General features: G+C 37.9%; 3 protein-coding genes across 3 annotated transcripts in view; 1 reads left to right on the top strand and 2 right to left on the bottom strand.

Annotated features, from left to right (window-relative positions):
- LOC145989077 (protein CFDP2-like) overlaps window positions 1-455 on the bottom strand; it is a 510-nt gene extending 55 nt beyond the window's left edge. Inside the window, exon 1 of the mRNA XM_083124371.1 lies at window positions 1-455. This exon is cut by the window's left edge and continues 55 nt beyond it. Coding sequence (XP_082980497.1) covers window positions 1-455 — 455 coding nt within the window.
- A 45,394-nt stretch (window positions 456-45,849) lies between these two features.
- Window positions 45,850-88,413, top strand: Cdc5 (cell division cycle protein 21). Its single transcript, XM_083123966.1, has 16 exons — window positions 45,850-46,033; window positions 51,470-51,735; window positions 58,823-58,953; window positions 66,421-66,536; window positions 66,966-67,178; window positions 67,831-67,965; window positions 73,005-73,175; window positions 74,079-74,244; window positions 75,629-75,789; window positions 77,477-77,645; window positions 80,836-80,957; window positions 82,265-82,459; window positions 82,821-82,928; window positions 83,577-83,750; window positions 86,889-87,017; window positions 88,196-88,413. The coding sequence occupies exons 1-16, from the start codon at window positions 45,989-45,991 to the stop codon at window positions 88,301-88,303; spliced, it is 2,409 nt and encodes an 802-aa protein (XP_082980092.1). The 5' UTR covers window positions 45,850-45,988; the 3' UTR covers window positions 88,304-88,413.
- An 8,230-nt stretch (window positions 88,414-96,643) lies between these two features.
- On the bottom strand, window positions 96,644-101,735 carry LOC145989078 (glutamate receptor 3-like). Its single transcript, XM_083124372.1, has 6 exons — window positions 101,224-101,735; window positions 100,079-100,246; window positions 99,241-99,461; window positions 98,536-98,744; window positions 97,932-98,200; window positions 96,644-96,848 (listed from the first exon to the last, which is right to left on the bottom strand). The coding sequence occupies exons 1-6, from the start codon at window positions 101,733-101,735 to the stop codon at window positions 96,644-96,646; spliced, it is 1,584 nt and encodes a 527-aa protein (XP_082980498.1).
- Between the last annotated feature and the right edge of the window lie 42,444 nt (window positions 101,736-144,179).

A 144,179-nucleotide genomic window follows, 5' to 3' on the forward strand; every position in this document is an offset into this window, starting at 1 on the left:
CTACCATTAAAGTCACCTAATACAAAGACAGCTCCCATGGTGTCATCCACTGTCCTCTGCAGCTCTTCGTAAAATCTATCTTTCTCTTCTGCTATACCATCTTCATTTGGTGCATATATAGCAATAAAAGTAGTGTCTTCATTTATGCCACTGTTAAAGGTTAAAGTTACCAAGATTATTCTTTCATTGATGAATTTCCAGCATTTAACATAATGTCTGTAGGCCTCGGAGATTACTATAGCCACTCCTCCTTTTGCTCTCTGTTCTTTGCCTACTCCTGAATGAAACATTAGAAACGTTTCACCACTATTTGGTTCTATTATTTGTTCATATCCATTTCCTTTTTTCTTGGTCTCTGTCACCGCCAATATATTCAACTTTGCTCTCACCATTTCCGTCATTAATTCAAACTCCTTTCCAGCAAGTCCACGTACATTCCAGGTTGCCACTCTCATTATCCTTTTCCCTCTCTTGGTCGTCAACAGTTTAATCAGTCCGGTTTCTCCTCTGTAGTTTCTTTTAATAATTTCATCTCGGACACTCGGGTTATCAGCCCTAGTTCCAAAGCCTTGTGGGAGGGGCTGCCTCCCTTATAGCCCTCGGCCTGCTAGATTTTCTTTAGGGTTTCTTCCCTTAGCCTTTGAGGTTTCTCCCTCTCACTGCAAGGCAGCAGTTTGCCTCGGTCCGGGACTGCTTATTCGGGTTTCCCCTTATTCGCAGCTAACCCCCACATCTGGGGGCCATTCGCTATCCGCCACCTGCGACCCGCCCAGTAGCTGAGGCTCGCCCTGGGAGGAAAAAGCACACAAGTCACAAACTGCGAATATCTGTTGATATCATCTAACAAGGAGAAGCTACGGTTTGGGAAGGGATTTTCTATAGCGGTACGGTACCCTGCAGTTTTTTTAATTATTGAATTAAAGGAATACACCTACTTGTCAGTATCCCCAGTTCTTCATATTTTTCTCAGTTGTCATACATGTCAATTTTCTCTATGTTCTCTTTATTCTCATTGGGACAAACACAAACATCCATGCCCGAAAAGAGTATTGATAATATCGCACGTTAGCCAGCAATTTCCGAGGAAAAGTTTGATACCCGGTTTATACGCGAGTGGTTGGGATCCCACTTTAAACTGTAGGTCCAGTCCGGTATAAGCTTTCTTACTGTGCATAAAGTGGACTTAAAAGAAGAAAAAATCCGAGGAAAAGCGCATGAAGGTTTCGATATTTTCCAACTACTTTAAACTGGCCAGGTAGCCCCATAGTAGCGAATAAGTATCACGTCCCGAAGGTTAAGTGTTCGATTCCCGTTCTACTGCCCAATTTTATTTTAATAACTCGAGTAACAAATGTTTGCATTTTATTTAATAATTTATTGAAATAAAGGTGAATATATTTTTACTTTATTTTTGGGTGGAAATCTCTATTTTAGCGTTTTCAATTTTATTTATGGAAATATTTTTTTAAGATAGTTTTCCACTTTTCTCATCATTTTACAAACATTTACATATTAAATTGTCCACGTGTTTTATTCAAAAAATGTTATACCTGGTGAAAAGTATACATTTCTTTCGAGAAAATGAATCAGGAATAAATATAATTCTATTCGCAAGTAATTATCGTAAAAGTTTGGAAAACAAAATTCAATTCGAAATTCAACAATTCGCAGAGCAAATAAAATAAGAATGTGTGCAATAAATAAAATGAAATAATTAGTTGCATGAGTTAAGAAAAAAATTGGAGGCAATCAAATGGAATCGAACCAAGTACCTCCTACGTGTCAAACTAACACGCTACCACCAGACCACCGGGCCTTCTGACAGACGGACAATATATTCGTCTCGTGAGTAACGCTTGCTAAGTTCCTAAACATTGAAGCGCTTTTTTCTCGGGAGTGACTGACTAATGCAATTGTTGTTGTGTGTCACGGAGATATGTTTACTGCAACATTTGAGCACACAATCGAAACATACAGTAAAAAATGTTTTTTCTGCACTCTCCGATATCCAGAATCCAAACTCACTGCTAGCCAGTTATGCAAAATGTGCCTGGACTACACGCATGCGCTTTATCAGGGATGCGAAGGAACCTCGCAAAGTTACAGAAGGTTCTCTGGGGTACTGTCGATTGGCCGCGGAGTCACGTGGTATCTTCTTATCAGTCGAACATGACCTTGTGCAGCACACTGAAGCGAGCGAAGGTATTTCATGTGATTTGTAAGCTGGAACAGACTACACGCGTCACAATCGACAGAGGTTTGTCCTCAGCTTATTCTTTAGGGACAGGCAAACCACACTAGGCATACAGAGTATAATGTAATATGGGAGGCAATTATTTCTCAGTCTCCTCACACTGACAAATTTATTACCCTTTTTGGAGTTAGTTGGCCATAGAAACGGATCTTATTATTGAAGTCGTATCTCATGTGATGGCTTGGTTCAGTATGCTGATCAGGTTTTCTGACAAAAGCAGGGCAGGTTACCCAAGAACAATCTGCTTCCTTCCTCATCCTGTATAAAGCATACGAGCACATAGCACAAATATGTAAGAGAAATATTTGTTAATTTGGTAACTTGTTTGCAATTGAATTTCTATCATTAACAGCTGCAAAGAAACAAAGGCTTCCTTTTTATAGATCACAATAAATATTTTTTTATTTGATTAGGAAACTAAGAATGACTTAAGTATTCTCATGCAGTACACAAGAAATTATAAACACTCTCTAAAACATACTACTTCTCGTTGCAACACATTATTTCCACAATCAAGACACAAAATTAAAGGGCATGCTCAAGTAAAATTAAGTATATTTCTGTAATTATCAAGTGCTTTACGGGCTCAACGTCAAGTTTGGATTTGTCGGTTATCCAAATATTATTAATTTTGAAAATACTCCTTCAGTTGGTGGAATGTGCCTGAAATTGAATGATATATTAAATCGTGAACGTATTTTGTTTCTTTAATTAAAACTTTTAGTTTACAAATTAGTTCATCAAACCAACCTGTGTTCTTCTCCCTTGTTTATTTATAGTAACATCTAAAATCCCATTGAAGCATAGAAAAACTTTTCGCTGTTCATAAGTCAGTCATTGTTCTCTGCAGTTTTCAATGCAACATTCAGGCTTTCTGATCGTGCATCTTACGCTTCACATCAGTGGTATTTATAAGTTGGTTTAAGAGAAATTCTCCATTTTTAAACTTTCAATATATGATATCAATATCACATTGTAAAAACAGTATTAATGGTTTCAATGTCATTTGCTGGGAAAGAAAATAGTATTACTTTGGATTCGAACATGCAAACGCAAGTATCAAAGTATTTATTTTAGACAGCACTCACGATTTTGAAACGTGGAAAGGTTTAACGGAGAACTTAAAATTTGGTGTGTTGACATAATGTAGCTACTGCCATATTAGCACTGACAACTAGGAAGCGATCTCAATTATAACGTGGCTGCATGCTTTTCGCTAATAAATAACTGTGTCTTTTCAACGTATACACAAATACATCGTCGCTTCGGAACAAGAAATGTTCATCTTTGCTGCTTTCAGATTACTAACATACGAAGTGGCATGTAATTCAAAAGGTTTTGAAGAAACCTCAATTTTTATAAATAAGGTTGGATGAAATTCTGGTGGGCTCGAAGTCAGGTTGCCCGCACGCTAGTCCGACACGCTAGCCAACACTCCAAACGAGACAACACGAAACAATTTTGCAAGTAGTCCACCAAAACGAAAGTTTATTTTCAGATTGCTAATTCCCAAGGTATAACATGCGTTTTCTGTACTTTTGTTATTTGAGTAGCTTTGGTCTCTCCCTAAGTTAATCACGGGAATAGTGAGGAAAGTTTTTAGACGAAGATGATAAATAGACACACAGGAATAATCCACCCTCGCAATAAATCCAGAACTCAAAACCTGGAACCTTCGATGCGAGGGGTGTTTCTTGTTCTAACTATATATGTGTGTTTTCGTTAGATTCATGGTATTTCGTGAGTAGATATGAAGAAAGTAAATAAATAAGTGGGTGGATGGGACTGGAGAATCGTAGCTACGGAACTATTGAGAAAATATCCTTCGCCAAGATAGAGCATCTCTATATCCCTTGTGATAGAAAACCTATTAGAAGAATGAAAGGACAGATTAAAATATTAAATTTGATGTGTATCCTTTCGTTAAAATGCCTAGAAACAATATAATAAACTTGTTCACTGCAAGAGAATAATAAAAAAGTTTGCCCATGGTGGGAATCGAACCCAGGCCTCGCTGATGAAAGCTCTGCATGCTAACCAACACACTATCAAAAGCACTATAATTTCTTTTTTCCAATCAGTCTGTTTCCTTCCTCAGCACATGAAAAAGCAAATGCATCTTAATTTCTGATGATTGTCTCATTCTCTATTAATAGAAACCACGTATGTCAAAAATAGACGCATTCTTTCTGTGAAATATCACATGTTCCGCACATCATGCTTCTCCGTTTACTATCATTTGGACATTCACTTGAAAGTTAAAACTTAGCTTTGTGTGTGCATTTTCACGTGCATGTGTGTGACAAGAGTGGTTTGAACGTGTGTTGGATGTTGTTCTATGTATTATTTTCGTTCAAAGCATTAATATAACTGTAAAATATAGAACTTAGTGTAACGCAAGGAGTGAAAATATAACCCCAGTCCGTCAGGTTCGTTACCAAACAACATCAAATAAAGGAACGTAACTTGGACCGAGTATTATTCCATGTCGAGAACACGAGACATTGCTTCCGACAATCTTCATCTCGTATTTCTCTTTGGCATCACTGCTCAATTTACAGAAATGTATACCCGTGACTGGTATACAAGCCGCAGAATTACAATGTTGTTTGGGTTGTCTAGTCACAAGGCGCTTGGTGGTCAGACATGGATGGCTTGCTTGAGTGCTTCTTCAATAGGGTCGTTACAACCCAGAAGTGTCCGTGACTGTACACATGTCGTAATACATAGCGTTAACACAACACTTTACAGTTTCACGTACTAGATTGAATATATTTAATGTTTTTACATAATACAGAATATATAGCGTCAACACAACGCTTTACGGTCACAACCAAAATTGTACATATATAATGTGTTTTACATAGAGAGTACACAGCTTTAACACTACGCTGTTATATTTAGACGCTAGGAAACCATATTCAAATGACAGTGTTGGTTTTATTCAAAGTTCTTTCTCTGGACTGTAAAGCTTGACGCGCCAGAAGTTTTTCATTTTTCTCACACCAAGTTTATGTTCTGAACATGTAGGATCAGGATACTTTTCCAGTATTGCCTGCTCCACACATTCACTGGCACTATTTTCACTGTAAATTATGGAAATCCACTTGAAAATTTTGTCCATACAATTCTGTCATTTCCTTCTTAAGTTTGATGAGTCCGGATTTTGAACCACTGTTTCACTGAACCACCATGAAATATAATTCTTTTTTTATATATTTCAGTACATTAACACTATGAGGCTGACCAAAACTATCAAAGTACCTGGCCTCCCTATTATTGATGATAAACAAACTTCTCCAGTGTATGGCTGGACCAGATTCACTGCCCGTTTTAATAATCAATGCAGCAGGCAATTGCACATTGTTCGATAATGCATCATTTGTGAAAACACCTCGGAAAATCAAAGGAAGGCATCTGTCCGATTGAACAGCTTTTTCGATTACAATATTATTCATTGTCACTGTGCGAAAATCCAATATCCTCGGAACAGGAGCCTTGCTCCGATAAGTAATACACATTTGCTGCGTCGTTGTAAAACAATGCCAATGATGTATATCCACTGTCCAATGTTGGTGTACCTTGGTTAGGTGAAATCCTTGTGGCTTCTCCGATAATATGCTGTTGGAGCATGAAGCTACGGAGATAAAATGCATCTCTAAGTGAACATTTGATGGTCCTTAATCTGTGATAATTGCGACAGCAATTTTGTGCAGGGAAGGCTTACTGCGAGGCTTTAGGGCATCCTAGCTCCTCGAGGTTAACAACAGTGCGGTGAAGTACTGTAATCAGAAACTTGCATTTGTCAGCTCCAAAGAAATAAATAACTGAGGCTCTTTCGATGTACTGGAAAAGGATGGCAGGAAATTTGGAATAATAAATTTCCCCACTAGATCTTCCAAAGATTATATCCCGTATGGAACAGTCTCAAAATTTTCAATTTTTCTACGTTTTGTGTGGACTGCTTGGTGTGTTTTCTGCTGTGATGCAGAAACAATTTCAAAATTGGCTTTCCGTTTAATTTTACGCGGGTTCTCAACAATTCGCTTTTCAATTTCCCCTTTGACCAGTTGCTTAAAATAATCAAAATTAATCTGGAGTCAAGTTCTGTAATTCATGGTAATGCCTCTTACTTTAATAACATGTTTCTCATCCTGAGGATCATGTTTGTTCACGATCTTATATGCATAGTTTTTTTGGACCGACACCCAAAAAGCATGTAATTTGGTAGGGCTCTTTAATCTCATCCGTCATTTCACCAAGAAATGAGCCTGTAGGAATAAAATTTTCATGTTCATTTTTTACATAGAACACAGAGTCCGTATCCACGTAGTGAATACTTTCCTTGACTCTGCCCATAAAAGAATATAAATGCATTCTTCCATAAGCAGTATTAATCGCAGAGACAAGTACATTTGAGAGTATTAGCGGTTCATTTTTGCTTTCCAGATCAATATAATTCACTAATAAACAAGATTCAGAAATAGGGACAACATTACTGATTTCATACTGTGAACACTATATCATGGAATTTCTGTTCTGTATTTACAAAAATAGACTTAGTTTTAAAAAAAATTCTGAAAATTTTCCGTACAAAGAATTCAGCAGAATTTTGGAAATAAAACGAAGCCCAGGGTTAGGTGCAATTTCATCTTTTACAAGCTGAATTCCTTGATGATCAAAATAATCTTGAATATATTTGTCTTTGTCATGTTCTGAACTGCAGCCGGAAGGATATCCTGAAGACTGTTGTCTTAGTCTAAGAAATGTGTCTACATAGTCTTGAACACATTATCGTTCTGGTCAGCCGAAGGAAAATCCCAAATTTCATATATTTTGAGAATTTTGTACCCTTTTTTTACAGCCAGTTTAAGTTCTTCCGATACCCAGGTGCCATGTAAGTATCGTTCTTTATCTGTATGTGTACATTGTTCTTGATTCTCGCTTTGTGCACAAGTTCTGCATAAAGCAAACATTAATTTGTTGTTGCATGACATGCCCAGTACTGGTAAATATAAATTTTTAGGGGGGAGAATATAACATTTTACAACCCCAAACACATTATCCAAGGTAGGAAACTGTGACGTGTAAATCACTGGTTCCCTGTAGGCATTTTTCTTTGCTTCATCATTGCAGGGTAAAGGGAAACTACATCTAGCAGTTTCATGCTCGTATTTTCATTCTCTTGTTTTTCATAAACAGCCCTGAAAAGTTCTCTGCGCCCCCCATTAAAAGCTTGTTTTGGGACAAGAGGGTTATTCAGGGAATAACAATTCTCAGCAATGAATTTGCGTAATTCTGGATCTTTTTTAATTTCCTCATTAAATTCACATTCCCATTTTTCTACAAACTTGTACCCCATTTGCTGTAATATTTCTTTACTGGTAACAGTCCGTTCGTACCTATGGTCTAGGGTCTTGCCAGTCTCGTTAAGAGGCTTATCCCTGTTTTCAGGAAGGCATTTCCTACAAGCGTGAAAATAACATCCATGGAAACTATAAACAGTTTTGCTTTCTTCATGGAGCCCATCCAACTTATAACGGCCTATTTTAGCCTCCCCAAGATTACCTGCGTGTCTTAGAGTGATTTTTTCAGTATTTTTCACCCACTTTAACCACTTTAATGCAATTAGAGACTGTTGGTCTTGTTCACGAAATCCAAATGGCGGAACTTTAATAAGCGTGTTTTCTTTCAGATATTTACTTCTAAAAATCAAAGAAGCTAACGACGCAAGAGTCGAGCAACGAACAAAGCACTGTATTCCCGTCAGATCTCGATCAGATTAGAGAATTTAATACATGCAGCTGCAAGAATTTCCACATTTTTAGTACAGTATTCGCGCAACTCTTTTTGCAAATCAAAAAATTTTCCTGCTTGCACTGTTTCCTCATGCCATTTTAGCATCTCTTCTCTTTCTTTAGGGGATTTGGAATCTATATCATAATACTGAATATCTGGGAATGGACCTACATAATTCTGATTTGCTGGGGTGGAGAACAAATATGGAAAATCGCCTATCTTCAAATATTCCGCTAGTCCCAGACTTGCAGGCAAGTCCTTCAATTTCATGAGCATGAAATTCAGCGAGTCCCTGAAGACTATTTTCTTTTTAATTGACATGTCTATTATTTTCCAACCCTGCATAATTACGGATGGGGTAATATTCTCTTTAGTAATCAGGTAATTTAAAACAAAATGAGAATCATATCGTCCTGCATTATGTGCAATACACACAATTTTATCAAACCCTTCCCTCGGTGTTTGCATATAGTGCATAAATTCTTGAATATTGGGGAAAATATGGACACGGGACCGCACGTCTCGCAGAAATCTGCATCAGTGTCTTTACAGACATGACAGGCTTACTTAGCAACAGCCAGATTGACTTCGTGTTTCTGGTCATTCTCTCCCTCTACAAGCATACACTCGAAATCATATAAAATTTAGAGAAACTTTGCACTTGGTTCGGTCTTAATAGGCTGAATATAGCATTTGTGGGCTGGCTCAACAAAAGCATTACAGCTTTTACAAAAGAATTCATCGCATTTGTGTGGTGTTTTGCGCTTTCTCTTGTTCACTACTTTGTAACATACATTACATTGGTGAATAGCTTGGCAAACACTTGATTTCCGCCCTTCTGTGCGCAAATGATTTTCATAGCATTTTGGGGACAGAAATTTCCTGTTACATGCAGTGCATTTTCTGGGGATAGTATTAGTGGATTCATTGCCGTGACTGTATTCACACAATGAACAATATCTAGTGCATTCAGTATGTTGATACTTGTGAGCGAACCCGACTTGACATTTGGGACAGTAATAATGTTCCACAAGAAGTGTGGGGACAGAATTAACTATATCAAAATGTTGATCGTGATACAATAAATTAATCTGTTTGGGGGCGAACGGTGTTGACCGGATAACTTCATACTCCCTTCCCCCTCTTTCATTGAAAACACAACAATTTGGTACTCTGGACTCAAATGGTTTTGAAATTTAACAATATCCTCTACAGTGCACCCATTGGTTGGATCAACGCGTGCTTCATGGCATAACCGCAAAGCGGCTTCTTTCAATTTATTATCGATTGATTGATTGATTGAGTGTTTTAAGTCCACTTTATGCACAGTAAGGCTAATCAGGACTGGACCTACAGTTTAAAGTGGGATCCGAACCACTATGTGCCTCCACCGGGTATCGAACCCGGGACCCCTTGATTACAAGGCGACGACGCTACCACTGCGCCATCGGGGAGGCCCTCAATTTATTATCATATCTTCGGAACGATTTGATATTTTTGGTGTTCTTGTCAACTTTGGCTTGGGAAAATACAATAGCACGTAGCAAGCACAAATTGTCATCGTTAGTCATAATAGTAAAAGCAGTCTGTCTCTGATTGGGATTGTTTATTGTTAGTAAGGGAGCATACTTCCTGTAAAGTGGATATTTTTTCTTCCCTCTTCCTTAGGTTCAACAATATGCGCCATGCATTTCATAGTGTTATCCACAAAGAAGGATTCATTGCTATTCAGCACTTTGGTGACATAGTGTTGAACAATTTTAGGATTTAATGCCGAAAGGGTGCGCCAAGGGATATAAATATCCTTATTGGTTTCATTGCCGAAAATAATCAGACCAACCTGACTGTCCGGTGACACATCAAAGAAAATCTTTCTCATTAGAAATTGGATCATGGAGCCAACCAAATATTCAGGGTCCCCCACAACCTGATTAGGTATTTCAATGGATACCTCCCGCCCTACCATTCCAAACCGTTTAAAATACATTTCTCTTTCATCCACAATTGAAAATTGACTTGCCCCCACCCCTAATTGACACATTGCTGTGTGCACTGTCAAACAGAAAATAAGTCGAATCATATGAAGGGATATCGTCGTGGAACACTACCCTGTCACACATATCGTAATATGCATTAACCAGTTCTAGTGGGGAAATATACATTTCAGAGGTAAATTTGCGTATAATCTCGTCTGAAGTACTCACCGCAGTGTTGTTAGCCTCGTTGGTAGAGCTTGTAGACGCCATCTTTCACTAAAAGTATCTTCCACTCGCACGTACACAGAAAATAGAATCACCTGTAAAAATAGAAAAATAGTTGTAGTACTTATTCACATTACGCATATTTGTTTTTCTTGCTTTGGTTCATTATTTGTATTTACATATTATTTAAAAGCACCCTACATATATGTAACAATTAATTTACCTTAATTATAGCTTCTTTTGAGTTCTTTGTCTGCAACTCTCGGCCAATAATCACAAGTTGATATCTTTTCTGACACAATACTTCAGAAATTCTTCTCAAACTAACATCTTCTCGCTTTTACGCGCTTTTTTATACCTCGGAAGCAAAACCGACGCTTTCTCTGATTGGTTGAAATAAAACCGACGCTTTCTTTGTTCTTGCGGTCTAGTTCACCTTGAACTCCTTCCCATCATCCTTTGTTCTAGTGTTCTAGAAAACCTTGGCCTACTTTGACAGAAACATGTTCTAGCATGCAAGAGACGCACAGTTTCAAAAAATTTGACCCTTGCTGCGCATTCCCAGACATCCTTTGGTATCTGGTTCAATCCCTCCCCTGCCCTACAGCGTTGCATACCTTTCCCCTGTTCTTGCGTTCTGATTAACCTTGGGAAAACCGGTTCTGATTGGTCAATCGGGTTCTTTCTTTGTTCTGGCGTTTTGACGTCATTTGACGTCTACCTGACGTTTTCCTTTCTCGTCTACCTGCGCGGAGTTCACAGTCTTCTGTCTAGCGTCTCGGATCAAAGTCTTTCATAACATATAACATTCATTATTATTCCTTAATACAAGATGACCATTTATTACCGTTGCATATCGCAGGTTCGAGTATCGGGACCAACTTAAATCGTAATTGGACCTTTACCATTACCCATTAACACCCTTCATAGCGTTTTATAAACCATAAAAACTTATTTTCAATATTATAAACATTAATATTATCGGTTCATACATTACATACTTTGCAGTAATGAATATAAAACCATATGCATAGTGTTTAGTACCACTAATTACCTTCTATATACATATTTTTCATAAAATAAATAATTATATATTCATAAAAGTTATAAACATGCAAATACATAAATGTAACTTATTCTAATGATATGCAAATTTATTCTAAATTATACAATTTAGTTCTTAATTATATGCAAATGAATTCTAAGTACATGCATATTAATTCTAAACACTAAACGCCCGAGGGCAGGCCTTGGCTGGTTCACCATCTACTGGACACTAACTCACATAGAACATCTATGCCCATGGATTCGAACCCGAGGCCCCTGGCGTCGAAGCGACTCCGCCACGGAGGTCAGCCCCGAAAGACAGAAAAGAGCGGTGATGGGACTCGACGCCCTGACCACGCGGTGCACAACGAAAAGTTGCTCGTAGATTCAAAGGGCTGTTGCGGAACGGAGTTATTTTAGTTTCTAATTTATTAAGATTCCATATGAAAATTAATCTGATTCCGTACCAATTTGTAAAGGCTCTGTAATTTGATGTGTTTCTGTACCAATAAGATTCTGTAATTCATTGAAAATATTGAAGTTATTGAGATCTTGTATCAATTTGTAAACATGCTTTAAGCAGTGATAGAATTGGGCCTGTATGAGCCGGCATGGCATACCGATAGTAAATTAAGATGCCAAAAATCATACCGGCAGTACATTTTAAAAAATTGGCAATCATTTATTGGAGCTGATCGTACAATGGCCAATAATGTACTATAACTTGACAAGTTTAAAAACAAGACGCTGCAATCCATTGTTTGCGCACCTCACATCACATTTCCCACTCCATTGTCTGCGGCGACGTTCGTTCGCAGTGTTCCAACCTGGAGGGAGCGGAATTGTCCGAGAATTTTCAATGAAATTTGAATGTGAAAGGCATGAATTAGTATCCCGTCACCTACGCTACCTATTGATTACGCTAAATTCTAAATACATTTTGATATTTTCCCTTTAAACCTTAAATGAATTAAGTTATATTAGGGATATTTCTTACCAGCATAAGAAATGTATGAAATAAAACGATAGAAAAATGAAAAATATATAAACGATAGAACTGAGCTCACCTTCTAAATGTTTTCCAGTTCTCCTTCTTCAGTTTCACTCTCCCACTCATCCGAGTCTGTGTCTAACGATGAATCTGTGTCCGTGTCTGAATCGGCTTCACCAAGTCTAATTCAGTTCATCTACACGCTCGTTCATAAGTCCATCTCTTTCAAAGTAAGAATCTTGCAGCCAAGAGTAAAGAGCATGAACATTTCAATGCTTTAGAAAAGAACACAGGCAAGCGTGTTATCAGATTGCGTTCTCGTAGTGATTGTTGTAGGATAAACAAACGAACCACCACCCCACTAGTTAAAAAAAAAAAAAAAAAAAAAAAAACTGGCCACTGCTCGATGTCGCATTCAGAAAATGAAGTCATTCGCCCTGTAGTTTCTCTTCTTTATAAACCTTAACGCACGTGCATAATACTACAGTTTACGATCGGCGCACCGCACGAATTTTCAAAGGCCGGATTAAATGAATATATATACTGATATAATAGGAGCCTGCATGCACCGTCACGCTAAACAGTGAAAATTGTTTGTCATATTTGTTTTAGCTTAATTTTTCTGACTTGGCACCACTGGTACTCTCAACGCCAGACCAGTTATAGCTCTTTTCAGTTGTTACGGCGTGCGCTCTAGAAGCTGGCAGGGGTAGTGGAGAGCGGGGAAACGACCTATCCAGCGCAACGAGACAGGCCGGTTAGAGAGAGAGATTGCAGCGTTGCCAGAGTAGCGGGAAAGGCGAGTTGAAATCGAAAGAACCATGAAATACAGACGTCCCATTGTTCGCGAATGGCATGAGAATGCGTATTATCCCCATCTTGTGGTCAGTAGAATACCGATAAGTGTATGATATCAAGTGTATACGTTGTAGGAATTCTTTCCAACTGTACCGAATGGTAGCTAGCATTGTCCATTACAATCACTGCGTCTTTGATGTTCCTTTCGTCAAGCGTATCTAAAAACTGCAAAAACCACTGAAAACTAATTTACATTCCTGTAGAAAACCAGTGTGACTGGAACCTACGTGACAAAAAATAATGCCCCCACCTTTACCCACGGGCACTTTTAAACCCCCTGTACCCTCTTTATTTTGCCAGATTTTCGTTGGAGCGTAATTCTGATGCATGTACGTTTCATCTAAATAAAATACCTGTATAGGGCAAAGGTTCCTTATTTTTTAGAAGATGCATTTTTCGCAAAAACGTTACTTTGGCTGTAACTATATCGGCTCTCTCCATCATAAATCGTCTACCGTCATTGCTCTTTTTGTACTTGAACCCCATAGACTTCAGTATCCTCCACAACGACGATACTCCCCACTGAAAGCTTATTTGTGTATGCAAATCAACGAAAACTTGTTCAGTGTTGGATATTCACCCTTTACATAATACCCGAGGATAATTCTTCTTATTATATCTTTATCGCGACCGTCGATTGCCTTTGTGATACTGTTCCTTTTGTTTCGTTTGCGCGGTGATTTAAATGACGTGGAACCCGACGCCTCAAGACTGTCTTTGCATTCCCTAACAATCTGCTGCACAGTTCGCGTGACAATGGAACAGCGAGAGTACAAATAAACGTCACATCCCATTCCACATACACGTTTATCGAAGAAACAATGCAGTTAGGCAATACACGACGCGACAACAATTACTCCCACGTATGTTATTCCTACATTCCGCTCATAACAAACAGGAATCAACACTGGGGCAAAAGACCATCAGCAACGCGGTGAATTGGCAACACAGCAACGTGCAGAACGAAGTTAGCGCTGCAGCTTCCTCCCGCAACTGCGTAACTCTCGGATTCACCGCTAGGTGGTCTGTTCTCTGGTTGGTCAGCGGCATATTCCCCGCTCCCCACTTCCCCTGCCAGCTTGTAGAGCGCACGACGTAAGAACTGAAAAGAGCTATAGTAAAATAGAAGAGTGGTGGGGAGGATGACGTAATAGGAAGTGCTCCGCAGCGATCTGCGCATATCGGGACTTAACTTGTCAGGCTATAACTGATTTCTCTCTCTATCTCTCTCTCTCTTTGTGTTGATAAAGAAAAAAGAGAATGAGAATCGATATATTGTTTAAGAAATTACACAACAATGATTGTATTAAAAGACAGGTCTGTGCATACGAGCATACCGGCAGTAATTAATTCATTTCCAATTCGGCACCTGAACCTAAGATCCTGCATAAACATTTAGAGATTCTGTTTGAATTTGTAAAGTGAGTGAAAGGTTCTGTATCAAAATTATTGAGTTCCTGTATGAATTGGAAAGGTTCTGTAATTTAGATAAGGCATAACTTACACCACATATCATCATTTCACTAAGTAATGGAGTCCAGTTTTGGCATGTACTTACTGTTTCCTCTAACTTTCACCACATCATGTGGATTCATCAGGAGATAAGACAAGAATAGTCGAACTTAGTTCTGTAATTTGTTGAGACGTTTCAATTATTACTATATTAACGTGCTAAGGAACACAAAATAATATTCAATTTTTTAAAAGACTTTGCATTCCTACTCACAATTAATTATATAGTTAATGAGATCGTTGCCGACATTCGGTTTCCACATGTGATATATATCTATATACAGGGTGTACCAGAAGTCCAATTACCCCCCTTTGAATTGTATACAAACCTGCAAAATGTTATTTTAACAGCATGCGTATGATGAGAGGATGGTATACCATTAAATCAGACCAATGACCACCATTTACTCTAGAGGATCTGTGTACACACCGCCATTTTCATGGCACAGTATTATTCTCCTCCAGGTGCGATGTGAAATCCTCCGTAACATGTCAGATCTGGATTTCAGGTGGCCATTTTAAGAGAATACCTCAATGATGTGTTCAGAGACAAATAGATTGGACGAGAATCGCCGAATTTACCAGCACCTCTAAAATGGCCACCCCAAAGTCCAAATCTGACATCTTGTGATAATGCGCTATGGGGACAGATCAAACAGAAAGTCGCCCATAATCGTTATCAGACAACTGGGGAACTTCAAGAAGCTGTTCGCAGTGTGTTTGCTTCCCTCACGCCAGCCCTGTTACGGAGGATTTCACATCGCACCTGGAGGCGAATAATACTGTGCCATGAAAATGGCGGTGTGCACACAGATCCTCTGGAGTAAATGGTGGTCATTGGTCTGATTTAATGGTATACCATCCTCTCATCATACGCATGCTGTTAAAATAACATTTTGCAGGTTTGTCTACAATTAAAAGGGGGGGGGGTTAATGCTACTTTTGGTACACCCTGTATATAGTTCATTTTAGCGCGCCCTACTTCGTCACCAAACCGATTAAGAATTAGTCAGCGGGTGAGAGAGAAAGGGGGTTGTGCGGGGGAGCTGATGCCAAGAATCGCCGAGAGAGGGATGGTGGAGGGAGAGTGGGGGGATGCTGGTCATCTCGGGAGTGTTCCGGTTCCCAGGACGTCGGTCGGGATCACCGCCGGGCCATCACGGCTTCCGCCTGGCTGACCGTCTGACACTCTATCACAACCAGCTGGCCATAAAATCCGCCATATCTGTCACATCCATCTCCGGTCGCTTTCGCTTGGCTGGCCCCGCCCAACTGTCGGCGGTCAATACTTTCACAAAGTTAGCTGCCCACCAAAGAAATCCAGGAGGGAGGAAAATATAGCACTCGCGGGGAAAAAAATTATGGAAAAAAAATAATAAAAGAAGAAAAGCTGCCCTCTCGCCGGAGATGTGGTCAGCTAAGCCTATAATATGGGTATAATTCCTGAACACCTCTATATACGAGCTGGTATGTCAGAGACGAATTTTATATAGCTTTTTTTCCCCATTTATTGTGCTGCGGTGAAGATCTTTGCATATATTTACCTCACGTTCTGGACATTTTGAGGACACGTATGGACTTTATAGAGCCTCATACAATAAAAAAGTTTCTTTTACATCTGTACCAGCAAAATTTTTGTAGATGAGGGAGTCGAATATACATGGAATATCAAGTCATTATGTTATGTGTTTGAAATAATAAACGTTATCTTAATCATTTCATTAAGATTACTAACTCCAACCATAATTCTACGATAATCATTATGCAGAATTTAGCTAAGAAAACTCAAATTTTTAACAACAATAAGTTTTTAATTTTCTTGCAATATTGTTAGGATTTTCCCATAGTTCATAGTGGGAGGAGCCCAAAACCCCCATCCTTTCTTCAGTTTCTTGTTACTAAACATCCGTTAAACGTCAAACTGCCATTCATCTGAGTACTGAACATAAAAAAATAACGGAGCACGTAACGTTTCTTTTTCTGAAACTTTGTTGCCAAGAAAATTTATTCATTGCAGCAAAAACTAGATTTTTTGTGGAGTCTGCTTGTTTGTTTATTGTGCTACAAAGAAAACTCTTGTAAGCAAAATTTCCAAAGAAATATGTTATAATGCACTCCGCAAGTTTTAGGGGTGAATATAACGGTACTGTTCAGTGAACTAGATCCGAAAACCTGTAATCTGTAAAAGATGAGAAAGTTTCCCTCTCATCTGCAATCGATTATCCACCAAAACTTGCCAAATGTTCCTTGATTATATACCCCGGAGTCAGCAATTTGGAAGAGAAATATATTTTTCCTCTTTATCTCTTCCTCTGTGATGAAGGACTAAACGAAGGTGTATGGGATGGGTCGATCATTAGTTTTTTTCTTTGAAAAAAACTTTTATCCAACTCCGTTTCCTTCATCTTACTTCTTTCTTAAGTGCTGACATCTGCTTCTTCTCTTTCGGTAATGCACAAATGCAAGAACTTTTTATATAAGAACGCCAATATTAAGATATTAAGGTAATTAAATCGTAATCCACACGATCATGTATCTGCAAGAGTTTTTAAGTCCTCTTTACGCACAGAAAAAACTAATCAGGACTGGACCTACAGTTTAAAGTACCCATCCGAACCACCATGTGCCTCCACCGGGTATGGAACCAGTGATCCCTTGATTACAAGGCGACGATGTTACCACTACAGCATCGGTGAGGCCCTACACATCGTTTACAGAACTGTATGAAGCCTATTTGGAGCTACTCTGTTAATGCAATTTCAACCCTAACTTTACATCCAAGAGGCAAAATGAAGTTCAACATTTTCATTATTTTTCTCAATAAAAACTTAGTTACGTATATTCATAAAAATTTTAACTGCGTGTATGGCATTCCTCCGCGTTGCTCTCCACACCCAACAAAGTGTGTGTGTTTATCTATAGGCCGTATTGCTTGAGCCCTTTGTCTCTTAGAATTATTGTTTACAAGTTCACTTTATGCACAGATATGCTAACCGGGACTGAACCTATTGTATAAAGTGAGATCTGAACCACTGTGCAATGTTCCTCTACGGGGTATCAAACCCGGGACCACTTGGACCGATGACGTTATTACCATTACTGGACCCTTGGTAAAGCTCTGGCGTTTCATTAAGTATATTTATTACAATAACCATAGGTGTGGTCAGGGGAAGTCAGATCGTTGATATAACATTAATGAAGAAATACTTGTAGTAAATATACCATAATATACCATATGCTATTATACGTACCATAACAACAAGTACGTCTATGTGATAAGATATTCAAATTTAAATTCGAAAGCTTTTCTTATATGTATCAATGTCGTTCTATGGGCCTATGTAAATAAGATGTGTGTCTGTGTTCAATATTCCAAGCGGTTACCGGCGTCATGTTTAATTCTCATTCTAACCACATTAATTCTCATTCTAACCACATTAATTCTCATTCTAACCACATTAATTCTCATTCTAACCACAGAACAGAGAGATGACGTCATGAATTCACATTTGCTCTCGAAAAGAACGGCTGCGTGCAGTTCTTGTAAATTAACAAGTAGACTGTTAAATGTTAACTGTAGCATATTGTAAATGTTACGGTAACTTCTAACAGTGTATTTCTCTCCTGTACTGCAATGAAGTTGGGAACACAACGCACAACAGAGGAAAAGAGAAATGGAGAAGAAGCGAGTACCCGATCTCCCATCCCTTCTATTCTGCCTCATTTCGTTTAAACGAGTTTCCGGGGGATCGGAAATTGAATTGCTCACCGGAATGAAAACATAAACAATGAGATTCAACGCAAAGTCAATACCGCCCGGCGGTCTTGTTTTGAAGTCCGGTGCAAAGCGCAAATGGAACAAACAACGGAGTGCAAATAAGCTGCGAATCACACACAACTATAGCGTTAACATGCAAACAAACGTAGATCGCATTGGAATACAAAAAAGAGGGTTGCTGCGCGAGAGGGAAAAGTTAATGCCGAGCCACCCGCGGAAAAGCACAGAGAGAGAGAGAGAGAGAAAGAGAGAGAGGGACGCGAATGCAAACGAGGAGCAAATTTCAGAATTAAAGCAAAACATAAACAAGCCCAATGCGCAGAAAAGCGTAATGCCAGATTACGGGATGCATGAAATTGTACGTAATGACTTGGACAGGAACAACAAACATTCGTGGTCACGCATGCAAATCGTTGCGAAAGCACAAAGGCTCGCACCTCTGCACGCATCTCGCATGCAGTTGTAATTTTAGGCTTTTCAACACACAATTTCGATCTCTATTCTGGCGTCTCCAAAAGAGCACATTCGAATTTGGATGCAATTGATACAATTCATATTCAATGCAGAAAAGGATCAATCAATGTCAATATCACTTTTATTTGTTATACTGTTTATAAACGAAAAACCGCACGCTGTAACCAGCTTTTGAGACTGGAAAAAAATCGCAAAAAAAGTAATTACTTTCAAATCTTCAATTAACAAACGTCGCTACATTATAAATGAAACTTTGTTGCAGAAAATCACCATTTCGACCCTAATCTGTGATATGCCGCGCACAGCAGATCTTAACCTTCCATTTACCATGGACCCCTTTAGAACCATTTTTTTCCTGTTGACCTCCACGGTGAAGTGGTTGTAACACATCCGTACGCCAGAGGTACCGCGTTCGAATCCCAGACTGAACATGGGTGTTCTTTGTAAGTGTCCCTTCACCAATTTCATCATATCATCAGTCATATCATCGTCGCGATCAGCCAAAATCTTATGAAAAGTGACCCTAAATAACAAAAATCGAATCAATTCCTTTGTGTTGTTGCCTCCCTGAACTTAATTCAATATTTGAAGCCTTCATTTTTTTTACTTAAAGTTATTCGTCAAGAACCTTTTATTACAATTGAACACTTTATAATTTTCATTTTTATTGCAATATTATCATACTTTAAGTAGATGAGGTACCGTTTTTCATAAGGATGCATTATTTCAATTCTGCCAACATGCTCACGAGTATTAAAGAAATAGAACTGTGAGTTCTACGTTATGAATTTCTCCTCCTGATGCAATTGTAACTGTAAGCGAATTTGTAAACCGATTATTAAGGTTGATAGAGTTTATTAAAATATATTTAATAAATTAGGGCCGCGGTGGCTCAGTCGGTAACGCGTCTGACTACCATGCTAAAGATCCCGGGTTCGATCCCCGGCCGGTTCAAATCCAGGAACTTTTCTAACGATGGAAGCGGCCCCGGCGCCCACCCAGCGTCGAATAACATGGGTACCTGGGGGGAAACCCTGGGAGGGTAAAGGCGGTCAGGGGCGTGATGCTGATCACATCACCCCCACTCACGACCGGATCAAGAAAGTGTTGGGCGTTACCTCCACACCCCCTATTCGCCTTCATGGCGTGGTGATATGCACAGGGGAGCAATTTACCTTTTTTTTATTTAATAAATTAGTTTCGATTTGAGACGTAACTGATATTAAAGTCTCATCAAGTGATTTCTAATTGATGTCAATGGAACAAAATAGGCTATGTTTCCATTAAGCATCCCAGAAGTACAAACTCTCAGAAAATATATTCTCTATCCAACTGAACAGAGGATTCAGCCCTATAATCAGTACCTAGATCAGCAACATATTCTTCTAATTAAATAACATGACTCTTCTAAAATTGTAAAACATCTTCAAGCACAATGAATACACATTACTACCTTTTTCTACATAAGTATAATTTCCTTTGTTTTATCCAAAGAGCCAACCCCGGTCGGTAGCTAAGGAGTACTTCATTTGTTTTTTTCCTTGCTCATGACGTAACGTGGGAACAAATCTTGAAATCTTACACACGAGAAGTGTTTAATGGTCTATGTAAATGGAGGTTCATGAATAAGAAAGTTCATTCTGTGTTAATTGTTTGTAACGAATATTGAAATCAAAGTTGAAATCTGACAAATTTTGCTTCGCATGATTACCTACTTTGGTTTGAATTTGATAATGGAAATTGTTAATGATTGTAGTGATGCCTTTTTTTGGGAACGCGTCGTATTTCACATCATATACGGATTAATTGAACACAGAGAGAAGAGAAATGAACAATGCCTGATCCGTCGTGCACTCTACTTCATAAAAAATCTACACTTTTGTTGCTTCTAACATCAGAAAATTGGTACCAGTTCCATCTCCGCAAAACGTATTTCTTCAATTTTACAGAAGAAACTACTTACGGAAATGAGTTTCTGTGGCATTTTCAAAGTTCGTGAAGGTATTTTCTTTCATCGTTGAATCTATTCGACCGGGAATTCATGTATTTTTGAAGAGAAATATATCTCCGACACACAATTTCCGTTGCTCCGTACTTTTCATGACGTAACCCCCTGTCAGTGTTTCCAACCACGCCGTTGTTTTCCAAGAAGTGAAGGTGATTTTTTTTTTAAAAAAAAAAAAGCTGTATCGCATTGTTTTACGAACAAAATTTTTACTATGCTTGCCTAACCTAACCGAACCTAACCTAACCTTGCCGGAAATGGTTTTTGGGGCTATCCGTCAATGGTTTGTGGGGCTATTCAGGTATTTTTCGGTTACGAAGGTTGGAAACACTGCATACCCATATGATCCACGACGCGCCTCAAGCTGTGCCCGCCATATTGTGCGTTACGGATGCGAAAAAAGGAAGAACAATAATTACTGTTAATGTGAAAAATTGAAATTATTTTCGTGAAAAAACAAAATGCCACCTTAAACAATGTTTCGCAATGCAGAGTAGGTAAGTAGGAACGTTAAAAATGACGAAATAAACGAGTGAGAGGTGTTTTGCGGAGATGGAATCAGAAAACTATCTGATACGAAATGTAGGACCACGTTTTTACATTCAAAAGCATGCATTTCTATATATCTGTGAACTTACCTACAAAATGTGAAAGAACAGTGTTACAATATGCACATATAAAGATGCTGTATGGCTTTTACGCACACAGCTGCAAAATGGGAAATATGTTTGTAGAAAAAAAAAATTCTAAACGTGTATTTCGGTGTACATGCTCTGCCTAGGTTGCTTTTTGCTCGGTAGTCCGGGAAGCCAACGGTTGGGTTTTCTCAAACGGCTTCCCCGTTTTGAAAGGTAACAATAGGACCTTGCCCCGGTGGTTGGGGGGGCGGGTTGTTTATCGGAGGTATAAATACCGGTTCCGACTTGTTACGGTCTCTCATATCTCAGAATCCCAGGCTCGCAGATACTTCGATACAAGGCCCAATGTAGTGAGGCCGTTTTTATTGATGCATAGAAATATACACAGAGTGAGCGCCGTAGGTGTAGGGACCCTTGCGTGATAAACTGCGGGGGCGGGTTAGCGCTATGGTAAATAGTGCGCTCGTATAGAAAAGTCCTGAGAATTGAAATTCTCTGTGTTATCGGGCAAAAGGCAACCAGGAGGAGTTGATATTGGATCTGTAATGGAAAAATATATATACGGAGAAGGGCAGCGGTGTAAAGGTTGTACATAAAGAGAAATACGTGAGACGTCATTTCTTGCCAACAGAGTGACATTTCTTGACAACAAAGAACAACGAGCTCAAATTCTCGAAACAAACGTGAGAAACAAGCAAGTAGCAAAGAGTTCTTGCGCATACATAATGTTAATACATAGAAAGAAGTAATACTTTTACCAGACTTGCTAAATTTTTACAGATTCAGCATGGAATTAACGTTAGTGGATTATGAACATACTTAACAAATGGATTATACGAAGAATGTCAGACGTTCAAACAGGAGTGCCTATCTCCCCCAAGGCCCATTACGCACTCCCCCCCCCAAAAGGTAGAACATCCCCCCCGTTTATGCCGAATTAATTACTCAAATTATTTTTGCAAGACAAAATTTGCGGAAAAATATAATACCAGAGGTGCAACCACGAATTTTTTGTCTGGGGGGACAAGTACCAGGATAAACGTACCAATAATAATAATAATAATAATAACAACAACAACATTAATAATAGCTTTATTATTACTACTACTACTACTAGTACTGGTAGTAGTAGTAGTAGTATCAAAGACGTTATTATCCTCATAAATTACGCCAAAAGGAGTAGAAGTCGGTGCTAAAGCATTTGTTTGGAACAAATGATTTGAAATATTTTTTCAACACCGTCAATTTCACATTAGCTAATAATGGAAATCAAGCACACAAACTGTATTTTTGACAGAAAATGAATGATAAATGCATTGCGAAGATACATGTGTAACATGTAACATGTGTGAGCGACATAAAATAGAAAATACATATGCAACAAGCTAACACTAAATTGTGTACGTATTCAAAGCGTATTTAATACAAATATACAACACATATTATTTTAATACATTACATTACAGAAAAGAAGTAGAATGCGAGCGAAGCGAGCAAGAAAATTTATTAATTCCAATTTTTGCAATATTGATTTAATAGGGCGCAAATAATTTCACCGCACGCCATGGCATTCTCTCTTTTACAACTTTCTTTTAGTTCATTCGGCGCCCATGGCCGACTCCCGCCGCCCCTAGCTACAGCTCTGAACTTGACGAAAACGAGAAAAGCAGATAATGCGAGCCAAACAAGCAAGGAAAGTTTACAAAATGTATTTTTATTTGCATAAAATTTGAAATCGAAGGGTGTAATTGCTCCTCTGTGACCCCCTGCAGGTGCCCTAGGCCCTCAATGTTTGCCCCCTCCCTATTTGGGAAATTCCCTCCTCTTCCAAGGTATGCATATCGCTCTGGGCATTTCAGGACTATCCAACGGAAGATTAAACATGTGATAAACCTGTCGCCCTGAAATGCTGGCGTCTGGAACCTACTGACTGCTCACCGACAGGACACAAATTTAATACATGAACTGTTTCTGTTCCTCTTCATCTATTGTTTACAATAGGAATTCACGTCATAAAGGATTGACTTTTGTACAGTTATTAAAAAAATAAAATTAATGTCCAATGCCGCAGCAGGAACTGATTTACCGGAACAGAGTTTCGATGCATTCCGGTGCCCTGAGTATTAGTAATAATTGTTATTATTACCTATTACGGTTATGATTGTTGTTATACAAGTGCTATTATAAACTCATGGATATGAAACAATTTTATTCAATAATAATTATATAATAATAATAATTATTATTATTATATCCCTCGGAAGATTCTTCTACTCGATTCACAAGGTAAGTGAATAGCAGCTGTTTTAAATTTTTTCATATTTCATGTAGTTGTTGTACTGAAATGCATAGTTACTAAATTGTACCCACAAAAGTTAGGCTAAATTTTGTGTGACCTCTCATATAAAACTCTAATTCTTGGAAACTGTGAAACCATTTATTCCTTGAATTAAATTGTAGAATGAGAAAACATAACCTGGTTTCCGTATTTTTCCAACTAAATGCAGTTTTTACTTTGGTTATTCTGCTCTCTATTTAACTTATTAACAATAACCTTTCTGCTTTTCTTTCTTACTTGAAATGAATTATGTCAATTTCCACGGGTGTCCAAGAACCGATTCGACTCCCCTTCCCGACGCCCATAATTCATGCTAATACCATTTTTTTAGTCTAGCAATTTCGTTCGCTCTATTTATATTTATATATTTACCAGAGAATTCCAAATACAGCGTTGCCCATTTTACATTGGAATGTAAAAACAATGGAAATAACAGCAAAAATAACAATAGAAGTAACAATAAAGAATAATAACATAAACTAATATATACCAGGTGGTTATAATTAAAGTGACGGTGTTCAGAGTGGTACAGCACGGGCTGTAATGAGAGTAGCAGTCTGAAACTTCGTAGATATGCTAATGAAGCAATGCGCTCGCGAATTATGCAAAAAAAAAAAAAAAAAAAAAGTTCCAATTCTCGCCACCAGGGTAAAAAATGGCGCTGTAGATAATGTGAATTATATGTTGTGAATACTAAATCAAAGTTATCAGTACTGTTGATATTTTTGTTTAGAGGATTTCAATATTTTCTCTCCCTTTCTACAATCTCATGAAAAATCAATCGCAGAGTTACATAAACTCGCCCACTTGTTAGTTAATTCGGATCGACCTGAAGATGTTTTTAGTTTGGCAGACCATTATTAATTACAACAAATTGTTTTCATTCGAATGTTTTTTTGCATAAAGGAGCGTGATAAATTAGGATAAGAACTACAAAATAGTTACGAATAGAGGAAACGGCACATATTGTGTTCAACCCTTTTGTCCTCGTGATTACCTCGTAATAAAAGAAAGGAATACAGACCACATTGGTTAAATAATATTTGATTCGGCTTCCGTAAACATATCTTCGCTCACACACAGTTATTATTAAGAAAACTGCTGTAGACATTTCGAAAAAGTGCTAGTCGCAACATGTGCGCCATCATTTGATTAGCACTTTGCATAATATCATATTCGTTTTCTTTCATGCTTCGTTGCAGCCTTCCTTCGAAGACACCTTCTTATCTTCCGTATCTAAAGCTCTGCAAAGTGGTTTTCCGTATGTGCTAACTCTCCCTTCTTCATTGCTTTCGGCTCATCTTTCCAAACTGCAAGAATGCGGAATAGCGTTTCCCTATGTTGGCGGATTAGCAACCATCATAGCAACCGGTTGTATACAGCCAACATGGCCGCACCCATGCGCGGGACTAGCAAATGCGAGGAACACAAATGAAGGTAAGTGAAACAAATTACAATCTGGTCCGGTTGGTTGTAGTAGGACGACCTGACCTTGAATAACATTGAGCCTTATTCGAGGTCCTACTGTGCTGTACATGAGTCATGAATAGAGACCGGATGTTTAGGCACCAAAAACATATAAAATAGGCAGGCAAATAAGCACTTATAATTTTCAAAATAGGCAGTAAAATAGGCTTTAAGATACAAATAGGCAATAAAAAGGCAATGAGATTTAACTCAAAATAATGAAGATAGACATACAAAAAGAAATAGGTGTTTAAAAAATATAGAAACATACCTGTACATTCTTTATAGTTTCTTAAAATAAACCAGGAGCTCATCATTAGAGACAGCAGTCTAATATTGTACTTAATAAATCACTGCAAACAGGACTCACGTCAGCCCAAAATTTTCCATTGTATAATGGCTACACACAATAGTCTGACAAAAGAAATTGTTGGCTACTTCCAACCAGTACGCAAATTATTTAATATACACTTTATCACTGCACACAGGGTTATTTCAGTTAAAAAAATGTACACTATATATTGCACACAGCAGTTCGAACTAAGAAACTGTTTAAATGCATTTCAAGTTTGTACTGTACGGTTTGGCAGTCTCTGAATAAGAAGCACTAATTGTGGTTGCTCATCACACCAAGGTATTTCTTCAGGTGATCAACCTACACGTTATGTCTGCGATCGGACAACACATTTTTTAGAATTGAAAAAGATATTTCAACCTCCACAGATGTTACCGGACCATACTTAAAGCACGCGAGAACATGTGGATCTAACTCAGTTTGTATATTTTCACCTTTCAGAACTTGTTGAATTGCCCATAATTTGTCCAAGTCCTTATTAGCTGCAATAACTCCCTAACTGTTATTTTTAAATTTCTTGGAAGCATCGGAAACTAATCCTGGGAACAGGAAATTGTATGCACCGAGTTCAGTCATGTCTCAATTTTAAAGAAAATGCCTAAAATAGGCAATATCTGGCATTTATGATATAATATAGGCAATATCGTATGAAATAGGCAAAATAGGCAAAATTAAATTGCCTTTAAATGAAGCTAATCCCTTCCCCTTGGCCTTCGCAACATTCGTTTTCATCATATCTCTAACAGCAAAGAATAGGCATTTTGCCTAACATCCGGTCTCTAGTCATGAAGCACTAGGGTGACCCAGGCACGTATCCAGAGGGGGGGCTTAGGGGGCTTGAGCCCCCCCCGAAAGTTTTAGGGTTACACTAGATAAAATGAGGTTTTTTGTTTCTTGTGATGTGAAATAAAATAATGTGACAATAATTTAAGGAGAGAAATAATTATCGAGGCAAGACGGAGAATGTTCCGTAACCCTGTTATTGATAATAGCACGTATCCAAGATGGGGCACAGGGGGATCGACCCTCTCCCCAGAAAATTTTTCAGTTTACGTTAGATAAAATCAGGTTTTTGGCTTCTTGAATAATGTGAAAATAATGTAAGGAGAGAAATAATTATCGAGGCAAGATTAAGCATGTTTTATACCCCTGTTATTGTTAATAGCACGTATCCAAGGTGGGGATGAGGTGGCTCGAGCCCCACCACTCAGGAAATTTTTCAATTTACACTAGATAAAATTCGATTTTTGGCGTCTTGAATAATATGAAGATAATAAATTTATAAATCTGAGAGAAATAATTATCAAAACAAGACGAAGAGTGTTCTATAACCTTATTATTGTCAATAGCACGCATCCAATGTGGGAATCAGGAGGCTCGAGCCCCCCCTTCAGGAATTTTTTCTGTTTACACTAGATAAAATTAGGATTTTGGCTTCTTGAATAATGTGATGATAATTTGGGAGAAATAATTATCGAGACAACACGGAGAATGTTCTATAACCCTGTTATTGTTAATAGCACGTATCCAAGGTGGAGTTGAGGTGGCTCGAACCCCCCCCCCCCAAGGTTTTTTTTAAAATTTTATACTAGATAAAATTAGGTTTCTGGCTTTTTGAATAATGTGACGATGATTTAAGGAGATAGACAATTATCGAGGCAAGACGGAGAATGTTCTATAACTCTGTTGTTGATAATATTGCACGTAAACTTTTCTTGCGCTTTCGGTGTTGTCGCAGCGCACTTGAGCACTATGTAGAAACTTGTCAGTATTTGGAAGCTGCACAACAAAGGTAGCACCACACGTAGGGCGATTCGTTGTAATTTCTAATCTCTGGAAGGCGGGAGAGGGTACGTTCTTGAATGAGAAAATGAGTCAACTACTGGCAATATTAACGAATCGTTTTATCTGCGGAACGTTCTAGAATATAATGAGGATATAAATACGCAGATTGAATTTTTCGGTTGATCTGTATAAAGAATTGGTTAATGAGATTTCACAGGTAAGTGTGACAATTCATCAGTCGATTGGTGATCAGATCAGTCAGCATCCTCTGGTTGCTTTATAAGATATAGTGATTCGAAAATGAAGACATTGACGACAGCAGAACTTCCGGGGCCTCAGTGTAGTGCTAGTTTGGTTCGAGCGCCGAAGAGATCAAGGTCTCTCTCTCTCTACAGTGAATATTTCAGCAGTACCGGAATTGGAGTGGTTTATTAAAACAGAAATAAGCTGCATAGATCAACTGAAAAGCAAAGTTTTGAGTTATGATTTAGTTTCTCCGGAACTAAATTTCGTATACGCAGTCTGAGAATTTCTTGGTATAAAAAAATACTTTTGTTTAAGCCTACTGGGTTCGAAACACATTCAAACACTTAACTACCATAAAGAGACAGCCGAAAATTTTATGAATGTCGAGAAGAGAAAGCAAGATGTTGCATATGTAGACATTTTAGGTGGAAATTGCAGGCTCTACCAGGACCCAAATCAGGGCTTTACCAGGACCCAAATCAGGGCTCTACAAACTGAGCCATCCTTGACTTCAACCGATTATTCGTTAAAATGTCTACATAGTATATGTCCTGTGTATATCAAATCGTAAGGTGTTGCCTGTATAGTGAACAAGCTCAGAAAATATAGGCGAGAGAAGAAAACTGAGGAGCATTCCCACCGGTTGAGGAGATTTTCTTTCTGTGGTCAACAAGAGCTACTACTTCGAGGTGACAATGACAGTGGCCTAATAAGGGAGATTTCACAACATGTCGCCTGAAGATAAGGTTTGTGCGGCATTTTGTGTTGCTACAGTGTGAAACATTGCTGTTCATTGGCCCATTCCAATCGACATGTATCGCGTGTCCCTTCGGTCTGAAACCTTCCTAAGTCTTGAAAATCCAAGTCACAAGGATGGGAAATTAGGGCCTTGTTAAGGTTAGGTGTGAAAGCAGGCAGACGACAGCACCCTAAAGGATCATATCCAAACCTGCAGGAAGAACGCATCTTACTTCAATCTCCAATACGGAATGATAAAAACTTCTGCTGAGTGAAAAAATGTGTCAGAGATAAAGAGAGGCGTGCCCAGGATTTTCGGAAGGGAGAGGGGTTACGCATACTATTTTTGGTGGTCAGTCCTGATTTTGCCATTTTTTTTCCTGTCTTTGACGTTCCTCTTTTTTTGTTTAAAAAAAAAAGAAAAGTAATACTGGGTCAAATGGGGTTATGACCTCACCAACTCTCCCTTGGGCGCGTCACTGGAGATAAATGAGTAAGCATTTGATCATACTGGGAGACAAAACATTAGATGTGTTGGGAACGGAAGGGTTTTCACTGTGCATTAATTGTTACGTGATCCACCTGTATTCGAGAAGACTTCCTTTGTTTCGTGCCGATATATGACAAGACAGCAGAAGCTGTGACAGGCATTTTTGAACACTTGTGAGTGCTAAGGCCTGAATCTGAACAATTTGGTGGTTTCGGCTTTTATAAGAGCTGCAAACATGGGAGAACAAGACAAGTTAGTGGTGTTCAGGCTCGAATCAGAGAGAAATATTCGAGAGCTGTCTGCGCCCAGTTCGCAGCCCACAATTTGAAGCTCGCATTGTCGATTGGATTGTCCATCCCGTGCATGTGCAACAGCTTCGTAAAAACACTCAAACACACCATAGACGTTTTTATGCCTGATGAGAAGAAATGGACAAACACACACACTGAGATGGTTCCGGCACACAATGTTAATGCATGGAAACAGAGGAGTCGAGTGGTAAAAAATGTTCCGATTTCACGTTCTGATTAAAATGTCAGCGTTACAGTGGCGACGATTTAAGGGATAGTTGCTCCCCATTTTTTATTTTCTTGCCTCAACATTATGGCCTCTTAATGTTAAGCCTTGTCTACCAAGAGAAAGTAAACTTTGCTTGCAACACCCTCCGCACCCCCCTCCCCCCCGTTTTGGAACCCAATTGCCACCACTGGTCTTGAACATACAATTGTGAGGTTCTTACATCCCTTAAAAAATGGTGTTGAGCCCCCCCCCGAAAGGAATTCCTGGATACGTGCCTGGGGTGACCAGACACCTATATTCAAAAAAAGAGGACAGAGCATGGATAAAAAGGAAGACAAAGTCATAAAAAAGGGGACACCGCAAAAAATGGCAACACATTTTGCCATTCCTAATTATTTAATCAATATAAAGAAACTACCAACCTTTACTCACAGATAATTCTGATGATTTTTTCAATAAATTCCTCCTACTTTTAAGCAACGAAAGCAATCTCCTAATCTATTGTTTAACATGACAACTAAGAATATCTATAGTTTGAAACACAGAATTTTACTTTTTTTTTTTCAATTCTTGGATATTAGAATGCGAATGTTACAAGCACTTCACTTTAACTTATTTATAAAAACCGAATTTAAATTTTAGGTAGTTTCGATTGTGTCAGAAAATATGATCTTAATGCCACGAACATTTTTGCACTCTTTCAACAGCAGGGAAAAGTGACAGTCACCTTACACTTTACCTCATATTCGTTTCTTCCATCCTTTAAAAGCGGGATATTTTCTTGCAAGATCATTGTTGAATTTACACTTTCGCTTCGTTATTGCATGGAAGTAAATATGGCTTAATTATCAAAATTCTCACTTCGTGTTTCTGTATCGCGTATATTTGACTCTAAAGTGAAATGGCCGACCACTGTGTCGGAGTGGTTATCACACCGCGCCACAACGCCAGAGATCCCGGGTTCGAATCCCAGCCTGAGCACGAGTGTTCTTTGTGAGTGTCCCTTCATCAAAATCATCATATCATCGCTCATTCTCATCTTTGCGATTAGCCAAAAGAGGCAGAAAAGCGAATAAAAATAAACCATATCAATCAATCGAAAATGATATGCTCAGATTACATGGAGAGGGATAACATGATTGCAGCGTTTGCGTTTTGCCCATTTCTACCGTTATGAAATCCCTTGTTCCTTAGATTCTCGAGACAGCCAGCACCTGGATTAGTCTTTTATGCTCAAAAGTTGATATTTTTTTTCGTCAGGTCCGTAATGAGAAGCAGGGTTGTTGATGGTCCAAGAACCTATATATTCTATTGGATTCTTCAATAGGACCGGAACGTTTTTTCTCGCACAATTTAAAATTCGATCCAAGTTTAGTATTATTTCATTTCAATACGGAACTTGGATCTTATTTAAACTGATTCGGATAAAAAGGTTCCTGGACAGAATTAAATTAATTAGGAAAAATATTCCTGGATAGTATTTCAAATGTTCCGGAAAAAGTGTTCCTAGACCGTATTTAAATTCATCCAGAAAAAGGGTTCCTGGACCGTATTTAAATCCATCCGGAATAAAAGTTCCTGGACCGAATTGAAATACTTTACAGATAAAAAGGTTCTCTACGGTCCAGAACCCGCTTACACTTGTTGATTTTCTCTCCGGGACCTTAATTGAATTTATTTAAAATTCCTGGACCTTTAACAACCCTGCTAATGACTAGGAGTGCGCGGAACAGAACTTTTTTTGGTCGGGACTGAAGAGAATCGCGATTTCCGGACCAAGCCGGGAAATTTTCGGGACGGGAAATGTTTAAAAATTTCCCGACGCTGCGGGATCCTGAAAAGTCTGGAAATCATTCTCCGAAGTCTGGATCGGGACGAGAAATTCTTTTTACCGCTCTTGGTACCGGCTTTTCTGGATCTCGCACACCCCCACTAATGACTCAGTCGGGAAAATGATCGTGTTCAACTCCCAGATACTAAGAGAGCATTGCTCGAATACTTAACGAACCCCAAGTGATATGATGATCGTATGTATGGAAGCATTCTTGATGCAGCACATGTGCTATGGTAAATATTATACTCTTTCCAAAAAAACGAGGACATTTACCGATTTCTAAGAAATCCACCCGGACGCCGGACAGACACCTAAAAAGGAGGACATGTCCGGATAAAAGAGGACGTCTGGTCACCCTATGAAGCACTGGTATGTCAGTTCTGTATGTATTGTCAATCAAGTAAGTAGGCTACTGGGAGGGGTATATGGGATTCATAAATCCAAACGTCAAACGCACTTCAGAGCCGTGCACCCTGGAAATTGTTCTCATACACCTATGCACTTTGAACTCGTGTTAGGTAAGGGGTATATTCCCGTAATTTCAGAAGGGTGCTGATAACCGTTGTGCTAAGCACCCATATTATGTAAAAATCAATAAAGTTACTGGGAATATAATATTGTGTTCTTGTTATTTGACAGGAGAAGCTGCTGGTAGCTCAACACGAGGGCGTAAAAGAAGCAAAAATTAAGATGAGTGGAAGAGAAACATCAGAAAGCGGCGTCGTAATTCTGGCCTAACGTATGTCAGTCAAAAAGGACGTCAAGTAAGTGAAAACAATATCGTAACGTAGACTGTAAATGTCGATAGCAATGCTCTTCTCAAATTGCCTGTGAAGGAAAACATGAAATATTCAAGTCCTTCTGGTGTCTTGCTGATTTCTCTAAGGAGAACGTTTTCATAAGGGGACTGGTCCAAGTAAAAAATGTTGATCGTGTAAGACAAAGAAATGGTTCCAGGGGACCAAAACAAGGTGTATTTTTATATTTTCTGAGAGTAGCGGAGAGGACAGTGAGAGTGTGCAAAAAATATTTCTTGGACACATTTCAAATTAGTGATGGATGCGTCTACCGGTGTGTTTGAAAACATGAAATGCATGCTGTCCTTGACGGCAGAGGCCGTCAAGTCCCCGGAAATAAAATTGACGACTCTGATGTGGTTATTCATATTGCATGATTCCCCTGCTATCAGAGTCACTACTCCAGGGCTGACAATCCTAACAGACAGTATCTTCTCCCGGCACTAAACATAAAAAAAATGTACGATCTGTACGTTGATTGGTGTTACGATCGTGGAAGGTCTCCCGTCAAGGAGAAATACTACTACCATGTATTCAGGTCGAAGTTCAATCTTCACTTTAAACAACCATATACCGACACTTGTCAGAAATGTGACAAATTGCAGCAGCTTATTATCCACGAAACAGAGCCTGCGAAAAAAAGGGAATATGAGGTGCATAAGGAAATACACCAGGCCCGTAGCCAGGAATTCTTATTAAGGGGGGGGGGCAAATTCAATCCTAGAAGGGGCAAATTTTTAATATATTGTGTTGCATTGGCAGATATAGCAGGGTACAGAGGGGCGGGCACTTGTCCCCCTCCTCCAAAAGTGATATGTAACAGGAAAGAGATGATATCTTTAAACTCCAATGAACAAAAAAAAATTGGCAACATCAAATAACAATATTTCGATAATGACTCTTCGGAATACCAAAGAATACAAAGATAAAGTTTAACATACATAGCGACTGTATCGACTTTACATTTACAGGTCGAAAAGGTTAATAGACGATTAATATGTACCAACAGTTTTGGGCTTCTCTGCAGAACTGATTAAGGAAGTCCTTTATAAATCGTGCTTCATAATGATTCCCTCTAGTTTCCAGTACGCAAGATTTTCATTCACAAAGGAATCTAACAAGAATCCAACACCACCATTGTGTTGTGTTATGCAAGAAAAATCGAATTAATTAAATAATAATGATTACATTACATCTACACTTTGATGAATTGTGTAAAAATTTGTAATACATTTTTTGTATTACAAGAGGTTAAGGTACGTATCTCCGAGCAGCGTGTTGTAATATAAGTAAAAAAAAGTGTAAGATTCGAATAAGTGGAGGTTTATGGATTTCAGCTGCGTGGCGGCAGTAGCATGCATGTAATACTCGAAAATTTTGCATACCATACGACATACTGTGTGCACTGTTGTGACATGATCACCACCTTTGTTACCATGCACATTAGCGCCGCCATGTGGCTGAATTCAAAACTTGCATCCTTTCTGCTTATATTACAAGTTGCTCGGAGATACGTACTCTTCGCAACATCTTATTTGACCGCCCTGAAAAAAATCAGAGTCCTGAATTCGTAAATTTGGTAACATAGCTCTTCAGAGTCTACAAATAGTATCCAACTTAGCAACAGCTTTTCTTTCTAAACGGAAACGCTCTTGTGAATTTATTTCATTCTTTCACATTCCATGAAGTTCAAAACCCTAAACCAGTAATATAATACACAATTAAACACAAATAGTGAATTGGAGATACAAATGTTGATTTTTCTTTAAGAGTATTCGTTCTGAAATAGAAAGTAGGGGAATTTATGTGCAGTTGGAAACACTGAACTCGTTCTCCACCACCTGGAGAGAATTGAAATCACATTTCAATGCAATGAAGCAAATTTCTCTCGATTTTAGGCAAAATTACACTAAAGATAAATTGCACAATAACGGACGATTCTACAAAGTGCGTCTTTTCCCTGATCTGTGGCGAAAAATGGTTCGGAACTCCAGCCAAATGTTATTTCAACTGAGATCAACTTGTTTTACAGAGTTTCACGTTAGTAATCTCCTGGAGCAGTTGGTTAGACGGTCGTCTCGTTTGACTTTTTCGTCAAGAACGAAACATCATAGGTTCAAATCTCACCCACTCATGATTATTTTTTTTAAATTCTTATTTACCGAGTACTAAGTGTTGTAATAATGTATTATACGATTATATTATATTGTTTGTTCTTCATTGACACCTAAAATATTGATTATTTGATTTCAATATACTAAAAAAAAAGATATACAGTTATGTTAAGTAGTGATGTAGTGCAATACTGTAACGAAGGAGAGCGTTTAATGAGTTCAAATTGCTAAGATTGGTAATTTTATGTCCATTCCTTCGTAATGACTGTTGTCAATCCCCTCACCACCATCTTACCATGCGTCTAAAACTAATAGTAAATCGCTAATTAACATAAATAAATTGTTATTGCGACGAAGGCCGATTCGACAAGAAACTACTAATAAGTATTTATATAGTGAGTGACAAACAAAAAATTCAAAACCTCATAATGATCGTTAATTCGTCACTGCTTTGTATCTAAAATGTTTGTCTTCTTTGAACAGAAAGTACGAATATCAGATATAACAAACTTTCCGCACTAACTTTGCAATATTCGAAACCACCATTACAGGCTTAGCTCTATGTAACTTGATTCTGTGCATTCCACGTGGCATGTGACTTCCTCCTATCATCGAAATAACTTTCTCTTACTATTTCCTTTCCTCTCGTGAAATACAGAGACCAATGTTAACTTCTTAGCACGGTGGATAAACTTTACACCCAACGATACACTCCTGAAAAAAATCCTGCCTAGGTGGAGAATCAAACCTACGACCTCCCTCGTAAAAATCAAGCACGCTACCTCTTCTCCAGGTAGCTCATGTTAAAATTTGCTTCCAGTTTGAAGAAACCAATTCACACATAATGTCATATCTATAATTTCCTCATGGCAATTTTCACGAGGAAACGAATTCAGATAAAATCGAGAAACGCTGAAAGGGAAAAATGATGAACATGTCTATTGGCGTTTTGTCATATTTTGTAAATTGTGTAAAAATTCCGTGTTTTGAACAAACAATCGTTTAGTTACGAAGTATTTTGTTGTTTGTTTAAAGTAGGAACAGGAGAGCGATAAGATGTCATTTCAAGCAGACCCCGTTTGGCAAGAAACTGCAGCTTTTTTCCAAATACTGTATGAAAAGAGAGAGGAACGTATGAAATATAAAATATGTGTGAAATTAAAACAATGGAAACCTTGAAAGATAATACTAACGAACTTCAAACTATGAAAAACATATTTTCGTGGTGGAAAACTCCAAGTAATTTTCGAAATATGAACTTGATGTTTTTCTTTATTATGAAGTGGAGATATGGAACGATACGATCCCTCAGCAAGAAAATTTTAAGTAAGCTACCTCCAACTTTTTCAATGGTCATAATTACTAATTAGGGTCCGGAAGTTGATGAAAAATCAACTTTTTTTCTGACTCTTAGAAACAATGCTAAACCTGATATGTCCGTTTCCCTTCAGTTAGAGCCGGAAAACACTTTCTATTTTACATTTCTTTTTTTTTTTTGCATTTTTCGGCTTTTTTTGGATTTTAGTTTATTTGTCAGTATTTTTAACAGTTTTTGTTGCATTTTTACTTATTTTTGAGGTTTATTTTTCTCCTCCCCTGTTGTTTCGTGCATTTGAAATGCATTTATTAGTAAAACTTACATATTTAGATTTCTTGACATGGTCCTTTTAGCAAATTCACCATGAATCGAAAATACGGTCAATGGAAAAGCATAATATTATTCTTAACTGAAATGTCTGGCAATGGATTAAAATACTTTGTGTGAAGATCTACTTTGAGGTTCTGGACACTATTATCGCTTTAATCTGTGGTTTTAAAGTAGAATTAGTCACAATATTAAATGCAATTATACTCTGGTATACGCGAAGCAGAACTGTATTTTCGGATGCTGGCCGACTACAGTATCATAGAAGGCCCACTCTGAAAGGAGATGAATTGGTTGATTTTGTGTTTTAAGTCAACTTTATGCATAGTAAGGCTAATCGGGACTGGACCTACAGTTTAAAGTGGGATCCGAACCGAGTGCATAAAATAACGTGAACCGTGTGGTGTAGGGGGATCGTTTGCTTATGGAATGTAAGATCATGGGTTCAAACCTACTTCTTTGCAAAACCTTTTTCGGGAAGCAAACGGCTTTGGACGAGAATGCTTATCTACGTTTCTTGGATAATTCCGTTGATATTTATGCGATTTATTTCCAGCATTTCCGGATGCAGAAAATTAACATGTAAGTTCTTAATATGTGTTAACTTATAACAGCTGAATGAAAGGAAAAGTGTTTTCAAAAATCCTGCCAATCACTGAAAGATTAAAAACATTAATAGAAGCATTACTTGAGGCATGCACAGTGGCGACGATTATGGAGTGTGGAGGGTCAGATGACCCAGCACTATGCTAAACATTATCTATACCAAGGGAAAGAAACTGTCCTTGCCCTCCCCCTCCCCCCAACTTGCCCCATCAGTTTTGAAACCCAATCGCCGCCACTGAGCATGCATCGCATAAATATTTACAGTAATATCATATAATATTATATTACGTTATTAGAACACTTCGTACTCGGTAAATAAAAATGAAAAAATAATAAGGAAAGGGTGGGATTTGAACTTACGATATTTCGATCTTGACGAAAACCGTGAAAAAACGTAAGTGCTGTCATCTAACCAACTACTCCAGCAGATTGCTAACAGAAAGCTCAGTAAAGCACGTTGATCTCAGTTGAAGCAACATTGTGCCGGAGTTTCGAACCATTTTTCGCCAAGAACCAAGGAAAAGACACACTTTGCAGAATCGTTTGGTGTGGTGCAAGGTATCTTTACTAAACATTTCGCATAAAATCATCATAAATTTGCCTTCTTGCATTCAAATGTGACCGCAATTCTTTCCAGGTGGATGAGAACCTGTTCAATGTTTCACAATGCACATACATTTTCCTATATTCTAATTCAGAACGAAGAATCTTGAAATATTTTCCACATTCGTATTTCCCCTTAACATTTTTTTGTCTACTCATATATTTTATTACTGCTTTAGGGTATGTTTACTTTTGAATAAAAAAATCACGAACGTTTTCATTCAGGAAGAAGAAATGTTGCAAAGTTGGCTACTCTTAGTTGGCTCTGAAGCGCTATGCTGCCAAATTTACGAATTCCGGACTTTGAAATTTTTCAGGGCGGTCAAATAAGATGTTGGGAAGTGTACATTAACCTCTTGTGTATAAAGGTTTACTTTTCTAGCATCTCAAACGGATCACCCGGTATTTTCCCAACATGTTCAATTTCATATTAGCTAATAATGTAAAACAAGCACACAAACTGTATTTTTGAAAGACAGAATATGCATGACGAACTTTTTTTTACATATGACACGTATAACTTTCATGTACAACATATATTTTACACATATGCAACATGGAGCGACGTAAAATAAGAAAATCCATATGCAACATGTTAACGCTAAATTGTGTACGTATTCAGAGTTTCCTTAATATATATATATATATATATATATATATATATATATATATATATATATATATATATATATATATTATTAAAATACATTACGTGATCAATTCATATGCCAAATTGTCTCTCAAATGTGCGCGCTCCTTTTCCTCAAAAGAATTGTTCATGCATTTAAGCAGCAACAATCGATGGCCTTACTTCTTTCTCTGAAACGTTGGAAGCGGCCCCGGCGCCCACCCAGCGTCGAATGACATGGGTACCTGGGGGAAACCCTGGGGGGTAAAGGCGGTCAGGGGCGTGATGCTGATCACATCACCCCCACTCATGACCGGATCAAGAAAGTGTGGGTGTGCTACCCCCACACCCCCTATACGTCTTCATGGCGTGGTATTAAGCACACGGGAGCACTTTACTTTTTTCTTTTACTTACTTACTTCTAGTGTTGCCCACGAGACGAGACTTTGGCCTGTCTCGTCTCGTGGACTCTCGTGGAAATGCTGTCTCGTCTCGAAAATATTCGTTTGTCTTATGACACATGGTCAATCTCGTCTCGTCTCGAATTTTTAAAAGCCTGTCCCGTCTCGTCCCGCGGGCAACACTACTTACTTCCTTACTTCTCTCTCTGGCAATTTAGAATGCATTACAGAGAAAAATCATATTGGGATCGAAGCGAGCAGGAAAATCTTTAGATCCAAATATTTGCAAACTGAAAACAATATTGATTTAATAGGGCGCAAATAATTTCACGGGGTGCCATGGCATTCTCTTTAACATTTTTTTTTTCATTTAGATCGTCTTGGCTCCCATGGCTTTGGACTATAAGAATAGCAAAATTCGCACTTGCGAGCAAGAAAATTTTACGAAATGTACTTTTATTTGTATAAAATTTGAAAGCGAGGGGGCAATTGCCCTTCTTTGCCCCCTGCAACTGCCCTTGGTCGTCTGGAAGAAAAATGCAAGAAAAACTTGAAAACTAATTCCATCTTGAATATCCATTTGTACTGCTATTCTTAGACTCTGCTAGTCATGATTCTTTACTTCAATGTTTGCCCCCCCCCCCCTAGATTAGACTTCCGACTAAAATTGGTGGGAAGGGGGGTGATAATGCCCCTGTCCCCTGCTGTGGTTGCAGCACTGTTTGTAAGTGTCTCTTCATCAATTTCACGTCATCACTTATTGTCACGTTTAGCTCGAAGTGGCAGAAAGGCAACGCTAAGTAACAAAAATCGAATATCCACTCCTTCTCTCTCCCACATGAATCACTATTACGAATAGGTAGACTTCGGAAACAAAAGATAAAGCAGTTCAAACTTCATAACAACACATCCAAGAAAAGCATCCAAACACATTAGGTACCTTTCATACAAGACTTCTCAAAATGTTACAACTGTTCTAGGTACTGAAAATTACGAAATCATTTCCCAAAGTCTGAATCAAGAAGGGATTTTCTCCACCTAATCCTAGTACATTATTCGGAATCCCACGCACGTTAATAAATCACAAAATCAATAAGTGTCTTTGTTATGTTGCTAGAGTAGCCTAATAGAGGATATAATTGTAAAGATTAGTAAGAATTCCAGTAGGAATATGTTCTGTATTTTTCACAAGGGGGGGCAAAGCAGGCTCTCAGGGGGGCAGTTGCTCCCCTGCCCCCCTCTAGCTACGGGCCTGAGTACACGTCAGAGCTGCAGAGAAGGCACGAGAAAATTTGAAGGACTATAAACTATTGGCTGATGGTACATGTTGTGATGACTTTCGATCTTGAAAAAGCATTACCATTCCCCAAATTAACAGCATCTACTGCATACTATAAGAGAAACATGTATGTGTATAATTTCGGATGCCACTCATTCAACACACAGAATGGTCACATGTTTATGTGGAATGAAACTGAGGGAGGGTTGCGCAGGAAATGTGTTGTGAAACATCTTGAGGAACATGCTAAGGACCATCAACGAATTATTTCCTATTCCGATTGTTATGGCGGTCAAATCCGGAACTTTAAAATAGCTTTGTCACTTTTGAAGTATGTCAACGATAAAGACAACCAGACTCAACGTATTGATTACAAATTTATGAAATCAGGACATTCCTAGATCCCCAACGATACAGACTTTGCGTTAATTGAGAATAAAGCACATGCAGAGAGAGAAATTTATTCTTTTGATGACTGGGTGGATATTGTAAAACTACTAAGAGAAAACCTTTCCAAATTACTGTGATGCGACATGATGATTTATTGTCCACTGACTCCCTTGCACAATGTGTTACAAGACGGAAATGTACTGTTGATGGGAACAATGTGAACTGGCTCAAAATTAAATGGTTCCGGTTCCAGAGGGGTGAAGATTTCAAGATAAAATTTAAGGGAACACATAATCGAGACATGCAATTTTTACTATAGATATCAAGAAAGGGCGGGGTTGTCCAGTATGTACTCTTGCAGCAGTTAAACGACAGAAACTGTACACAACGAGGAGACCAGTATCAGAACAAAAAAAGAAAGATATGCTTGACTTGTTACATTACATTGCACCACGCCACCATCATTTCTTCACACATTTGCCTGTGAATGTCCCGACAAGATCAGGGAGCAAACAACATGACACATCAATCACTGAACCTGACGAAGATGATGAACCAATTTACTTGTAGGCAGTATCACACAACCCTCACTTGTACGTACATGTGACACTTGTGGTGACCGTACTACTTCTCAGTGTAGAAACATTGTACGTTCATTTCTGTGGTCAATTTTGTACTTTATGGACCGCAGGTCAGCCGGACTTCCACACTCACATTTGTAACTTGTACTCTGCAGTGTTATGTATATAAGTGCAGTAATACATTATTTGCCCATTGCATGTATATTTTTATTTTCAATTTTCCCAAATGTCTTGTTTTTTCCACTTAGTTATTTTGGACTTACACCACTTCTGCACTGCGCCCCTCATGTATTTTATGTCGAACACACACGTTCATATAGGCAGTGTGGTATTTAAGAAATCTCCAGGGGGGGGGAATTCTACTACTGTCTAGTGACACCATGAGATAATGTTTATTTAAACTTATACACATACATACATATATATTTTGTGGCCGCCAGTGGATAGGGGTTGCGGGGGGTATCTCGTCAATTTTAAATGGTAAACGGGGTCACTCCACACTTCATTTTATATCATTCAACTTTTTCTTTTTTTTAAAAAAAAAGCTTTGAACAAAATATATTTTTAATAAGTGCTGAAAATTTTCCGATTGAAATTTGTGTCTTCACAGAAAGAAAATATCCACTATACGATTAGAACAGCTAATTGGGACTGGGCCTACAGTTTTTAAAATAAGATTTTATTTATTTATTTATTTAAAGACATGAGACTACAGGCAAATGCCCACTTACAGTGTCTTGTATTATAACACTGTTTGGTACACAAAATATGCAATCAGAATAATTCATAAGGTACAATACTATGATAATATGTGTTACAGTAATATAAAAATTAATATAAGATTAGATATGAAAAAAAAAGTATAAAGTATTAACCTGACAGTTGGGGTTAGAACTTACACATGATAACCAAGAAAATAACCAAGGAAAAACATATGAGCTTCACCTTACATTTATAAACGATGATATATAGATGTAATGATAGTAATTAGTAATTAGTAAATAACACCAAAAGAAAAAGAAAAAATAGGATAGACTCTTTCGCCTGTACATAAAGAGGCTGAACTGCTAAACAATGTTAAGTCTGTTGTTGGAAGTAAGTATCAGTTTCCCTTTTGAACCTTCGAAAATTTGGAAGATGTCTATCTTATCATATGTCTTTGCAATTTCGTTATATAACCTACACATTCTCCGAGTAGGTGCCGCATTGGCTGACTTAGTTTGAGCTAACCTGAAACAGCTCTTTCCGTGGTCTTACCTTATTATATGGTACATAAAAAAGGATTTCTGAGAGCAGCTGACAGGATTCTAATTAGTTGTTTAAAAGTTTATGTAAGAATAGTAACTGATGTATGTTTCTTCTATCGCCTAGGGATTGTACATTGAAGTATTTTTTTTAGGGTATGATAAGGAGTATATTTGGGGTAAACGCCGTCTCTTTTCAATCCTAGGAATCGAAGGAACTTGTTTTGTACATTCTCTATTCTGCTGGTTTCATTTAGGTTTTGTGGGGACCAGACGATAGACGCGTATTCCAATTTCGACCTTACGTAGGTATTGTATAGCATTTGGAATGTTTCTAACTTCTTAAAGTCGTTTCCCATTCTCATTAGTAGAGCCCGGAAGTTCAGGCATTTATTTTCGTTAAAATAGGCAGGCAAAAAGGCATTTATAATGTGGAAAATAGGCACTAAAAATGAAAAAAAGGCAAAATAAACCGAAAAAAGACACATTTGGAAGTCACTTACTTTTATCTATAATTTCTGGCAAAATGTTAAAATCTACATTGGGAAGAGCATTTCAATTTTCTCCGTCTTGATTGCACATAACTACAAGGTGTTTTTTTTTAGTTCTCAACATTCATTGATAGTCGTCTGTCACAGAGAATGTTTTTCATAATAGAAAATGATCTTTCTACTTCGACAGAAGTTATTGGAGCATACATATAACAAGCTAATGTAGCTGGACTCATTTTGGTAACAGCATTTTCACCTTTTAGAATATCACAAATTGTTTTCAATTGTTTCAAGTCCTCATTTGCACTCACTACCCGTTTGCACTTTTCCGCAACAGCTGACCCCTTTTCTCCTGGCACTTCCATCATATGCTGCATAGATTCCTCGAAGATTTTCATGGATGCTATAATTGTAATTTTCTCTGGCAATGCACCATAATGTGCAAAAATAAACTTGAATAGCATAGGAGTTTTTCCACTGAAGCCGCTCTATTTTCTGGAAGAGCATCTATCACCTCACTGATTTTTTGAAGGTCGTTAGCAATATATAGCTGCTGATATCCAGGTTCCCCATCTGATCAAGACTGGTTGCGGAGGTAAACTAAGCTCAGATGCAACTTCCTTAAATTTTCGGGTTCGAGAGGGAGATTTCAGAAATATCTTCTTTGTGTTCGAAATCAACCTGTCCACTTCAGCAGTCAATCATGCACAAGGAAATGTTAACCGAAAGGCAATATCCTAACTGAGCATGAAATACATTTTTCTCACACTTTTCTCCTTCAGCAATGTTGAAACATGCACGAGTTCAATTTTACTTAAATAAGACGAAAATTACTCACATAATAAACGGAAGAAAAATAAATGCCAACAACGTTTTTTCGGAGAAAAATAATTTATATACGCATTTTTTTTAAAAAATGGTCAAATTTAATTGAAAAAGGCAAAAAAAGGCATTATAATTAAAAATAGGCAGTGGGGTCCCAAATAGGCAAAATAGGCAAAATGAAAAGGCTTCTAAAACATTCGAAACAACATAAGAAACGTATATCCGGAAAAAAATTATCAATATATGCAGTAGATAAAAAAAAGGCATTTTGCCAAACTTCCGGGATCTACTCATTAGTGTTGCCCACGAGACGAGACTTTGGCCTGTCTCGTCTCGTGGAAATGCTGTGAAATGCTGTCTCGTCTCGAAAATATTCGTTTGTCTCGGGACACATGATCAATCTCGTCTCGTCTCGAATTTTTAAAAGCCTGTCCCTTCTCGTCCCGTGGGCAACACTAATTCTCATTATAAACCCTAGGTTTCGGTACCCTTCTGCTACAATGCGGTCGATGTGTTTTCGGAAACTGTTATTTTCTTCAAACTGAACACCAAGATCTTTATAACTTGAAACTCTGTCTAACGTGTGGCCACTGATTGTGTAAGTGTGCGTGTAGGGTTGTTTCTAGTCTGGGCTGGGACTTAACTTTTGGGGATCTGAATCGAACTTGGGCATAATTTTTTTTTTTTGGCGGGGGGGGGGCTGAATCAAAAGGTTTCTACCCCATAAAAAGAGCGCCCAATACTAATGCTGAATCACTTTACATTTGCGAAATCATAAAAATTACTCATTAACTTGCTTCTCAGGTCCCAGGAGGTTAACACAAGTTCCATTAACTTGTTAATTCTGAAAATTGTTAGGCCGGCAAGTGCCTCCGCCAAGTTATGCCTAATTAATCTGGAACTCCTTGAGTACAAGATAATAGCGATTACCACTACTAGTATAAATATAACGCCCATTATTGTGTTCGTAATTTCATGATCAATTGTTGTTACAGAACTGATCAAGAGAATGAAATAAATATCGATTCTTCTGTATTTTTAGTCATGATATTTTATAAATGTTTTAGCTTGCTACCAACTTGACAACGCATGCTGAAACCAAAAAAATATTTTCCACCTTCTAACTCGCACCATGTGTTTTAACTCGGTGATGCTGAAAGATTATGTATGTTTAACTTCATTACAAGATACGTCAAGCTATGGCCGTGTAATTTTCCATTTGATAAATTTTTCACGGGCAACCAACAATCAAAAGGATTGAATTGATTGACTGAATTGTTATTTTAAGTCCACTTTATGCTAATCGGGACTGGACCTACAGTTTAAAGTGGAATTCGAACCACTAGGTGCCTTCAGAGGGTATCGAACCGGGGACCGCTTAATTACAAGGCGACGACCATTGCGCAATCGGGGAGGCACTAACAATCAAAAGGAACTCGCCCCTTTACTACTGCTGGCTTTTTGTGTAGATACACTTCCAAATTTTCAGAACCGATCCTTTGATGAAAACACTCTACCGCAACCAGCTCAGTTCCAGGAATATAGCAGCGCTTGAGGCCACATCTGCGTTCTCAAAATGTTGCTATTGAATTGTGAACAGGGTTGGTAAAATTTATGTTTTTTTTTTAAAAGAAACAAAACCGACAGTTCTTTTTGTTTAAACATGTTTTAAATGTTTTCTGTACAGATTTCTATGCACAGTCAACAGAATGACACGCATTGAATAAAAAACATAGTTACAAAACACGCAAATAACCACCAACTAACAAGAATCAAGTATTAAAATCTATTTTAAACATGTCAGAAAAAAACATGTTTAAAACACTTTGTTTTAAACGTTTTACACATTTGTGAAAAAAACAAAGCCATGTGTGTTAAACGTTTCAAACAAGTTGTTTAAAATACTTTTCTTTTAACCATGCCAACCCTGATTGCGAAGTGGGAGAAAGTAACTGAATTGTCAATTATTTGTTTTCCCCCAAATATCATTCCCCAGGGATAAAATTTATCAAATAGAGAGGGGGACACAAGTATCCAGATGGGGGATTCCCCTCACCCCCCTACAGATACCACCCTGTATATAGGTAAATAAATAAGGGGGGATTTAGTAATATTTTGTACGGGGGGGGGCAAAATTTGTAGATCCGGCACTGCCCGCACCAATTTTCTGGTTTTCGGAGATCACCAGATAATTTTATATCGTGTACGCTCTGCGATATGACATATTTCTGTAAACACCTTACTAACTTGTTAATTTAAATTATTTATTTGTGATTCATGAAAATTTAGGAATTGTAGCTATGTGTAGTTGATGTGTACCATGAAAATATGTCATGTATTTAACGGGGACGGGGAGCTAGTGTCCACTATGGCCCAACAAGTGTCAACGTTCCTGGCGAAGGCAGCAAGAAAGGATAGAAACGATTTATCCACTAGCAGAATGTCATGAAAGTAGGGGTGTGCGGGACAGAACTTTTTTGGTCGGGACGGGAAATTTTGTTAATCCCGACATTCGGACGGGAAAAATTAGCCATTTTGTCGGGAAATGTTCGAAATTTCCCGAAGCTCTGAAAATCTCGAATTCTACAAGTTATTTCCAACTTAAGTGATTGCTTTTGCATTTCTGGAATAAAAACAAACAATTTCCGATAAGTTTCAGACACTTGCAAGTTGCAATGCAGAAAACGTCCAGAATTAACAACTTTTTAAAATGACCATTCGGTATTATCCGACTGCTCGGGATCCCGAAAAGTCGGGAAGTCATTTCCCGAAGTCGGCATCGGCACGGGAAATTTTTTTCCGATCCCGGTCCCAAATTTTCGGGATCGCGCACACCCCTACATGAAAGTTATCCTAAATCAGGACCTGGTGGCTGGTACTGGTAGTACTGATATGAATTTCAATATGGCGATGTTCAGATAGTGTCTCCACTGGTGCCGAAGCCGAATCGAAAACACGCTGATAGTTGCAAATAAATCATAAGAGTTCAGTGCTCTATTGTATTTGAAACACTTATTTCTATTTTCTTAGGAAGAGTGCAAATTATTTATCCAAGATGCCACGGATTATGATAAAAGGTGGTGTTTGGAGAAACACCGAGGTAAGAAAATTGATATTTTACTTTTCCTATAGCGTTCCAAGCTTATTTTTGGCGTTTGTAAGTTGCAACAACTTGCATAATTTATCGCAACCATTAGGAACAGCTCTTTAAAACTATTTTTCGTATTTATAACGTTGCATATACGTTCAGTCAAGAAAAGAAATGGTATACCAAAGAAAATACAAGAATGCAAAGTCAAGTAAGCGTATCTTACCTAACCTACTTTGGACCACCATACCTAACGGAGTAATATTGTAAATAAAATATACCACAGCTTTAAGTTGGGCCAATACTTAAAGTTCCTGCATGCAATTTAATTTTAAAACGCTGAAAAGGTGTACACACTGTCCTGGGAATCTGGAGCAAGAGAACGAAAACCAGTATCTGCACAAGTAGTGACTCAAGAGCAGGGCTGCCCATCCCCCTCCAGGCCAATGGCGCATTCCCCCCCCCCCAAAAATCATATTATTCGCGCTCTCAAACCATATCCTAATCTGCACAAAGTATTTAATTCCGACAAAGAGTGTGTACTGAAAGTAACTTTTCCCTTAGCTTTACTGAACACTATATGTGATCTGTCTCTTCTCCCTAAACAGGGGGCCCATCACTCAAGACCACCCCAAAAATGGTCCATCATAATCGAGAATATAGCTTGTCTTGTAATGCAACTATAGTATAAAAACTGTAAATTTCTCGTAAGGTAAAGGTAAAGGTAAAGTGTTCCCCTGTGCATAGCACCACGCCATGAAGGCGTATAGGGGGTGTGGGGGTAACGCCCCACACTTTCTTGATCCGGTCGTGAGTGGGGATGATGTGATCAGCATCACGCCCCTGACCGCCTTTACCCCCCAGGGTTTCCCCCAGGTACCCATGTTATTCGACGCTGGGTAGGCGCCGGGGCCGCTTCCACCGTTAGAAAAGTTCCCGGATTTGAACTGGCCGGGGATCGAACCCGGGACCTTGAGCATGGTAGTCAGACGCGTTACCGACTGAGCCACCGCGGCCACTGTCTCGTAAGGGACAAACTGATTTCATCAAATTTACAGGAGAAATTACTTACCGAATGTAGTTTCTTTATACTTCTTGAAGTTCAGGGAAGTGTTTTCTCGCATCGTTCATTGAATTTTGTCGGTAAATCATCTATTTTTCGATATAAATGTGTGACCGATGCATGAGAGCTCGTCCATCCGTTTACTTCCAGGTGGATGTAGCCTGTGTGTGATGACGTAATCTGGGCCAGTGTTTCCAATCACGCGTTTATATAACTGGTCACACGTTTAAATACATATGTTCAGTTGAACGTGTTCAACGTTTTGAAAATGACGTGTGCAGGATGCGTGGTGCAATTGAAAGGGGTTAAAGATGTAGAGTTCGTAGCACAGCATGGTATTGTTAAAGAAGAAATTGAATGTCTGAAATATGGTAGCACATGTAAGCTGCACATTTTACTTACACATAAATGGAAATTTGTTTGTACAAAGTAAGTGGCAGGACGTGGCAAAATGAGGTGCAAAAGAGTTCCCTGTGGTTTTTGATGATGATTTGTGATTTTGCATTTCTAACATCCCTTTAACAGGGACTCTATAGAAAAAGCCGGAGAGGAGGCGAGGCTGCGGTAGGGGTAGGGGGCGGTAGGTCAATTACCCCAGGGGCGGAGCCCGGAGTCTGTGGGAAATTTGAGCTCGAGAAGTATTATTGTTTGCAATAATTTTTGGCTCAAAATTTCCCACACCGATTCCGGGCTCCACCCTGGGGATATTTGGCCTACCGTGGCCCCGCCTCCATTCCGGCTACCTGACTTTCTCTATAGAGTCCATGTTAAAGGCAAGTTAGAAATTGGCCGGAGTCACCTGGCCTCAAATGAGTTCCAAACTTCAACTGCACATTCACTATTAGGACACCAAAATTAGTAAGTATAACGAATTTCACATGTCCGACATTCCTCCTCACCGGTAAATAATGAGCAATTGTGCCGATCGCGGTCCACTCAATTTTGCTTATCTTGCACTTTCTACGCGTGGTGAGGAGGAAACATTGCATAGTGACTATGGTGGTGAAACTGTGACGGCTATTTCGAGTGTTACGGAAGGGAAGAAACAACCAAGAAAACTTACTCGATATGTCGCAAATATAGCTTCTTTCGGTGAAATAAGCCAAATGTCACCATAAAAACTTCACATTCACCTCATTAAAGTGCCAAACATAACATTTTTACATCCATTGCTTTACAGGCTTTCAAGAATATGAATTTAATAGGATGTCAATACTTTCTTAGTCTTTTTCCTCTGGTGCGTTCGGGGTCGAAAACGTGTGGATACCATATCGCTAAATAGTCTCCAAAATTTAATGTTCGAACTCTTTCTCTACTACAGAAATTCCTTGACAATCTAAGATCTAACACTTTATCAAGAGCTTTCTATCTCCCCCTTTAAATTTAATACTCAATCAATTTTAGACACTGTTGATATTGAAGAGTGGATATTGCCTCCTTCAAAAAAATAATTCTCAGTCTCCACACCAGAATTTCCGCAACAGTCTAAGACAATGGCAATACACAAGAATTGGATATCTCCTCAATTTAATGCTCAATACCCCTCTAACTAAAATACCTGCAATGATCTAAGACCTAGAGTTTTATACTGCCCCCCCCCCAAAATAAATAAATTCAGAATCTGCTCCAGAATCCACATGTCAATTAAGGCCTAATATGTTGGCCTAAAGTTGGATATCTCTCCCCCACCACCACCTTCGATAATACCCTTAAAACACTTTATTTTCTTCATCTAATGGATTAAATATGGTGCATTTAAGGTGTAAAATCTTTACATATATTTTGGAAAAAGATATAAATGTTGAATTTTATATTATATGAAGGGAAAAAAGGCCCACATTCCTTTTGTTTTATTGAGATTTCATCATGCTACAAATGCAATTTTTACATGGTTCGATTTCGATGTACGTCTGTTAACACATACTGCGGAGTTTTAGCGATTACTTAAGGTTTTGTTCAACATATGCTTTCGTGGTTAGGTTAGGCAGGTTAGGTTTGGTTCCCTTAGCATTAAAATAAAGTCCCTAAATGCATTCTACTAAGGTTCCGATTTACTTCTATTTCATACCCACGCTTCTACGATATTTACTGCCGCTTGTTGACAGAGAATATCTTGTCAATGAGAAGTGCGTAAGGTAATTTTCAAGTTTTTTTTTTTTTTTTTTTTTCAACATAAATAACTTTTTTCGGGTCCAAACAGTGCTCATTACTTTAAGGAAGGTTCAAATTTCGTGTGACAGTGATTTCCAAAATTCTACAATAATTAGGCTTTGTGCTACGAGAAATCATAAAACAATCTGAACCGTTACCGGAAAAAATCCCCCCAAAAAATGTTGATGGTGCAACCTGCGCCATGATCCCCCCTGTGGGCACCCCTGCTGGAGCAGGCTTGACCAATGAATGCGTGAGAGGGGAAGTGAGTGCATGAAGAGGAAAATGCAGAGCTACCAGTAGTTTGCAGCAGCTTGCACCACTTCGCTCTGCCTGCTAGCTTTCTCCCCCTTCTCTACCATTATGCACGGCCTTGCTCCACAGATTTCCAAGACAGGTTGAACATGTGTAAAAGTACGTAAGCAGGTATAGAATCTGCAAATATTTCCTGACTGTGACTAGTTTGTATACATTTTTATTTTTATAGACACTTGAGTTCCAAGCAGCAATCCCCGGGTTTGAATCCTGACCTGGGCATGGATGTTTGTGAGTGTCCATTCATCAATTTCATCATATCATCACTCATCCCATCTTTGCAAATTAGCCAAAAGTGGCACAAAAGGCAAAGTAAAATAGAGCAAATCAAATCAAAACCAAGCAGCAATTTTTAAAGTGGCAGTTAATATCCCTTCTCCAAGAGATTTATTGGCCGAAGTTCCTTTTGTTTTATTGCGATTTCACCATGCTACGAATGCAATTTTAACATGGTTCGGTTTTGATTTATTTCTGTTAATACATACTGTGGAGTTTTAGCGATTACTTAAGATTTTGTTCAAAATATGCTTTTGACTTAGGTTAGGCAGGTCAGGTGGATACCTGGCATGAAAATAAAGTCCCTAAATGCATTCTACAAAGGTTCCAATTTACTTCTACATTAATTCCCACCTAGTCTACTATACCGTCGCTTGCCAACGGAAAATACATTGTCCATAGGAAGCGTGCATGCTTGCATAAGGTGATTTTTAAGTTGTTATTTCAACGTAAATAACTTTCTTTCAAAATCCAAACAGTGCTGATTACTTTAAGGAAGGTTCAAATTTTATGTGACAATGATTGCCAAATTCTACGATAATTAGTCTTCCTGCTAGGAGAATTTTTAAAAAAATCGGAACTGTTACCGATTTATCCCTTATACAGCGGGCTAATAAGTATTACCAAGCGAATTTCACATCACTATATTTATTCTACTTATTTCACGTAATTTTAGCTTCAAGAATTGAAACAAAATGTCAAACAAACTGCTGAAACCTCTGCTAGTAGATGTAAAAATTCATTCCTTAGAAACATGCAAGTTGCAAGGAAAAGATTAATGAAAGTAGCCATGGACAATATGCTGGACAATACTTGTGCACTGTGCATACTTACATATTCAGTTGAGGATAATTCTTCCATAAGTAATTAATTGTAGGTAATTTCATAATTTTACAGCAGTGGCTACAGTGAAACATGTAAAAGCAGAATATTATTGTAATCATTGATTGCCATGATTTAGACCAATTTTGACCAAAAATTGAGATCATTAAAAAGAAAAACTCTGAATGGTGTACATCTTGTCATCAAGTTTATAATTATGTTGATTCAAATAATGGTAACTATATTGATGTTGAAGTTTTGAACTTCATACTTAAAGAATGGTTGTTGGAAACTTGCTGATCTTTGAAGGAGGATAATATTGTTCCGAATATTAAATTTTCCCTACCTTTGTTTCTAAAGAAATGGCTCCTAATCAGTAAGGTTTAATCTCTCATCCAAAATATATTTTTTTAGCAATGATAGTTAGGCTCAGTGTTCTTCCTAAATGTGTGTTTTAACTGTTTGTTCAATTTTAACATTTTCATATGAGTGCCTCTCGCATCTTTTAGTGTTGGTTAAGTGAAGTTGTTAACATTGGAATTAATTATGCAAGATTTTTTTTAAAATTAAGTTAAGATTCAGTGTTATATATCAGTCAAATGTACATTTCCTCACTAAAAAAACTATTGATACATCCTAAAGCATAAAATATTTCAGATAATATGTCTTGCAATTAATTTAGCAGTGAATCAGAAACATTCACAATTTCTTGTGCACTTCAAATTTGGAAACTATGTGAAAATGTTTGTACCATCATTTTATTTCAGAATTGTTTTCATTGCCCATATAACTACTGCACATAACAAAATATTTATTTTTAGGATGAAATCCTGAAAGCTGCTGTGATGAAATATGGGAAAAACCAGTGGTCACGTATTGCATCCTTGCTGCACCGCAAGTCAGCTAAACAGTGCAAAGCTAGGTGGTACGAGTGGTTGGACCCAAGCATTAAAAAGACTGAATGGAGCCGTGAGGAAGACGAAAAGTTGCTGCACCTTGCCAAGTTGATGCCCACTCAGTGGAGGACAATTGCTCCCATTATTGGTCGCACAGCAGCACAGTGCCTGGAAAGATATGAATACCTCCTGTAAGTATCGTTGCATATATTTTCTTATGTATTATCCATGGGAACAGTATTTTCTAATGTTTTGTAGGAAGTATGATATGTTCTCGTAGAGATGAGATTTTATATGGCAGATTGAATAGATCATATCAAAGTTTACATATCATAAAATTATAAACCAGAACTAGAGGAGACTGCTGGACCTTAAGTATTAAGCAGAATTACAATGATGAGAAACGGACCAGATGTATATTCACATTGCAAGAGAATGAATTGTGTGGGGTATTACAAGGTCATACTGAAAGTAATGAGCAACTATTTAAAAAAAAATCATAATCCATCAATACATGCAAAGTAAATCATTGCAAAATATAGACACTACTGAATGCGTTGAGGTAGTGTGACATCATTAGATTCAATTGCGTGAGCACAGTCAGTTTTTTAAAAATGGCCGACGGTGATGTTTCATTTCGACAATGTGCTGTGATTGAATTAGAGTTGCAAAAAAGTCTGCTTTTTTGAATGGATGTTTTTTCCCATAAAAAGCCGGCTTTTTTGGGAAAAAACTGAAATTTTGGCTTTTTTCCAATTACAGCTAACCTATTTCAGTTGAAGTTACTGTTTTTAGCTTACGGGTTTATAGTGACATATTGTACAACTAGCTTGAAGAAATTTACATGATGTGGCAGCCAAGAGGCAGATATTGGCCTGTCTCAGTGGGCATAGTGGTTCAGATACAATTTTAACTCTAGCTTATCGAGGGAGGCGGGTGGGGGCTTGCAGGTTCACCACCTCAATCTTTTAGATTTTTCTGTTTGAAAAAAAAAACATTGTTCTCTAGAATGTTCTCGATTTTTCTGTATTACTTTTGTTCATAATTGTAATGTAACAAGGAGAAAAAATGTATTTGGTGGGGATATCAGGTGCCATCTTTGAATTTGTTTCATTCGAGACACTCATGCAAGTGACAGTGTACAATTGGTTTGTGATGATGGTAATATTTGTAATTATTGTATTTAATAAATAACTGCACTTCTACAAACAAAAAAGCATTAATAAAAAATTATTATGGATTTTGTGAGTTTTAGTGAATGAAATATCTGAGAAACACATGCAATAATTTTTATTAATGATAGTAATTTTTGTAATTATTATAATTAATAAATAACTGCACATATATAATCAGCAAAGGAAGCAGTGATTCAGTAATAAAATGGTTTCTTGAATTTTAGTTATATATAAAAAAAAAAAAAAAAAAAAAAAAAGAAGTGTCGGTCTGTGAGCCTTCCCCTGGTATATAAGTTTCTTGAGTGGCATGGATAAGCTAGGGTTAAAACTAAATGTGTAGTCCTGATGAGCACATCTGGCCATGAAATGGACTTAAAACAAGCTTTTACATGTTTGTATCTGAATTTAAATGTTGATATCATAAAATATGAAGCAAATGTTAATAGCAAAATGTGTGTTCTATGTTGCGGAACAATTAAAAATCTTTACTGTTCACAACACATATGCAGAAGTATACATATTACGTGGCTCTTGGAAACCAACACTTAGAAGTAAGTGTAACTTTTCGAACCGAAGCAACTTGAGATGCAAGTGTTGCTTGTCACTTTGGCTGTACCATTTTCTCAAGGAACTTTCAGACCAAAGCAACAAGTGACATGTGTCACTTGGAAGCAGACCTTTCGAACCAAAGTGCAGCAACTAGCTAAACATGTCACTTGCATGTTGCTCAGACTATACTGTTTTCTCAATGGTTGGTTTGGTCTGTTGTTCTTGCATGCATAATGAATGTTTTACTTTATACTAAAGGAGACTGTGTTGCTTGTTATCTGTGACTTCAGTGTGAATGCTCCTTCAACGGCGTGCATGATGTTGCCTAAGTTTTGTTTGCGCATGCGTGTTGGGTGGTTGCTTATAGACTGAAGGGGCCCAAGTCACTTGTCACTTCATTCAATGTAACACCGTCCACACTGTCATGTGTTGCTTCAGTCTGAGTTTTCTCTATACTTAACAAGATTGTTCCCTACTTCATCAGAGATTAAGATTTAATTCTGTCTGTAAATCTCACAGAGAACAAATTACAAGTACTGTTGTTGGGGGAAAAAAGGCTGGCTTTTTTATAGAAGGTTCCTTTCATAATCATGAATGGGCCTCTGGAGTGGAATAAAGTAATGCTGTTGCCTTGTAATAAGAAGGGGTCTGAGGTTCAATCCTCAGTGGAGACAAAGTGCTTCAGATCTCATTTCCAACTGTAGGTCCAGTCCAGATTTCTTAAATAGATTTTTTGCCATTTCGGGCCAGTCTTATTTGCTTCTGCTTCAGTTTTAGTGCCCATGTTTTCAATCGCCAGGCTGCAAAAGGTCCGGTGCACCCAGGGGTTAACGACTAATTATATCATTTTATATTTGACAGTAAGTCTATACATAATTGAACTATGATTATGCCATAGTTGCTATGCAATATTAATTAAGGCTGCATATTAATTTCCATATAAACTTTAAAGATCAGAAATGTATTTATGAGTGAAATTGTTGGGATCAGGGCATCAACTTGTAAGAAATAAATAAATTTACTGGTCTGTGGTCTCACAAAGGTTGAGAACCACTGCAACAAGCAGCCAAAATACATCACCAGTTGCTCCGTGACCAGGTTTTAGCAGGCATTTAACCAAATTATACATGATGTACTGGAAAGCCAGAATACAAATATATTTTACTGAACACAAAATTTAATGTAAAGAGATTTGATACTAGATTTTCAAAATGTAGAGCAGTATTTTCTTTTTTGCTTTATATACGTATTCATATAACAAATTCAAATGTTGAAAATCACATCATACTATTAGGTTCTATTAAAAACACATACAAAACTATTCTAGTTATGTGAATGTACATTGATATATTTAATAAGCCTACCGAAATATGAAGATAACACTCAGTAAGAACCAACCATTTAAAAAAGCCAGCTTTTTTTAAAACACTGTTTATGTCTAGCTACAAATTTCATATTGTAAATTGTATTTTATATTTAGAAATGAGTGTCTATTTTACAGTAGGGAGATAAACGAAAACAATGGAACAGGAAAAATACTGCAAACTCCTGTATTTTCATTGATTTCAGACACTTTTGTGAAAAAAGTCGAAAAATCCACATTAAAAAACTCTGTTTTTTCCAAAAAAGCCAGTTTTTTCCGACCACTTCCAACTCTGGATTGAATTCCATGTTAAAGAGGGAATTCCTGCTGCTGAAATTCAGAATAGACTTCAGTGTGTGTATAGAGATGTATGCATGGGTGCTAGCAGTGTTAGTAGAAGATGAGTAAAACATTTTAAAGAAGGAAACACGATCATCAAAGGCAAACCTCAAAGCATACACCCACGAACTGCTTCCATGCACAGGGGTGCATCATCGTTGAATTTCTTGAACCATAAATGCTCGCCGTTATATCCAAACACTTCACAAGCTCCGTCATGTATTGCAGGATAAACATCTTGGAAAGAAAATCATCCTTCAACACGAAAATGCACGCCTGCACTCTGCTCAGTTCACCAGGGAGGAAATTTTGAAAATGGGGTGGGAGCTTCTGCCTCACCCTGCCTACAGTCCCAACATTGCACCCTCCGACTATCATCTGTTCGGTTTTGTGAAGGAACAGTTACGCTACTTGACGATGGAGGACATGCATAAAGCAGTGTGACAGTGTCTGTGAGCAGCTGGAACGGAGTTCTACCGTAAGGGTATTTTCAAGCTACCAGAAAGGTGGGAAAAATGCATTCAAAGAAATGGAGACTTTGTTGAAAAGTAAAGAAAAGTCTGTAGATTATGATGTAGCATGTTTTTCTTTAATAAAACCAAAACTTGGTTCATAAAAAATTGTTGCTCATTACTTTCAGTACGACCCTCGTAATTCATAGAGTGCAGATTTATAGACATTAAAATTTGTAAAGTAAGCACTTAGGATGATGAAAATAGACACTTAAAAAAGAATATTAAATAAAACCTATTAAGTTTCTTAGGAGGTTGTACACTTATTGACTAAAGTTGTGTATTCTATTCTATTGTATTTTTCTTAGTTTTGCAGAACTATTCTGTTTCTTTTGGCTAATTATGAGGAATTGCGATCAGATACATACAGTGATTACCATCTACAATGTAGTGGGATGAGAGAACCAAAGTAGCCAAAGAAAGTGAGAGTAAGAAAAGTACCGAAAATTACACTTTTAGGCAATATTGTGCAAAATAGACATTTATGGACACTAAAAGATTGCATTATTGACCTTGAAACAACATGATACTATTTTAAAATATTAAAGCCTATATTTTAATACAAAGAAATAGGGTGTCTCGGATGGCATCATGGTAACGTCGTCACTTTGTAATCAAGGGGTCCCTGGTGGAGGCACATGGCAAAGTGGTTCGGATCCCACTTTAAACTGTAGGTCCAGTTCCAATTAGCCTTCCTGTGCATAAAGTGGACTTAAAACAACAAATCAATCAATCAATAATATAAAGAAATAAGATATTAATTAGCTTGGTAATACAAGGGTCACTATTTATATTTTGAGCCTTGGCAACACTGATTGAAGTTAGACACGATTTGACGTTTGCACGGAATCGTCTGGCATTATTGACCATAACGTACTTCAAATGTTTTGTCAGTAGCTTCATTTGTGTTGTTTATGTTGCCTTGGAGATTGTGCGACAACAATAAAATGGAATTAACTCATGAACATTTTCGTGCGATGATTTTTTACAATTTTCGAAGTGGATTATCAAGACAAGAGTGCATCGATCAACTTACTTCCACATTTGGCGATGAAGCCCCATCCTTTGCCACTGTGAAACGCTGGTATAACGAATTTAATCGTGGCCGCCATTCGCTCACCGACGAGATTCGCGAAATTCGTCCAAAATCAGTTGTTGTTCAAGAAAACATTGATGCTGTGCAAAACCTAATACTGCAAGATCGTCATGTGACATACTGTGAGATTGAGGCAACCATAGGCATTAGTTCCACCAGCATATATAAAATATTACATGATCATTTAGGTGTGAGAAAGGTATGTTCTCGTTGGATCCCACACAATTTGACAAAAACTCAAAAAGACGCTCGCGTCAATTGGTGCAAACAAATGCTCAATAAATACAATCGTGGTGCTTCAAAAGACGTATATAAGATTGGGACAGGTGAAGAATCATGGATATATGCATATGAGCCGGAACGTAAACAGCAGTCGACTGTATGGGTGTTTCAAGATAAACCAAATCCAACAAAAGTTGTTCGCGCTCGAAGCACATCGAAACAAATGGTCGCCTGTTTTTTCGGGAAAACTGGTCATGTGGCAACTGTGCCTTTAGAGGAACGTAGAACGGTCAACTCTGAATGGTACACAACAATTTGTTTGCCAGAGGTGTTCGGTCAAATACGGAAAACAAACAAACACCGTCGGATCATTCTTCATCAAGACAATGCCAGCTGTCACACATCTCGTCTAACAACCGACTTTAAGAACAGTCAAAAAATCGAATTGATGGGTCATCTGCCGTACAGTCCTGATTTGGCACCCAATGACTTCTTCTTGTTCCCGAATGTCAAGAATAAATTGCGTGGACAACGATTTTCGTCGGCGGAAGATGCCGTTGCGTTCAAAAACCATATTATGGAGGTGTCTCAAGGAGATTGGAAAAACTGCTTTGACAAATGGTTCGAACGAATGCAAAAGTGTATTGACCATAAAGGAGAATACTTCGAAAAACAATAAAGCAGTTTTCAATGCCAAATTCCTGTTTTTTCATTGTTAGGCTGATAATATATTTGTAGGTTAACTGCATTATCATCTCTTGAAAAATCAATTTGTAGCCACTACCAGTTCATGGATATAATTAATATTAATAGTGTAGAACTCCCCATCTAGGGTATATATGTAGCCAGATTACGGACACAAGTTCAATCTCCAGTCATAACCCTAAAATTTTAGTGTTTATCCAGCAACTTGAAAACAGATGGTTGGTAAGCTACTTCGAAGGAAGGATTAATAGACTTTGGAGAGAATGCCATATTTCACCGCATACGGATGTTCAACAATTTGTTTATATCTTTCATTGCATGATTGTCGCATCACCCCATCAGGTGAGGAAATCAATGATAGCAGCGAAGAATCTTCGGACACAAGATTAAATTTTTTAAGCCTGTACATCGCAACACTGTGGTAAATTTTCTCAAGTGTAATATTTCCATTATCTGTGTGGATTTGGACTATATTCAATTGTAACGTGTATTCATGAGTATTTCGTGCATTCTAATCTTGCCCCAAAGAAATTAGTAATAAATGATTTTTAACTATCGGTAAAATTTAAAAAAGAAAGCTTCTCATAATGGTCGCACCACACTTTCTTGCAAAAAAAATTGGCACAAAATCTGCGATGATTATGCAGTGAAATATGGTAGCTGCAATGGACTTGATTGGCTGACAGTGCAACACCGTGAAAGGCAGCTGGGCAGTCAAGAGGCTATTGAATCAAAGTTCAGTTCAATAATGCCATCAGTTTAATTGTGATTCCAACACTTGACTAAGATGTGTGATTCACAGAAATCTGCATTTTTTTTTTTTTGAATATGTAGTATTTTAATATTTATACTGTTGAATAGATTAAACTTTTACTTTTATGTTTTCAGTTGTGTACTGAGTGTCCCTTCGTTGTGGTTGTTATAAATTAAAATGGAACCCTGTTCTGCAACAGCCATGTAGGGCCAGGAGGATTTGCAAAAAAATTCTTTTTTGGTGACACATGGTCAGGGCATAGCTTTCCAGACTGGGACCTGATACATTTTTTTAAACAGCTTTCCAATGATCTGCATAATGTTGGGCCAACACCAGAATTTTGAGATCAAACTCAAGATTACTTATACCGAAGGCATGTGCACAAACTATTCTATGCAGGCAGCCTGGTATTTGTAAATACATTGCCTTGATTTTCAGATTGCCTTGATTTTTGTATATTTTTACCCTATTTACAAGACACTATGCAGTTTTATTCTGTCTGGGGTATTTACTTGGAAAGAAAAAAGTACATGTAATTGTAATACTTCTCTCCAATACTGCAGGGATCAAGCCCAAAAAAAGGAAGAAGGTGAGGACACGGCAGATGACCCAAGGAAACTGAAGCCTGGAGAAATTGACCCTAACCCAGAGACAAAACCTGCAAGGCCTGATCCGAAAGATATGGATGAAGATGGTAAATTATAATTATTTTTGATGCATTACCATTTTTTTTATATATGTGCTCATACCAAAGTAAACTTACCACAGCGTTCCTCTAATGCTAACATTTTAGCCAGTACCTTTATTTCCTTTCATATACACCTCCAATGTCTGTCTCATTCTTAATCTTGACTAACTGACTCTGGAATCCCCTTAGTTTTTGTATGAAAGAAGAGGAGAGTGGTCACAATTTCAAAGTTTTGTGTGTCACTGAGATGGGATTTCGCATAGTTTTCCTTCCTGCTTTAATATTTTAAATTGTTTTTGTGTAACAATTAGAGTTGCAAAAAAGCCAACTTTTTTTTTTTTGAATTGGATGGGTTCTTTTTTTATAAAAGCCAGCCTTTTTTTTAAAAAAATGGAAATTTTGGCTTTTTACTAATTATGGCTAACCTATTTCACTTGCAGTGTCATTAAAGAGTTTTAGAAGTTCATGAAGTCAAATTGATTGATTGATTTGATTTGTTTTACTTTGCCTCTTGTGCCACTTTTGGCTAATTTGCGAAGATGGGATGAGTGATGTGATGAAATTGATGAAGGAAGACACACAAACATTGAAGCCCAGGCTGGGATTCGAACCCAGGACCCCTGACATCGTAGCATGATGTGCTAACCACTCTGCCACTGGGGCGGAACTACCTAAATAATTTTACATCAGAGAGATACACATTGGCCATTTCTGCTAGTTATAATCCACTCGTGAGTTACCCTCGATATCACAGCAGATACAATTTACCCGAGCAAGAACCTAGACTGTATTATCAAAATTAATTACTAAGATTCGTAATTGCTCCAGTCAAAATTGCAGCACTCTGTCCTCACAAAATGGATTCAGTTGCATAAAAATAAATTACTTGTGTTGTAATGGCAAGTCAATATTAATTAAATCAATATATTAAAGAAAATTTCATATATCAAGATGATAATATAAGATCTTTTAAGGATAGCAACATAATTATTCTTTAAATAATATCACACATGTAATGAATTAAGCAAATTTCAACATAACAAATTAACGTTCATTTTTATACATCAATATGTAACGTCATGTTGTTGTGATATGTACTAGTTTTCAATATATATACACACACACACACACTTACATTTCTTTTCAGATTTATAAATCTTCCATGAAATATGTGTTCGTCATAATAGTTATATTCTACACTAGTATATCCTTCTGTTGAACGTAATTTCAATAGATAAACTTTGAAGAATCTAGGAGAATAAATTAACCATTTGTTTTTACAAAGTACACTTGGTCATATAACAATTAAAGAATTGTTATATTTATTACTGAATCATTTTTACCATGTACGTATAGCATGTTAAACGATACTTATCTCAAAGTCCAAGAGCAAATAAAATGCTTGCCGAATTCATGTCCTCTTCACGTATCATACATCAGAAAATGTATCCATTTCCTGACTTACCAATGCGGGTTTTGTCAATACATATCAAATATGGAAATTATTTTCATAACATGACATTAAATGTGGTAGATTTATCTTGTTTAGAACAAGAAAAAGACTGATTTCAGTCGTATCACAAAATTAACAACTTCACTTTCCAAGTCCTTTCCATCCTTTTTTTCTCCTAGAGACAGTCTCTCCCACTTTCCAAGTCCTTTCCATCCTTTTTTTCTCCTAGAGACAGTCTCTCCCAATTCATACTCTTTTTACCATATGCACAGAATACAAATTTTTAAACATTTTATAAGTGAGAAATATAATTTTATACATTCTCACTACATGGATATTGCTGTAAAATAATGTTTGCACAATAAATCAGATTATATGTTACTCAATTACCTGTTTTAACTTATTTTATGTGATTTAATGTTTGATAAAGGCTTCTATACTTCAGCAGGAAAAAAGGTTTTTAGGTAGGTCTTAGATTTTTCCCGCAATGAAAGTTGGCAATAATTCTCAAATTACATACTCAGGATTACACCAAATCGTAAAATTTAATCAAATATCAAGTTTATAACGTCATCATTTTGCTGGAATATGTTCGGAAATTGTATGTAATACGTGTGTTACCCACGTAATCTCAAAAAACTTAGTAAATCAAAACTTGTCGATGTTTTTATGCTCATTGAAATCCTACCGTAAGTACATTGGTGATCTATCACAGCCAAAATTACTTCGCCATATCTTTACTATTTTAATATACTTGAACATCAGAAATGTACACCTATGTATACTAAGTTAGAAAGTTAAAATTTAGGTTTGATGTTCTCCAAACAATAGATATTTACTCAAATAAGATTCTTCATGCAAATTGTATTATTCTTTTATAATGGTATTTAGTCAAGTACCATTATATAGTTACTAATTTGTTTTTGCCGTATGCGAGTTTTGTGTAATTTCTTCTAATCGGGGGGGGGGGGGGGGTGCCAGGTTTGATCTTCAGTGGAGACATATTGCATAGAGATTCGGATTACATTTTAAAACTGTAGGCCCAGTCCTGATTAGCCTATCTGAGCATAAAATGAACTTAATATAGACTTTAATGTGTTTGTGCTCTTGTCATCTTGACCTTTTAGAAACTGAAAATTATTTCGTTATGCTCAAGTTGCATTCCTATGATGTCACAACACGTATGCAGAACTACATACATATATACACCACTTAATACTTCAGATCTGTATCCTATTACAAGGTAGATTTAGAGCCCAAAGTTACTTATAAATGCAAGTACTATTGTTAGAAAACGGCCAGATTTTTGATTGAATGTTACATATACGGTATATTAAGTTAATATCATTTATAGGTCTATTCATAATGCATAAATTAATTAATACTGTAGTGTTATTATTATGTTAATAGGTAAAAAGGAAGTATAAGAATAGAGATATAACTGTATATATTCATTATCTAGCTTATTTGTAGTTAAGACCACCATAAATTTGTAGAAAGCAACAGTACAGCTAAGAAATTTAATGTAATAAAATGGTATTGAATATTTATTGAATAACAAAGAAGAATGTTAGATCCAGTTTATGAAAAGCAAACTTTCTGATTAATATTTTATGTGTAGGTAGCAGTGTGCATAAATCTTCTTTGATACTGCCCTTCAAACCCGTATGATCTCAATATAATCCTTGCTTTCCAATAAGTTCTACGCAAGTAAATAACCCTCAATTACACAACAAATGTTTAGCAAGTATATTTTCATTATTTAATTTTCAAACTTGATAAGACCTTCAGGGTTGGAGGAGGAGGGGTGGGTTCCAGACATCCAAAATACGTCCTTCGGGAGCGAGAGATCCAAAAATGTGGAACAAAGAGAAGATCCAAAATGCTGTAGTGTTTATTGTACGTCACTTTTCTGCCAAGATTAATGGCTATTATGAGGATGAGTGACGATATGATGAAATTGATGAAGGAACATACATACACCCATGCCCAACCTGGGATTTGATCCTGGGACCTCTGACGTCGTAGCATGCTTTGCTACCCACTCTGGCACGACGGTTGGCAAAATGCTGTTGGAGTAGGTACTAGAGCTAATCATACAATTATAGAGTTGCGGTATTATGGTCCAAAGTAATGGGGAAAAAATCTATCCCTGGTAGCTTTGCATCAATATAAAAAGACGTTAAAAAATTTTTAACGTTAAAAACTGTGCTTATGTATGCGAGTATGTTGTTCCTATTTTTCTTTCTGTAGAACTATGTTTCGGAGATTAACTATCTCCTTCTTCAGGTTCGTATGAAAAAACTAGGTACTTAGCATAGTACCACGTCGAAATGTAATATAAGGATTGTGGACAAGGGTTGGTGTGGATACATTTAAAATATTATATATATATTATATCCTCGCCCTAGAGGTATATAAAAAGCTCGTCGTTCACTAAAAAACTTGCACAATAAACCTATTTGCATGTTAAAAATGTTGAAAAACTAAACAACCTGCATGTATCACTATATACAACTTGCAGGTTCAGCCATTCCTGCTCAACTGTGCTTCCTAATCTACATGAAGGTCAGTCCTCCACGAATGTTTTCCTCTCCCCTTTATTTTCTCATTTCCCCTTATCACGTCACAAATCCAACGTAAATTCACGTTCTTCCCGAGCAGCTTGGATAACTTCCGGAGTGACGTGGAAACCGATATTGGGTGCAATCTTCCAGGCTTTGTCCCATTTTTTGAGGAAATTGATCCACCCTTCTTCTAAATTTCCTTCATCCCTATTAAGATTATTCTTCCCCCTCTACAAATATTCACTGTTTCATACACATTTCTTCCCAAGGCGAGGATATAATATTTTAAATGTATCCACACCAACCCTTGTCCACAATCCTTATATTACATTTCGAAGTGGTACTATGCTAAGTACCTAGTTTTTTCATACGAACCTGAAGAAGGAGATAGTTAATCTCCGAAACGTAGATCTACAGAAAGAAAAATAGGAACAACATACTCGCATACGTAAGTACAGTTTTTAACATTAAATTTTTTAACGTCTTTTTATATTCTGGAATTGTGAGTAATACGCACCAAACCTACAAAATGCTTTGCATCAAGGGTTATAAAACTAAAACTACCAATATTGTGGGCTGCAGATTTCTGGAGCCTGCTTCTATACACAACAAACCTATTCACTGATGCAAGGACAAAATCGATTATTTTTTTTCAAATATGAAAAATCGTCAATGTAGTTAATGTGGCTTTTTATAGGTTCACATTTAAACATTTCATAGCTTGAAGGGGGAGAGTAGGGGCATGTCCCCCATTTGTGGCCGATCTGTTTCAGTTTCTGCCTCAGTTTTTGGACCACCATGTACTAGGACAGTTTTTCAACTGCCAAGCTATGTGACCTAGTAACAGACCATGAGAGTTCATTAGATCAAATGGTTGCCAACTATTTTAAATCCAATTTTATATTTGTCAACAAGCCTAGACATATACCATATTCCGTTATTTATTAATACTTAATTTAAAGGGTGCATATTAAAGTATATAGTTTAAAAAACATAGAAATTAGAATTTTTTGAGCAGGGCACTTTTGGGACTTTTACAAAATAAATTTACCATGCTGTGGTCTCACAGTGGTTGAGAACCACTACACTATAATGGAGCCACCGTACCAACCATTGTCCATTCACAATGCAGAATGGTTATTTTGACAGAATCCTGTTTCCCTGCTGGCTGCTTTGGGGAGGGGGGGATTTTTAAAGTTAGCCCTTCTTGCCCAAGCAGTAGGTCTAATTGGTTGTTTGACCGCGAGTTCCTTCATAGGTAGACAGGGCAACAGAGCATCACTACCATAGAGGTGGCTGAAAAGGTGCCTCCACTAGAGGAAAAGGTCTAAATATGCCCCCCCCCTTTTTTTGTTGTCATTTTCGGAGGAAAAAAAATAATATATTAAGCACCTGCCTTTAAAATGCATATCTATGAAATATATACTAAATGTAATAGCATGCCAAAGTATAGAAGGTCTCCATTTTTCTTTAAAAAAAAAGCAATTTCCAAAAAAATTGTAAAATGATGTATTTCAAAATTGTGGTCTAAATATGGGCTACTAGTGGCAATATCACAGAAAGGAATTATAATTTTAAAAAACAGTCATTTCTCGTTAAAACATCATAAAATTCATATTTATGAATAATCTGTTGTTTTGAAAATCACGTGGAATGGGAAAAATCGAAATTAAGAAAAACATCCAAAAATTTGTTGAAAATGTGACCTCAACATTAGACCTCATGTCATAGCTCATCACGCTATTTTTCTTATTCATTTTATTTTTGCTCGCTATGATACATATTTCATTTCACTAACAAATTATGGCCTTATGAAGGCCCACATTTGGTTTATATACCCCTAATATCATAACATATACTAAGCAGCATGAGAATTCAGAAAACGCTGAATTAAAACATACCTGCAAAAAGTTTTCGGAGCTCGCAATTCTATAACAGTGTCCAAGGCCGAAACTAACCACCACTTTCTCTTGCAAATTAGCACCACAACCTTTGTCCTTGACAGATAACCAGTTCCAATAGCCTCTGCCAGGCATCAGCACCCAGGAGTGCTGATAACTCCAAAACCCATATTTAAACTTTCTCCTCTATAGGTGGCCAAAATACACCAGATCTTGTTCCATGACCAAGTTTAGTGGCCATTAAGTCAAATTACACGTGATACACTTGAAAGGCAGAATACAAATATTTTATGCTAAGCTCAAATGTGCAGACACAGTTCAAGAAGAAACTGTATCATCAAGGATACATTTCATTAAGTGTGTTAAAAGGTGAGGCAAGATTTCTTCTTTTCCTTTTGGTTTATGTGCAAATTAAAATATTGAAAAGTGCCTTCCCCATGATGTAGTGGTTATTTCGTGGTCTTGTAATCAAGGATTCCCAGGTTCGATACCTGGTGGAGGCACATAGCGCAGTGGTTTGGATCCCACTTTGAACTGTAGGTCCAGTCCCGATGATCCTATCTGTGCATAAAGTTGACTTAAAACAACAATTCAAACAAATAAATCAAACATTGAAAATTATATTATACTATTAGATTCTATTTACAAAATATATATGCAAAACTGCTCCAGTTATGCGAGTGTGTGTGCATACTCTGTATATATATTTAAAAACTTACTGAAATTTGAAGATAACATTTGGGGGAAACTATCCATTCAAAAAAGAATAAATTTTTGCAAACTGCTTATGTCTAGCTATGAATTCAACATCAAAAATTGTACTTTAAATTTAGATATGGACATCTTTGTACAGTAGCAAGATAAATGAAACCTGTGAAACCAGAAAAATGCAGCCAAGTAATGTATTTTCATTGATTTGAAACACTTTGGGAAAAAAGCTGCAGAAAAAACACTGTCTTTACCCCCAAAATAGCCTATTTTTTCCGACCACTTCCAACTCTAGTAACAATAACAATAATTGAAATGAATTTGAATGGAACATCATAACACATGCAAAGTTCAGTAATTGGGAAGGCTAGAGGTACTTTTCAGGGTTACAGTGTAATAGAAAATGCTGTCATATTTGTACTGTGTACTCTTTTAAGTATTAGCAAAATTTTGGCACTTCAATAAACTTGATGCCCCACTTGAGAAATTGGAAGGGGGGGTGGAGGGCATAGAAAGTGAGTTACCTTCCCAGAGCCATGTGCATCTAATGCGACAAATTGTTACATTTCATTGTGATGATGATGTTTGAACATACCACATCAGGAACGTAAGATGATATGATAGAGAAGAAAATAATTTATTCAATGGATGAATGAAAGTAATATTATTTAATAGTCTCTTGTAGAAATCAAGTGTGTACTATTTCTGTTTGTTGGAAGAGATGACAAATAGAGAAAAATACACTTACTTGAAATACAAGTTTCAATTGTATGTAGATAAAAATGAATTTGTAGTCGTCAATATTTTAAAATATTTATTCGTGGAAATTTTCATTTCCTTACAGAGCTCGAAATGCTGTCTGAGGCCAGAGCTCGATTAGCCAACACACAGGGCAAGAAAGCAAAGCGTAAAGCAAGGGAGAAGCAGTTAGAAGAAGCAAGAAGATTAGCTGCTCTTCAGGTATTTTTTTTTGTCTCTCCAGAGTTGGCTTGGAGTAGATATATAGCTTAAATTTCTGTGTGATATTTCAATGTGAATCATCCTTTCTTTGTCATCAATTGTAAAGAATATTTAGACTTGTTTTTTATTAACCCTCACATTTGTCTCTTTTCACGGGAGTACAATATTTGATAATGATTTTTATTCATAATAAGTTGTATGCCAGTTATGTATTCGGCAAAGTTAATGTTTACTCACATTGCAACATATGTACATTCCAGTACAGTAGCTTAAGTTGTAGAATCTTTTTTTTTTTGCATATTTCATTTCATTTGTCCTTTATTTATGAACTGAATACATAACAGTGGCAGCAACTGTGCTCAATTTGTATTAAACATTGACTACTGTGCAGTTGAATAATAATATGCCTTTTTCTGGTACTTTTTTCAGAAACGAAGGGAGTTACGAGCTGCAGGTATCGAGCTCCCACCGCATAAGAAGAAGAAGCGTGGTGTTGACTACAATGCTGAAATACCATTCGAGAAACGTCCGGCTTCTGGCTTTTATGACACAAGTCAGGAACAGTATGATCCCATGGCTCCTGACTTTGCTAAATTAAGACAACAGCATCTGGATGGAGAACTGAGAACAGAGAGAGAAGAAGTAAGTAGATATGTGGGAAAATATCTTATAGATGTGCCTTCTAATTCTTATACACAAACCTTGGTAGATTTCAGTGAAAAATGCAAGCTTGTCCAGGACTTAAACCCAGGTCTCGGGTGTACCATCCTAGTTACTGAGCAAGCCCTGGTTTCACCCAATTTTTTGCTGCTGCTGCTACTTTACCACTGAAATTGTCAACGCATAGTATTTTTGTGTATTTCCTGTGTGAAATTATTACTTTGTCATGTTGCAATATTTTTTTTTCTTCTTATTTCAAATATAAGACTAATTTCGAATGTTATACCTCAGTTTTGAAGTGTTGATATCATTACAGAGGTCCTCTGTTCATATTTTGTGTGAGTTCAAGTCTTGTGTTGTAGTCTTCACACATTATTATTTGTTACCTTGTGTGGTTATGTTTGTTTATTTCCTCTACAGTTTTCCTCAATGTAATTTGTGTATTCACCTTCACCAATCATTAATCACATGCAACATTACTACATTCTTAATTTGTTAACTACAGTATTTTGTCTATGACAACGCCTGTTACGTATCATCAGTATTTTCTCTCATAGTCTTGATGCTTCTGTTACTAATTTGTAATTTTTCTTTCTTTGTCACAATTCATCAAGAAGGTTATTTTATTTTTCAGAAAGACAGACGTAAAGACAAACAGAAGCTGAAGCAGCGCAAAGAGAATGACATTCCGGTGGCCATGTTGCAGAACCAGGAACCAGCGAGAAAGAGAAGCAAGTTAGTCCTTCCTGAACCCCAAATCACGGACCAGGTGAGTTTCAAAGGAATCACTGGAAAAGAATTACTAGTGTGAAATCATTACAGAGTTAGTAGAATGAAAGAGCGGGTACGGTTTCTCTTGCTGAAACTGTCTAGAAAAGAAAGGGAAAATGTTCAAATATATGTAAATTAATGTGGAAGCATTTCAATGTAAAATGCATAATGTACCTTTGCAAATGATTACATTGTGAAAGTCATTTTGTGTGTGTCTGTGTTGAGTAATTGCTTACCAGGTGGTAATTATAATCAATGTGTCACTAAAATTTGTAATAACTGGCGATGAAACCCGTTTATTGGCTTAATATATTAAGAGGTGAAAATCAATATATTCCTAAGTAAAACATCAAACTACAGGGTGAACCAAATGTCGAAATACATAGGGAATTATATATTTTTTTTAAGTTTCCATATTTATTTATTTTTTAACGTGTTCTTTGCTAATGCGTGTTCATCAAGAGTGGGAGAAACATATTGCAAACAAATGGTAACCACGTCGAGCATTTATATGAATACATTGTTTCTTATCACAACATATTGATTTTTCCTTTTGGTTTGTACTTTTGGTACACCGTGTATAAAATAAATAATGAGACTTGTTACACTATTTCAATGCTATTAAGCACAAAATGATATCTCGCTTGATAAAAATGCGAACACTAATTTTACATTATTATTATATTTTATGAAAACTCGCTCTCTCTCTCTATCTAAAATGTAACAAGAAATGAAGGCTTGACTTCATATATATTTACCATTGTAGGTCTGTGATATATGATTGGATTTTTAAAATGTAAAGTCTGAATTCCTTCCTGCGTTGTGCCCACATAAAGTGGCTCTGGTGTTCACCCAGCCTCAAATTAATGTCTACCCAGAGGCAACCCTGGGAGGTAAAAGTGGCCGAAGAGTGGTGCTGATCACATCACCTCCAAAATTGGCTAGATCCAGAATGTGTGGCCCTATTGTCTAGGACCTGGTAATAATAATCAACTTTGTACAGTTTTTGTGGATCTTCAACAGTTTCATCATACTGAAACTGCTTCTTCTTTCGATTACGGCCCTGTACAGTGTTACCTATCTTTGGATCTTCTATATCTAAATTCGATGCCAATTCTTTCTCATCAACCGGGACTCACAGGTCACCACCCCTAGATGCCTCCACAAGTGGAGGGAGGGAGGCCCTGCCAAGTGCCATCTAAGAAACATTGAAATTTTTCATCACTCCTGCTTTTTTCAAAGCTCTGATATGTTTGCAAAAAATCATCTAACATATCATAGATTAATGTTTTGAAGACATTTGCTCATTACATTACGTGGAGTAAAAAGTCATACCAGATAACTACTATCTGTGACAAAAATATTGATCCCTGTGTTTACGCTCTTGTAAAATTGTACTCCGTGGGAGGAAAACATTCAAATATACCTCATTGGAAAGTTTCAAGTATCTACTTTTTAATAAGCATTAACTGAAAATTAATCTTAACTTTTTTATCTTACTATAATAAAAAAATCACTGAAAAGTGTAGTTCCAATTCTTCCAATTTTCACGAACGGGGAACTTAATACCATACAGTTCATAATCAAATTTACATATAATTTTAAGATTTTGTGTACTTGAAGTTTGATTATTTCTGCACCTCTGTAGAAAAAAATCAAATGCATATTTTTACTAGTTGCTTCAAAAATTGGCATTTTAGGGAAACTTGCAAACTTGAAATGCATAATTACAAATTCAATGAAATTTGCAAGAAACTGTTGATATAACACACATGATCAAATTCCAGAAGTTTGGCACGTGTACCTCAAATATGGGTCCAGATATTAATTATTCTTTCGCACTCCTAATATGGTAAACGGGTGCATGACGTATGTATGCCCGGGTGTGGTCAATCTCAGACTCAGCGGGCTGCAGGTGACTTCCACAGCGTTGCCGTTTCGCTGCACTTCGCTGCGAGAATTGCGCAAGTGTGTTCCGTCTAGCCGATCCAAAGTATTGTCGCAGCATAAAATAATGAATGAAATATTTCTCATATTGCAAATGGAGTACCGCTTCACTGCAGTTTTTTGGGGGGGGAGGATTACTTCTAGCTGTTAACTTCATACGAATGTTGCGTCGTCTCCTTCAATACCCGGTGGAGGTACATAGTGGTTCGGATCCCACTTTAAACTGTAGTCCAGTCCCGATTAGCCTACCTGTGCATAAAGTGACCTTAAAGAAAAACAACTCCACACAGCTTTATATGAACGTAATTTTCCCAATATTATTTTATGTCGCACATTTAAACAGATATATTAAGTGCAACGATGTTCGATGAAGGATCCAGTCTTCTCTGTATACAATAATAACGCACCTGCTGTGTACAGCGATTTCATAAGCAAGGGAAACAGACCGAGGTGTGTACTAGGGATAGCAACGCATAAAAATTATATTTAAAAAATTGTGTATTTGAAGCCTTCACGCCAACTAACATTTTAAAATATATTTCAAGCAAAAACGCATGTAAATTGTGTTTATCTCGCAAAATTCACTTAATCATTGTATCAAGTAGTGGTGGTGGTTTCAGCATTTAACTGATTCTATAAAAATACATCCAAAACGAGGAGATTGCAACTGATTTATTGTGTTGTTGACATATGAGTACTCATTAAACAACTACCGTGTTGCTATACTTTCCACCTGAAATATTGCTTTTATATTTTGGTCTCTTACACAGCTGCAACTGTTGTAATAAGCAAGGAGTTGTGGGCTCATTTAGAGAAACAGAAGGATTAAAAACTAATAAGGTTTCAATAAAAATAATGAGTGAAAGGTAAAGTATGAAATGCTGTTCATAATTCGCACAGTGTGAAAGAATAAGATATGGAAATTTGATTTTTATTCCACGGCCATCATTTTGATATGCATTTCATGACCATTACACTGACCATTTCCGAGATTGCAACATCATAATTAATCATTAATTGTGGCTGTTCTACAGCTGATAGTACCATTATATTTGGCTGAGATATTTCCACATAACCAATCTTCAAAAAAAAAACAAAAAAAAAAAAAAAAAAAACAAAAAAAAAAAAAACATATTTTTACGACTGTTTTACATGAAGCTACACACAACTGAATTCGACTAATGTAAAAACTACATTTTTACAAACATTTTTGTCTGAATAGAAAACAGAGTTAAAATCACTTTGTCTTGCTTTTATCTAAAAGCAGACACTTGTAGCTTTCCAATGAGGTATATTTTAATTTTTTCCTCCCAAGGAGTACAGTTTTACAAGCATGCAAACCGAGGGCTCAATATTTTTGTCACGGAGTGTAGTGAGCAAAGGAATGTAAAGCCACGCAACTGGTTTGCAATACACTTGAGTTTCATGTGCGACCATTTGGAAAGTTTTATTGTCGCCAATTATTTAAAGGTATCTCAACGGAGTTAAGGCATCGAATCTGCTTTCCCACTGTGTGGAACTCTGTGGTTTTAAAGTGAGACTAGCAATATGTTCCTTCAAAACGGTGAGTTGGCGTATATTAACTTCCAAATATAATGTAATATTATATTATAACTTTCAAGCTTTCAGTAGGCTTATTTTTTTGTTCTCTTCAAATTTTGCTGGCCTGAAAATTTGCCTCTCTGGGCGGTGGCACGGTTCGCCCCTCCCCCACCCTTTCCATGGGCCCTGCATACAATCTTACCAGTAAACATTCTGGGCTTAAATCCCTGTCTAGACATGGACATCAATTTCTTATAATCATTCTTTTTATTCATTATCGCTAGGGATGTGCCGAAGCCGATTACAGATGTATGAAAATCGTCCGAAATTGACACATCGGCATCAGTATCAGAATCGGCAAAAATCCGATATTTAAACCGGTACAGATTATACTAGAGTTTTTACCTTCTAATAAGTTTTATATTCTAGTTTTGTAAGATTTATTGAAAATTTGGTTATGATTCGTCATTATTGTAGAGTTTTTGTAATACAATTATTGCAAACTCATCCAGAGGATCAACCTAACTATAAATCGGGAATAAAACAGTACATTGCTGAACCAGGATCTGCTGTTGTATTGGAAATTCAAAAATGAATATTCAAATCTGAAGCAAGTCCTGAGAAAATACTTGGGCATACCTGCTGCATCAGTATTCAGTGATTGAGTGTTCAGTGTTGCTGAACAGATTTGAGATAAGAGAAGAAGTATGTTTCCTGAAGTGCTTCCAAATCTCGTGTTTCTGAAGTTGAATCTGGCAGAACAGGAATTCATTTTGCATTTCAAAGAACTGCTTGTGTACTAATGTTTAATCTCTTCAGAATCCATGTTCTTCTTAAAGGTTCACATAACATTTTGTAGATGCAAATGTATATTGAGAATATATATGTATATACATATGATATGCAATAGAAATGTACATAGCAAATTTATTTTTGTCATGCTGAAAATAACATCCCATTTCTGTTTGATAATCTTATGTATCGGAATCGGTTAAATATCGGCATCGGTATCGGTTCCAAAAATTATCGGTGAGTACATCGGCATCGGTAAATTTTCAGCTTCGTCACATCTCTAATTATCGCCATTTGCGTAAAAATGCAGCCAGACATTTGATATTAAATAAGAATATGTAAAGTAGCTGATAGCAAATGTTTGGTAATATTAAAATGTGGGTTGGAAAAACAAACATACAGTAATTGTTCACATGTATTTACTTTCATTATAGTAAATACGATGGCACGAGGCATTAGCTTTACCATCATTGATTGAAATATTGCTCAAGTAAAGTAATTGTCAAGTTTACTGATTTGCCAGTACTTAAGGGTAAATAATTTGTATATTTGGTGAAATTTTATAGTGCTGAAATGTACAGTATTGACATCAACAGAAGTGTATTAAAAGTGTCAGTTGTGTATTAAACTACAGGCTACAGATTATGAATTTCTATTTTTTTTTTTCAAACTAAAAGTACCTTTTATTCCTTTCCTAAAACATTTTTTTGCTTGAAAGAATATGGTATTAATTTTTGTGCGTGTTTGTCATTTAAGGAATTGGAACAAGTAGTGAAGTTAGGCCGAGCAAGTGAAGCAGCTCGGGAGGTTGCAATGGAAGGTGGGTCTCAGGCATCTGATGCTCTCTTGGCAGATTATTCCCTTACTCCTGCAGGCGTTCCACGGACCCCTCGCACTCCAGCTCCCACTACAGATAAAATCTTGCAGGTAATTTTGTTGTGTATTGACCCTTGAGGTGCCTTTACGTTGGAAAATCAATGCTCTGTGGAGCTCATGTTGTGCCATCCACATATGTTTGTGATCATTTTATCACCATTCAGAAAAGTGAAGTAAAATAAAACAAATCAATCAATGAATCAATAATAAATGTAGCACATATGTCAGTGTGGCACGTCATGAGCTTGATATGTTTTATTTTTTCAGTTGTCTTGTGACACACATTTAATGAGTTTATCAGCACAAGTGGCATTAAGAGCACCAGATATGGTTAAAATTGCATGTTTTGTAGTACTACACTGTTGATAGATTGGAATGAAGACACCAAAACAAACAGGCTTTTGTGAATGACTACAGAAGCACAAGAATCAATTGATGAAAGTATATTTTTTGCAAGTGATAGTCTTATTATTTATTTAAGAAGTGAATTTTAACAATGTTGCTGCTATGAACTTTATTTTATTTTAAATTTTCTGTTATTTTTATTCAATGGAAGTGTACATAGATATCAAAATACAAGAATAAGATTAGGATGGATACAGCTCAAATGAAGGGACAGGAAGAAACACAGGAAATTTAATATTTTGATGTTTTTATCAGCTGTGCTACTTTTATAATGTATTAATTATAGTTTTCATCCTAGATGCGGCAAGAGGTATGGATCCATTGTTTAATTGTACTTTTATGACATGTTTTAGTTTTACAAATGTACAAGATCAGTAATTTTTAAGGACTGTGTGCTGTAATGACTTCTATGAACATCTTCGACTATAACGTTGTTTGTAAAAAAATATCTAAAACAAGCAAGATTTTTGTAGGTAATTGTTTTTGTTACGTAACCCACACATGCTTCATGCAATGTGTCCTACATTGTTTTTTTTTACTCTCTTGTAGGAGGCACAGAATATAATGGCACTAACTCACGTGGATACTCCCTTGAAAGGAGGTTTAAATACACCCCTGCATAATTCAGATTTCAGTGGAGTCACACCTCAGAAGGAGGCTATTCAAACTCCTAACACTGTATTAGCCACACCTTTTAGGACTACTAGAAGTGAAGGTAAGTGCTGCTTGTGGTTAAGATTCTTTTCCAGATTATTTAATCAGGTGCACACAGTTACTAATGTTATAATATAGTCATACATGACTATTATAAATTATGTAAAATAATGAAGTTCGGAAGTTTTGTTCCTCATCTAATGTGCATTTCTCATTGCACCAAGTACTAGATTTCATCACATATCACTAGTCCTTAGATACTTTGTGTGTAATATTTATATATTACATTACTCTAATTTAGGACCTCACCAAGGGCTTTGTAATCAAGGAGTCCCTGATTCAATCTTCATTGGAAGCACATAATAGTTCTGATCCCACATTAGCCTATCTGCAGGCTCAGAAACTTTATTCTTGTGTTAAAGTATTTTTGAAAATTTGCCTCCTAAATGAATGATTTTTATTGAATTAAATTACTGGGCTCCCAGGAAGGGGTATCAAAGTATCTAAGTAGATAAATAAATTGAAGGGTCAGGGGTAAAAACCAGGTAAATCAACTTGCCATACTCCAGAAAAATGAACTTTTAATTGCAAAACGTTACTTGATATGAAAATGAAAAAGTACAAAAAAACATGCTTTGATGAATGGATTTGTCACATTTAGAAAACAAAATTAATCATGTTGTAAAGTCCAGCACAGCATAAACATGGCTAGATATGACACCACTACCTTGCTTATGACTGAAAATTGACTTACCTATTTTGATCCCCTGGCCCTTCAATTGAATCTGAAATAGTTTGACACTGAATCAAGAATTTAACGTGGGGTCCTACACATTCCAGCCATTAAGCATGCTGTGTGTATAACAGTGAAGTAAATACTGCCAAATGACATGTGCTGACAGTCATGGTACAGCATTCTATCACACAAACAGATGAAACCATATAAAGAAGCCATTGCAACAACACAATATTGAACTGTAATGTTTCATCCTCTGTTTGTGGATAAAATGTTGTTTTCTTCCTGTCTTTTTATGTGATTGAGGGATAGAAGTGTAAGTCAGATTACAAAGGACAAAGTTTTGATCTCTGCTTGAGCAGTAATTTTTTCATTATTTTTTTCTATTAAGTTATTATGTGTATACATGCGTGCCATCAGCTATTTTTAATAGCTTATTCCAGTTTGAATACATATCATTCACTGAGAATGCACATACTTTTTCTGTGCCTCATTTAAGATTTTCAATAACTATACTCAATAACATGCAACCATTATTGCTGTTTTGAAATGATTTTTAGTTTATCCAAAATTTGGCAGCTGTAATTATTCTGTCAGGTCACTTCTGAAAAACTGACAAATAGAGCATTGAACATTCTCAGTGAATGACATGATCAATTGCCTTCATGTGTCGAACAGATGTGAAATTTGCCATTGATTACACTTTCAGGTCGCACCCCTGGCTCAGCAACTGTTGGGTTTAACACCCCCCGTGATGGAACTGGGAAAGTTGTGAACGCTACACCCATTCGGGATAAGCTGAGCATAAACCCAGAGGATGGGTTGGAGGTGGGAAGCACACCACAAGCCGTGAAGAGTTACCAGAGACAGGTAAGAGGTCATCCTAAAAATGTAGAGATGTGTACACTCACTGGTAATTACTTTCAACAACCACCTTGGTGTCTTCTTCAGGGTTATATTATGTTGGAGACTATGTCTTGGTATTGTAAGATAGCATTGGGATATACAGTAACCTCTCGTTCCTTTTTCTTCCTATCCTTTTGTCTTATAGAGCTGTTGTCGACTTTGGGGAACATTGCAGATTGTTAAATTGAAGTACCAAGTTTGCGACTGTCCAAGACATAAAAATAATCAAAAAGTTACATTTCTAGAATTGTTTGCCAGTGTAAACTGTCCAACATGAAGAATCAAGATGCATGAATATATTAACGGTTCATAACTTGTTATATTCCTGGTAACTCTTCTTACCCTTTACTCCAGTAGTCGTAGACATCAAGACTTAATGGTCTTCAATGAAACCCATCTCAAGGTAGGTTTAAGAGGAATCTAATCAAGGTTGTATAGTTTATGGAAAAACATTTATTATTTCACTGGGATACTTACAACGGGTAGGTAAGTAACCCGAAAACTGGAACTTTGAGTATCGTTTCTCTTAGATAAAAATATACTAATTGGAAAGGTCAACACTAAGGTGGCTCCTCAAATCTAGGTTTTACAGAAGAACGCTGTAAACCTGTACACTTCTTCCTAGATGTGGAGTTATCACCTGAGATGGCCAATCTAGGTTTTACAGAAGAGCGGCGTAAACCTATTTTACTTCTTTCTAGATTGGAACTTTCATCCCATTCGGCCAACCTAGGTTTTACAGGAGAGTGGCGTAAACCTATTTAACTTCTTCCTAGGTTAGAACTGTTCCTAATTGTCCAGTCTAGGGTTTACAGAAGAGTGGCGTAAACCTATTTCACTTCTTCCTAGACTGAAACTGACCTCCCTTTATACTCAAGTTTCCAGCCTCGAACTCTGGCCTTTAGGTAATTTTCTGATTCAATATTCTGAATTATAACATAAATATTTAGAATATACATAGTTTTGCTTTGAGTAATTTACAAAGAAAGTTTTTTTTTACATATTCATTTGAGTTAACAATTATTTCTTTAACGTTGATAAACTTCTTACATTTTGGAAAATTTCAAATTTAAATGTTCTGCCATTACCTAAACACAATCTGGTTAGTTCATTAACATTGGTAAACTTTGATTGGTGGGTTTATATTTACATCATAGCATTATGCATGTTGCGTTAAAGGAACTGACTTCATTAGTATATTACATAAAGGTTAATTCATTAGATCATAAGCACCCTGATTGGTGCGTTCACATTTACATCACAAACTGAGTTATACAACGTGTAAATTTATAAACATTATCAAGAAATCAAGGTGATACTAAATATTTTTCCTTTTAACATGTACATTCACAATTATAATGCAAAGTTACAAAATGTGCAAGGACGTAACAAACTGTGGACCCATGTGACCTACTAGGACTATATAGCATGAACCCACTTTCCACTTACAACCTTTTTAAAAGACCTTCTGACTTCTATCAATGTTTTAATTTATGAAACCCAGCCTCCTCTCTGCCGACAGATTTGAAACTTCTGAAATATAAGTCACAAGTTGCTACTCCAACTTTAATATATGTATATTTTTTTAACCATCTGTGCATATTCAAACATCCACTAAAGTCCTAACTTTGTATTTATATTTTTTGCACAGCTTAAGGAACAGCTGCGTGAAGGGTTGAGCTCATTGCCAATGCCTCGTAATGATTACGAGATAGTTGTTCCTGAGGATGAAATGCCACTGACAGTCCAAGAAGAGAAGTCGCTTGAAGAAGACCAAGCTGATGTCGATGCTAGGTATGCAGCCGACATGCAAGCAAAAAGTAAGTACATGTAGCTGTGTAAAACTGTGCATGCAATACTTCACTAATTGCAGGTAAACGTTTAGACATACAAGCGGCATTGCTTGAACTCACCCATGTGTAGCATATGTAATGGGATTATATTACATTAAGCCTGCTTTTTTAAAATTGTGCACCAAATGCAACTTTTTCCTTGAGCTATAATAAGGTCCCGCACTGTGGCCGTGAGGTCCAAAGCGTCATGCTTTTGGCTCTGGCTACGGGACACATGCTGGTTTGGGTCTCCTGGGAGAAGTGTAACAAACTTTCTTGCTGAGATTTCGGGCTGTGTATGGGACTGCGGGCCGGCCACTCACCACAATGAGAAAATTGTAGAACTTCACATGATTAGCGTAACCTGGTCACAGAAACCTACAACAACGACAGGGTGTTTATTGTGCTGACCACACATCACAACTAGTTGGATGATCTTCCACCTCGGCAGGTAGAAGTGAGGCTGGCAGTCGGTAGGTAGGCCCTCACGGGCAGTTGCTCCATGGGTTATTTTAATTTTATAATAAATACAAGGTGCATTCAATAAATAACCGGAAAAGTAGTATAAAAAATCTAAAATACGACTGTGATTGTTATATGGTTGTTATTTTGTGAAGGCATCTGTAAGCTATTCATAGCTGGGGCTGGCATGCCTGCCTCATGCACGGGATGCTGGGAAACAGTTATACAAGATGGCGGCACCCTTACAGGAGTGCTCCAAGCTGGAGCAGCAAAGTGTCGTGAGATTTTTGTTGAGTGAAGGCAAGAAACCGATAGAAATTCTTAGCCGCATGACAGTTCAGTACGGTGACAACTGTATGAGTCACAATTGTCACCAATTGTGGGCTGAGAAGTTCAAATAGGGCATAACCAGTGTTGAAGATTCTCTGCATCCAGGTCGCTCTGTCACTGCAGTCACAGAAAGCAACATTGCTCAAGTGGAGGACTTGATACGGGAGAACCGGCATATTACTGTCAGTGAAATTGCTTCCCAGATGGAAATAAGTGTAGGATCAGCCCACAATATCAGTCATGACATACTGAGGTTCAGGAGAGTGTGGAGAGTGTGTGCAAGGTGGGTTCCAAAACGTTTGACACCGGAAATGAAGGAGAGACGTGTAGATGTGTGCAGGGAGCTTTTGCGCCATTATGAATCTGTGAGGCATTTCTTCATCGTATTGTCACTGGAGATGAAAGTTGGTTTCATTTCTATGAACCAGAACGTAAAAGAACAACAATGGAATGGCAACATCCTTCGTCTCCCAGACCGAAGAAGGTCCTTTCCGAACGGAGTGCCGGAAAGGTCATGTTAACTTTGTTTTGGGACCACAAGGGACCAATTCTTGAACATTACATGCCCAGAGATCATAATGTAAACAGTACCACCCACTCCAACTTTTTGTGCTAAAAACTGAAACCAGCCATTCTGCAGAGACGACGTGTTCTGGTGTCCACTGGTGTGCTTTTGCTCCATGACAATGTGAGACCGCACACTGCCAATGTCACATTGTCTACCATCGAGGACCTAAAGTTTGAGTGCTTACCCCACCCTCCATATTCACCCAATTTCGCACCTTCCGATTTGCACACCTTTGTCCCACTGAAAGATACACTAAGTGGATCGAGGTTCCAGAATGACAACGAAGTCCAGTCAGCAGTGCATGAGTAGTTACGCATCCAAAATATTTTTTTTTCGTGTGGAATCAGTGCCCTTATCAAGCACTCGTGTAGGTGCATTTGAACTAGAGGAAGACTATGTTGAAACATAGTATGTACTTCCTTTGGTGCTTGTAATAAATATTTGTTACAACATATTTCCGGTTATATATTAAATGAGCCTTGTATATTTTTAAAAATAAGATAACATTTCAACATGCACTCTGTTTCGTCCAAACTTTTGGATCAAACTTGATACTTCTTCTTGATGGGAGAAGACAATGTGGGGTGGAAGGGTTAAAACTTAGTTAAAATGAAGGACCAACCTTCAGTGACATGATAAGTACTTTTTAATCTATATTAACCATGCTTTAACCCTTCCATGCCACATTCTTTTCTCCCATCGATGAAGAAGGATTGAGGTTCGTCTGTAAATTCAGAAGACAAAACAAAGTACTTATTTGTATTTTATCTCATTTTTAATGTTGATGACATATAGTATCATATGCCACCTCTTTAATAATAATATCCTGACTATGTGCATACTAAAAAGTCCCAAGAGTTATAGATAACATTGTAATGTAACTTAATTTTTGTTCTAAAAATGATTTGTTTATGAGGATGGAATATTTGGGTAAATACTGTATGCTTGTGTGTTTTGGGTGAACAGCTAATAAAAGCATGATAATTTTTCTTATGTTGGGACCAAAAATATTAAATGTAATTTAATGTAAAATTGGGGTTCCACTGTTCAACTCATGAAGGCTCTTTTCTGGGGTGAAATCCTTGGTCAAATACATCAATTAGGTCCTTCACAAAATGTCTAGCATATTATGTATATCTGATCAGTATGGTGTTAGTAAGTGCTACATATTAGTCCATCCATAATAAATAATGCACACGCTCACACAAACTACAAGTAAAGAGAATCACTTAAAAATATGGGGTGTCTTGCATCTGAAGCTACTGCTTTCATCTGTATACTAATAAAAATACATTAGACAAGAGTTAAAATGAGTTAGAACATTTCAGAATGACCATGAAATGTATATGAAGACTTGTGGATAATCTTGAAAGTGAATTTATTTTGCAAGTGGCTGAGAACCTTCAACCAAGGCCACAAAGAGGCATGCTTTGTTTTTTTCATATTAGACCCCAGTTGGAAAAAACAGTGTTGTTGCATCGTACTTCAAGCATCTTGCTTAAAGTTAAAAAGATAACATAGTAGAAATTGTTGAAATTTGGTGTAATGCCCAGAATTGTAAAGAATGTAACCTGTTAGTGTGTTTGTATATGGTGTTTTCCAGATTTTATAGTCCCTAACGTGATATTTTTTCCACATTATATTTTTCACCATCCTGCTTCTCATGAAGCAATGTCATAAAGTTTCTCCTGATTATACATTTTCCCACATTATAAGCTCATTTCACAGCCTCGAGAAACACGTAAAATAAGGTTCCACTGCACTCAATAATGATTTCAAGAAAATAAATTTACACCATTTTTCTTTTCTCACGTACAGGAGAAAAGGAGTTGAAGAGTCGGTCTCAAGTGGTGCAGCGAGATCTCCCAAGACCAATTGAAGTGAATTCAGCGGTTCTTCGACCTACGCACACGGACCCTCCCCTTTCGGATTTGCAAAAGGTATATTTTGTATAAACAAGCACACAGATCTGAAAATTGTCTTGTAGGTACTTCTAAGAAATATTTCCTAATTTAACCAAATAAGTTTGGAAAATATAGTAAATAGACCATTAAAAAACTACTTTTGTAATGAAACAATGTAAAAAACAGGACCTTAGGACATAATTGAGCTACATGTAAAATGTACATTTTTCCTACCATATATAAAGGTATCTCCAAATGTCATGTATCTAGAAGAAAGTGTTAACACTACAGATAAGTACCTGACCAAGAACAAACATATAACCAGAAATAATACTTAAAATGGAATCTGCTCTCACACCCCAGCCAATATTTATTTGACCTCTGAATGTATTACAAATTATTATCATCATTATTTAAAACACAATTAAATAGAAATGTTTTCTTTGTTTAAAACAGAGAAATTATGAATAATGTGTTTTTATATTGTTATATATTTGAAAGATAAGATTATGTATTTGTCAAAGTTTGTTTTAAGTCAACTTTATGCACAGATAGGCTAATTGGGACTTAATGTACATACAATTGAAATGGGTTCTGAAGCACAGGAAATTGAACCAGGGACCCCTTGTTTACAAGGTGACAGCAGTACCACTATGCCATCTGGAGGCCCAAATATGTGTTTGTATTATATTGTATTATTGTATGTGTGTAAAGTTTTGAAGTTCTGTATGCATATATACTCTTCACAATTAATATATTTTTAGAGTGATTGAAATTTTAATGGTGAAATTAGGGTCTTCCTCAGTATTAAAGTAAAAACTCTGGAAAGGTGGAGTAAATGCTGAAATAAGAAGGGGTGAAAGGGGTGGTAGTCAGGTGAGTAGACAGTAGTTACATAAAATGCAACAGTATTTTTAGCAAGCCACCCGCAAGCACGTTCCAGAAGCTATCTTTACCATATTTGTCCTCATGTCAGTATGCAGAAACAGAAAAATAAACATGACAGACACATTAATAAAGTTGTCATACTCGGTATACTCATGCTCCACGTACCTCTCTAAAAACCCTGTCTCAATCTTGACAATACTGGCACGAAGCTGACAAAATGTCACATTTTTAACAGTTTTACTTTTGAATGTGTTGATTTTCTTTTTGTGTCCTGCTTACCAATAGGTAGGACAAACATGTATTGTTCAGCACTTGGTGTTATACACAATTTATGTAGATAAAAATTTCAATACAACCAGCAAAGTGATTATTCGAACAAGATTACCCCTTCAGGTATTTTTTAAATACTTTTGAAGCATACAGAAATTGTTAAAAGTAAATATTAATATTTGCAGGCAGAGGAACTGATAAAAAGTGAAATGATCACAATGCTCCATTACGATGCTGTGTACTCCCCAACGGCAGCTCAGATGGGATTGCCCCCACCTGGGAAGAGAAAGCCTGGTGGTCAGGTGCTGAATCAAGCACAGCACTTGGCGTACCTGGAGCAACATCCTTATCAGAATTTCAGCGAGGAAGATGTTCTGCAGGTAATGTTATAGAATACCAGCCACGTATTTGAAATTCATGTGAAGAATTTTGTTATCATTTCAATGTTTTAATACATACAGTAGAACCTTGATTTTACGTTTTTTAGGGGACCAAGCTAAAAAAACCTTAACATGCAGGAAAATGTTAAATTGAGGAAAATTTTATAACATTTTGCTATGTTGGGACCATCAAGACTGAATGTATAATGCAGGGAAATGTAAAATCCGGGAACATAAAATCCAGATTCCACTGTAATGAGAGACATTAAAAATTAATTCTGTAGGATGTTGTTAACTGTTTCATCCTCTGTAAGAACATTAATTCATATGTCCATATTGAGATACATTATTCATCCTGCAGGCAAAGGAGTACTTGAAGAGAGAAATGGAAACTGTTAAACAAGGAATGGGACATGGAGATCTGTCACTTGAAGCATACACACAAGTTTGGGAGGAATGTCTTGCACAGGTATTGCTTTATTAATATCTTAACAATTTGTTTTTATAAGTAATAAAAAAAATATTTGTGTTTGGATAATGAAAGATATGGTAGTACAAAATGAGTTGTATATATCGTGAAGAATCTTGCACTGTTCAGTACTGATTTCTATGTGATGGCAAGCGCATACAAGCATACAAACAGGTATAGCTATGTGAAACATTGTGCAATTGAGAAAACCATTAAGAGCTACAAATAAAAGTTGCAAGAACCTTTCTTGTAGGGAATTTTCTTTTTTTTTTGTCATAAACATTTTAATAAAACATTAAAATGCTGACCAAGGCAAAATTTATTGTAATAAAAATAATCACTAAAAACATAACGTTTCCACCCTCTAACAGGGTCTTCTTCAGATAAGATTCGACATTTTAATGTTTTATTAACATGGAAATAAGCACATGCTAAATAACAAAAATAAAAATACAAATTTAGGTGTCATTTTTCCAAGATGACATCTGGAAAAAGAAAGATCCAGCTTGCTACTATATCACATTCAAGGCCTAAATCTCTGCTAATGTATCAAATTCCACGTTAGTACCAGAAAGTGAACGATGCACTAAGCAAGTCTTCTACAGTGACTGTAAAACTAAAGACACATTTTTTTTTTTCTATCTACAGGTACTTTTCTTGCCAGGCCAAAATCGGTACACAAGAGCTAACCTAGCAAGTAAAAAAGACAGACTGGAGTCACTGGACAAGAGGCTGGAGCAGAATAGGGGTCATATGACGAGGGAAGCGAAGAGAGCTGCCAAGATGGAGAAAAGGCTAAAAATTCTAACTGGAGGGTATCAGGTTGGTAATAATTCTTCCCTCCTGAAATATTAGCTAGAATTTTTAGTTTTGTGTGCGAAGTAAATGAACACTTGTGATGTACAGGTTAAACATACTGATACAGTATGAGTATCTACATGAAAATATTCTTATCAAGATAAGTAGTATTGTACTGATCTTATGATAAATGTTTTTAGTGTTAATAATGCAGTGTAACCTAGATGTTAAGGTTTTCAGGACACAGATATGAAAAACTTAAAATGCAGTACAGTGAAGGGGTCGTTATAGGAATTTACACCAATTTTCAGCTTAAAGGGAGCTCAAATGGACACAAAGGTTCCTAGAAGACAGGAACACCATTTATCCTGGTAGTTATACAACCTGTTATGCACAGGATGCATGTTGTGAGAAGGAAAAACTTGAAAACATTTTCACAAGAAAGGATTTAAAATAATGTTACTTTCTTTCAATTGTGCACAGTTGTTGCTCTTCCAGGAAATTCTTATAATTCTAGTTCATGAGAAACCCATTTGCACTGAGACCTATGGAAAGGAAAACAATCTCTCGCTTATTGCAAGGAAAACTCGAAGAATCTTGACACCAGTCAGACTGATGCCAGCAAAAGTCGATAGATAATCGAGCAGAATGAACGTTGGATTTCATACGGGTCTACTGGAGCATTGTCTGTTACAAGATTAACTGGCAAGATAAGATCTCTCGGGAGAAACAACACAACCTTTCTAGGCCCCAGATAAAAAAAAAGACTGGGCTGTAAATTTCGTTGTAGTTCGGCTGTGTAAAGTACATCGTAAAAAAAATCAGGTTTTCTTTGCTTCAACCAACTTCATAGTCAACCCCCTCCCCCATTCAAGGAAGCAGTCCAAACTCCTTCCTTGACTTGCATATGCAACTTGCGATCTGTTTTCACCCAATGCGTATTCTAGGACACATTAAACAGCATCACAGTCGATAATCATTCGGATTTGGAATTGGATTTAGTCCCAATCAGCCCATCAGCATAAAATGAACTCAAAACAAGCTTTATGAAACCTGTGCATTTTCAGATATCAAAATGGGAGATCGTTATTTACTCTCACGTTAATCGACGATTTAATGTTGGGTTCCTACATTGACCACTTTTGTTTTTCTTCCACATGAATGGTTCTGATGAAATAAGAAATTATATTATGTGCATTTCCTTCCAACACGCTCGGAGTGTTGAGGAAGTTTATTCTTGTCAGGTGCAAAATAAAATTTACAGTTTTGCTTATCAGAAGGTGCAGAACATGAAGTTGTTTTAACTCTTGTTTTTCTTTCTGGAGATCGAATTTCGTTATCTTCAAATCAAAACAGCTTTGCAAGATTAAAAACAATGACTTTTTGTTTCCTGCTGTATGAGTCATTGCTGTTATCGGCAAGCGACAGCTTTGCAGATGCTAGACAAGACACTGGCGCCAGCTGAAAGTTCGAGCAACAGGTGGTCGAAGAGAAAATCCGCAACATTCTAAGATAACGCAACTGTGGAACTTTTATAAGCAGTGTGAAGAAGAAATGATCCTTGCTTTACGTTTTACTATGCAACAGACAACAATACGGGCAATATTTACTATGCAGTAAATAGCATTTAAAAAAAAAAATAGGACCTGAATTCTGCAATTATCACATTGCCTCTCTGACATTGCCATACACACCAGTGGCGAGGAATGAGCTGGGAAGGGGGATTACCTTTATTTTATTAATTTTTTTACTTGTCATATGGTTTTTGTTCGTTTTCAAGAATGTAGCCAGAACTGGTTGCCCCATTTTAGATGTCAAAGGAAAGGAAGAGCGGTCCACTTCCATCCTCATCTGTAATCACCCCGTGTGCACACGAGCAAGAAAATCGTGCCTGAAACAATCAACATCGCTCTGCCCCCTCCACGTTTGCTGAGAGGATAAAAGAGAAGTCACCCAGCCAACGGAACACTTTTTTGGCAAATCTTATTACATCGGCACAGTTAGGAAAACATATGAAGTGGGAAACAAGAGTTATGATGCACGTAAGATCGAAGTGAACTTTTGCGAAAGCGGGTTGACATCTTTAGTTGGCCTATGTGGCTTTGATTATCTCTAACAGTTTCGCTTTTTTATAAAGTGTTACATGGAACAAAGAATGCATTTTCAATGAAAGCGGTTACTGGAAGTTGTCTGCTTCAAGGCCAAAAGTTGCTCCCTCACGGGAACCTGCTGAAATTTAGGTCATAACTGGACAGATGGTCCAGACTTCCAGGTACCACGCATCTGTATTTTGGAACATTCCTGCGATCTTATCTCTAATTTCTCAAGGTGGTGTATTTATCGATGAAAGAGGAAACAAGTCAAGGTCGATTTAAAATAACATCCAAGCACATTCATTCGATCTTCTCTTCTTGCGTATCCAAGAGCAAGCAAAATCACAATGGCAAAACAAGCCTAGCATGTTGGGTAGCGGCCCTCGGGTGCGGGGTAACATTGGCACGCTTGGGGAGGGGAGGGTAGAGGTCAAGTGCCATTGGATATCACTCAAGCTTGGTGTGGTGGTGTCTATTTTTAGATCAGACCAACTTGCAAGTGGTAGAGTGCTCGTGAAGGGAATGAGTGCAAAAAACATATTTTTCAGCCGATTTCCTTTAATTTTTCAACTTTTTTCCAAATTTTTCACAGTTCCCGGGAAAAAGGGTCGTTACTTCAAGAGGGTCATTAAATCCGGGGTCGTAGAATCGAGAGTTGACTATAATATGTAATATCCAGGGATAAAGATCCTGAATGGTTCATTCTTTTCCACAGTTAATGCATGTATCCAAGTATCAATAAGAAACTGCATATTCAGGGTGAAAATTAATATTAAAAAATTAGTAGGATTTTACACTAAGTTACAAGCTATTTATAGACATATCAGATCGGTAAAATTATCAATACACCGAATCATATAATAGAGTAGTAGTTACATTGTTAGCCTATTATATATAAAAATATGGATATAATGATTTGAATCACAAGATCTAATCTAATGTACATTAGAAAATAGTTTCCTGAATGGGGGGCAGAGAAATATGTTCCTTTTTAGATTAGAATATGATGTATAAAATAAAGCAATCTTCTTTGTGTTTTATTCGGTTATAATTTCTCCTTCCCTTGTAGTCCAGGGCACAAGGGCTGATCAAGCAGCTGCAGGATTTGTATGAGCAGATAGAGCAGGCTCACTTGGAGCTGTCGACATTCCAGTTCCTTCAGGAGCAGGAGACAGTAGCTATCCCCCGGCGAATGGAGGTACAAAAACTATGTATTTTTTTTTAAAGCAAATCCCATCTCAAACATAAGTTGCTCTGTGTTTATAAACAAAAAAAAGACATTTTGTGAATTTTTCATAAGGGGAAGTTAATATAGAATTACAAATTTTATATTGTTAATTGTAATTAATTGAATACACGAATGTGATTAATATTTCAATGCAAATTTTTTGTTGAATTGGCATTGTAATTACATTATTATAAATACAGCATTATATTTATTCTAAATACTACATTGTAATGTTATGCTACATTTTGGGTATATTTTTCTAAAACATTGTAATCATATTATTATTATTAATAAATTTTTGTAAAGCAGTTGAATTTTCTCAAGGAATATCTGTAACTGGAAATGAAATTCAGATCCATATGTTTTCCATTATCAGCCACTAGATTTCCTCTCGTATCAAGGCATTGCTACCATTCAGCTAACAAGTTAACATATGTCTTCTATTATTACGTGAAATTTAGAAAATTTCGTACTTCTGCCTTGCACAATTTAATGGTTAAATCCTATTAATTTTGAAGATCCACTGTCTTCTTTCACAAAAGGGTATGGCGTTGGATCTTCGAAATTAATAGGATTTAACCATTAAATTGTGCAAGGCGGAAGTGCGAAATTTTCTAAATTTCACGTAAGTATTTTTAAACCGCGTTTACCGCATCCATCATGAATATGTCTTCTAATTTGTATGGAATGCCAAAGACCTCATGTTTGACCCTGGGCTCAGGAACATTTTCACATAACTTTGTAGTAAGTTAGTTATGTAATGTATATTTGTGCCATAATCTATTTAGTAAAGTTTGAATTAGTTCACTCTTTACAGGGAAATTACTCAAGTGCTCATAACTTTTCAATTTCAATAAGAAGTTGTAGTGTACCTGTAATGGACAAAAAAACTTGCACAGTAATTGAAGTTGTGGAAATTTTGGCAACCACAAAGGTTGTCATAGTAGTCTTGGTACAAAATACTAGAAATCCATGTTAGAGATAAAAATTGACAGTAATCGTTCCTATTAACATTGATAATTATTACATAACACATTACAATAAATATCTAATTATAATTAAACAAAATATTTGCTTGAACATTGTCGCGCCCTGTGCTCTTTTAATCTGTTGTTTGAAGTTTCTGAAATTTGTTCTTGTATTTTCAGTCTCTTACTGAAGATGTGAATAGGCAGACTGAGAGGGAGAAGGTTTTGCAGAAGAAGTTTGGGGAGCTTCAAGCAATCCATGAAGAACTGAAACGCAAGGCCTCATAGAATTATATTGTTTGTGCAAAGTCTGTGATTTATTTTGTGTTTCAAGTCATTGTAAATTGTGAAATTTTTGTATCATCAGTGCAGTGTTTATTAAATAGTGACATTTTGTAAATGTTCATAAGTTTTAGAATTTCCTGAGTGTTCCTTTAAAGCTGACTGTGTATTTTCCCAATCAAATAGGGATGTACGAGATTCAACGATAATTCAGGCAATATGGTTTCTGAGAGATATTTGTTCTTCAGTGAAACAAGTTTTGTGGTATATTTGAGGGAGTGATATATTGTATTACATAGACCTCAACAGATTATAATTTTGTGTAATTTACATTGATCTATTCTCTAGGTTAATGGTGACTATAGTGAAGAATGGTGAAGCAATGAAATTCATGAAGAAACGCACACATAATGAAATGTCCATGCCTTGTCCAAGATCCCTGGCTTCAATAGTGGTCAATTCTAACCCCTCTTGTCATGGAGACGCACCAATACTGTATGCTGTTGTGAATTTAAGAAATTAGTCAAATTAGTTACATATGTTTAAATACGGGTGTACACAAATGAATATCGGAGGTTTAAACTTGTATATTTTCTATGCTATACACATTACAAATATGAGCCAAATATGAAATGAAAGCGTAGCTCACCAAGTTTAGATTTTTTTGTGTGTTGGAACTCGCAAGGTCTAATTCAGGTGTTACAGTTCAACAGGCATATCGGTGAAGTTTGGAAGTGACACCCTGTCTGACAACAAAATTTGTAGGTGGTATAACCAGTTTAATACGACAGGATGCCTGTGTAAAGGGAAAAGTTCCGGACGGGTGCATGTATCAGACAATAAGGTGGAAAGCGTCATAACGGCTTTCACTTGCAGTCCTAGAAAATCTGTACGGTGGGTGAGTCCAGAAGTAGCAATGCCAACAATGACAGTGTGGAAAGTGTTAAGGAAAAGACTCCAAATGAGACCGTACCGTCTGAAGCTGTTACAGGCCCTAAAGCCTGCAGATCATTTGGCCCGTACAAACTTCTGCACACAAATTTTTAATCAAGAAGATGACTATTTTCTTACTTGTGTGATTTTCAGCGATTACTCCACATTTCATCTAAGTGGAAAAGTGAACACACACAATGTTTGTATCTGGGGGTCACAGAATCCATGGGAAACTCTGCAGCACGTACGGGATTCATTCAAAGTTAATGTCTTTTGGCAGTATCTAAACAAGAAGTTTATGGGCCGTTCTTTTTTATGGAATAAACTGTTACTGGAATTTCATATCTAGACATGCTACAAAATTGGCTCTTTCCGCAACTGGAGGATAAACAACACATCATTTGGCAACAAGACTGCACTCCCCCTCACTTTCATAACAGTGCGGGAATGGTTAAATGAAGTTTTCCCCCATCGTTGGATCGGTTGTCATGGTACAGACGACTTGCTTCTTCTCCAGTGGCCTCCAAGGTCCCCTGAAGGAAATCGGCCGAAAAATACAATTTTTGTTCACTCATTTTATTCACACTCATTCCCTTCTCTACCGCTCACAATTAGGTCTGAACTAAAAATAGACACTACCACACCACACTTGAGTGATATCCAATAGCACTTGACCTCTGCCCTACCCTCTCCCAAGTGCACCAATGTTACCCTGCACCCAACTGTCGCTACCCAACGTGCCAGGCTTGTTTTGCCATTGTGATTTCGCTTGCTCTTGGATACGCGAGAAGAGAAGATTGAGAAGATCGAATGTGCTTGGATGTTATTTTAAATCGACCTTGACTTGTTTCCTTGTCCTAAGAGCTGCTGAAAACTCGCATGGGAGGTTTGGGGGGGGGGGGGGACAGCCCAAAATTACTGCTCGACTTGCAGTCTTTGCCAATGTGTATGACAGATCAAGCTCGATAAATACACCACGTTGAGAGATAAGATCGCAGGAATGTTCCAAAATACAGACGCGTGGCACCTGGAAGTCTTGCCCATCTGTCCAGCTCTGACCTAGATTTCAGCAGGTTCAAGTGAGTGAGCAACTCTCTGCCTTGTAGCCGACAACTTCCAGTAACCACTTTCATTCAAAACGTGTTCTTTGTTCCCTGTAACACTTCATAGAAAAGTGAAACTGTTAGAGATAATCGAAGCCACATAGTCCAACTAAAGATCGTCAACCCACTTAATGCGTTGTCATCCAAGTTTCCACAAAAGTTTACTTCGATCTTACGTGCATCATAACTCCCGTTTCCCCACTAGATACGTTTTTTTAACTGTGTCGATGTCATAATATTTGCCAGAAAGAAGTGTTTCGTTGGCTGACTGACTTCTCCTTCGTTTCCTGTCAGCAAACATGGGGGGAGGGGCGATGCTGATTGTTTCAGGCATGATTTTCTTGCTCGTGTGCACATGGGCTGATTACAAGTGAGGGTGGAAGTGGACTCCTCTTCCTTTGACGTCTAAAATGGGGCAACCAGTTCTGGCCACATTCTTGAAAACGAACAAAAACCATAGAACAAGTTAAAAAAAAAAAATGGCACTCCTGCCCCTTTCCCAGCTCATTCTCTGCCACTGGTGTGCAAGGCAGTGATAATTGCAGAATTCAGGTCATATATTTTTTTTAATGCTGTTGTCTGCATAGGAAATATTGCCCGTATTATTGTCTGTTGCATGGTAAAACGTGGCTCAGTCGGTAACGCGTCTGACTACCATGCTCAAGGTCCTGGGTTCGATCCCCGGCCAGTTCAAATCCGGGAACTTTTCTAACTATGGAAGCGGCCCCGGCACCCACCCAGCGTCGAATAACATTGGGTACCTGGGGGAAACCCTCGGGGGTAAAGGCGGTCAGGGGCGTGATGCTGATCACATCACCCCCACTCAGGACTGGATCAAGAAAGTGTGGGGCGTTACCCCCACACCCCCTATACGCCTTCATGGTGTGGTGCTAAGCACAGGGTAGCACTTTACCTTTTACCTTTGCATGGTAAAACGAAAAGCAAGGGTCATTTCTTCTTTATACTGCTGTTAAAAGTTTTGTCTTCAACAGTTGCGTTATGCTTAAAATGCCTGGATTTTTCTCTTCCGCCACCTGTTGCTCGAACTTCCAGCGGGTGTCCTTGTTTTTACGCTACAGCCAGTGTTTTGTCTAGCGTCTGCAAAGCTCTCACTTGCCGATAACAGCAATGACTCATCCAACGTGAAAAAGTTATTGTTTTGAATCTCGCAAAGTTGTTTTGATTTGACGATAACAAAACTCGATCTCCAGAAAGAAAAACAAGAGTTAAAACAACTTCATGTTCTGCACCTTCTGATGAGCAAAACTGTAAATTTAATTCGCATCCGCTTTTCTTCAGAACCATTCATGTGAAAACAAAAAGTGCTCAATGTAGGAATGGACATTGAGACTGATTAAAAAGACATTATTCAAGGGGAAAACTTTTGGCGGAGTGACCGGGTGTTTGACATCGAGAATACTCCTAAATCCAACATTAAATCATCGATTAATGTGAGAGAATAACGATCTACCATTTTGATATCTGAGAATGCGCAGGTTTCGTAAAGCTTGTTTTGAGTTCATTTTATGCTGATGGGCTAATCGGGACTAAATATACAGTTTAAAGTGAAATCCAATTCCAAACTCGAATGATTATTATCGAGTGTGACGCTGTTTAATGTGTCCTAGAATATGCATTTGGTGCAAAGAGATCGCATGTTGCGTGCTTCCTTTTTCAGGCTAGATTACAATGCAAGTCGAGAAAGAGTTTGGACTGCTCTCTGGTGTGTGGGAGGGGGATGAATATGAAGTTGGTTGAAAGATAGAAAACCTGACTTTTATTATGATGTATTTTACACAGCCGAACCATAACGAAATTTACAGCCCCGCTGGTGCCTAGAAAGGTTGTGTTGTCACTCCCGACAGATCTTATCTTACAACTTAATCTTGTAACAGACAATGATAGTAGACCCGTTAAAATCCAACATTCATTCTACACGATTATCTCCCGACTTTTGCTGGCAACAGTGTGACTGGTGTCAAGATTCTTCGAGTTTCGCTTGCAATAAACGAGGGATTTTCCTTTCCATAGGTCTCAGTGCAAACGTGTTTCTCATGAACTAGAATTGTAAAAATTTCGTGGAAGAGCAAGGACTGTGCACAATTAAAAGAAAATAACATAATTTTAAATCCTTTTTTGTGAAAACGTTTTCATGTTCTATTTTCCTTCTCACAACACACGTTCTGTGCATATCTAGTTGTATAACTACCAGGATAAATGGTGTCCGTTTGAGCTATGTTTAAGCTGAAAATTTGTGCAAATTCCAATACCAACCCCTTTGAAATAACGACCCTTTTCCTGGGAATTGTGAAAGGTTGTATCAAGAGTTGACTGTATTTCTCTTTATCATCTTATCCTTCAATTTCCACACTCTTATTATCCTTCTCTCTTGTTTCTCCCTTCTATTTTGTATTTTCAATCCCCTCACATCACCTACGAGTAACCTGTGGTCACTGTCTTAAATTCTCACTGTGTATTACTTTAATGTTGCTCATTATCTTCTTTACTTCCTTGTTTAACAACATATAACACTAGCCTGCAATGGTTCTGCGGTAAAAATGAAAATAGATGATTCAAATAGACACCAATAATCTAAATCTTGAAATAACAACAGTTTTTGTGTATCACGTCAGTTGTCGCACAATGTAAGTTTTTCCTTTTATATAGCTACATTATATGTGCAGCATAGTAATACTACTACATACAAAAAGTACCCGGAATTTGTGAATGAAACACAAAATACATGGTTAATCATCAACATAGACCCCATCAGATGCAACACACATATGCCAACGCTTAATCCAGTCTTCAAAACACTTTTCAAATGCAGAAGATTGTATCGCCCCGAGTTCCTTCTGCGAATTTCCTTTAATCGATTCAATTGATTCAAAATGCCTTGCACGAAGTGCTAACTTGAGTCGCAGAAAGAGAAAAAAATCACACGGAGCCATATCTGGGGATTATGGGGCTTGGGCGAGGACATGTTTTGAGTTTTTGGCTAAAAACTCTTGAACAAGAGTTGACTTGTAACTTTGGCATGCTTTTTTGGATTTTGGTTCATTTTCGAAATGCCATTCCGAAGATTGTTGACCTGTTTGCATGTCAGCTCCTTCAGAACAAGTCATGCCGCGATGCGTTTCATGCCTAACACATCAGTCAAAATGTTGTGAACGGACATGTGTGATATGCCAAGCTCACGAGCCACCTCTCTCACACTCACACGCTGGTTTTCAAGCACCATTGTCCTGATTTTTCCGACGTTTTCGTCAGTCATCAACGTGGAAGGTCGACCAGAATGGGGAAAATCAGCAACAACTTCTCTGCCTTCTTTGAAAGCCTTGTAGCATGCATGCGCTTCTGTTTTTGACACACGAATCACCAAAGGCCTTTTGTAGCATTTTCAACGATTCAGCACACGACCACCTGTTGGCAACAAATTCTTTGCTCGATATTTGTCTCCATTCTGCAAATCACAGGAGACTCGTCAACACAACTAACGTAAACAGCTGCTGTGCACAAACTGATGGATAGATTACTCTACTCCTCTGTGTGGTCATTCAGTACAGTGCTGCCATCCTATGGACAAAATGAATTCTCGATACCTCCAATGTGGGACTTTTACCAGCCAAATTCCAGGTACCTTTTTTTTTTACTGAAGGTACTATCACATATTTCCTCATTACGCTGAATATGAACAAAGATCTTGATGAAACAAAAATTAAATGAGAATACATTAGATGTGATGTACAGTGGCACTGTTGAAACATTTGTGGGTGTTATATGCTCAATGGGAAGGTATGAAAAATAGATTCTTTCGTGAAGAAACTGTACTTCTTGTATTTCAGAGTGATGGTAGGTGGTGATGATAAATCTTTTTCTCCACATAGTGCATGTAACACTTGTGTCGCGGGACTACATTATTGGTATGAAGGAAAACAAAAGGCAATGCCTTTCGCAATACCTATGATGTGGCACGAACAGAAAAATCATCATGATGACTGTTATTTTTGTTTGTCCCAGGTTACTGGTTACAACAAAATAAGGAAAGGAATTGAATACCCCGATCTGCCATCAGCTAGGTGGTCTAGGACCTGACCTGCCAGTGCCTAAACCACCAGAAAATTTAAGTGACAATGAAGCAGTTCTCATATTCAAGCAGTGATGAAATGTATCCCGAAACAGAAGAGTTAAGACACTTCACCGAAACTATTTACCTAACCTGAGTTGAATGATTTGGTACGAGACCTAGGGCTCACAAAAGAAAAGTTAGTGAATTACTTGGCTCGAAAAGAATCTCTTGGCTCCTGGCGTTACATTTTCTTGGTATAGAAATTGTGACAAACATTTTCGGAAATGCTGCACTCAAGAAGGTCAATTGGTATTTTGTACCGATATTCCTAATCTTGTGCAACAGTTAGGAGAGGAAGCATATGATCCCAGTTCCTGACGTCTTTTTATCGACTCCTGCAAACGAAGCCTTAAAACCGTTTTGCTACACAATGACAATAAATTAGCATCCATTCCTCTTGCACATTTTACATACCTAGCTGAGTCACATGAAACATTGAGGTTAGTTCTGGACAAAATAGAGTACCAGGAGCATCAGTGGTAAATATGCGGTGACTTTTAAGTCATTGGCTTATTACTGGGAGGATACATGAAATTTCCCTGTTTTATGTATGAGTGGGATTAAAGGGCCAGAGACAAACATTGGAATACTGTACAGTGGCCTGAAAGAGGGGAAATTAAACCAGGATCCAGAAATGTTACAGAAGCAAGCCTTGTAGACCACCAGAAAATTGTCCTTCCCCCATTACACATAAAACTTGGAATTATGAAACAGTTTGTAAAGGTGATAGACAAAAGTGGCCCATGTTTCCAATACTTATGCATGAAATTTCCTTCATTATCACAGGCTAAAGTCAGAGTAGGTATGTTACATGGATGGATGGACCACAAATTCGTAAGCTGATGGTTGATGACATTTTCAACAAGACAATGGGCAAAATTGAAGCATTCAAAGAAGTTGAGGAAATTTTCTTGGTAATGTGAAGGACCTGCTGTACAAAGACCTTGTGAGAAATATGCTGGATAAGTTCGAAGTGCTCGGTCGTAATATGAGCCTGAAGCTTCATTTCCTGATGTCACATCTTGATCACTTCCCTGAGAATTTGTTTACTCTCAGTGAAGATTGGAGGTTCCACCAAGATCTTAAGGAATTGGAGCGGCTTTATCAGGGACCCTGGGATGTACGTACATATGATGGCTGATTTCTGTTGGTCTATTACACGTGATGAGCCTGCCAGAAATCACTTGCACTCCAGTTCCACCGCAAAAGAAAAAAGGGAAACCCAAGATTGTTGTTGATTTAAGTCCACTTTATGCACAGTAAGGCTAATTGGGACTGGACCTACAGTTTAAAGTGGGATCCGAACCACTTGTGCCTCCACCGGGTATCGAATCCGGGACCCCTTGATTACAAGGCGACAACGCTACCACTGCGCCATCGGGGAGGCCCAGGGAAACCCAAGACATCTAATATCCATTCTCAGAGGTAAGTCAGCTTTTACAAAGTGTGTCCTTGCTACTTCTGTTTATTAATTTGGTTTGTTTGTGTATGACATTCTCGTGCACATTTTATAACTGTTATTCCTTGCATTTAACGTAGAATATATACTTCATTTTATGTATTTAGATTCATATATTACATAATAAATGTAATTATATCTTATTTTTATATATTATGTTACTATATTATTATAATTTATTGTATTTATCTTGTATTTGCAATTTCTACACTATTTACAAATGGGGGTGGGGTTGTTATCAATAAATGATATAATAATGAAATAACATATTGTGAAATACGCTGACGTGATGCAACAAAACAGGGTACATTTTTTTAAATCAGCGTATCGCAATTAGTAAAAGTCACCTATTGAGGTTCATACTGCAGAAAAAAAATTATTTGCAGGCTAGTGTAATCTATTACAGACTTTCATTCATTATTCCAACTGTATCTTGTAATCTTATGGCTGTCATATTTCTTCTTAAACAATCTATTACCTACTAACAGTCTGTTTCTCTTACATGGGACACGTGCAATATTAATGGATATTTATTTGTATTCTACACTGCATTTGACAAAATTGAAAACTTGAACCATGATATGCAAGCACGGTAATACTGAATTTGTAACATTTCAGCAGATAACATACCTTAACCAGTTGCTAATTTGACAGAATTGGAAATGAAAACCATCAAATTCAAACAGTATTAACCTCACCCTGTTTTTCTTCAATCATGACTCTCACTTTGTAAGTTTGGAGTACAGGCGTTCACAACCGAGCATAATTATAGAGAGCCCAATTCCTGCAGCCAACAACAGAAATGCTGTATAGAGATCATCCACTTCTACGCTGTAGTATTTCTGGATCTTGTGGCACTGTGGCATTTGAAGAAGCCATTGTTGCTTTCTCTGGTTTATAATTCCTGCTTCTTGCATCCGCAGCAGGCTGGAAAAATGAGATATATTAGTGTAGAGACTCAGCATATATGATTCAACTTGTCTGTTTTAGAAAAAGGCTAACACATGCAGGTGGGACACCCAAACTAGGGATGGGACAGATTAGTCAGTACTCTATCAGAATCGGCCAATATAGGCATATCTGTAAATTTACCAATCCGATATATCTATAAATATCTTATAATTTAGTGCAAAATTCTGGCATTTTGTTAATATTTTTATGGATAATCTCCATGCCCTACTTGCCGGACCCTGTGGCCGAGTGGTTATCACATCGTGCTGCGACGCCAGGGTCCCAGGTTAGAATCCCACTCGGGCTTGGTTGTTTGTGAATGTCCATTCATCAATTTCATCACTCATCCCCATCACCATCTTCGCAAATTAGCCAAGAGGCACAAAATGCAAAGTAAAATAAACTAAGTCAATTAATCAATCACTTGTTAAAAAAGTGAAAGTCTAAATATGTTGCATTCTTTTGCACTGCTGTCATCTAGAAACACACATTATTAAGAAGATAAAGAACCGTTCAGGTTTTTCAAGAACCATTTGGAATTTTATATCAGATCGGTAGAATATTGGTTATTGGTATCAGTAAATGTTATATTGGTATTTTATCTGCATTGGCCTAAATTTCATATTGGCTCATCCATTGGCTAACCGAAACAAGACATGTGACAAATGCCCTAGTTGAGATTTTAACAAGTGGGGGTTGATTCCCGGCTGAGTCATATTTTCTAATTCTAACTTCCCACAATAAACTCCTATCTGTATAGAAATTGTAATGGTTAGTTGCTATGGAGTTTTCATTTTGCTTGATTTGAACACTTACACATTATTCATTCACAATATTTTAACAGTGCAAGTCATTACCAGATGATCAAAATATTGTGAATAAAGCAATAAAATGTACCATAAGGGTAAAATAACATATAAGCATGTCTTCACAAGTGTAAGTAATGCATTATCAAAATTTTTAGTAGAATTTTGTTGATAGCAGTACCTTAAATGTCAATTTGAGACTTACATCATAAGATTAATTTTTACTCCCTCTGCAGTCAAAACATTACATTACCTGTAGTTAATGATTTTCCGCAATGGAGAATTCTTTTTCAACATTGCACCTTGACGTTGTAAAGTGTATGGCACAATTAACTCCGTAATCTGGCAAGCGATCTCAACTGGCTGCTCCTGCATAGCTTTTCTGCCTGCAAAATTGTCGACAAAGAATGCAAACCTCTTTTGGCTGACTTTCTCCATTGAATATGAGATCGTCATCAAGCCAGTGTTTGGATGAGACAGGTATCTCTTGTAAAGTGTTCTCGCCACCTTCAGTGAGGATTGCTGGAAAGATGTGGAAGCTGTAATTTAGATATTTTTTTATTATATGGTCCATTTCAGCATATACTCTTAACATTTTCTTTGGCGTTTCTGAAGTAAGTGTATCATAAAACTAAGTGTTCAAGACTTTCTTGTCTGGTTTAATGTTACATTGGTAATGCCACATGGTATTAAGTATCACATTTTCAAGATGAAAAATTTTATAAACCCAGAAAGAAACTGGTTCAATTTTGAGATTAACCTGCAAAATATTTTAAAACATAAATTAACTAATAATATTTTTCCACAAAGATTTTCTTGAATTATGCATTCAGAGGAACATACAAATCACAACTAACTTGCATTGTTTCATGTGTCACTGGATAATTATGGACTCCAATTTGTATCTGAGTAGCTGCCAGATCTTCAAGGGAGCCTATCGGGAGAGGGTTGACCGAAAGAACCGAGACAAGCGATGCTGAATATGCTGTATAAAGTAGAATTCCTGTGCAGTAGCCAACCATGAACACTGTCCTCAGGGAGCATGAATGAGGAGTGCACGACCAACCTGTAAGAATACCCTCAAATAAATAAAAACGTGTAATAACTAATTTTAGTAGTGAACTAATATAACTAGTAGAGATGATTTTTTTTTCAATTCCAATAGCGTATTGATTCATTATGAAAATGGTGAAATCTGGTGCAGTTACTGAACGGCTTTTTCATTCCCTTCAGGACATAGCCACACCAATCAATATTTTTTCCTTAGATAATAGCTGCATACATGAAAACTACTGTTTACAAATAAAGTGTTTATACATTAAACTGTCCTGTAATATTTTTTCTGTCATTTTGTTAAAAAAGGCCCATTTTTAAAAAAAAATTATAAATAAGTTCAAGCTCAGCCGTTGTCTTCGAACTTTTTAACTGGTAAATATGTATGTACAGTTTGTTTAAATCAGACATCTTTCCTTATTTTATAAAGTTGATAAGGTCTTGATTACAGATTGGCAATAGGAAAAGAATTTTCTTTGTTTCAAGTCATTCATCAAAACTTTTCTTACCTTGTTGACATACAGTACTAAAGGCCCACAACAGTGCCTCACTTAAGGAAGGTCTTGGATGTTCCCTCCACTTCTTTTCTTGTTGGTAGGAGCCAATGAACAGAGAGAACCCGAGCACTATAAGCAAACCAGTCCCACAAAGCCATAGTGTAAGAGTAAATGGCAATATCAAGACATTGTGCACTGAACTTGCCCTCGGCTGTCGGACATAAGCTGCCAACCTGAAAAAATCGTAAGAGGAAAAATATGGGTTCTGGAATGGTTTATCTTATTATCAGTATCATCTTACAATAAACTTCCAAGTAAAACTAATAAATGGAATGGTATCTCAAAGGTTCCCAATGTTTTGGTTTATTGGCAAAATTACTGATAATGTTGCCAATCTGATATATCCATAAATAACGTGCACTTCAGTGCAAAAGTTGTTATGTTCTTATTATTTTTATTAGGAATGTAAAGTTATAAGTCATGTTGCCTAGTATTGGTAAATCAGTACATATTTTTATGAGCAATATTTTCATATCAGGCTATTATCATTATTTTTTACTGATTAATTTGGAATGGTAATTAACAGCCAGTAATTTTACCAATTCAGTGTTTCTGGAATTCTAAAACAATTCTGTTCTTCTGTTGCAGCATCTATAAAACTATTTTTTTAATCTTTAATTTTCTAAGATAAAATGGGCAAAAAATGTTCGCTCTTTATCAGATCAGTTCACTATAAGTTATCAATAAATATTATATTAGTACTATATCTGTGTGGATAAAATATTCATATAGATATTGTAGGAGTAAAATTTTGTTATGTGTCTTTTCAACACATCGTGATCATACTTACTGCAAGGAACTTGTAGGATGCGTAAATTGTACGACTTGATTCCGTTCAAATGTCTGGGCTGTGGAACTGATTGCAAGGTCAACAGAACCATTCTGCAACAAGGGAATCATTCCTTGCCAGGAATAATTTTCAAGATGTCCCCAGTAAGATGTCTTTACAGCCACCACACTAGAAAATAAATTTCAGAATGATAATTTATTTGTATGTCAGGGCAACTCAAATCATCCAAGCATAAAAAATACTCGGAAATGTATTTATACGAGGGTGAATCAAATATAAACGAGAATTTCTTTTGCACGGTCAGGAAAAGTGTGGTGCAGCTCTGTGGCCTTGGGGTGATGATGGTGGTGATGTGTAGAGTCTGTTCCCTCCCTGGAGTCCTCGCCAACTCTCCACATCAGTCAGCAGCACAGTGAGTGAGCAAGAGGTACAGCCGTCCATTGCGCAACACATAATTTATCAAATTTCTTGCAATAGAAGGGGTAACACCAGCTGATATTTGGATGAGTCTTTGAGTTCAGTTTGGGGAGCCCACCCTTTGCAAGACCCATGTTTATGAATGGCACATAATTTTTTTGGGGAGGATGAGAAACTGTGGAAAATGAAGGCATCAACGGCAGCCAAGGACAACCATCACTCAAGAGAACATTCAGGCTGTTCAGGGCCGTATTGAAAGTGACCATCGCTTGACAATAAGTGAAATTTCTTCTTCAGTGGACATAAACGATGGTAATGCTCATGTGATCATTCATGACAACTTGGGCTACCGAAAAAATGACTCCTGGAAAGGCTTATCGGACCAAACAACGTGGCACACCGATCAGAAAGGTGCTGCTGCCTCATGACAATGCCAGACCTCATACAGCTGCTGCAACATGTGACAAACTGGAGGAAATTCATTGGACACCATTTGAACATCCTCCATACAGTCCAGACTTATCCCCCTGTGACTGCCATTTTTTTTGTTTGGGCCACTGAAAGAAGCACTGGGGGGTAAATGATTTGAGGATGATGCTGGAGTGGAGGAGTTCCTGTGCAACTGGCTGTGCACATGTACTCTATGTGATCAAAAATATCCGGACACTCACTGGAATTAGGGCGTGAAGTTCGAAGCATCTTCCATTGGATGCACTGGCAATCAATACCATGTGGGGCCACCCTTGACCTTGATGACAGCCTCCACTCTTGCAGGCATACTGGCAATCAGGTGGCGAAAGGTATCTTGGGGAATGGCAGCCCATTTTTGGCCGAGTGCCGAGATGAGAAGAGCAGTGGATGTTGGTCGGCATGGTCTGGCACGAAGTTGGCGTTCCAAAACATCCCAGAGATGTTCAATGGAATTCAAATCGAGGCTTTGCGCAGGCCAGGTCATAAGTGGGATGTTGTTCTCTTGAAACCACTGTCCCACACGGCCCACATTGTGGACGGGTGCATCGTCATGTTGAAACACGCAATCATCATCTGCAAACTGTTCTTCGATGGTAGGCAGCATGAACGTTTGTAAAATGTCAACATAATGATGTGCCGAGACAGTACCATGCAAAGCAATGAGGGGACCAAGCCCCTTCCAGGAAAAACATGCCCACTCTGTCAACCGACCTCCACCAAATTTCACTGTTGGCACAACACAGGATGCTAAATGTTGTTCATGAGGCATTCACCCCACTCACACACAATCATCGGATCGCCACATGGTATAATGGCGCTTCACATTTCGTTGGGTGATGTGGGGCTTATGAGCAGCCGCTCGTCCATGGTAACCGAGTCGTATACCTCACGTCGCACAGTCATGCTGCTAGGATTACATCCTGCCCTGGTTTGAAATTCCTGTATGATGGTGGCGATCGCTGATTGCCGATTCTCTCGTACTACCCTATTCAACACTCGGCGGTCTCTGTCTGTCAACATGAGCGCTCAGCCAGAACGTTTTGCGGTTGTACACGTCCCATTATGTTTCCACTTTACTATCACATTGGCAACAGGGGATTTCGGGATGTTTAGGAGGGTGGATATCTCGCGCACTGACTTGTTACTCTGGTGGCACCCAATCACTTCACCACGTTCGAAGTCTGTAAGTTCCTTCAATGGACCCATTCTGCTGTCTCATGCACTGTGCTGCCTGTAGTGGTCCTTTGCTTGCCTCACCTCGCTGTAGATGGCACCACAGAGTGGCCTACTATGCACAACACACATTTTGACTGGTGTCCGGATATTTTTGATCACATAGAGTACATCAGCTTTCTGGGAAAATGGGATTGCCAAACACACTATCCGCTGGCAAAAGTGCATTTCAGTTGCAGGGAGCTATGTATAAAAATAATGCATGTTTTATATTTGATTCTCCCTCGTAATAGATTGGATTAAAAGAATACTAGTTTAAAAGTCATCCAAGGACTACTAGGTGGCTTGTAGTAGGTTGCATTTGACTACCATTTTAATCTGGTTACATAAATCATAAATATATTGTTTCATACATAAATAGCAAACACTAGGAGTGAAACTTGAGACCACAGATTTGTATTTAACATGTTTAGGATACTTTCAAAGCAAAAACGCCCTATCTAAATTAAGTCAATTGGCACACTGAGTTGATTTCTAAGTAGGACAAGTCATCTGTCTTTTGTTTCCATGGAAGAGTTTGCTGGAAGCACATAGTGGTTCAGATCCCACTTGAATCTCTAGATCATGTTCCATCTAACCTACCTTGTGTTTATAGTGGACATAAAACAAAAAACTTGAACTCAAGAAAAAACTATGGAAGATTTCACAAGTAGCACTGACTAGGAGTAACAATTGGCATGGCAAATATTTCTCAATGGCTCATGTGTCTGCTAAAAGCCACAACAGATTAAATCATAAGAGAGGAAGTACTACACAGATCCAATTGGTGAAACAGTCATGTGATGGTATAGAAGACCAATATTGGATGTATTCAGCGGCGGCCGATGAAGCAAATTATATTTTGTTGCCATTAGTGCAAAAATGAAATATTTATACTTCCGCTACCTTACTGTGTCTCATTGCGCTGTGTGGAGCTTTCAAATTCACTTGGCGCGCGACGAGGCAAACTGGTATATGAAGCCGCTTCCCCTTTGGAGACTGCCTGTACATCTCCATGTTAACTCTAAAGCCCGGTATCCACTTGTTGCAAACCAGCATATCGTATCCCCGTTCCATATCAATTTATTCGAAAAAACTTGCAAAGCTCCGTTTCAAAATGTGAGAAAAGATACGCAATGGACCCGATCGCTCATTTGGTGGTTTTCCCCATCACTCACATCAAAGGAAGGATACGATATGCGGTGGAAGGTCAGTGTGGACGGGCATGCGCACGTTCCGTTGCCTCGTTGCATCATCCTTGAATGTGTAGTGAGCTCTGTGAATGACAGTACGTCCCATTGTCAATTTATTTTCTTTATTATATTTATTATGGAGTGGGATAAGGAAAATACTATAGCAATAAGAAATATGGAATCCTGTGGGGACCCTAAACATCCGGAGTACTACAACAAAAGTCGTAAACAAGATGCGTGGGAGAAAGTTGGAAAAAAAATGCAAAGGTCGGTGGATGAGTGCAAGTAAAAATGGAATGGAAATCAGGGTCCGTATCATATCAATGATTGATATGTAACGGGGATACGATATGCTGGTTTGCAACAAGTGGATACCAGGCTTAATGTAAGCACTGCTTGCTTCCACTTCCCTCCCTGATAGGCCCTTGTCAATGCTAAAAAGCGGACTGCATTCAATGCAGTCCAATGTATGGTGGCGCTGCCAAGTGGTAGAAATTGAAAGCTCTGACACTATGATGGCGGACACTGCGCATAAACATGGCGATTACCAAGAGAAACAGTGGCCATGTAACGGGTCCATTTCGCTTGTCAGTAAGTGCGTGATAGTTCAAGTTTTCAAATCAGTTCAAAGAGTTATTTGTTTTTTGGCAGTAAGTTATATAATCTTGTGTTCTGAATGGTAAATCGTACAAGTAAATGAATAATTCAATGAAAGACCGCCGCATGGAGTTCATCTTCAAATAGTTTTTTTTTAATGCAGCCCTCCTAACAATAAGTAGCATGAGCTGCCACTGGATGTGTTGTATTGTATGACATTAATTTGTTGCACATAAAATAATTTTTCATATCCATATTTCTACAAATAGCCTGTAATTTAGATCTAAATTCTGCCATTTTATTACTATTTTTTTAGGAATATGAAGGTATAGTTTGTAACTTCTGATTTTGTAAAGAAAATGTCTAAGCATGCAGTTTCTTTTTCAGAGGTAATTGTCTATATCAGTGCAGGCAAAATATTCATATTGATTCTATATTGTAGTATAAAATTTTGTCCAATGTCTTTCTGACACACAGCGTGCTCATACATACTGCAAGGAGCTTTGTAGGATGAGTACCTACCACAATATTCTATATTGGTCTCTGCCGGAGTTGAATCATGAAAGTTTGCTCATAGATTGCCCAGACAGCCTGTGCACTAAATTTGCATTGCCCCAGCATTTTATCCCCGTGACTGCTCCTTTCTTAGAATTTTACAGCTGGTTGGCTTTGTTATTCAATGCAGCTACATACACTTAACCGGTGACGTGCGGTGACGTCGACACTTGGGGTAGCAATGAGTGGCGTGCCCAACGGGTCATAATCCCCTCCTCATTTTAGGATACAGTATTCCTAAAAGAAGAACGTCAAATACAGGAAAAATTGCAAAGTTAGGAATGACTACAAAAAATTGCACACATAACTTCCACCCACTTTCGAAAATCTAAAACGATTTGATTTGACTACTGAGCCAGAGATGCCGGGTTTGAATCTCGGCTTGGCAATGATCTTTGTGTGTCCCTTGCCCTTCATCAATTTTATCATATCGTCTTTGCGATTAGCCAAATATGGCGGAAAGCGAAGTAAAATAAACCAAATCAAACAATCAATCAATGAATGGTTTGATTTGATTTGCTTTTTTATACATTTGGTTAATCGCGAAGATGATACGACAAAATTAATGAAGGGACAAATGCAAAGAACACCCATGTCCAGGTAGGGGTTCGAACCAGGAACTCCTGGTGTTGTAGCGTGCTGTGGTAACCACTCCCCCACGGTTGGTTGATTTGACGTTTTAAGTCCACTTTATACACAGAAAGTCTAATCGGGACTAGACCTATAGTTTAATGTGGGATCCGAACCACTATATGCCTCCATCAGGTACAGATCCGGGACCACTTCCACTCCCCCACGGAGGTCGGCCGACAACAAACATGTGAGGGAGGCGCTAACCATTCAGATACGTGTATATCGGTAAAGCAAACTGCATTTTTCCTGAGTAGTAATTTTCAATTGAATTTTTGAAATACCATCTTTATATATGATTAACGTTTTTTCAAAAATTTTGCATTGCTTGATTTCCATAATTTCCCCATCTCACGATCTCGTTACTGAAGGATCCGGACTCGAGCCCTGGCCTTTGCATGAGTGTTTATTTGCAACCACTCTTCACCAGTTTAATTTAATCAACATTCATCGTCATGGCAGAAATTAGGTAAAGCGATGGAAGAGAGAAGAAAATACAAATAATTTCCTCCCAGTGCATCTGCAGGGCACTGAAATCAGGAGCCTAGAATTCTCTGTTTATGATTGTCCCTCACGACTTTCCAAGCTCTTAGCTACTTATTCCAATTAAATCTATACAGCTAGAAAAAGCGATGGGTAACAAAACACAGCTTTAAACAAACTATTTTTCTACTTTCTTCAATGATATTCATTTGGCTTTTTGAGTTCTGGGATACATTTTTCATTTCTAATTTTCTCATTATTCACTGCAGGCAGAGTACAACACATAAGAACAAGAATGCACGCTCGTCACAAATCCCGGCCTGAATTGTTCTTTGCGAGGTCCCTTCATCAATTTCATCAAATCTTCACTCATCCTCATTTTCGCGATAACCAAATGTGGCAGAAAAGCGAAGTAAAATAAACGAAACCAACAACAAGAATTAGAACGTGCGTTCAGTTGCCCAAATAAATACATCCGTATTTATGATTTTTAGCTTATCCATTTTTTTATTGGAGGCCAAGAGATTAGTATATTTTAATAAAACACTACTAAAACGAGAGCAAGAGAGAGCGTGAGCAAATATTTGTTATTTAATCATTATATATTCCATATTTTTAAAAAAAGCTTCAAATTTTTGTCTGCACATAAGACGTTCCAATTGCATAAATAATAAAAGTACATCCCATATTATACATACAGGGTGGGCAAGAAGTCCCTTTACATGTTAATAGCATAGGACAGTTAGACATGTAGATAAACATTTGATTTGGGCAGGGATAACGGCAGACCATCTGTGTGGACCATATTTCTTTGATGGTTCTGTGAACCAGCACAGCTATCTTCACACGATTAACACGTGGTTGCTTCCAGAATTAACGGCAAGAGAACTGACATCGTTACACTTCAACAAGACGGCGCTTCACCACATTTTGCTGTGAGTGTCCGCAAACGGCTAAATGAACTGTTTCCAAACCGCTGAATTGGACGTGGATCACGAGACCTTCCACACCGTTGCCATGGCCTCCACGAAGCCCAGACCTCACCACACATTAATGCACTATGGGGCATAATAAAAGAAGAAGTTTGTAAATGACGATACGTGAACGACGATCAACTGAAAGACTGAGTTCGCATGGCATTTGAAAGGATCACCCCTGATATGCTGCAGCGGATGCACACAAGAACATGGCAACGCATCAACCTTTGCATCGAACATGGAGGAGTGCACACTGACGTTGTTGATCAAAGAACCTTGAACCTTTGTAACAATGTTAATATGTTATTCACAATAAATGTTAATGTTAACCAGACATTCTTTATTCAAAGTAAATGTTGAAATTTAAAAAATATATAGTGTTTTGTATTCATAACAATCTTTATCTACATGTCTAACTGTTCTATGCTATTAACATGTAAAGGGACTTTTCGCCCACACTGTACATATTGTACAACATGTAAAAAGTAGTGTAAATACAGAGGACAGAAGTACTGCAGAAAAATTTTCCCTTAGTTCTTTAGAGGATTTACAAAGGAAGCGAAGGGAATCCAATCCCCTATCTGTCCTATAGGAGATAGAGTGGAGGACCTGAAAACTTGGGAGCGGGGGCGAGGGGGCAAGGGAGGTAGAGGCAGAAATCTTCCCTTTCCCTTCGAAAACCCGTTTCTACCTGGAACTGTGAGGCGGAGAAAGAGCGAACTAGGCCGCTGAACGCACCGAGGGACGAGAAGCACGTGAAAAAAAAAGTGTTGCATATGAACTGTGGCTTCAACAAAACAATAAATATTGTGATTTGAAAATAATTAGAGATTTGAGATTGATTGATCTATCTCTGCTAGACTAGCTACTCCTCAGTGCACATCACTGCACTTAACGCTGTTGCACTTTAGGAAGATGCTGGCCAAATATTGGGGAGACCACTGAATGCACCGAGGGACGAGAAGCACGTGAAAAAAAAGTGTTGCATATGAACTGTGGCTTCAACAAAACAATAAATATTGTGATTTGAAAATAATTAGAGATTTGAGATTGATTGATTGATCTATCTCTGCTAGACTAGCTACTCCTCAGTGCACGTCACTGCACTTAACGCTGTTGCACTTTAGGAAGATGCTGGCCAACCTTCATGGCATGGTGCTATGCACAGGGGAACACTTTACTTTTTTTTTTTACTTTTTTTAAGAATAAAATATGGACCTCTGTTGACATTTCACAACTTCAATACAACTGAAGGCAAAGTAATATTAGGGGATTTTTCCATCACTAATTTCATTCACCCTGTTTTCTGCATTGTGAATATCTTAAATGGAAATAAAAGACCAGCAAACAGAGGACTGCCTTCTTCAGCACTAGCAACTTGAAACAGCACAGAATGTAGAAGAAAAAGGTATAAAAATAGTGATAAATAATTTGCCTACACTTAGGCAGATAAAACGAAAGGACCATAGAACTTTCTTTTCAACTCCCTTACAACCTTGAGCTATGGCTAAGTTCGAACTGCAAATACTTAATGATTCTATTTCAAAGTTAGTTTAATGACATTTACAATTCGTACCTGAAATTTAGAAATTGCTGAAGATTGTGCAGAATGTCTACTGCAAATCCACTCTTGAAGCTCCATTGGTTGTTGGAGAATTCCATTTCCGTGTCGTAGTCATAATCAGGGTCACTCTGTAGAGAAGTAACGTGAAACAGGTTGTAAATAAAATATTTCAGGACAAGTAGTGCACATGATAAAAATTGAAAAAGTTCATATAATTCCCCCCCCTTTTTGTTATCAAAAATAGGAATTGTTTCAAAGACAAGAACTGTGTTTTGATCTTTTAAACTGGAGTGCCATTATCGTATGTGCAGTTTAAGTTTGAGTGTGATGGCAGGGTCTGAATGCATGAAAAGCATTAACAAAAGTACTTTATGTTTGTGATGCTTTAAAAATGTAGCAAATTGCAGATGCTGGTAACTTTTATTGGTGAAATGTGTAAATTATATGCATCCACACACATCTAAACCTTAATTCAATTAAAAACAAGAATAATTTCCATGTTAATTCATTTTGTTATTTACATTGAGTAGGACCACTTTTCGTGGAATGTCTCTAAAACATGCCCTAAAATTCCTATATTTAAATTAGTCATTGGCAGACTAGCTCAATGATGGTAAATATCTAGAGACAAATACACAATGCAACGTTGCTTTCCAGGATAGAAGTAAGTTGGAAAAATTTGAGTGTGTTTTTCAGCAGCACTTTTCTAGTAAAACGAGTATTATGGCAATTAAACCAACATGTTAATATCAGAATATACACAAAAAACTGGTTTGCTAGTAACAAAATAGTTCTTGCTTACCACTCCAGCAACTATTACTTCACTTCCACACAAGTCCTTTCTTCTTTGAACAATGTTTGAATCGATCAACATACATCTGTTTTCTTTTGATCCACATACACCAAGGAAAGAAACTGACAGTGGTGCTTCTGAATTAACTCCTGCACGATACACAGAATACATATTTGCAAATTCAGGATTAGTGATAATTGCAACAGTAATATCAGATTCAATAAAGGCCAGTAGCGAGTTAAATTTGTTCCTTATGAATTTTTCTTCTGATGTGCTTGATTTCAGTGCATGATTTCTTGGCAGAAAGATAAAAGTCCATGAGAAAGCACTTGTAAAGAGATTCATCTGTGTTATCTGAAATATGAATAATGTGGATTTTACTTCACATATTATTACTTTGTAAAATTATAACTAAACTTCAACATCTATTAAAAACTCATAAGTAATTTTTAGTCAATTTTAGAAATACACATTTCACTGTCAGAAGTGATTCCATGTGAGATAATTTTGCCATGGAGAGTTCAAGCAAGGGGCCCAAATTCATATCAATTTTTGGTGATGAGAATTTTTTTGGTTCAAGGATAGAGGGTGGTTCTTCAAGCTTGATAACTCCTTAGATACAGGGTATGCTACTGATGACTGATTGAGTGAAGTATATTTTCTTCAGCCAGTCGCAAAGTCTCTGATTCACAAGAAAATGTGGATTGTATAGAGTACTAGCTGATTACCCGGGGGTTTAATGAATTCTAACTATAGCGTAAAATGTAACTAAATTTATTTACAGGTATTTAAAAGTATAAGTACAGTATACAAATTATGAAGTAATATATTTTACAAATTTACTATAATATAAATTTAACAACAATTTTTGAACAACATTTTTACTTCCACCTCCAGGAGCAAGAATAAATAAAATGAACGGCATTGGGAATGCCACTATTCATCTTAACGACCTCGAAAACTATGGATTCCACACTAATATCGGTTGTTTTATATGTCACCACCACCCTAGGGGTGCCAGAGGTGTCTTGGAGCTGAACGGCATTGGGAGTGTCCCATCGACACCGAAAACTATGGAATCAACACAAATATCGGTCGTTTTCGATTATTTTTACATGTCACCCTCTTCCCACACCCATCGCTAGGGGTGGCAGGTGTGTCTTGGAGTTGAACGCATTGGAAGAGTCACTATTCATTTTAGCGACCCCGAAAATTGTGGATTCCACACTAATATCTAACCCCCCTTCCCACCCCCACCAGTGCAAGGGGTATCTTGGAGTTGAACAGCATTGGGATTGTCACTATTCATCTTAGCAACCCCCAAAACTATTGATTCCACACTTTACATGTCACCCCCTTTCCACCCCCACCCCTAGGTGTGCCAGGGGTGTCTTGGAGTTAAACGGTTTTGGGAGTGTCACTATTCATTCTAGCGATCCTGAAAACTATTGATTCCACACTAATATCAGTCGTTTTACATGGCACTCCCTTCACACCCACACCCCTAGGGGTGACAGGGGTGTCTTGGAGTTGAACTGCATTGGGAGTGTCACTCTTCATCTTAGCGACCCCGAAAACTAATGATTCCTCACTAATATCTGTCGTTTTACATGTCACCCCCTTCCCACCCCCACCCCTAAGGGTGCCAGGGGTGTCTTGGAGTTGAACGGCATTTGGAGTGTCCCTATTTATCTAATCGACCCCGAAAACTATGGATTCCACACTAATATCGGTCGTTTTCTATTATTTTTACATGTCACCCCTTCCCAACCCCACCCCTAGGGGTGCCAGGGTGTCTTACCCTACAGTATTTCTTTCCAGATTGTAAGTCATATGTGTACCAAGTTTGATCATTGTGAATGTCACCAATTAGCTTAGCGACTCCAAAAACTATGGATTCGACACTAATCTTGGTCATTTTTGACATTTTAATTTTCAACCCCTCTCACCCCCACTCCGATAGGTGATGAACTTGAAGTGGAACTGCATTAGGAGTGTCACTATTCATGTTAGAGACCCCGAAAACTATGTATTCCCCATTAATATCTGTCGTTTTCGATTATTTTTACATGCCACCCCCCCCACCCCCAGTGGTGTCTTATCCCCACATTATTTCTTTCGAGATTGCAAGTGATACATGTTCCAAGTTTGCTTGAAATCGCTCCAGGCGTTCGAGAGTTATGTCAGAACAAACATACACGCATACACATATACACACATGCATCCATTTTTATATATTAGATGAAAGTTATTTGAGTAGAAGCCATTCTACAGTGTTCTGTGAAAATTGTTAGGGAATCACTCCATATACCCAAAGGTAGCCTGCCTGTCACAGGGGGTGGGGTCAGCTGATATCAAATATTCAGAAGCGTGCGGTAAAGAGAGGCGGGGCAAGCGCCGCTTGCGTTGTTTTTTAAAACACTTTTGATATCTTAAGTTCGTGTTTTTCAATGCCTTTATACACATTAGAATGGAATGTATTTACTATAAGATATTTACATTTCAGAATTTTCATTTCCCCTATGTTCTGTTCTTCTGGCTTGAAACATAAACCAGCTACACTCTTGACGACGCTGAGCGATGCGGCAAGATTGACCGCGTTAGAAGAAGAGGGCTGCTCGCCTTTCTCCCTGCTTTTCGAGTGACTTATGCAGTTCTTGCATGGCCACTGTCCATCCCCGTCCACGAAGAAAAAAGGCGAGGGCAAGCAACAACAAGACCGCATCTGTCTTTGGCAAGGGTGTTGGAAAGAATTCGTCCACAAGTGTTGCTAATTTCCATAATTTTCTGTGCATCTGTAGCACCACTTAATGCGGTACCATTTTCATGTTTGAAGCTGTATAGTAATCAACAAATTACATTATTAAGTTAGCCAGTGATCACCAGTCGTATATGATTTTATAAGAAGTGAAATCACAGCCGGTACTTGAACATATTCGTCGTGTGGTCAGTTAAGTCACAACTTTCAACAGTTTTACGATACGTAAGATCAGATGGTTTGGTTTGCGAGAGATTTATTTGCTTTGATGACATCAGTAAAGACAGAACAGCAACAGCATTAAGCCAACACGTTTTCAAAGTAATTGAAAAATTTAATTTGGGCAACAAGATCGTTTCGCAGGCTTATGATGGTGCAGCAGTAATGGCAAGTGAACTGAATGGTTTACAATCAAAAGTACGTGAAAAGTATCCAGCAGCTATGTGCTGATGCAATCTGCAAACAGCATTAAAGAAAGTAGTATTTTTTTCAAAACGCTCTGTGGGTTAGCTGCCTTTTTCTCTGTTTCTACCAAACGCACCGAGCTACTAGACCGAATAGTTCAGAAAAGGTTGCCATGTGTTGCAACCACAAGGTGGAACTTTAATTCTAGACTTGTCCAAACTGTTAATAATTACAGGGAATCTTTAATTGAGTTGTTCGAAGAAATTACAGACAACCCTGCTGACTGGGACACCAACAATTACAACGAAGCTAGTGGGTTTTGTGGAAGACTAGGTAGCTTTCCATTTGTCTTTTGCTTGCAGTTATTTGATTAAATATTCCAATACATTGATGTTCTGTTCGATATTCTCCAAGCAAAATGTAATGACATATCATACTGCCAGAAAAAAGTAATGGAGTGTTTGAGGGTAATGGAAGAAGACAAGAGGAACAGTTTCAACGCGTTCTGGAAGCGAATGGAAATTCATAAGAATCTGTCAAAATTTCGTCAAAGAGGTGTTACATCCGATGAGGATGCCGTTCGGTACTACAGACGAGTATTCGTTGAAATTCTCGATACAATCACTATGCAAATAAGGACAAGATATGCAAACCTTGACAAACTTTCATTTCTCGAATTGCTAGATAGTAGTAAATTCCCACATAATTCTCAACATTTTCCTGACGGCACCTTACAATCTTTGCAGGCTACATATGGCCGTCATTTTGATTGCCTCCTCCTGAAAAGTGAACTAACTGTAATGTATAAATCTGAAGATTTCCGTGATAAAAATGTTTGTGATTTGTATAAGTACCTGTACCACATGCAACTTAATGATTGTATGGCTCAACTACGTAAACTGTGTTTGCTGGTTATGACTATTCCTGTGACAACAGCATCTGTGGAAAGGTCATTTTCTGCCTTGAAGAGAATCAAAACTTACTGTCACAGTAATCAAAGGCAAGAGCGTTTATCAAATTTGGCACTGCTTTCAATCGAAAGCACATTATTAAGCGAGCTGTGCAATAGGGGCGAAGATTTTTATGGAGACGTGATAGATGAATTCACCAAGAAGAACAGATGGCAGGAATTCCAACTTAAGTAAGGTAATATTTTTTTCAATTTATAATTTGATTGTTTAATATTTTTTCTGTACTTTTCATTTAAATTCTATGATTCGATTGAGCGAATGATAATTACATAAACACTCTTTCGTCCTGTTAGTCATGATTCATAAATCTAGCTAAGTCAGAAACCGAAACCCGTCCGTTTATTTAAAATCGAAACTTTATGCTAATAGGATGTTTTATTATTTTCAGGGTTAAAAAAGAACGTAATTTAATTTACAGTTGCCCTCAAATATCAGGTAAATCGTTATTTTCTTCATGATTGGAATTTACATCGAGTTTATATCGAGAGGCTGTTTTTCTTTTTTAAAAACAGTGCGGTGAAGATTTTATTTTACGGTATATATGCACTTCACACACTCAAGCTCGATACGTCACTATTATGCACATTATTGTAAATGGGGGTGTGTGTAAGCCTATATTGTATTTGAAATTTTTATAGTTAACCGAAACGAAAAATTAACCCATCACTTGCCTATGACGGAAGGTCACGGCACACCCCTGCAAATATTTAATGAACATAGTGAATGTGAAAAGAAAGATAATGTCATATGATATATGAAGTGCTGGCCCCCGTGGCAAAATGGTTAATACATCGTGCTTCGATGCCAAGGGCCTGGGTTCGAATCCTGGCCTTGGCATGGATGTTTGTGAGTGTCCATTCATCAATTTCATCATGTCTTCACTCATTCCCATCTTCGCAAATTAGACAAAAGTGGCACAAGAAGCAAAGTAAAATAGAGCAAATGAATGAATCAATCAATTGATATATGAAGTGGAGGGTGATGTTTGTAGCTTCCACTACCCCTCTTTTGAAAAGGTTGTTCACCACACATTGTCTAGTTCAAAACGTGAACTAATGACGAAGGCCTATACCCAAGCAGAGGTGACATGGAAATGTGGAATAAATACACCAAAGAGGTACATGCCTAATTACAGAGCCCATATAAAGGATACATATTGAATACAGTTACATATATATATATATATATATATATATATATATATATATATATATATATATAATAACACCATTAAGCCTTAGTTTCCATGATATGAAAAACTCAATATGCTAACCAAGGCAGAAATTTCTTTTATTATAAAACATAAACTAAAGGTAATGTTTCAACCTTCTAGCAAGGTCTTCTTCAGACTCTGCACCTAGTATAAATGTAACAAGGTACAAAAACAGGACAATATGTATACACAAACATTCAGTGATGTGCACTGAGGAGTAGCTAGTCTAGCAGAGATAGATCAATCAATCTCACATTTCGAATTATATTCAAATCACAATATTTATTGTCTTGTTCAAGCCACAGTTCATATGCAACACTTTCTTTTCCATGTGCTTCTCATCCATCGGTGTGATCCGCGGGCAAAGCTGGATGTTAATGAGTGAAGGACTGAATATAGGTTCTAGCCTAAGCCCAGCATTGGCTGAAGTGGTTATGAATGAATGGGAAAAGATAGTGGTAGAAAAAGGAGGTGACAAAATAATTCTGTTTCGCAGATATGTGGACGATTGTATTGCATATGGAAGGGAACAAAGAGGCAGCTCGACATATTTGCCAAAGAAATACAAGATGAAGAAAGAGTGATATTATTGGAACTCAAAATAGAAGAAGACGACAAGATAAGCTACCTAGATATATTGATGAAAAGGCAGAGAGGACAAGAAATTGAAACCGCTTGGCATCAGAAGAAGTGTGCAGCAGGGGTATTCTGTTTATAAAGAATATGGAGGACAGAATCAAGAAAATATGCATGAAAGAATGTGAAAAAGAAGGCAAAATAAATAGCCTATGGAAACAGCTGGAAAAGAATGGATATGAGAAGGAGGATAGACTGGACATAAACAGAAGAAGGAAGAAAAGTGACAGGGGAGATTTGAAAAAAAAAATAAGAGAGAGGAGGTTTGGAATAATGAGTATGGGGAAGACCACAGAAAAGATATGCATAGTGCTTGGAAAGCGGGCATTAAAACGTACAGGAAGGGAGGGAGAAGCATCTTAAGAATAGCGAAGAATGCAAACAAGAAAAAGGAAAACAGAGAAGATGAAGATGAAGGGATTATGTACGAAGTGAAATGAAAAGAATGTCAGAGTGTGTACATAGGAGAAATGAAAAAGAGGCTGAAAGACAGGTTGAACCAACATATGGATGATGTACGACTTGAGAGAGAGAGAGAGAGAGAGAGAGAGAGAGAGAGAGAGAGAGAGAGAGAGAGAGAGAGAGAGAGAGAGAGAGAGAGAGAGAGAGAGAGAGAGAGAAATGCGATATTTAAACACACAAGAAAAACAGAACATGACATAGGGTGGGATGAGGCTAAGCAGATAGGAAGGGAGAAGAGAATACTAGTGAGAAAATGGAAGGAGGCCAAGGAAATAGAGAAGAAAGGTGAAGAAGACACAATGAACTGGAATTGGGGACTGAAGATAAACAAAGAATTGAAGAAGGTGTTAGAAAGAGTGGAAAGGACAAGAGAGAAGGAAGTGAGAAGAAGGAAGAAGAATGAAGGAAAAAGAGCGTGAGATAAAGAGTCCAACCACATTCTAGATGGAATAAAATATGTTTAGCCTTTTAGGTGAAAGTACAGTTGACAAGGGAAAGCCACCTGCTAGAATGTTCCAGAACAACTTTGTAATTGTCTGGAGGGGAGTAATGTTTGTGCATACATATCGTCCTGTTTTTGTACCTTGTTACATTTATACTTGGTGCAGAGTCTGAAGAAGACCTTGCTAGAATTTTGAAACGTTACCTTTAGTTTATGTTTTATAATAAAAGAAATTTCTGCCTTGGTCAGCATATTGAGTTTTTCATATATATATATATATATATATACACACACACACACACACACACTTTATCACACCATTTCATTAGGAAATTATGTGTTTAAGCTTTAGCCTTTGTGTTAATAGTAGCTTTACTGAGTTCCCTTAGGTTCATAGAAAAGATGTCAATGGTCTTGTTCTTGATTAGCAATTTATTGTAACTGGTGCACATTCTCCACAATGGAGATTTCTTTTCAATTTCCGCTCTAGCTTTCTTGGTAAGAAAAACTTCATTCTTGTGCCTAGTTTTTGACGATGGGATTCGAAAATGAATATTGCAAAGTTGATGGTCAACATCTACTTCGTGATTTAAAAACTTCTACAATAATACTATTTCATGTAATGTTCTTCTATCACTCTGCTTTGTAAACCAACATTCATACAGGCCCGAAGCTACAACCTTGGCGACAATGAAGTTCGACCAGAAAGGAATACGTGATTAAATGAACAGAGGCATAGGCGGTGGAATGGGTGACCCGCAAAAGTGACGCATGTGTGTAAGAGTAGGCGTGTGAGCAGGCAAGAATCGTGATCCCAGCATGTTGCACCCAAGGCCACGTAAAGAACGAAAACTGGGAACTATACGCGTGACATTGAACTTCGACCAGGCACCAGACACATACGCAAAATTCCAGATAGTGGCGCATTCGACGGAAGCATGACATCACGGACACGATAAGGGAGTCCGCCGTATATAAGCGCGTGCTGTGCACCGAGGAACCGCAGTGCATCATCACCATGGCCAGGAACAAACCTATTGACAACACCGTGAGGAGAAGAGTGGTGGAGTTGCAACGGGATGGACTCAGTGAACGGGAAAAAGGGCGCCAACTGAACATACCCAAGTCAACCGTCCACTGCATCATCAAACACCACCACAATACGGGTACTACAGAGCCAGGTAAGGCCCCCGGTCGAAAACGCCTGCTGAGCATGTGTGACCTACGGATATTTAGGTGCTATATCCAGACCAGCAATCATGTTTCTGTGGCCGAATTACGACTGTGGACTCGAGAACGCTTTCACATGGAAGTGTCAACCAGAACCATTCGCCGTTACCTACAGCGATGCGGTTACCGACTGTACAAGGCGAAACGTAAACCCTTCCTTTCCATGTTGAACAAAGGCAATCGACTACGGTGGGCATGAATGTACCGGGAATGGACATTTCGGCAGTGGAACAGGGTTTTGTGGACGGACGAATCTATTTTCAATGTTGTGAACGGGAAAATACGGAAAACAGTCATTTGTCGGAAGGAGGAACAGAATGAAGCAAAATGTAATGCACGTCGGGTACAGAAACCTGCGTCAGTGATGGTATGGGGATGCATGACGGCATCTGGGGTTGGCCCACTACACGTCTGTGAGGGCATTGTGAATGCACACGCCTATACACGCATACTGGAGCGGCATCTTCCCACAGTGCGAAGGCACCTGTTCCACAGGCGGCGTCTCATCTTTCAACACGACAATGCCAGGCCTCATACAGCGCGGCTGACAAGAGAATGGTTGACTCGCCATCACGTGCGAACTCTGCCATGGCCACCAGACCTCTCGCCCATTGAGAATGTGTGGCGCGTTCTTAAGCGACGTGTGCAACAGAGGGGACCCACGACAGTGGCTGCTCTTATCGCCTGCCTGCAGGAGGAATGACACCGCATCGATGTGGAATACCTTGAACGACTCGTCCGCAGCATGCCCCGACGCATTGCCACAGTTATTCGCCGACGGGGCGGCGTCACACCATGGTAAACAGGATCCCCTCTAACAGTGGTCGAACTTCAATGTCACGTGTAGATGGACGAAAATGTTTTATTTTTTGTGGACACCATACATTGCTGCGTTGCAGCGGAAATTTATGTTTTCCTTTGTTCCATGTAGCCTGCTGAATAAAATATGTTCAGCATATGCATGTGTTCTCCTTCTTTCACAACGCACTTCTATATTTGTGACTGGTCGAACTTCATTGTCACTAAGGTTGTAGAATTGATCTCTAGGGGGGGCTTGCAGTGTGAATTGAAAGCTACTGAAATCGTCCCTTATTACACACTCCATACTACTTTTGGAGATACGTATTTATATCACACAAGAAAAAATTGATAATATTCAATTATAGTGCCTAGCGTACATTCTGCACCTGGCCAAAGCAATGAAATTCTTCTTCGTTTCCAAAACTTGGGACTGTTGACCTTTGACGCAGATATGGATGGAATGTTCATGATGTCAAAGTCACACATTATATGTATATATGCACCAACTGAAGACACAAACAAAGAAGATATTGAACATTTCTATAGTGAACTGTCAGATGTATGTGACAGAGTACCAAAACATGATGCATTAATTCTACTGGGGGATTTTAATGCAAGAATAGGTAATGAATCCAGCAGCAGTGGAGTATCAGGCAGATTTTCCCTACACAAAGAAACAAGTGACAATGGAGAAAGGCTGATACAACTAGCACAATTACAAAACCTTGATATCAGTAGCACCAGATTTAAGCATAAAAAAATCCACAAAGGGACTTGGAAAATACCCAGTGAACAACGATGTAATCAAATTGATCATGTACTGATCAATAAGAGGAGAGCTACATTAATAATTGATGTCAAAACATATAGAGGACCTAGTTGTGATACGGATCACTATCTTGTTAGAACTAAAATAAGACAAAGGATTAGCATGGTTAATGATGGAATATACAAGAAAACTAAGAAATGGAACATAGAAAAATTGAAGAAATCTTCTATACAAAATACATACAGACAAGAAATACAAACAAAACTCGATGAAGCAGGAGAAGAAGATGATGTAGAAGTCGAATGGGATAATTTAAGAAACATCATAGATAGTACTGCTAATCAGGTTTTAGGAACCAAAGCATATGAAAAAAATGAAGATTGGTATGATGAAGAATGTAAAAAGGCGGTTAAAGCAAAAAAATGAAGCTAGAAATAGTTGTCTTAATAGAACTACAAGATCAAATAGAGAAAAATATGAAAATCTGAAAAAGCATGCTAAGAAAATGTGTAGAGAAAAGAAACACCAAGCAGTAAAAACACAAATAGAAATGTTACAAGAACTAAACACCAAAAAAGAATATAGAAAATTCTATCGAACCCAGAAAGTTATAACACAACAGTATAAACCAAGAACTAGAAACTTAAAATCCAAAGATGGTCAAATCCTAACTGAACAAGCAGAAATAATGAATAGATGGAAAGAACACTTCCAGGGAGTTCAACACAACCAGGATTTAGAAGTGTCCTACTGGAATACGATGAATCAGCAGGATAATGAAAACATATTAGTTGATGCACCAACATACGAAGAAGTGGAGACAGTAATTAAAAACTTTAAAAAAATGAAAGCACCAGGAAATGACAATATGAACAGTGAACTTATACAAGCAGCTGGAAAAGAAATGTATCGTAGAATACATAAACTTATAATTAATATATGGAATCGAGAACAAATGCCAAATGATTGGAACATAGCACTAGTGTGCCCTATACTTAAAAAAGGAGATAAAACAGTCTGTGAAAATTATAGAGGCATATCACTACTAAATAACCTATATAAAATACTTGCAGCAATAATTAACATCAGACTAACTGATTATGCCGAAGATATTATAGGAGAGTATCAAAGTGGATTTAGGAATAACAGAAGTACTACAGATAACATCCTGATGATGCGTTTGATATTCGAGAAATGCTATGAATATGATATAGATTTGCATGTTTTGTTTATTGATTTCAAACAAGCCTTCGACTCAATATATAGACCAACAATATTACAAAGGTTACAAGAAATTGGAATACCAAATAAATTAGTAAGATTAATCCGAATGACAATTCAAAACACTAGAGCCTCAGTTAAAATTGAAAATGCAAGATCGGACTTTTTCGATGTCATGACAGGAGTCCGCCAAGGAGATCCTCTTTCAGCAACATTATTTAATTTAGTTTTGAACTCGGTGATTAAAAAATTAGATGTGAGAGGAGACATCAGTATACTAGACTAAAACAAGTCACAGCATATGCTGACGATGTAGCTATTGTAGCAAGAACTAAGAAAGCTCTTTCAGAAACGTTTATAAGTCTAGTAGAGGAAGCTGCAAGAGTAGGACTCCAAGTCAATGAAAAGAAAACTAAATACATGAATATTAATAGAACAAACATGAATAATAACAGATCAATATTAATAAAAAATTACTCTTTTGAATGTGTTAGTAACTTTACATACCTTGGATCTCCACTTAATGAAAACAATAAAATAGAATCTGAAATAGACGAAAGAATAAAGAAAGGTAATAAGGCCTATTATGCAAATGTATCCCTGCTAAAATCGAAACTTCTGAAACGAAATACAAAAATGAAGATATATCTTACTATGATAAGACCAGTGGTTACATATGCTGCTGAAACCTGGACCCTAACACAGAAGGATAGAAACAAATTAAGTATATTTGAGAGACAAATTTTAAGGAAGATCTTTGGCCCGGTACAGATAGAATGTGATGTATGGAGAATAAGAAATAATGTGGAACTAGAAAAATTAATCAATGGTGCAGACATTATACGATATATCAAAAGTCAAAGAATTAAGTGGTTAGGCCACATACAAAGAATGGATAACATGAGAACTATAAAACGTATACTAGAATAGAAACCTATGGGAAGGCGACCAATTGGAAGACCTAGGATGAGATGGATTAAAGATGTATGCGAAGATTTAAAGATTCTCAAAGTTAGAAATTGGAAAGAAATGGCAAAGAAGAGGAAAGATTGGAATGATTTGTCTGAGAAAGCTAAAACCCACAAAGGGTTGTGATGCTAATGGAAGAAGAAGGCGCATTCGACGGAAGCATGACGTCACGGACACGATAAGGGAGTCCGCCATATATAAGTGCGTGCTGTGCACCGAGGAACCGCAGTGCATCACCATGGCCAGGGGCAAACCTATTGACAACACCGTGAGGAGAAGAGTGGTGGAGTTGCAACGGGATGTACTCAGTGAACGGGAAATAGGGCGCCAACTGAACATACCCAAGTCAACCGTCCACTGCATCATCAAACACCACCAAAATACGGGTACTACAGAGCCAGGTAAGGCCCCCGGTCGAAAACGCCTGCTGAGCGTGTGTGACCTACGGATATTTAGGTGCTATATCCAGACCAGCAATCATGTTTCTGTGGCCGAATTACGACTGTGGACTCGAGAACGCTTTCACATTGAAGTGTCAACCAGAACCATTCGCCGTTACCTACAGCGATGCGGTTACCGACTGTACAAGGCGAAACGTAAACTTCCTTTCCATGTTGAACAAAGGCAATCGACTACGGTGGGCATGAATGTACCGGGAATGGACATTTCGGCAGTGGAACAGGGTTTTGTGGACGGACGAATCCATTTTCAATGTTGTGAACGGGAAAATACGGAAAACAGTCATTTGTCGGAAGGAGGAACAGAATGAAGCAAAATGTAATGCACGTCGGGTACAGAAACCTGCGTCAGTGATGGTATGGGGATGCATGTCGGCATCTGGGGTTGGCCCAATACACGTCTGTGAGGGCATTGTGAATGCACACGCCTATACACGCATACTGGAGCGGCATCTTCCCACAGTGCGAAGGCACCTGTTCCACAGGCGGCGTCTCATCTTTCAACACGACAATGCCAGGCCTCATACAGCGCGGCTGACAAGAGAATGGTTGACTCGCCATCACGTGCGAACTCTGCCATGGCCACCAGACCTCTCGCCCATTGAGAATGTGTGGCGCGTTCTTAAGCGACGTGTGCAACAGAGGGGACCCACGACAGTGGCTGCTCTTATCGCCTGCCTGCAGGAGGAATGACACCGTATCGATGTGGAATACCTTGAACGACTCGTCCGCAGCATGCCCCGACGCATTGCCACAGTTATTCGCCGACGGGGCGGCGTCACACCATGGTAAACAGGATCCCCTCTAACAGTGGTCGAACTTCAATGTCACGTGTAGATGGACGAAAATGTTTTATTTTTTGTGGACACCATACATTGCTGCGTTGCAGCGGAAATTTATGTTTTCCTTTGTTCCATGTAGCCTGCTGAATAAAATATGTTCAGCATATGCATGTGTTCTCCTTCTTTCACAACGCACTTCTATATTTGTGACTGGTCGAACTTCATTGTCACTAAGGTTGTAGAATTGATCTCTAGGGGGGGCTTGCAGTGTGAATTGAAAGCTACTGAAATCGTCCCTTATTACACACTCCATACTACTTTTGGAGATACGTATTTATATCACACAAGAAAAAATTGATAATATTCAATTATAGTGCCTAGCGTACATTCTGCACCTGGCCAAAGCAATGAAATTCTCCTTCGTTTCCAAAACTTGGGACTGGTGACCTTTGACGCAGATATGGATGGAATGTTCATGATGTCAAAGTCACACATTTCTGTCTAAACGATAGGTCGCAACAGAGGCAGCGAAGGTACATATAAAGAAGCTCCCATATGACCCTATGGAGGAACTTTTTTTTAAAGTCTAGAGAAGAGAATCTTCTAAATACTTGCCGCCTCTGTTCATATCTGTGAATTTATCCTTCACCAAAGTTATGAGCAATATATCTGATGTCTACATTTTCACTGTTCGCTGCAAACAAATTATACAAAATAGTTTTACCTAATGTCAAATGGGCTTGTGGGAAGTGCCAGGAGGTGTGAACCCCTTGGCTACGTGCCTGCATTCATATATTCTCCATGTTAAGGCCGGTCCACATGCTACATCTTACAGTATGTCTTGCTTGCGCAGTTCAAAACTGTACAGAAAGAGATGTTGCAGTTCTGGCACGTCCACACGCTACGTCTTGCTGTACATTTTTCCTACTCAGTTCCGCGCTGTCCATGATGGAGGAAGTGCTACTCTGGTCAATTTTCGCAGTTTGTCTTCCAAAGAGAAGGCAAATTAAACATCTTAAGAGCACGAGTCGTTCAGGATGGAACAGGCATTAGCTACTGATAATGCACCAAATTTCTCGCATGACGTTACTTCGTGAATTGCATGGTGAGAAACATTGTGCTCATTTACTTTATCACTGTGTCCTCTTATAAATATGTGAATAAATAAATCTCCATTGTAAATGTTTAATATTATATTAGTAGTACCTAAATGACTATTCCAACAGTTCACTAGAATTAGTTTTCCTAATTCCGTAGAATACTTTACAATGTTCAAAAATAAAAAAGTTAACATAAATACCCTTTCTTGATTATTCTCTTATGAAAAATGTATTTATATTTCAGCTTGCTTAAAATATTTCCATTATAAATTACAAATTAATTACAATGTACAAGTTATTTATATTTTCATTACTTCATGTCGCTCTTTTACCTCTGGGATTAATCGCGACGATGATAATGGATGACGAAGTGATTAAATGGTGATGGGACGAACACAGTGATAGCCCTATACACGCACATGACTATGGTTCGAACTTGGGACATCTGGCTTTCTAGAGCAGTACTCGGACAGTATTGCCATGGAGACAGGTAAGATAAGTTTTTGAAACACACTTCCTGCAGGGTTGAAAAAAGTACCACCTTGTTACCATTTGTGGCTTGGCTTATTTTACTTCACTTTCCCGCTATTTTTGGCTAATTACGAAGATGGGAATGGGTAATGTATGATGGACACACAAACAGGCATTCCCAGGTCGGGATTCAAACCTGGGGCTCTGGCGTCAGAGCGCGATATGATAACTCCGCCACGGACACTAGCCTAATATAGGCTAATCCGGGCTTAATCTATAATTGGACTGGGGGCCCTTGATTACATGGCGACAGAGTTACCATGGTGTCATCGGTTCAATAAAGTCAACATTCAATCTTATCGTTGCGATTAGACTGGAAAGGCAGAAAAGAACTCGTACTCTCTCGTAGTTTCTTGAACAGTCAAATATCCAAATAAATTAAATTACCTTAACATTGACTTGTAAACATCATCATCCCCAGCACCAGAACGAACTGATTGGTTTGTTTACTTTGGCCAACTCTTTTTCGGTAAACAGTCCTCATGGAATTGATTTTAATTAGTAGTGTACTTTTCGCTGAAGCGTCAACCTTTGTATTTTTGTAATAAGCTTTCATAGGCCTGATTTTTCTTTGTCCTGGTCACTTAGTTCTTTGATTTTACTCGCTACAAGCACGGAAATTTCTTGTGAGTTCAATAAACTCCGCTAAAAACTCGCGTGAACACTGACGAAGATTTTTGATCGTTGTACAAAAACGAATTTACAAAGAAAAAAAGAGAGCAACAGTTTCGAATTCAATTAATAGTGTTTCAGCACTAGGGTAGAAGGGAATTAAGCAACAGGAAGACAAAAGACTGAGAGGAGCGTCCACACGCACAGACTTGTTTGCGCAGACATCTATGCTCTTGGGCTCACTCAGTCTTTGGTTGACAATTTCTGCATGTGCGCAGTTCTAAATTTCCGGTCCACACGCTACGTCTTTGCATTTACAGTTCGTGCATAGACCTACGTTAAGAAGTAGCGTGTGGACCGGCCATTAAATGCATGATTTTAATATATTTGATTTCAGTGCCATCATCGGGTAATTGCTGAACTACAGATTATTTACCTCCCTTGGGAAAATATTGGTTATCTCCATATTTAAAGCTTGATTTTAATGTAGTTGATTTCAGCGCCATCATCGGGAAATGGCTGAACTACAGATAATTTACCTCGTTTAGAAACGTTTGGACACCTGCATGTTTAATTCGTGATTTTAATATGATTAATTTCAGCGTCAAAATCGGGAAATGGTTAAACTACAGATTTACAACCCATGGGAAGAGATTGGGTACCTGCATGTTTAATTCATGATTTTAATATATTTGATACCAGCGCCATCATCGGGAAATTGCTGAACTATAAATAATAATTTACCTCCCCTTAGAAAAGATCGGATACCTCCATGTTAAAAGCGTGATTTTAATGTAGTTGATTCCAGCGTCACTATCGGGAAATTTCTGAACTACAGATAATTTACCATCCTTTAGAAAAGATTGGATACCTGCATACTAAATGCGTGATTTTAATATATTTGATTTCAGCGCCATCATCGGGAAGTAGGAGAACTACAAATCATCTACCTCCCTTTGGAGATATGTAGGGGAGAGCAGGGTTAATTGTAACAATTTTGACAAATGATGCATTTTCTATGAAACTATTTATCTTTGCAGCGTGAAAATCGGCATGGAAACACTACAATATGTTGTTATTCATATTATGCAGTCACAATCCCGCCATATATAATATGCTAATCATAATTAATGTTTTAAAAATGTGTGACAAATGTTACAATTGACCCTTGCTCGTGGGAAAATGTAACATGCTAACATTTACCAGAAATACAATTTATTTTTTTGCTGGAAATAACATGTACCCTTACACAATGATTAAGAATTAGCTAACTGTGCTTTCGTTAATAAGTAGGCTAATCGAACCATAGCAGGTCCCAAACACTGTTTCTAACAAAGATATATCTGATCATTCTGACTGACAGTTATGACAAATTCAAAAGCTTTCTTTCCCCTTTGGTGCATTTCTCATGTGACCAGTTGTCACAAGTTAAGCACTGCACCCATTGCTCACCAGATGCACTATTGGACCACTTCTCAAGGCAAACTAAACAAAAACATTCGTCGCCTTTAGAGCTGCTTTCCTGGCACCTTCTTGCGCTTCTGATTGCAGTTCTCTTCCTTTTTGATTGACGACTATCACTTCTGTCGAACAGCCTCTTTCTCCCTTTGCTGTTTTCTTGTCTCGATCTTTGCTGTGCCATAAGTAGTTCTTTTTCAGGTGTACCTGTCCATGTAGCACTTTTCTTTCTTCTCATTCGATGTGCTGATTCCTTAGGTTCTGCATGATGCAGAGGTCGAATGTCAGCCGGAGAAACAGCTGTTGAGGTGGACGGAAGAGGTTCGTTGCAAGGGTACAACTAGTTTCTTCCAAGTTACTTGATTGTTCTGTTTCATTAACTTCATTGTCATCATTAGTAGGTGCCTCGTCAGGGGTTTCTGTTCGTGCAGCAGAATCAGGCCTATCAGTGACGCTAGAAGGGGTAAATTCGTGCTCTTGAAATATGCATCGGTTGAAGGGGAATATTCCTATACAATTGAAGCCTGCTTGAACATTGGATGGTGTAATCGCTAATGGCAGACATTCACGAACAATTCCTGGCAAATTGTATATTGTCATGCGAGTACCGGGATGGGTTTTTCTCCAGCCGTCAGCAAAGGTGTTGAAAAACTTTTTAAACGGACCATAAACACTTCTGTCCAGTGGTTGGAGCTTGTGCGACGTGTGAGGAGGGAAATAAAGGAGAACAATTCCATTCTGTCGGCAAAAGTCTATGACTGGAAGTTGAACATGCGAGTCATAACCTTACTCTCAACACTCGGCTTGGCATACTTCCTAAAATGTTCGAGAAATTGTAAAAACTCTGGTGCTTGCATCCACCCTGAACCATTTGCTGCTCCTGTGCTCCCTATTGGACCATTCTGGAGAAAATGATCCCGAAAGTTCTTCCGTGGAAAAATGAACATGGGTGGAATGCTGTTGCCTATGGCACTAACGGCTAAGCACATCGTTTCCAAGGTCCCCCTCTCATAAGAATTAATTCCTCCAACTTGCTTGCTTCCCTTTGGTGCGACTATCTTGTCTGGCTTAGGGGCTGTTGATATGCCTGTTTCATCGACATTGTAGATGCCTTGAGATTCGAATTGATATTGCTCCAAAACCTTCGATAGGTTTTCAAAAAAAAAAAAAAATAACATTCTCTTTATTAAAGTTCATAGCACGCGCTAAGGATGTTGACTCTGGGGTCCTTATTGCTAAAGTAGGATTTATCTTTATAAATGCGGTAAACCAGTCTGCACCAGCCATTTGACGATCTGCTCAGGACTCTGGAAACTTACACTGATTTTGGTTTTCTGGTAGGCTAACTGTCTAACTTCTTTTGGGGTGAGTCCATAAAATATATTTACACAAGTCTTTATATACTCAGTTAATTGAGTCTCCATGTAGGCAGAGAACACTTTATTGTGTGGTTTATAACCCATTACAGGATTCCCTTTTTCTTGTCTCTTCTTAACAAAACGGGTCCATGTCACATGACAAATATTGTGCGCTTTTGCTGCGTGTCGGATTGAAACATTGCTTTTCAAAACTAACTTTGCAGCTTCTTCCATCTTATCTTGGGAATGGCCTCGTTCGGTAGTTCCTTTTCCGTCCCTCACCCTTCTGAAACATAATGTAATAATTCAGGATGGTTGAACAATGTTTTTTTTTATTACAATGCAAGTGAATATTTTACATAAGAAACGCATAAGGGGCAATTGTAACAGTGTTACAACTGCCCCGGTTCCATTTGTTACATTTGCCCCATCCTGACGCCATATTGTTTGCTGGCTTGCAGCTACTAACCCCGACACCAGAAATTGATTACAACTATCTTAACAAATACATCAAATATTATGCATTGCGATGATATATACAAACCTTGATCAGGCGACATCGCGAAATCACTATTAAACAATAAAAAGGAACCTCATGTTTTTACTTACGTGTTGAAAATTTGAAAAACTACCAATAATAGCCGGAACAATCGCTACGTTAGCACCACCGTCACATGAGTCACTCCAACTGACGTCTCCTTTCTACAGGTTTGAATAGTTTTAAAAAATACCTCACGAGAGTATCATAGTAGCGATTGTTACATTTGCCCCGTGTTAGAATTGACCCCGCTCTACCCTACCTTTCCAAAAGAGAGGTAAATAATCTATTGTTCAAACATTTCCCGACGATGACGCTGGAATCAACTATATTAAAATCACGCTTTTAACATGGAGGTATCCAATATTTCCTAAAGGGAGGTAAAATAAATGTTTAACCATTTCTCGATGACGGCACTCGAATCAAATATAGCCTATTAAAATCACGTTTCCATAGGCGCCAACTTAGGGGTACAAGGAACTTTCTGACCCCTCCCCCAATTCCAAAAGAGAGGTAAATAATATATTGTTCAAACATTTCCCGACGATGGTGCTGGAAGCAACTATATTAAAATCACGGTTTTAACATTACGTATACTATATTTCCCAAAAGGAGGTAAATTATCTGTAGTTCAACAATTTCCCGATGATGGCGCTGTAATAAAATATATTAAAATTATGTTTTTTAAAATGGTGTGTCCAATATTTTCCCATGGGAAGTAAATCTGTAGTTCAACAATTTCCAGAGTACGGCACTGGAATCGAATGTTTTAAAATCACGCTTTAGGATCTAATCTTTCCGCAAGGGAGGTAAATAAACTGTAGTTAGACTATTTCCCTAAGATTGCGCTGAAATCAATTATAATCATGGTTTTAAGATGAAGGTATCCAAACTTTCTCCAAGACTCATGAAAGATAACTAATCTGTTGTTCAGCCATGTTCCGATGATTTCGCATGAATTAAATATATTACAATCTTACTTTTAGGATGAAGTATCCAAGGGAGGTAAGCAGAGGCGTGGCGTGCATGTAGCCGGTGTTACCGCAGGTAACAGCAAAATGCAAAGAATTAAAAAGTTGTTTCAATAAAATGACAACATTGTTAAATACGTTAATGAACATCGTTGCCGTCGAGCAGATATTGCCTAGGACATTTTTTCTGCAGCCGACATAATACGAAGAGGGAGGCCGTTCCGCTAACCTGAAGAGGCAACAAGGGTAGGGTTACCAGACGTCCGGATTTTCCCGGACATGTCCTACATTTTAGCCTTATGTCCGGCGTCCGGGAGGAATTTGAAAAATACCATAAATATCCTACATTTTGAGTGTAACATAATATTAATTAGGAAATTAGGTAACAGAGAAAAATCATGCAAGTTACAAGTCTATGGACTGCGCTTCCAAACTCAATGGTGAAATTTATTTTGATTCAGTCATTGCCCAAAAAGAAAAAAAGTTTGTCCTGCTATTAAAAATACGGAAAAACGGAAGCACTTAATGAACAAAGTTTTGGGACCACTTTCTGATAACGTCACTGTTCAATGCCTGAGCAGAATCTCTTGCCTTGTGGATTATACTGATGGAACAAGGTGTTGCCATTCTTATTCAATATAATTTTATTGTAAAGCAGGGGTATAGAGAACAAAGATATTCAGGTTGTCTACCAGTCAAGAAAAAGTAAAGAAATCAGCAAATTAGTCAAGAAGTCAATACAAAGGCAATAAATTATTATTGTGGTCAAGAATTTTTGCTATCGTAATGACTGATTGTTTGATTTAGTTTATTTTACTTACATTTTTTCTGTCCCTTTGGTTAATCGCGAAAATGATAATGTATGGCGGTAAGGTAAGATGGATGAAGTGATAGTCACAAACATATAGGGACAACCGACACAAGCCCCACATAAGTTTATACTGGCTTGAATGCAGACGCCAAAGCCTTGCTCGTCTGCCAAACACAGTTCAGGATGCATTAATACGAGAAAGCAGATCTAATTCTCTTCTTAAATTCAGCTTCAGTTTTCATCTTAACTGGCCCTTTGGCAGTGGTTTTCAATAAATAAATTGTTATTTTCTTAATTACTAATTTCCAATTTTACCTAAGTAGGGGTCGGATAAATAAACGTTAAGAAAGACGAAAAAAAGGTCTAGAAAAGTCCAGAAAAAGTCGAGAATTCTGGATGTGTTACTTTAGTAGACACCCTGTTATTGAACTAAAGACTACCCAAAATGAAACTTCTCGAATTTTAAATTACGGTAATTGCTAAATATTTGTTTAACATTACAGGTCATGATTCAAATGTTCAGAGAGTACTTTTATTACCATCAGCCCAACAGACTAACGAGAGAAATTATTTTTTCATAAAGTCTGTAAAATGTCTATTACTGGTCCCTATAATTTCAAATAGTTTGACTGTCTTCTCTTCTCTAACATATAGTTTGACTAAACCTGAAATTTTGATAAAAATTGTCTCCTCAGAGAAGTACCACTTAAATCATGTAGTAAGAGGTGCATTGATTAGTATGATTGCAAGTCTTGAAATTTTGCATTTAAAAATTCATTAAGAATTCATTTTTTTTAAAACTGAAAAGTGTAATTTTTCAACTACTTTCTAACGTGCTCTATAGAAATATGTATTATTTATTGAGAATGTTTTGTGTCCTACATTTTGACTTAATGTCCTACATTTTGACTTAATGTCCTACATTTTGGGACAGCATGTCCTACATTTCCCTTACAGCGATCTGGTAACCCTAAACAAGGGAGAAGACGGCGCCAATGCAGGGAAAGAGCAGGGAAGGACTTTGGGGCATAGTTTGCTATGGGGTTATTCATATGCCTGTTAAGGGGCCTGTTGCCGTTCAGACCTACCGGAGCTGCCAGTGTTGTCACATCGGATTGGCAGAAAAGAGCTAAATTCCGCCTAAAATAGGAATACAATTTCTGTGAAGCAACTAGAGGTAGACTGCAAAGCCAAGGCTGGGTTGAACTACAACTGAGACCAGTTAGGTAATAGACGAGAATATAGTTGCTTGGTGTGATTCGTGATTTGGACAAACTTTGCTCCAAAATACGAAGTTGGCAACAGTAGTACGCACAGCTGGGCGCCTCCCTTCCACAAAGGAGCGGAGTTCTGTCATCTGCTCAATGCTCACCACACAAACGTCAAACTGACCCGAGAAAAGTGTGGTTCTTCTTCTTCCTCTTCGCACCTCATTGCAAAGAAACAGAGACAGATGAAGAATTGACAAGGGTCTACCACTATTCATTGGTTTTTCGTGGTAACTGTCTCATGAGTGGTAGCTCTTTCTAGGAGTGTTTGTGGCTAAATCACTGTGCTGATTGCAAGACAAGAACGAAATGAACAAAAATCTAGCTCGAACACATGTTTTCTTTACCGAAAAGAGGGGGGAGTGTAATAACGTCTAGCAGACATAATTGTCGTACTGATAGCTGGTTACACTTTTTAAAAAGTCACGCCACGCCACTGGAGGTAAGTAATGTGTAGTTCAGCCATTTCACGATGTTGGCGCTGGAACGACTTTATTAAGTTGACGCTTTTAAAATGGATTTATCCAATCTTCCCCCCCCCCCCAAAAAAAATTGTTTAACCATTTCTCGATGACGGCACTCGAATCAAATATATTAAAATCACGTTTCTATAGGCGCCAGCTTAGGGGTACAAGGAACTTTCTGCCCCCTCCCCCTCCCGAATTCCTTAAGTGGTATATACATTATACATAAAAAATACTTGTCCAAGGTCCTTCGACCACTTCTCCTCCGTTCTTGAAGGTCTGGTCATAAGCAGGGTTGGCATGTTTAAAACAAATTGTTTTAAACGTATTAAACACATGGCTTTGATTTTTTACAAATGTTTAAAACATTTAAAACAAAGTGTTTTAAACATGTTTTCTTCAGACTTGTTTAAAACACATTTTGATACTTCATGTTTGATAGTTTGTGGTTATTTGCGTGTCTTGTAACTTTGTACTTTCATTCATTCCGTGTAATTTTGTTTATTCTGCACACAAATCTGTTAAGTGGCTGAAAATGTATAATGAGTTAACAAAGAAACACATCGTGATGAGTACCCGGAGGCCTCTTTAAAATGTCTGGGTATGTTTTTCTTACAAGTGTTTAAAAAAAATTAAAATTGAATACTATGTGGATGAAAGTCTTGTTCCTTACTTAATACACTGCGCACAGTTGTTAATGTCAATATTTTGTTGCATTCACGAAAAAATGTATTCCGAAAAGCAGAGTACCACGTGGATAGAGTGGGGCCTTGGCAACTGTGTATTAGTTGAATCTTCTTGAACAGCCTACATGCGAGATTTAACTTTTAAGATTAACAAAAATAAGTATTTTAAGAAGTTAGTCAAGCGTTTACTGTATAACTAGGAACATAGTCCTTCCTTGTATTAGTAACACATTCCTCATTAATAATTATTCTTAGAAAATAAGTCTTCTTGGCATTATGTATTAAACATTTAATTTGATTAAAACATGTTTTTCGGTTCTTGTTTAAAACACTGTTTAAAACATTAAAACATGTTTAAAACAAAAAAAACTTTTTTTAAAAAAAAATTGCAACCCTGGTAGAAGCAGATCGCTATTCCCATGTTAATGTATAGGAACCAACTCATGGAAGAGAAATACCAGATTTTATGTTCTGTCCATTCGAGAGATTACAACGTCGAGACGGAGCAGTCATTCGCCACAAAGGCGCCTACAGTGTTCCTCAATTAGCAATGTCCATTCCTTGCCAAATGGTCACAGCCGTCAAGCATTAAGGTAGTCTTCATCGATAGATATGTTTACGAATTGACTAACTGAAAATATTGCAGGTACAAAAACTTTCCACTCTGAAACCTCGCACCCAAAGGGTCAAAGAGAATTCTCCTTGCAAAGGGTGGAACAGGTCTCTGCACAAGATCCAGTTCGCCTCGCACCACCACACACAACGAAGGGCAAATGCCTCGAGCACGAAGCGAAGCTTGAAGTTGCTAGTGTGTTGCGTCAATGACTGGCATTGGAACGGTTCAAGGAACGCATTTCCTGCAACGCTAGAAACTTTTTCAAGAACTTGGATCATTTTGTTATTACACTTTCCAGACTGCTGTAACATTGAAGCTTCTGGGGAAGAGATGTCTGAAGTGAATGATCTCGTGGCGCGGTATTTAGCGCAGGTGATAGGCGTCGACTCTATGGGGTTTGGGGGGGGGGGAGTGGCAGAGCCCCCAACTAATTTTGCTTAAGACGATCTAATGTATTATTTTGCTTCTCTTCTAAAGTTTACTCTGAATTGTGCCACATGACCTTAACTTTAAATACACATTTGAAATGTTCTAGACCATCAACTTTGGGGGCTGAGACCGTTAAACCATCAACTTTGCGGGGGGGGGGGGCTATGACCAGAGACAGCAAAACATGACTGATTACTATATACTAAGTATATAATTATGAGTATTGTTAACATTTTTACTAAAAAGAGTTTCAAAAGACAATGTGCATGAACTAGGGGAGTGGATTTGAGTTCGGGCTACAAATGGGCTCTCACATGACATTCAGAACGAGATCGTTGATATATTAGGGAGATCTGTCTTGCGCTCCGTGGTAGCAGATATTAAAACTTGGGAATATTTTGCTACTATGGTTGACGAAACTTGTGACATATACATCCGTGAACAATTGACATTCTGCATTCGAACTGTGAATAAAAATTTTGATATTTTTGAGGTATTCATTGGCTTTTACGAGATTCAGAACACTGAGGCCAAAACTTAAAAACGGGAGGGAGTGAGTCATTCATTAATTTATTTTAGTGATCAGAGCCCCCCCCCCCCAATAATTTTGACAAGTAGGCGCCCCTGGCGCAGGTGGTCAATATTCTAGAGGTCCAAGAATCGCTTACGGCCGGGAGTGGAAGTAATTTTGAAAGACACGCCGCTGTTGTATTATTTTAATTACCAGGCTGACGGCTGAAAACAGAAAATAAGGATATCGTGGTGCAGTGTTTGCGCACTTGCTCCATGTTCCAAAGGTCCGAAGATCGATCCCCGTTGTAGCGGCAATAAATTTTTTACCGCTTTATCTACTTCCTATTTCGATTTCTAGATTGCTGCCGTACCTATGTTCGAGATTGGCTGGCTTCTCCGAGGACTTGTCGATCGATCACAGTAGTCTGCTGATTGAACCAGTCGAATTTTGACGATTCGATCCTCGGACCTCTGGAATATGGAGCACGTGTGCTAACCAATGCGACACGGTGCCTTTTACTTTTAACGTGTGCATTTTCTTTTCCCTTGAGGAAGATGGTAGTCAGCATGTATCAATAATAGAGTTCGGGGGCTTCAATATTGCTGAAAGTTCTTGAAAAAGTCATTGTTCCTTTGAGGATTCGATCGTTGGAACTCTGTATCATGGATCAGGTGTGCTACGTACAAGTTGGCTTTCCCCTCCCATATGTTTGTTGCCAGTACGCTAGATGGAAGGACAATTCAATGGTAATCGCTGCAATTCTTGTATTACTGCGCATGAATATAATAATGTAGGTTACGCGTGAGTTGATATTTATTAACATCCACGTTCTGTTTGAACTCGTGCCATTTCTTCTGGAAAATGTTATATAGAGAGAGCACACGTCCCTCAGTGACGAGAATATTTCGTATATTGTTTAGTATTCAACAAAATATGTTCCTAATTTTCCATGAACTGAGACTTAGGATAACTTGATTTCGCTTCTACAGAAACGGTTGTATAACCCAGGCTCGTCACCATGTTGTTTGCGCACATTGCATCGTGTATGCATATTACGTAGTCTACTTGGATACTAACATGCTATTGTTCTTGATGCGTAGAGACTAACAGAAAATATTGCACATGGAAGACCTTTCCTCCGTCAAACCTCAAACTCCAGGGGTGGAACATGTCTCTGCACAAGATCCAGTCTCTTTTCACCACCACTCACAAGAAAGGGCAAATGCCTCGAGCAGGAAGCGAAGGTTGAAGTAAATGTCAGAGTGGTGTAGTGGTTTGAGTGAACGACTGGTATTCCGACGGTACAAAAAATTATTTTCAATAACTTCAATAACTGTTTTTAAGCTTTCCATAATGCTGTGATGCTCAAGATTCTGGGGATGAGAGGTTCCATGTAAATGGCCTCGTGGCGCGGTGGTTAGCGCAGGTGTTCAGTGTATCAGAGGTCCAAGGATCGATCCTAGTAGGGAGCGGAAGTAATTTTCAAGGTCATGCTGGAATTCCTTTATTTTGATTTCCATGCTGACGGTTCAAAGCAAAAAATTAGACATCGTGGTGCAGTGGTTGCGCACTTGCTCCATGTTCGAGAGGTCCAAAGATCGATCCCCGGCGCGGCCGCAATAAATTTAATTTTTTCGACCCATTCTCAACTTCTTATTTCAATTTCTAGATTGCTGCCGTTCTTTTTTCTTTTCTTTATTAATTTTCTTCTGGCTTCTCCAGGGACTTGACGATCACAATAGTGTGATGATTAAAGCAATCGAATCTCGAGGATGATAGCAGGTTACTGAAAAAGTCCTCGCCGCTTGGTGGATTCTATCCTTGGACGTGTGGAATATGGAGCACGTGCGGTAACCATTGAACTACCCTATATTATTCTTTCCAGTTGTCTTCCCTTGGTACTTGAGGGTCACAGAAGTCAGCTTGTGGTAATAATTGAGTTGGACGGGTTTAGGATGACTGCAAGTCCTTGAAAGAAGGTTTCGTTCCTGAAGGGATCCGATCGTTGGAAGTCTGTGTCATGGACCAGGTGTTGGATAATTTATTTAATTTTGCTTCTACAGCATCAGTTGTGAAGCCCAAGCTCATCACCATGTTGTCTAAGTAGATTGCATCGTGGACGCGTATTACATACTCTACTTGCATACTATTGTTCTTCATGCGTAGAAGCAGGTCGCTATTCCTATGTTAATGTATAGGAACACACTCAAGGGCAGAGATAAAATAGTAGATTTTGTTCTGTCCTTTCGAAAGATTACAACGTGGAGACGGAGCAGTCATCCACCCCAAGGCGCCTACAGTGCTCCTCAAGTGGCAGTGTCCCATTCCTTGCCAAATGGCCACAGCCGTCAAGCATTAAGGTAGTCTTCATCGCTAGACATTACGAATTGACCAAATGAAAATTTTGCATGTAGAGAAACTTTCGCCCATCAAACCTCACACCCAAAGGGTGGGACAGGTCTCTGCACAAGATCCAGTTCGCCTCGCAGCACGTCGCACAACGAAAGGCAAATGCCTCGAGCAGGAAGCCAAGCTTGAAGTTAATCCCAGAGTGGTGTAATGTCTTGCATGAATGACTGGTATTGGAACGGTCCAAGGATCGCATTTCCTACAATGTTAGAAACTTTTTCAAGAACTTGGATCATTTTGTTATTACACTTTCCAGACTGCTGTGAAATCAAAGCTTCTGGGGAAGAGATGTCTGAAGTGAATAATCTCGTAGCGCTGTTGTTAGCGCGTGTGGTCAGTATTCTAGAGGTCCAAGGATCGCTCTCAGCCAGGAGTGGAAGTAATTTTCAAGGACATGCCGGTTTTCTATTATTTTAATTGCCAGGATGACTGCTGAAAACGGAAAATAAGGAGATCGTGGTGCAGTGGTTGCGCACTTGCTCCATGTTTCAGAGGTCCAAAGATCGATCCCCGTTGCAGCTTCAATAAATTTTTCACCGCTTTGTCTACTTCCTACTTCGATTTCTAGATTGCTGTCGTACCTATGTTCGAGATTGGCTGGCTTCTCCGAGGACTTTGTCGATCGATCACAGTAGTCTGCTGATTGAACCAGTCGAATTTTGATGATGATTGAAAGTTCTTGAAAAAGTTCTCGCCGCTTTGTGGATACGATCCTTGGATCTCTGGAATATGGAGCACATACGCTAACCACTGCCCTACGCTATGTTTTACGTTCTAGTTGTCTTCCCTTCCTACTTGAGGATCACAAAAGTCACCTTGTGGTAATAATAGATTTGGACGGGTTTAGGATGACTGCAAGTCCTTGAAAAAAGGTTTCGTTCCTGAGGGGATCCGATCGTTGGAACTCTGTGTCATGGACCAGGCGTTGGATAATTTAATTTTGCTTCTACAGCACCAGTTGTGAAGCCCAAGCTCGTCACCATGTTGTTTACGTAGATTGCATCGTGTACGTGTATTACGTACTCTACTTGCATACTATTGTTCTTCATGCGTAGAAGCCAGGGTTGGCATGTTTAAAACAAATTGTTTAAACGTTTAAAACACATGGCTTTGTTTTTTTTTACAAACGTTTAAAACATTTAAAACAATGTGTTTTAAACATGTTTTTTCAGATAGTTTGTGGTTATTTGCTTGTCTTGTAACTTTGTACTTTCATTCATTCCGTGTAATTTTGATTATTCTGCACACAAATCTGTTGAGTGGCTGTAAACGTATAATGAGTTAACAAAGAAACATATCGTGATGAGTACCCGTGGGCCTATTTAAAATGCCTGGGTGTATATATATTTTTCTAGTGAGTATTTAAAAAACCAAAAATGGAATACTATGTGGCAGTGGCGGCCGGCGGCAACTATGATGGGTAGTGCCAACGTGATCAAGTAAATAGAAAAAAAAACCTCCGCAATGCCCCCTCCCCCGCCCCCTCCTTTTGGTTGCACCACTAGCCAAGATGTTTGTCCTCGTTTGGTAACGTGGAAAACAACATGTGTTTAAGTAATAACGTACTAATCCGATTCATCTTCACTCACTAACCTATCTTTATACACTACAGGAAACTTCCCTAAAAATATAACAATTACAAGAGGAAAGGAAAAACAAATCCTATCACCTTCTCCTCCCCTATGCACACGTATTCTAACTAAATGTCGAAAATATCGTTGTTATGAAAAGAAATTGTCGAAATGCCAAAGGAAACTCGCATCATCATAGGATATTTTTAAAAAAGTCTGGATGGCCCTCTTGCTGCATCTATCTATTATCAAAAATGTCCATTTAACTTTGGAAAAATATTAGGTTCGTTTCTCCAAAATTATGCAGAAATTACTTCCCCAACGGGTCTTACAAACCAGTCGTATTTAGAGATTTTTTTTATGAAGGTGGCAACTGTGTCGTGCCAACACTGCGAAATTAAAGTACAAATGCAGTATTAAAATGTTAATTCTACCAGTAATGAGCAAAACTTTGAAATTCAGAAATATCTTTGTTAGCTGATATGATGTAAATAGTTAAAAGCGTGTGGGTGGGTTTTTGTTCTTCAGGCAATTTCAGTTACCTTATGGTGATTTTATGCCCCTTGGGTTAATCGCCATAAGGATGATGATTGATGAACTGATGTAATAGAGGGTGTGAGTGAGTGGTGCTCTTGCATACAACGAGGGCACAACATTGGCCACTCACTTGTCATTTATACTAAACCGAAACGCATTGTCAGAATAGGTTATATTTCCTTACAACTTCGATTAATTTGCGCCAGTAATGAGAAAATAATAAATATAAATAATAATAATAAATATAAATAAATAATAAATATTTTACAACAATTATATTAATAGCGTTTGCAGTTTATTTAAATTCCGTAGTAGTTTGCAAAACACTTCATTTTAAACAAAAGTCGTCTTAAATTCTCCTCTTTTGTTTTTTACATAAGATGGACAATGCCATGTTGAAGAATTGAAAAAAAAATATATTTTAATGTCTAATTAATTTTGTGTGAAAATTAATGGAAAATGCGTTGGAATTTCTAACAAATACTACTCCTTCTGTTTCTGTAAGTTCCATAATTGAGCCATTTCACATGTCTTACCATACTTCCCTCTTACCAATTTCGACCGGTGGGGATACATGGTGCTTTTCATCCCACTTTAAACTGTGCATAAAAGTGTACTTAAAACTCAATTCAAACTCAAAGTCTGTTTTTTAAAAGGGGAGACTTAAAAAATTTACATAGCGGCAAAAACCAAAAATCCTAGTCATATCTCGCGACTTGCAAAATTGCTACTTTCAATAGTTGGTCCCTCTTTTTCTCCTAAGACGTTCATACTAGATTTGCACAGCACAGTTAAAGCAACAAATAAATACAAATTACAATTTTACACACATAATTAATAAATCCAACAGGTGCCTGCAATTAACAGCACTATTGTACTAATTTACACAACATTAATATGCAATACGCATGTGTTGACAACACAAAAAACGACAGTTGATAAAATCACATGAAATGGATACTGCGCCGGCGCGATAACCTTTCGTGGCTGGCGGGAAGGGAAACGGTAGAGAGGAGACCATTTCATACAGTCAGTCGCAATGGAGGGTTGGAGATTTCAACAACGTGCTACTTGTGTTTGCAGTTATTACGAAACGAAGTCTGTGACAGGAGAGCAGCAGACGACCGTCCATTGGTCGACATGGACACGGGATTCGAACCCGGGACCTCTGGCGCAGTAGTGTAGTGTGATAACCACTCCGCAACAGAGCCCGGTGAAAACTAGAAAGAAGACACAAGGAAAAGATGTAGAGAAAAAGAGTTACAAGGAAAATAGAGAGATAGAAGAGTAAAGTAGGTCTTTTGTTATTCTAGGGCGGCAAGTAACCCCCTTTGATCCTCCCCGTGGGCAGCATTTTCATCTTTGAATCTTAGAGATCCATGCAATCCCAGGATAATTGGTAGATGATTTATTTAATTAATCGATGATTTACATGAAGTTCATTAGAAAATAAATAGAACAGAATAGACTATACCAGAACGTTCATTGCCTTCAGTAAACTACCACATTTAAGATTAAACACGCCGATATCTCTGTTTTATTACTCCTTTATTAAATGTTTGAATTAGAGATTACTGAAGCTAAAATCCACGTATTAAGAGCTTCGAGAGTTTATGAAAATTGAACTCGAATATCCTCAAAATGCATTAAAGTTTGCATTGTAAAGTGCAAAAGGAAGCCAGTCAATATGAAAATTTCATGAATTATTGATGATGGTTATTTACGAGGAGGCATCGTAAAGATTTAATTATCACCATGAATTAAATGAAACAGAAATGTTATTTCAAGTTGTAGTCCTACATTTGTGTCGTACATTTAGAATGTACATAGTAGTAGCAACCGTATGTTTCAAAAAATGTTCTTCAGAGCTTAGAAAAATTGTTAAATATGGTATACTTCTATTTTAAATCAGATATGCAAACTATGAATCTTTAAATGAATGGCTTATTGCAGAAAGGGACCTGAGTCACTTTTGCACAATTCTGAGAAAAACAATGAAAAATCGTATAATATTAATAGTGTAAGAAAGAAATGTGCCGTTGTTGGCTCAAATATTCAACATAATGAATAGTTAATTTTGCAACCCTCAATGCACCCCCCTGCAGTATGCTGCTAGACACAGTGGAGATGAAAAAATTAACTCCGATACCTCAAAAATGTGACTCAGGTCCCTTTCTGCAATAAGCCATTCAAATATAACCTATATAACACACACACATTTTGCCTTTTATGGTAGGCAGCTAGCGGGGCGGGAAATATAATCGCGTCTACAGGCAAACTGTGAGAAGTAACTGTAACCGCTAGCTACGTAATGAAATAATCTCGTACAATTACATTAACAGTCACAATTAAAATAAGCATGTACACCCAACAGCGAAAGAAACAGTAGGCGAATTGTCCACCACCATTTTCATTCGGTCTGAATTACACAATGTGATGACAATGAATTGAAATAAAGACGTCAATAAGCAGAGAACAATGCCTGCTTCGAACCAACATTGTTTCATTCCTTAAACCAACACAGGATGTAGAATAATAAAGTAGTGAAAATAGCGGTGGACAATTTGCCTACCATTATCTTTGCCGTTGTCTGTACCCTGTTGAAAGAGGTGTTGGAAATGATGTCCTCCTGCATCCACACATTTACGGCATTTTGAAAGGAAATTTTCACTAACACGTAGCAGTTCCTCTTCCGAAATCATTTAAACTACTCTCCTGATATTTTCGTTCAATTATTTATACTCTAATATCTGGCTTCAGGTTTAAAAGCTTGGTAACTCGCCACGCAGACATCATAAAAATGTATGCAAGGCGACGGAGGGATTTTTGATCATACTTCAACGTCGTCTAGATTCTCCTCATTAAGCACACGCCCGTTTTACCCTTCGCTTCTTATCAAGAACATACCCCGATTACTTAAGTTTGATCACAAGTATCCGAACACTGTCTCTGTGTGAAACAGGAACATCTGGGAATTCTAACTTCCCTACAATAATTCGTAATCACGTAAGAGTCCTACATAAAAATTGTTTCAAATTGTACGCATAGCGTGGCATTATTTGACTGTAGAAAAGAGCCAGTAATACGCAAACTAACACAAAACAATCTAAAACACTTGTAAACACCTTAACACTTCACAAACACGTGCAAACTGGACATCAGTTACCTGCTGTGAGTCTAAATGCCGGCAGATGCGATCTTACTTCCCGCCACGCTAGCAGCCGTTCCACGGACCCCTCGACCATAAAAGGCACTACACACACACACACACCCACATACACACACACTCACACACTCTCGCATGTTCATGACAGTAGTCAGGGATTTGAAATATTAATATGAATAAGGGTTTTCACTGTTTTTCTGCACGTAACTGTATTCAATTTTCACTAACTTATATAAGCTTGCACTAAGGTGCTAACTATTTGTGTCCAATAAGAAATGTTTTAATTGTGTCTTAAAGACATATGCTGAAGATGAGTTCCGGATTTCGAGGGGCAGTGAGTTCCAAAGACGAGAAGTAGAAACGGTGAAAGATTTTGCATAAAAAAATTTGAGTTATGAAGGGGGGATGAGTAGTTGAGTTCTCCCGTGCGATGTGGTGTTAAGGCTGTGTGATTCGGAAAGCATTGAGAATCTGCTCGAGAGATAAGCCGGTTCTTTTGAACTGATTGCCCTATAGAGAAGGGTGAGATTGTCAGTGACGTGCGGTGACGTCGACACTTGGGGTAGCAGTCAGTGGCGTGCTCTAGGGGGGGGGGGTTGGTGTGGGTCACACCTCTCCTTCCTTTAGGGCCAGTATTCCTACAAAAAAGAAGAATGTTAATAACAGGAAAAGATTGCAAAATTATGAATGAGTACTAGAAAAAAGTACACGTAACCCCCACCCACATTCGAAAATAAAAAAAACTATTTGATTTGACTCTAAGCCAGAGATCCTGGGTTCGAATCTCGGATTGGCCATTTGTGTTCTTTGTGTGTGTCCCTTCATCAATTTTGTCGTACCAAAGGTGGCGGAAAAGCGACGTAAAATAAACCAAATTGAGCAATCAATCAATGATTTGATTTCATTTTTGTTACTTAGCGTCGCTTTTTTGTCACATTTGGTTAATTGCGAAGATGATACGATGAAATTGATGAAGGGACGAGCACAGGGAACGCCCATGCCTGGGTCGGGGTTCGAACCCGGAAATCCTGGTGTCGTAGCGCGCTGTGATAACCACTCCCCCACGCTTGGTTGATTTGGTGACAGGTAACAAAAACACAACATACTTTTTTGTAGTTTCTTCAATGATATTCATTTGATTTTTTGAGTTCTGAGATACATTTTTTATTCCAAATTATTTCATTATTCACTGCAACACATAGGACAAGAATGCGCACTCATCACGGGTTCGAATCCTGGCCTGGATTGTTCATATGAGGTCCCTTAACCAATTTCATCATATTATCACTCAATCCTCATTTTCGTGATAACCAAATGTGGCAGAAAAGCGAAGTAAAATAAACCAAACCAACAACAATATGAACACGCGTTCTCTTGCCCAAATAAATACATCCGTATTTATGACTGTTAGAGACCAAGAGTAGTATATTTAAATAAAACACTACTAAAACGAGAGTCAGAGAGAGCCTGAGCACATATTTGTAATTTAATCATTATATATTCCATATTTGAAAAAGAAAAGAAAAGAAAAGATAGAAAGCATAACATTATTGTCTGCACATAACACGTTCCCATTTCATAAATAATAAAACTACATCCCATATTATACATACATATTGTAAAACGTGTAAAAGGTTGTGTAAATACAGAGAACGTAAGTACTACAGAAAATTTTACTCTGAGTTCTTCAGAGGATTTACAAAAAAAATCTGTGAGAAACCAATCCCCTATCTGTCCTATAGGAGATAGACTGGGGGACCTGAAAGCCTGGGCTTCAACCATTGCAGCGGGGGGCGAGGGGACAAGAGAGGTAGAGGTAGAAATCTTCCTTTTCCTTGGGCCGGCCGTTTCTACCTGGAAACTGGTCTGGCGGAAGAAGAGCGAGCTAGGGTATAGCTTTGCCCGCGGAGAACACCGATGGACGAGAAGCGCGTGGAAACGAAAGTGTTGCGTATGAGCTGTGGTGGCTTTAACAAGACAATAAATATTGTGAATTGAATATAATTCGAGATGTGAGATTGATTGATCTATCTCTGCTAGACTAGCTACTCCTCAGTGCACGTCACTGGAGATTGTGTACCTTTCGCCGATCAATTAATTTCAGCAAATTTAGTTTTGTAAAGAAAACGGAAAAATGATCCTATATTTCAGATCGAAAATAAAACGGACGCAGGCGTTTTGTACTCGTTGAAGACGTTGAGCAAGATCATCTGGTAGGTCGGAATAGACATAATCGCAGTAATCGAAGTGTGGAAAAACAAGTGCTGCATCAGTTTGATTGATTGACTGATTTGCTTTATTTTACTTCCCTTTTTGTGCCACTTTTGGCTAATGTGCGAAGATGGGGATGAGTGGTGATATGATGAAATTGATGAATGGACACTCACATCCACGCTCAGGCCGGGATTCGAACCCGGGACCCTGGCACCGTAGCGCGATGTGCGAACCACTCCGCCACGAGGGCCGGCTTGCACCAGTTTGACTTTAATGCTAACGGGTAGAAAATGTTTTAAAAGCCGAACAAGAGCGTGTAATGCAGCGAAAGCTCTTTTACTCGTTAAATTTATGTGATCTAAACATGAAACGTGCCGATGAAATATTAGGCCCAGAGTTTTGGCTTTTTTTTTTTTTTTACTTAATTTTAATACCTTTCCCTAACACCATTATGGGTGGAAGAGACGAAATTTCAAACGCGGAAAGCACTTTTTGTGAACCAATGATAGTAGGTAGTTTGGATTTTCGAAGGATTAATTAGTAGCCCATGATTAGCTGACCAAGTACTAATTTTGTTCAGATCATAATTTACGCGTATATCGCGAATTGACAAATACAACTGACCAGCGTCTGCATAATTTACGAGTGCGTCAGGAATATCGTTAATATACAAAGAGAAGAGTAGTGGACGGAGGACGGTTCCCTGGGGGATACCAGCGCCGATTGATCGCCACGACGATTTCTCACCCGAGTTGAAGACGGTTGGCGTTCATTAATATACGAACGGAACCAACAACCAAACTACGGTTGGGTTAGAGAAGTTGTACAGGAAGGATAGC

The sequence above is a fragment of the Lepisma saccharinum genome, chromosome 6 (assembly GCF_977018435.1).
Source record: "Lepisma saccharinum chromosome 6, izLepSacc3.1, whole genome shotgun sequence".
NCBI classification, from domain to species: domain Eukaryota; kingdom Metazoa; phylum Arthropoda; class Insecta; order Zygentoma; family Lepismatidae; genus Lepisma; species Lepisma saccharinum.

Bases quoted from the DNA above. Each gene is read 5' to 3' on its own strand.
- Cdc5 (XM_083123966.1), top strand. From the start codon at position 45,989: ATGCCACGGATTATGATAAAAGGTGGTGTTTGGAGAAACACCGAG. The intron at 51,736-58,822 runs GTAAGTATCGTT...CCAATACTGCAG, and splicing joins GAAAGATATGAATACCTCCT to GGATCAAGCCCAAAAAAAGG. The intron at 75,790-77,476 runs GTAAGAGGTCAT...TTTTTTGCACAG, and splicing joins TGAAGAGTTACCAGAGACAG to CTTAAGGAACAGCTGCGTGA.
- LOC145989078 (XM_083124372.1), bottom strand. From the start codon at position 101,735: ATGCCTCATGAACAACATTTAGCATCCTGTGTTGTGCCAACAGTGAAA. The intron at 100,247-101,223 runs GTATTGATTGCC...TTTATTTTCTAG, and splicing joins GTCAAGGGTGGCCCCACATG to TGTGGTGGCTGTAAAGACAT. The intron at 96,849-97,931 runs GTAATGTAATGT...TCATTTTTCCAG, and splicing joins CGGAAAATCATTAACTACAG to CCTGCTGCGGATGCAAGAAG.